Below are 121,896 nucleotides of genomic sequence, written 5' to 3'. Positions count from 1 at the left end.
AACGAGTATAACTTTTCACCTAGTTATTAATGTTTACAACTGTAATCAGAGGGATTGTTTGGAAATACAGCAAATTCTCCTTCCTTCTTGACATCTGGAAGGCTTGAAAACACCAAGTATGAAGTGTTCGCTATCCATAAAACATTAACAGAAGTGGTCAGGTTTATACCAGGGTGCTTAGATGCAAATAATGAAGGGGCCAAGCTGTGAGTACAAAGCAGTTGATTTTTGAGTTGGAACAGTATTTTTTTACAGTTGGAAAAGTATTTTTATGGTGTTAAGCTTTGATTCTGAAGGCCTGGGAGGATTGTGGATACTCACATTCAGTTGAAAGTCAGTGGGAGTGGTGGCATGATTAGCACACTCTAACTCAGCTGGTGATGCTCATCTCAATTTTGCAACAAAACCCCAAACAAGCATACAGAATTACCTATCACAACATTCTTATCAAGCCTCAGATGTAAATGACTCTGTGCTCCCATTCTTTTAATTTTGCTTCATCAATTAACTATGTCCTTATAATAAAAGTCAGTGATCATCATATTAGTGGGATGTGAGGGTGGTTTAGGATGGAATAGTATCACTTTGTTTGAGGGACCCGAGACACACAATAATGCAATTATTATGCATATGTGTGGATCATAGTCCCCACAGGTAAAATGACAGCAACCGGCCTAAAACCCACAATTTTTTGCTATATGAGTGTTTCAGAAGTAAAGGGACGTGCTCATGCACTGTGTGACATTTAGTAAACTTTACCAGTTATGCTCCTTTAATCTGAAGAAAAGCTTAAGGGATGAAATTGATTAAAAAACTCACAAAGATTGCAGTTACTGTGTACATCCTTAATGATTCCTGGCCAGTCTCCATTTTCTTCTAGCTACTGATCAGATAAATCTGTTTTATTGGAGACCTTGTCTTGAGTTTATTTCCCAGTGGCAAAAATTCTGACACACAAAAAAAAAAGAATTAAAAACCCCCTACCCAACCCCACCCATTTTCCTTAAAACAAAAGCATCATTTTGAGCTTCCTGTGGGATTGGCGCTCATGTGATGCTTTTATGTCTCTTTCTCATACTTCATACAAATTATAGTGACAAGGTTTATTCTTCTTTATTGTATCTGCATATATTTTTTTCACCATTAATTTAGAATATTCCTGTTCAGCTACTGCAAATGTTCCTTGCTTGGCAACCCCTTTCTTATTTCCGATTAATTGTTTGTATGAATTATAAAGGAGAGGTTGCCATCTTCCATTACAAAATATGCTCAACCAGCAGTATCAATAAAACCTGCTAAAAAAACAAGGGAATTTTTAAGGTTGCTTTCTGGACTTTAGCATCCATATTCTGATTTACTGAGAAGGTAAAAGATGTGTATGAAGCATATGGGTGATGTACTGTTCTGAAAGATGCTGTGACTAGAAGTGCTGAAATATGAGATGCTGACTCAAAGGTGAATTTATATATACCATTATATTTGTTTGGGTTTGTTCCAGCTAGTGGTGGCATGAATTTAAAAAGCCACACTTTCTATCTGGATGAAAGAACAAAAACATTCAAAGCCACCTTCAACTTGTTGCCTTTCTTTGGCATTGGCAAATACTCATTTTTTCCAGTTAGAAATATAAAACTTCACAGTGTTTAGTATGTGCAGTACAAAAATACTTTTGAAGCTCTTGCTATGCAGGAAAGTATTCAGCTTCCTCTCTGAACTTGCCCATGGACTTCATGAGAAGAGGAGCAGCTTGATGGTCCTGGTGATCCAGTCCTGCTAGACATCCCACCGGATAGCAATGGAAAGCTTCCAAAGGTAAACTTAATGCTCCCTAGTTGTTTCAGCTTCATGCAGCTCTAGTCTCCCTGAATAATTTAGACATGTTTTAAATTACTCTTATTGCCAATGGTCTTGAAAAGGAAAATGAGTAGTTGGTCTGGTGGGGCCCCAAAATATCCTAGTTGTGTCCCTGGACATGTCTCCATTCATTCCCTCTCTGCTAGCAGGGTGGCACAAGGCTTCCTTTGCATGTTTGTGCTCAGTTTTGTGTTCAATAGCAAGCAGAAGTTTATTTTAGTGTATCAGAGTAGATACGCTGATGTCCAGGAGAAGGATACACTCTTTTGAGTCTGTACTGCGTTGTACTTGAACCTGTTTCCCCTCTGGAAAATTTGCTTGAACAAAGATGGCAGGTTAGGTCCCCCATTAATAGCTGTACTTTGGGTCTGCATTGCTCTGCAATGCCTTTAGCTCTCCCATTTTCTATTTGTGCATTTAATTATTCATGTGCTATTCATCCATTTTTGCTAAGTTGAATTAAAGATGTTAAAGCCTAAACGTTACGGTTTTTGTGGTTCTGGAAAATGAAGTGTTTCATAATGATAAATAATACCAAAATTTATATGTTATAGTTACTTTTCCATGGTGTAATTATGATTTTATTACTAATATCTCCAGTGCAGTCTAAATAAGTTGTATAAGTTTAGTGTCTGCAAACACGAAACCATTTTCTTACATGAGTTTAGAGGATATTTTTTTTTTCAGACCTCTGCATGTGAGCTTGATACAAATGCTGTGCTGGTGCCAAACTGATGTTTGAACTTGTAGAGTGTGATTGAAGGAGAAAGACCAAGGGATTTGGAATTTGCTATCTAAAATGAAATTTGAATTCAGTCATATATTGTACTTATAACATTTCATGTCAGTAGCTTCAAAATTAAGTATATAGCAATAGAAGCTTTCCATTAATAAATCTCTATTAATCAAAAAAGCTGGCTTTATTTCTCATCATGATAATGAGTTTTAAAAATTATAATGACCTAATTTTAATGATTTTATTGACCTGTTGATTTTCAAAAAACCAGGATAGCAAACACATTTATTGCATGAATAAATTGCCTACACAATACCTGCAGCTTTTTGTGTTCTGCATGTTTGAAAAAAAAACCCCAAAACCAACTCAGGCTTTTCATGTCAGGGTAAATTGATTTCCAAAGCATGGATTTTGACCATTAGTATCTAAAGGTGACTGAAGAAAGCGTCCATGTACACAGAGATTAGTGTAATACAAGTCTCTAGAAACAGGTATATTTCACAGGATGCTTTGGGATATTGAAAACTGATAAAGGTTTTTAAGACATCAGTCCCCCCAAATCAATGCTGCCATATGATTTTAAGACTTATTTCTTGCTCTCCATAAAGATTTTACTAGAGATCTTTTCAGCCTGGGACAGTCCTATCATTAATGTTACCCTCGGTGATATGTTGTCACAGGGTAGTGGAGCTAGTAGAGTGAAAGAACAGTAAACAGCTGGTGGCATACGCTGGAAAGCAGCCATCCATTAATGAATCCACACATATAAACACCTTCAATAACACTGGGAGATGAAGATGTGTTCACTGCCCAGGAGAGGGGAGCTCAAGCAGAAATGCATATGTAACGCAGCTCATGTAGATGTAAAGAAATAGGAAACTAAAAATCTTTCTCACAAATTCTTTCATAGGGTAAACCATCAGCTTCATGGAGCCAGCATCTCCTCAGGATCTCACTTTCTCTACTCTTTAATGGATTACTTTTCTCTATGTTTTTAGTATGTATCTTGGATTAGAAACTATACGATAAGATAAAAAGGGAAAAAGTTGCAAGCAAGGAGAGGAATTCACTTCAGAGTGAAAGTAACTTGTGCATAAACAAATTGATGCAGATCTGGAGGAACACATTCTCTATTTTTCTGGTTTCTTGTTTTAGACTTCATGGACTGTACTGTGTTTGGAAACAATACATAATTGATGAGCTATAATACCGACTTGATACTTTTCTGGCACTCTTTGCATACAGTTGGTGAGTGAGATAAATTGTTTCACTAAGAGCTGGGAGGTGACAAAAGAATTGGTGGCTGCCCCATTCACCGTGAACCCCACAAAAGTTGGGAATTATATTTCCAAGTATTAGTTCTGCGTGTCTGGGGAAGATTCGGTCACTCTGATGTCGTGCACACAGACCGAATAGCTTTCAAAAGACCCAGGTATGAATACATAAAGCAATGTTATCTGATCAAGCAGAAGATCGATTTCTAATTCAATACAAAGCTCCTATCTCAAATAAATACTTTAACTGCAATCATCCCAGTACCTGGGAATGATAGGTAGCCTGTAGGGATCACATTGACAAATATGTTCCCTGTATTATGAAGTGGCTTAAATCTGGGACAGTGCTTGCAACAAGTAACGTAAAAGAAAGCTTTTTATAACAAAGTAAATTAAAGGAGGGTCAGATTCAGGTATGAATAACTATGTTATCCCAGGGGAACTGTAATGATTCTTTCGGTTATTTGGTATCATTTAATTACAAGAAAGGCTGTGTAGAATAACATCGCAGAGCATAACTTTTTTTAACAAAAAAAGTGGACTTAGGACATCTTCTGTGGGCACCATATGTGCAAGCTCTCTATAACAGGCTTGTGCTTAGGTTAGGAAGGCCGGCTGACTCCTGGAAGACAGAAGGTAATGCTGCTTTTTTGGAGATTGTCCTTTTATTTGCAGAAACAGTTGTCTTGGGATTTGGCAGTGGCATTCTTTTCTACCCGTCTAATTTGCATCTCTGGTCTGTGTTTTCCAGGGTGCAGCAGCTCCTTTCTCAATTACTTGTCATGCATAAAAAATGCTATGGAAAAGGTGAAGGGTGTAAAACAGAGGAATGAAGTGGCGGGGAGGGGGACTGGAAGTGGACACCCAGGGGTTATCAGTAGGAAAATGACTGCACATGAAGGACAAGCAGGTTGAGAGAAAGATGTGTTCCTGTCCCCAAAACAGTTTTTAGTAGCCTTGAGGATAAGGACAGAGTGCCACTTCTCTCTGGGCATTACAGAAAGAGATTCTTGAGAAGGAATTCTGCTATATGTGGTGAATTGAAGCTTAAAGGCATTGATTTAAGTATTGCATAGCTTACTTGTGATGCATGGATAAGTTTCTAACATCATGTTACAAACGCTGTTACCTTGTGTAGCAGAGTTAGCAATCAGAAACTCATTCTGGAAGCCATTTTACACATGCTGCATGTTTTCTTGTCGTTGTAGCCTTTGAGCGCATTAGTGTTTTACTGGAAGTTTTCCATTAGGAAAATATTTACAATCTTAATTCTAACATAATTAAGTGCTTTGCTTGGGAATTTTCATGGTCACTAATTAGGTTAATACTGATCATTAGAACATGAACATAATTAGTTTTCCATACTATTAAAATTAATCACATGTTTAAAGTTAAATTAAATCAGCCAACAGTGAGAATGAACAATGGCCGCATTTCTGATTTCACAGTCTCAAGGTTTCCCAAATAAAAACTCCACTTCCTTAATAGAGACGGACCATGTGTGTTTCAGTAACTATCCGTCAGTAACGAACTAATTAGAGGGTAAGGAAGAACCAGAGATGACATTCCAGAAGATGTGAGAGGATAATTTGCTCTTTTCTGGGATGCCAAGGGAAATTTGTTTTTACTTATAGGCTTTTGCTTCTTCCTCACTGAACAAAAATAAGCAAGGGAGCCTGAAGAGCCGATCTCCCTCACCCGTGCTCAGCAAGAGGTCCTCCGGCTCTGTTGGCTTCCTCACCCCATTTGGGAAGTAGCGCTTCTAGAGATGTTTTCTGCACCTGTGCGTGGCGTTGCCTGGGCAGCCCTCCGCTGAAGGGCTGTACCAGTTTCCACAAAAAAAGGCAGCGGTGTGCCCTCTCCTGCAGATTGCTAATTGGCCTGCGCCCAGCTTTTATGGTAGGGTTAGGGCTCTGGGGTATTTTTGTTGGTTGGATCAGGTGGATACATCTAGGGGGCTGTCAGGCCAAAAAGGATCAGCAAAGCTAAATGTTGTTGCTTTAGGACAGTTCCTATCCTTACGCTTTCTGATCCTTCAGCTTCCTAGACTGGGGAAAGAGTCAAGAACTCAAAATCCACCGCTTCCCAAGGTCTTTCCCTGCAGGAACTGGAATGAGAAAAGCTTTAGAGCTTCAGAGCTCTTTGCATGTGAGCCTCACCACGTAGTTCTTTCCATTGGAGGTGGGGAAATGACACCCTGGATTTAATAGAAAATGTAATTAGGGTTAACCTAGATTTAAATAACTGTTCAACTATTAAATAGCTATTACCATGCCCTATAATTTGCTATCAGAGAAATACAAATATGTGTCAGTGCATCAATTCATGAGAACACATATTGGAGGCTGATTGTTTACTGTAGTTCCCCCCCCCAGAGACCCAGGAGGTTTTTGTTCTTATATTCCAAACCACCGTGTTTGCGATAGCCTCTCTGTTAGCAGCAGTAAACTAAGGTGGATGCTGGCAGAAACATAAAGACATATTAATTTGGCATTTGCAAAACAGATTTACCTTCAATGATGCAAAATGGAATATACCCAGAATCAAATCTCTGTACATTTTTATGTATTTTTATTATAACGATCACATCCTACTTCTATTGAAGATTCCAGATTTCAATGAGCATTGGATGAGCAAGTTCTTTTGGCCTGAGCTCCAGAAGTGCACCACCATCAAAAAAATACATGTTATTAAGAATAAATGCAGTCAAATGTAGCCTTATGTAATTCTTTTGCAAACGGACTCCCTGTGTAAGTACTTGGAAGTTGTTAAGTTTATTAACTTTGTCTTCCTGAGCTGTAAAAGGGTCCCACAATAGCAATTTCTCTCAGCTTGCCAGGCGTTGAAATTAACTACAGAAAGCTATGTATCAGGTGATTCAAAAGAAAGCAGCATCTAAAGACATAGTGACTTTTTATGTGCATTAATTACCTCCAACAAGAACTGACTATCAGGTAAATATAATCCACAATATTTTTTCCCTTTTTAGATGAAAATACATCAGTTTTAGTAGTTCTATAAAATATTGATCCTGGGATAAAATTCAGGAGGTAGGTCTAATCTGTGACTGTTTTTACATCAAGTAGTCCTTGATTTCGAGAACACCGTCACCGTGTATTGAGAATATGGTTTGAGCTGTCTTTTTAACACGACGGTTCTTTGCATGCAGATTAAATTTCTTGTCTTGGCATTTATTCTTGTGCCACCAGCATCAAAACAGAAACTGCAAGCATTGTAACGAAAGAAAAATGATTTCTTTTCCCTGCAGGTTCTGTAATTGCCTTTGTGTCCTTTTTGAACTTCTGTTCTGCAACTCCTCAGAGCCGGTCCCTGCCATGAACAGCAGTTCACTACTCTGAACTTCTATGCCTCCTACAGCAACAGGACCTTAAAACGCAGTGGAAAAACTCTGATATGGAAAAATTCCAAATTGCGTGGTAGCAAATAAACTCATTATTTCTCTCCTTTCACATTAATAGATTCTGTACTCGGAGCTTAATTCTGTTCGCTGCCCCAAGCAAAACTGAGGGTGTTTAGCAGAGGTATACTGTGTTGGTGATAAAGCCGCCCCCGATCCTTTCCCAGGTTGGGCAAAATTAGCATAAGTACTCCATGCACACAGCTGCAGCCTTCAGCGTGCAGGAGCTTCTGCAACAGCTTCCCTTCCCCAAGAGGGGATTTTGCCAGTGGAATGACACTGGCATGGATTCATCAACCATACGCCTCCTCTTGCTTCCTACGCACTCTTTTGTGCTGTCACCATGGATCAGCGTAGGAGCGCAGCTTCACAGGTCAAAGCCTGGTTAGACTCTGCTGAACAAGCTTCCTAAGTGTTGTTCTCTCCCTGTCCCCAGACAGCAGAATGTATTTCTTTGGGCAAAATGTAAGCCAGATGGGATAATGTGTTTGGAAGCTTGAAAGTCAGATCCTTTGAATATTTTTGCTTTATGATCTTAATTTATGCACATATGAAAGTGAAACATGGCTTTTTTTTTCCTTTCTCTCCTTGTCTCTTTCCTATTCAAAGCATTTAAAAAAATCACTCTTCCAATAATGTTTTAAAAATTGTTTTTGAAATCAAGAAAATTTGGAAAGACAACCCATGAAAAACTGTTCTGACAAGCAATTTTAAAACAAACCATGAGCTTCATTTTTGCCCCCCGATCAGCTCTATAAGGAATATGTGTTTAAAAAACGTTGATATGTCTAGCATAGCATGAGCAGCGTGTGGTAGAGCTGGCAATAAAACACAGCTCTCCAATGCCTGCCCAGTTCTTTACTGAGAAAACAATTCTTTCTCTCCTTACAGCTCCTCATCTATTACAGTGTGCATCTTACATTTTTTAAAATAAAGGATATGAATTTTACAGAGGAGACTTTCCTTAAAAAAAAAAAAAAGCATGATTCTGATTTAAGAGCTCTGTTCAGCCTGTGCTCTGAATCAGAGAAGTCTCCAATGAAAACAAGCATGCATCAGGAAAGCAAAGATCCATTCCCCATGTGTTTTGGTGCCTTCGGTTACTTCAGAACAATGTGGGCACATTTAATGAAATGCACCGACATTTTAAGAGCAAACTCCCAGATTCTGCTGCTTCTGTGCAAATGGCAGTTTTCTGTGGCTTCCACAGGGGACCACAGAAGTATGTCGGATTTAGGCTTTGACTTGTTACAAACCCCTGTGCTCAACCAGGGAAGCAGTAGCGCCCATAGACAGGGGAAAAGTAAGCATTAATAGATTAATGTTATTGAAACAACCTTTTCCCCTAAGCAGGCTCTCACAAAGGACAAAAATGTTACTCTTAAAACTGAGAGTAAAGATGGAAAATGTTCGGCAAATGTTTCAAATCTGGCAACTCTATAGGCAATTGAAAACAAGATATTATACGTAAAGTTGGGCAATGAAAATAATGGAGTGTGAAAAGGCTCACCCCATTAGAGTTATTACTAAAAAGGCTGTATGATCATTCTCAGGCAGTGACGGCAAAAGTTTGGTTATTTCCTTTCCAGAAGCAGAAAGTTTTAGAGGGTTGGTATTTAACTTTGATGTTATGGCTCAGTGCATTTTTTTTACACAATGATACATCTATCATTGGAGTCACTCAGAACTGTTCTCTGCCTACTGAGTATCAGCACGTAATTGCATACTTTCTGTTCAATCAGGAATTGCTGGCTCATTTAGGACACTGACTAGTATATTATCTTTAAAAATAAATGATCATTAACTCAGAAGATAAATTATATTAATTTTGCTGATCTGACTTGTCTGATACAGTTGTAATATGCTGGCTTGAGATAAATGCAGACTTTTGGAAGGTCAATATATTTTGTGGCAAAACCTGTGAGTGGGACTTGTACAGCATGGATCTTTTTTTTCATAAAGCTGGATTATCTCTGCTCCTTAATCATATCATTTAGGCACATAATTCTGCTGAAAATCCCCAGTATAAATACCTGCAGACAAGGTACTTGCAGTTAAGGACTTTCAACTGTTGGGGCTGTAAACCTCTCCTTAAAATTATGGAAACTTCTTCTATGTAAACAGGATACTTTATTCATAGATCACAGGTGAAGCCTTGGTCTCTAAGCTGTGCCCAAAGGTACGTTATTACCAGCTCGAAGTAACTCAACTAGAGGCATCCAATGACTTGTTCATGCTCATACAGCAGGTTAACGGCAGCACTGGGGATACCAAGTCTTATGACTTCAACCTTGTGCTCGGTGCGTTAGATCACAAGTGTCTTGCTTATATCGCTGTATTTTCTGAAAGGTTTTTTTTTGTTGTTTGTTTGGGTTTTGGGGTTTTTTTTTGTTGGTTTTGGGGTTTTTTTTGTTTTTTGGGTTGTTTTTTTTTTTTTTTTAATCAGATGCTTATAAATGAAGTTGTTGGCTGTAATCAGAAATGTATTTATCACTGAGTCTGGCTCACAACCAAGCACACTTATTTTTGCAAGAGGACAGCATGTTCCCCTCATTCCAAGGAAAAGTGAGTGGCAGGAGGGTATGTTGTGATTTTTTCGTGACCCGTTGTCCTCTGTTGTGTCACTATTGCAAAAGGCAATTAGTTTCCTAATTCTCATTTGGTGCAACAGCATTGACTTCAGTGAGCTGTATTTTAAGTATGCTGATAAAATGAAGCAGGGTAGGTTTATAAACCCGGTGACTAATCGGAAGAAATAATCCTAATGGTCATGTTTTATAACTGAGGAAGGATGCAAAGACAAAAACCCACACGGCTTATGCTTCAGTAATTGTCAGGTACCCTAGCTACATTATTTTTTTTCATCAAGCAAGAGTATTTTGTGGTCTATAACCTATCACATTGTCAGGATGTAAGCTCTAACCTCTGTTTTCTGTGCTGTCATGGCTTCCACTTGGATACTGGCTGTCTGGACTCAGGCAGATTTGCCTTAACTAAGAGAACTGTACTCTGTGCCAAGGACAAGGTCTAGTAGTACTGGTCACTTGGATGGATTAAAGGATGTCACTGGTCTGCTAGATTGAATATACTGGATTTCTGTTTGTCTGTCTGATAGCAATATTAACATATAGTTGAGTGGCAGAGTGTTTCCATGCTACACCAGGCCCTGTATATTATCTCCTCTTAGAGTTTGTATATTAATTCATTTAATGTAAGTCTATGAATTTGTGTAAGTTCATTAATTCATTTTGTATATTAATTCACAGCTCATGAATTGTGAATCTTATCAACTTCAGTAGCTAAATAAGTACTTGTTTCTGTTTCAAACCATGTTTTAGACTAGAGACATGTAATAAAAATACCAGTGCACTTTTCAGAAAAAAATACTAACCCAAGGGATCTCAGCCACCAGAGAAACACTGCTGAAGATGAGATCTGTTTGAAAATAGATTCCCTAATGGCTTATGGAAAAAAACTTATCCAGAGAGAGAATGAACAAAGCAAAATTTTTTTACAATGGTGTCATCTTCCATGTTATGAATTGCCTGGTATCAGTGTCACTGTGTTATCAATACCTTGAAATACAACTTGTAATGTGTAAGTTTACATCCCAGAGTTGTGCCTTGCTTTAATTAGTGTGAAAAAAATCTACTCCACTGGATTTTCATGGCTGGGCAAAGTGACCATAGTACATCTAGACCACCCAGCAAGTGCCTTCTAAGGGATATAGAGCCCTGCTTCAGAGAACACTGCTCCTTAGCCTCATAAAAATCTTGTAAGCTATTTGTGACACCAAAATTCTTGCCACTAGGTGATACAGAAAAACCTGTACCAGGGCCCTGTACCCTGCATAGTTCTCCAACATGTTCCCAGCAGATTTTTCACCCTTAACTACCTTTTCATACCGTCATGACATGTCCAAAGGCATGCAGCACCCACACGCATATTGATAAATACCATGAATACACACTCTGATGGACCGCATGTAGCTCTTATGTTATTTGAGACATTCTGAGTAGAAAAAAAACCTTGTGTACAATAATAATGCCTTAGGAGCACACAGGCACTTCATGAGACCAAAAAAGAACCCAGGGCCATGCACAGTGTGGAGACATCCAGACTACGCCAACCAACACCAGAGCCACAGGATGGTCCCTGGGCCTGTTTTATTGAGCAATGTTGTTACAGCTTCTGTATCATTGTTATTTATCTGCAAAATAAAGGAAATTTCATATCCTTACCTTGCAATAGTATTGTGGAGATCAATACAATTAAGATGTAACCAAAGGAACTTGACTTCTCTTTGACTAAAATATTCTATTATGCAACAAATGATTAATCTCATTAAATACTTTAAAGGAGGGCCAGATCCTGTCCTAAACTACAGTGATGTAATTCCAGTGGAGTACTTTTCTCTTTTGGAGAGTCACAGGCTGAAGTTGGAAGAATATCAAAGGTGAGACTTGGAAGTGGGTTCAAATGAAATGCAGAGCCAAAGAATGACCTCCCAAGGGCACTAAGTGTGTGTAGAAGAGAGGGAATGAAGCACACAGATGATAACCAGCAACAGGGACCAATGCCTTGGGGAGAATTGGCAAAGAAAATGGTGGTGGAGAATACAGCTTTTACTTGGACAACCTCTTGGACTGAAAACAATTTTGGGAGCCAACAAGAACTGCCAAGGCAAAGTAATTGTGTAGATTGAGATTAGCAGTGGAGAGATTCCAGATGCAGCATAACATGTAGCAGGAAAGAATGAAAAATAAGTTTAATATTGGAAACGGATGAAGAAGGCAGAAAGTTAAAAAGCACCACTGTAGGCAGCTGTTGCTTCACAGTTTTAAGGATATTGTAATTAAACCCCCCAGCACAGCAACTTGTTTTTTAGGATATTTTGTTTAAGTTTTGTAGTGGATTTGTGAGTATTTTTTGCATTTCCTTTGAATTTTCCATTACATTTTTCCCAAAGGTACCTTGCGTACCTACCTCTCTTAGAAAAGTTGTGAGTATTAGATGGACATTTAATATATCTGAAATTAAATACTGTTCCATTTCAATATGACTATTTTAAGCTTTTTGGAAAGTGGAGAACTTAAGATACATGTTTTTGTGAAAAACACTTAGATGGCTAAAGTAAATTTATGCCTAAGTCAAATACATCAAGCAGAAATAAAGGTTTTAAAGCTATACAGCTAATGCATTACTGCCCCTGTCATATGTTTCCATTCATTACAAACACACCTCATCCATTCCCCTACCAAATGAATCTTGCTCTAGTGCCATCATGCCCTGGCAGATGTGCCCAGTGCCAGCATCCCTGGGAGAATCATGTTTACTTATCTGCTGTTCTAGGATTGGAGCTATTTCTCTGTAGGCAACTTCTCAGTTAAATGTAAGTTTGCAGTCTTCAAATTCTTTATCACCATGGGGTTTTAGTAGCATCAGAGGATAATTCAGGCTGGAAGGGAATAAAGGAGGTCAGATTAGACTATATATCACTTCGCTTCTTCTAATGGAAGAAGCTGGGTCTTGGGGAAGGAGAAAGCATGTTAGTTGATCGGCTTTTAAACAGCTTATTTTATGTATTTCAGTTGCAAATTAACCTCAGATTAGTTTGTTACTGCGTTTTCTTTTTTTTATCATTTCTGTCTCTGTTAAGTTCCCCATCGATGAGCGTTTGCATTTCAGATATCTTTGTGGAAGTTTCTGTTAAACAACAGCCAGACTGGAAGTTGGGCAATTTTTATAGTAAGACGTTTAAGGCAGCTAATATAAATTGGTTTTGATGAACTAATTCAGCAGCTTTTTATTAATTACCTTAAAAGATGTAGATAAAGGCTGCATCCTTCATACAAACAATACTTTAACTTCGTGATTCTACTACAGCTCTTCTGCAGGATTCTCAATCTTTCTGTAATGATATAAAGGAGTAGTTTTGAAAAGAACGGGGACTATACTTCCCGTTCCATATAATGTGGTTTTTTTCCACAGAAGGAACTCTTTTAATAAGGCAATAGAAATGTTAATCAAAAAATGTATTTAAATAGGATCCTGCATTTAACAGTAATTTTAACAATTCTGCAGGTTGCATACATTTTTAGTAAAAATGTTTCTTTAGATTCAGTAGTGTCATTAATGCATCAATAGAATATCTGTGGTGCCATCAGAATGAATGACATATTCTGGTAGTTATTTTAAAAGTAAGAACAGAACATATGTTCAGAAACAGCATTAAGAACAGCTTTGCTAAGTCCAAAAATGAGAGCAGATCATATGTTGCTGTATACCTTTGGAATATTTGAAATAATTAAAAGGTCTGCTAAAGCTTTTATCAGTAAAAAGACGCATGAAATTAGATGGATGCAGGCTTTCGAACCCGTATTACTTCAAAAATATTTTTTACAATACTGCTCCTAGGGGATAAGTCCAATGGGAAAATACTGAGTATTCCACAGGCTTGAGCTCTCAGCTGTGCAAGAGCATACACAAAATAAGTCACTGCAATTAGAAAGAAATTAAACGCAGTTTGTATACCCTGCACAAGCCTCCCCGTAGGAACAGTTAAGGGTACCAGTTCATTCCAGAGAGACCCTAAGAGGTCTGGCTGCAGCTACAGCCTTATCTGGTTGCTACGGGGACAGTGTTTGTCAAGCACTTTCTTTTGTTAATAGATACTGTCATCCTTCTCTACAGAGACCAGTTTCTCCTCCTCTACATGCAGAGCAGCTACACAAAAGTACCAATCCAAAAGTGGTGGCTTCAAGCTAACCAGGTTACAGGTGGGAGGGCAGAGAAACAAAGCAGAGGATCAAAGAGTGCACTAACGGCAATTAGAAGGAGATGAAGAGTGAGAACGAAGGAAGCTGTTTCATGGCAACGGGAATGACATTGTCAAGGTTAGCCAAGAACAGCAACCGTGGGTAGATTTGGCCAGGGCTAGTCAATAAAACAGGGCTGGCATACGTGCTGTAAGTAACTAACACCGTAAACCACTTTGAATTTGTTATCATTACCCCTTTCTTGGGAGGACAATTAACTCCCTGTGCCACCACCACCGCCTATGTATGCACCATTTTTACGAGCTACCTGGGCCATAGGGAGATGAATCTTTCCCACTCTCATATTCTCAAGTGCCAGTTGGTGAGCAAACAGCTGTAAGAACACCCTGATAGAAAAACCTTTGTACCGTTCAAGCAATTTGAGATTAAAATGTTTTAGTAACCAACACTGTGACAACTTTAACTCTGCCTCTGTGTAAGTTACAGTTTTACAGCTTCATGCAGCTCAGTCTCCATCCAAACCATTTTGCAGCCTTTCTATCAGATCAGGTCGTGAGAGCAAGGTCGTTCATTTTGTGCTGGCATGAACCAGACCAGTAGGCTCTGTTAGCATCCAGGATCTTGATCTTTCTAAAAATAGCCCTCTAGGAGAGGTGGATTGTATCTTCCCATCCCCTTTTAATATTTTAAGTATGAATAATGGAAATTGAATTTGGGTTTGCTCCATGGTATTACCTTTGATGGCTTTTTGATGAAGAAGTTTTATTCCGTAAAAAAAAAAAAAAAAAAAAGACTTTCTGAATGGTTGTTTGTTCATCCCACACATCCGCCTGTTTTCACATCATTATTGTATGCTATGGTTTCTCTAATTAGAGGTCCATATAACTGTTCTGTAAGAAAGTACAGTAATTCCCATACACTTGTATGTTAGGAGATTCATATGTGTTACCTCTCTTTGAAAAAACAAGGCTTTTTTGTTGTTGTTAATTTGTGTTAAATTGTATGTTTTGTTTTGTAAGTGTAGCTGAATGGCTCATTTTTCATTTTTTGCTGGAGTTGTGTAGGCCATTTGCTGGGTTTTGACATTTTTAGCCTGATTTCCCAAGCAAATGAGGCTTATGTGAACATGTTCTCTTTGTCAAATGCTTCTATCTGTCAAAGCTGAGGGAAGCTTCAGCTTCGAAATGGTTGGTCAAGTTCATCAAGATCCCAGTAATAATTAGGTTCCTTCTGGTTTCATGGAAACTAACTTCTGTGTAGAGGAAAGAGAATGAAATTAGTCCCGCCATTGAAGAAAAGGGCAGGAGAATGAATCAATGATGACAGTTCAGCACTTATACTTTTTGTTAGGCAGCTTCTTGACTGTTCAAACAGCATGTGCAAAGATCTGGAATAATCGCTACATGTCCTGTTATCACTGGGGATATAACAGAGGGTGCGATGGGGGTGAGCTAGGGATGTCCCACTGAGGAGGGATGGAGGTAAGTGGTGAAGAACTGCATCTGCCAGAAACTCACTTCACTAGTTCAGTTTCTCATGGAAGAACTGGCATGTCTGCATGGATTTGGGATTAATTTGGCACAGGATTTTTTGGCACAGTTTTGGTTTATGTTTTTTGTCATTTGTACGAGCACATTGCTCATTGATAGGCAGACTTCTTTGGAATTGCACTTAGCAGTGCTAGCTGTGTCTTCATGGTGCTTTTGTTTTGGAATGGTGCAAGGCAACACAGTGGAATAATGTTTACTTTAGTAACTGGAGCCAGTTAAGATTTTTACAAGTGTATCAATAAGAGTCATTATCTAATTTATCCAGCTTTGAAGTCTGCGCTAACTGAACATCAGCTAGAATAATTAGGCACCAAAAATCACATTTTTGTTTATGTTTTCATTTTTTGTTTCTGTAGCAGATGCATTGCCCCTAGATTAACAACGTGAAACTGAACAAAAATCTTTGCTCTTTGCCTTAGCTCATAGGATCTTTTCCAGCTGTATCCCAGTTGGAAATCTGACCTTGTGGAGACCCAAATTTGGCAGAAGGAAGGTGCTGCTGGAAATATTATTTTCCAGTTTCTCAATCATTTATTCGTGAATACAAAGTTACACAGTGAGTGGTATTTGGCCAAATCATTTGCTTCAAGATTCAGCTTTATGATCCTTTTCCAACAATTGCAGACTTGACGGTATCTGGTAGACCGCTCTTACCAGATGTAGCTATGCAATTTCTGTCAGAGGGCCCAGGCTGTCTTTCCTAGCTTTCAAAAACTATGAGAAGCTAAGTAAGAGTCACAGATTATTTACTTGGTGCCAACAACTTGGTAATGCAAACCTTAATATTTAAAGGTCAGGTATTTAATGTCCTAATAAAGAACACTTTGTGTGAGAAACTAATCTGGATGGACGTTAAGTTGCAAATCTGATTGGCAGCATTCACAAAATTGCTGCCAGAAATTCTTGTGGAAAGTTGTTAACTAAGATCCCAGTTCAGTTAGGGCATAGCACTGTATTCTAATTCTTAGTCACCTTTTCATCTGCTTGGAGATATCTTCGGGAGATATCTCTTGAAGTTGTTTCAGAGGTTACATTTTAACAGTATCGGTTAGAGCTTTTGAGTTTAGCTGTTTGTCTTTTCATTTCAACATTGCCACACCACATTTTTTTTGCATTCTTATAAATAATCTGCAAGGGTAGAATACCCTAGAACTGCACATCATCTGCTTCTTGCTGGGACTTCTGTAAGGCTCCTGGTTAAAAACACAGAATTTCAGTTTTGTGGGAGTTTTGATCTGTTCTTTCAAAATCTGTTTTCATTCCAGATTGAAATACACCAGAGAAAAAGCACACAAGGAGGTGCGGGTGCGCACGCACACATACACTCTTGGAACACACCATTAAGTGAAACTTCAGCAAAGGGTTGAGTTTTCGAACTGAAAGTTTTTGTACTGATAAAGTCAAGATGGTTCATTTGAATGTCAATATTATGTTAAAATATAATATGAAGTAAAAAGGCTTGAGATTAAATGGTTTTATTTTCTGAAAGACCTTGCATATGCTCTTAATTTTGCCCCCCTCTCCAACAGCATTTCAGTGAAATTCTTTTTCTGCAAAGTACCTACATCTGAATGAAATGGCAACATTCCACTGGGAAATGTATATCCAGCTGTTTGAAACTTCCTTCCACTGTTTGGTTATTTATGAACTCATATTGTTCACATCATGACAATTATAGCTTATCTGTCTGGCATCTTAATTAGCAGATTACTAATCTAGGACTTAAACCTTTCTGACCTTTCTGTTTGCTGTGTCTACTGTGTTTTCCAACCCTACATTCATAAATGCAATGGTTTTCATATATTTTAAGTCTCCATTAAGCATAGGGTCTTTTAATCCTATCTGTTTTAATACTAAAATTATGGGCAAGGTGGAAGAGAAAATCCAAATAGGTTTAGCATGGATCATGCCTTAAAAGTGCGAAGAATCAGTTTATAAGAAGGATCAGATAATTTAGAATTATGAGGTAATCTCATATAGAATATTTGCTGGTTTTGAGAAAAATCAGTGCAGAGTTCTACTCAGAAAAGCAAATATTTTTATATAAAGAACACACACAAAAAATGTATATAAACAATGGCCTTAAGATTCGTTAAACAAACTTGGTCTTAAAACGGAATTATTTCCTATGAGATATATAAATATACTGTACCTCATACATATACTTACATGATATTCTATTATTGTACTTGTTTTCCCAGTAACTGAGACCTTCATGATTTTTAATGTATTTATACTCCTATGGTCCTAATGCCAAAATTTCCAGCAGCTTTTGATTTTAATTGCCAAAGTGTCTTCGCATCAGTGCAGTGGGAGAAGTTTCTCCTGTGTAGGTAGTTTCTCCTGTGTAGGTAGTTTGTTGAAAACTTTGGGTCTTACAGGGTAACATTTATCCTGTACTTGTCAGTTAGTTGTCTTGCTGTTGGCAAATTTGTTGCCACAACAGGTGATAGTTCTTGCCTTTGACAGGAAACTCTTGATAACCTGTGAATCATTTGTACATTACTGATTTATCACCATTACTAAAGGTCTCGTGTTGAGCTGTAGTCACACTTGTGTTGTCACACTGTCTTTTTCTGCAAATGGCAGACTCGCAGGTTCACATGTAACTGCTTTCAGCAGAATGAATTGCCCATTGGATTTAGTGGAAAGCCTCTGACATGTTCAAGCTGATCAGCTGTGCTCCTTTTATGCAGGGAATTGATGAAGCTATAGCTTCTGCTGTCACAATTATACCATGGGAACAAAACAGAAATAGTTCAGTTTTGGAAGTTTGTTCAAGATTTGTCCCTCCTGGTGATGCTGAAAAATGACTCTTATGGTGGTGGGCAGGAGTATCTGATATTTGAATAAGACTTAGAAATTTTAAACATGTGCTTGTGAAACTAAAGCACAAATAGAACTGATTTGATTCAGCATAGCTCTGAAAAGTCGTGTTTTGGTTCCTCGCACATACTTTTCATACCATCTCTTTATTGATGTGGAACCATGTTTGTTCCTTGTGTCCTGAAACTGTTTTTCCAAACTGAGCAAATCACTACTTTGGTAGAAATTATGTGCTTCTTTTCTGTTTTCAAAACAAAAAGTCAGGACTAAGAGTTCCAATCATCACTAATTCACAAACATATATTCATTCCTCACCCTCCAAAAGAGTTTGTCCAATGATAAGAACTGCATCCCACTGTGTTAATTGCATACATGATTCACAGAAATGTGATGACATGTGAGGCTCTCCAAAAATTATAGATGGCTTCTTAAACATCTCACAAAACTGAATCCCAGCTTATGCATGGGTGGACGTCTGTGCCCTGGGAGTTTTTGCTGATATCAGTGACTGGTAGCTCCTTCATATGGAGATGCTGCCGAAAGCAGGGGGAGAAATATATATATAAAAAAAAAAAAGAGTAGGGAAGAATAATAACTCTGTGTGCTTGATCCCACAGGAGTCTTTATGCCTGTGCTCAATACAGTAATATTGTCAGAAAGATGGCTATCAAGACAAATCATACAGAAAACTTCAGGACTGGAACAATTTCTAGGAACAAACAGAAAATCATCGGGGTATCTGAGGTAAATGTCAGTGCTGGTACAGAGGAATACATTTGCCATTAAGCTCTGCTGACATTTTCTCTTTGAAGATCCTTTTTACAGGTGCTCCTTATCTGGACAAATGTCTGTCATTTGGGACTCATGTTTTCCAAGACAGCCATTTTGCTCAAGCTGACTTTGCTTTTAAACTCCTCACTTTTAAGTTTCTTTTCTAACTGAGATGAAGAATGAAATTGGGAAAACACATCGATTTTTCCATACAACAAAACATTTCTGAAGGCTGCTAGGCTGAGGGAGATTAATGCTTCCAGGATTTAAACAGTGACTTAACATTTGGCAGAAAGATCATATTAGTACCAAAGATATTCCTCCTGATGATCTTGTGAATTTTTTTCCTAGTTTGGCCAGTTCATATGTGTCCAAAAAACCTGTCTGCATGTACCAACGTGTTCTGTTTCCTTATAGCTCCAAATGCCAGCGAGACTTTCCTACACAGCAATGGACTTTTACGTGCATCCCATTGCCTTTCACAATATAAACCCCATAACACAACGGACCTGCTTGGCTGTTTTCACTGTGAGTTGCAGCAGCCATGCATGGCCCGGCTCGGATGTCCTTTTGCTCCTGGGATCCTTGTGGTAAATGTTGCAAGACCTTGCTCTCTTTGCTCACCATGCTGCTCCTTTTGCACGGAGCACCTGGGGGGCGAGGAGGAGAGTACAGAAGGATGTCCTTTGTGGAACAGCTGCAGACCCCCAGGGGAAGAGAGGTTGGTCCAAGTTCCAGAGAGCTGAGGAAAAGGCATAGAAGGGAGAACGGAGGACCTGTGGCAGGTGGGACAGAGGAAAGAGCAGCATCAGAGGCTGGATCTCAGGGCTGGGAGTGGAACAGGCTGTGTGGCCATAGGAAAGTGCCTGCCATGGCCAAGTGTCAATGAGGCACCCCCTGCCCCCCTCAAAAAGCCCTCACCCTGTGTAAAGGACTGCAGACACATTAACCCCTTCTCATTTCTTCGAATCCCTTTCAGCAGTAAATTCACTTCAGGCATTTGTTGAAGGCTGCTGTAGGTTGAAGGTGTCAAGCCCTTCTGAAGACGCACAGAACGTTAATCCGGTTTGACACCCCCGAGCCTAAGGGCGTTGGGTGCTGCTGTCGCAGCGCGTTACGGTCAGGACCACGGAGAGCGACGGGCCCTTCCCGCGGCGAGTGCGGGCGCTCCCCGCCCCGCGGCGCGGGAGATGCTCCGGGGCCGCCCCCCCGCCGCTGCGGCCGGGCCCGGCCCGCCGGGGCCTCCGCCAGCCCGCCGTGGGCAGGCGCGCGCCGGGCGCCGAGCCCCGCCGCTTCAACGGCCGCCGCACGCGGGCGGGCGCGCGCGCAGGGCGGTGGCGGCCGGGGGGGAGGAGTCACGCGCCCCGGCACGCTCCGCCGGCCCGCCCCCCCCCCCCCCCCCCCCCCCGCGATTTCCCGCCGCCCCCGCCCGGCCCCGCGCGGCGCTCCCGTCTCGCAGCCGCGGCGCCCGGCAGCGCCTCTCCTGCGTGCGCTGCACTTGGTACGGCCCACCCCGGGATCATGGCGATTGATGGTAAGTAGGCCAATAACGGGCTCCTCTCGCCCCGAATCGCTCCCCTCCCCCAGCCCCCTCCTCTCCCTCTCCTCCCCCGGGCACGGGGAGGGGGGCGGCTCCGGCGGGGAGGGCTCCCACCGCGGCGTGAGGCGGGGGCGCGCCGGAGCCGAGCGGCACCCCCGCCCGGCGGTGCCCGGAGCCGGGCTGAGGAGGGCGGCAGCGGGGCGCCTCTCCTCTCTCTCCCCCCGACCCGGCCCGGCCCGGCGGCGGGGGCTGTAGCGGAGGGGCCGTGTCGTGCGGAGGGGAGCGGGGAGCGGCGCCGCTCCCTCCTCGCGGCTCCGTGCCTGGGCGCCGGGCGCGGGTAAATAATCCCTGGCACGGTGGCCGGCATCCTTCCGTCCCTCCTCGTCCTCCCCCGCACCGGGGATGCCGGGCTGTGCGGAGGGGACCCGGGGGCACGGAGCCGCCCCCCCCGTGCCGTGAGCCGCCCCGGCGCTGGGGGGCGGCGGGGGCTGCGCCGCCTCTGCCCGCCGCCGGGTCCCGGAGCGCCGGAGCCAGGGGCTGCCGCGGAGCAGCCCGCAGCCTGGCTGGGAACGGCCCTTGCTGAACGTGCGCAGCCCTGCCCGGCCTTCCCGGAGAGACTTTGCCAACTGCTTTAAAACTCATCGTCCCTCCTGGCCCCGAGTCTCTGAAAACTGCTTCCCCAGGCGAGGGAGGTTCCGCGCTCTGTGCCGGCTGCCCGGCTGCTGAGAGCTAACAGGCTGTGCTGGCGCCTGTGTCCGCAGATCTTTCTAGTCATCACTTCACAACAACAACAACAAGGAAGGAGCGAGGTGTGCTAGACACTTGTTGGGTTGGTTTGGAGATGATTATCTGAAAAGGCAGGGTGTCAGAGCTTTGTTTTGAAACCTGCCCTCTCCATTCTGAGAGTAATTTTGCACCTGGTTAAAAATCCTTTAAAAAAAAAAAAAAATTCTCAGAACTTGGTTTCCAGCAAAAGAAGGTCCTAAAGTATGCTGCTTCCCCGACTGTGGCGTTTCTTTCTGAAAGCATCTGTTGTTATAACTTAAAGGATCTAGTAAAACAGTGAGGGGAGGGGGGGAAGGAAACAAACTGCTGCTGTTTGTTTTGCATGTGCGATGCTTCTGTGCTGTCATTTTCCTTGAATTAGTATTTCAGGCCTCTGTAAGAGGTTGTACTGCACAAGCAGAGCTGCGTGTTCACCCTGTCTTGGAAGGTGTGTGGACCAGGACTCTGAGTTGGCCAGCTTTAAGTTGGCTAGGTTGTTTTCTGCTGAAAAGCCCTCTTAATGTTATCAAGAAGATAGCAAAAATTTCTGCTGGGTCTGGACTTTTTACATAACTCAAATGCAGAAATTAAATCCTTCAAAGTCTGTCTTTTGTTTTCATTGTAGGCTGCATTATCGCAGAAATCTGTGAGGTTTTCTTAGATCTGAAAATATTCACAAAAATGTGAAATTCACGTTTAACATTTTCAGAGGGTTTAGGATATTACTTCTTAAAAGTTAAAGCAAATACTCATGAATGATTAAAGCAATCTAGCCTTTGAAAAGATTGCAACACTTCTCATTAGGAGCAGACTTCAGAAGTAGCCCAACTGCCTTGTAGACACTTAAATGAAATTGCCAAAGTGGGGCTTCAGCTCTTGAGAAAATTGGGTGCGTAGTTTGTAGTTACATGTGAGGTGGGATAAAAAGAAAATATCCAATCATGAAAATGATCTGCTAGGTTTTGATTTAGTACTCTTCCTGAAGACAGAAAATGCAGTGTACTTGCGCTGTAGTCTGTAGCAGGCATGTAGCATCCTCTTTTGTTTTCAGCTGAATAGCTGATTGCTGTAGGTTTGTTAGTAGGTGTTAAAATTTTTACTCTTTGTCTTGGTCTTCTCTCCCTACTGTCTGTGCAACAGTAGCTTGCCTTGACTTCCCTGATTAGCAGTGCTGTGTCCTGGCCAGCAGTGTTGAAATATGTGAGTTTGATTTGGGTGAAAACTAACTGTTGAATTCAGGATCAGACCACAGGGCAGGGTCAAGATACAGAATTTACTTTGTGTCCAAGTAAATCTGTAAATGTATTTAAGTAAACAGAGAAGATACTTTGCTCAGTTTTAAAGACACTGCAGTTGTCCAGGTTGTTTTGATTTTTTTTTTTTTTGTTTGTTTCCCCGGTGAAGTCATGGGAAATAAGTAAGATTGAAAACTTCTGATTGAAGAATAAATATAAAATAGTTCAAAACTCCTTCAAAGCAAGACATATACAGTTATATGAGGGCACAAAATTAAAAGAGCTCAAATTAAAATAGGATTTGTTAGCTGCAAGAAATTAAGTGCTTTTGGTTATTAAATACTTGTAAGTACTGTTTCCCATGCCACTTTGTCAGTATACCTCTTTATAGGTGTTCTTACATGAAACTCCAAAGGTTTTAGAAAAAGCCACATTTTTATATCAGGTGTTATAGAGAACCAGGGAGCTGTTGGCCATGGCCAATGACCATTGTCATTTTGGTCAGTGACAATGCTTTGTTACTTTTATGCATTATGATCACTGACGGACTTTTAAAAGACAAGTATTCTTCCTGTGACCAAGTTGAAAGCCTTAATTTAGTGATGGTGGGAACAATTACATCTTTTTCTTTAGAAAGTTAATATGTTGAAACGTGCTCTTTTCTATTTCTTTATAAGGACATCAGGTATATAGTCTGCATAAGTCAAGCAAGCTCAGATTTGTGAGGAAACAGCAGAGGGCAACTGGAAAAAATTTGGCTTAAGTGGGATTAAAGAATTGGATTTACAGTTCCTATTTCTGTATATTTCTCTTCCAAAATAAAAATGGTGTTAGTATTAAGTAGGAGCTCTGTTTTAAGATACAAAGTTTCATGCTTAATATTTCCACTTTTTCATGGGGAAAGGGTGAATTCATCTAATGTGGAGAGTATCAGAACGTGGAGGATGGCAAACGTGGTAGAGAGTAAGGCCGAACTGAAAGCAGTAGTAAGACCAGACTGGTAGGCAGTCTTGAGATTAAAAACCTCCCACCTGTGGCTGTCAGACCTGGGGTCTTGTGGCAGTTTGCTGTGACTGGGAAGAGGGAGAGTTGAGGAGTCACTTCTGAGAAGCCTTCAGCATTGCCCTGGTAATGTTCCTCATGGCAGCATTAATTTGATTTTTGTGCCGCTTTTCCTCTTCTGAGCAAAACTTTGGCACCTGCTTTAAGAGTTCAATTGAATTGCAGACTGGGTGAGGAGCTAGAAATGGAAATCACATCGCATTGCATGGAGGAAAGAAAAGAAATTTAAAGGTTGCAGTGGGGTGCTTTGTAACCTAAGGCAGAATTGCGTATCTTGCATATCCTCATGAATCTACTTTTACCAGGTTTTTGGGCTGCACTTGAACATATCGTAATGTGGTATAGACTACACAAAAGTGTATGTTTCTCAGGGAAGGGAATACATTTAGAAATGAACCTTTTCAGAGTGAGTTAATTCTTTTTGAATTTAAGTTCTTTCCTGTGGTTTCCATTGTGAGGAGTTAAGTGTTAAACACTAAGAAGTAGTATTAAAGAGAATAATGAGCTGTACAGGTAAAAGGGATCTAGTAGAGAAGAAAGAATTACAGGGTGGTGCTGTTATCTAGGGAGTTATTGCTAGAGTAGTGAGATTAATGAACATGGCTTCCCAAATTTTTTCCTTTGTGGTCCTACCAGTGTAACACTTGTCCTTCCTGATGTAGCATGCCAAGGTCCTCATCGCCTATCTAGGCTTTTTGAATACCTTTCATTTTGTTCCTGCATCGCCTGAGTGTCTCTGAAGTGTCATGAGCTCTCTGATGTTTCTGACAAAATTGTCCTCCCTTTCTTCCCTCATCTACCAGCTGTTTGGTTGGGAACAGGCAGCTGCAGCTGTGTGTGCAGTGCAGGGATTTATGAGCTGGTTGGCTGTCCGTGTGTTTGGTGGGTGTCTGTGTTTGTGTTGTATTTGACTGCTGAATTTTCACGAAACATAGAATCCTAAAAGTGTTAAGTTCCTAAAACTTTCTGTCGATATTGGCTTAAGTTAACCAGTGAATTTGTAAGCAATAGGAGGATGGGGCAGGAAATGAACTGTTTAATTACATAACTCTCATTTCCTTGGGAAGCAAAACCAAAAATTACTGAATGAACCTACTTCTTTTTTTTTTTATGGCAATAAGAAGAGAGAGGATTTGGAACACTGCTTCATATAGGTTGCGTGAAAACTATGTCTAATTGCAGATTTCCAGAATCCAGAAAAGGAAACAAAAGATCAACGAGCTGCATGCAGTGCTTAGGTAGGAGTAGCGTATGTATGGCTCATAGGTTGAATCTTGCCTAGAGAACAGTTTTATCTTGACTTCCAAGTTACCTGGGATGTTTGGGTGTCATTGCAGCATGTACTAGAAGGATATAAGATGCCACAGAGGCAGAGGTCCACAAGTTAGCGCTGACCTGAATTGGCCGAAGTGCTTCTCAATCCAAGTTGGTGCAGCCAGGGCAGGAGTTGAGCAGCAGTATTAAATAAAGCCTAAACATAAGAAGCCATGTTTTGTACTTAGGCACACTTATAAACACATTTGTCAAACGTAGGGTGGATCAAATGTCGGGGTATCAGATTTGATCAGCCACATGGAATCTATTTAATGCTGTCATATTCTCATTCACTGTCTGTAGTGGAAACTATACAGTGAGTGTTACCTGTTACTTATTTTTTTATTGTCATTTTAGGGATGATTCTGTGCATTATATGCTGATGACAGTAAAACTTTGTACACCATCATCACTGTAGTGTTATCTGTTGAAATAAAGCAAGCCGTTAGGTCTCCATCACCTTCTAGGTAATAGAATGGGTTACCTTAAAAAAAAAAATAAATCTAACCTCTAATGCTCTACAGACTTTTTTGACAAGCTCCCTGTGGGCTCAGTTGAAACCATCATACTTGATATAAGAACAGTTGATGTATTCAAAGTGAAATTCTTATTGAATTCTGTTTGTTTTTAATGCTTAGCACTTTTGCAAATGGGAATTTTTGGCATTCAAGGTGGGCATGCAGGAAAGCAAACATAGTTGCTGATGAAAAATGTTGGCTTATATTACTGCCCATCAAAATACAGGGGATCTACAAGGGAGGAAAGTCTTGCTGTCTTCCAGACAACTTTCAACTGCTTTTACCATTAGGTCATATTTTCTTTTCACCTTATTCCCAGCCTGATTCAATTACACTTCTTCCAGCTTTTGTAATGAATGGTGTGAGGGATCCACAGCTGATATTCTCAGGTTTTTTTCCTGAATATTGTCAGGTTTTGAACTGCGTAAAGCAAAGGTCTGATGTTCATATGTAAAACTAAATGTGCACCTGGGGATTGAAGTAGATTTCAAGTCAGCATTCAATCCTTGCACTTCTTAACTTTTGATTATTTAACTCTTGGATGTGGGAGATACTTTCTGATTTTTTTCGTGTAAATCTGTCTCCAGAGTAAGATGGAGAAGCTTTGGGCTGGTTTTGAAAGTTAATGAAGACAGAAAATGAGTGTTAAGTTTGTGAACCAATAGGTCACACTCTGCAGAGGAGCATCTTCTTTGATGTGGAGTGGTAGTTTCAGTATGATTGACACACATCTTGGAGGTATTTTTGTTTTGTGGTCTAAAATAAGCAGTTTTCCTATTAACTGGGTTCTTTTGAAATATAAATTCTTTGTAGTAATTTCCCTTTGTATCAGAAACTATGTGAAATATGAGAAATCCAGTTACTGATGCTATTTCTGTGAGTATATTTTTCTTAGAATTTAAATAACTAAAATTATTAAAATGTACACTTTTAAAGTAAATTATACACAGAAGTCCATAGATCATCAATCACTGAAAAAAAAGAAATATTTCTCAGATTACTTTCTGTTGTAAAACTTTGCTCTAGAGTGGTGGTTCAGTAGTGTTAAGTAATAACTGTAGGAATTAGCTAAAACTCATACTAACTTTTCATCCCTTTTTTGCTATCAACTTTTGTTAATGACATCTTTCTTTCTATATCCAGAGCATTAGATAGCACCATACCTTGCTTGGCAATGTATATTTAATCTTCTTGTCATTTACAGTGAAGGAACAATTCTTGTAGCTGCTGGTTCTCTTTCCATTCTTATTTTAAAATATATCCACAGGTTTTATATCAGTCAGATTCGATCCATCTATGCTGAATGTTTTTTGTTGCTAGTTACAGTTACTGTGTTTCTCCATTTCCACTAGTAAGACGCTTGTTGTTTAACCCCAGCGGGCAACCAAGTACCACGCAGCTGCTCACTCACTCCCCCTCACCCAGAGGGATGGGGAGGAGAATCAGAAAGGAATGTAAAACTCGAGGGTTGAGATAACAACAATTTAATAGGTACAGCAAAAGCCGCGCATGCGAGCAAAGCAAAACATGGAATTCATTCACTGCTTCCCATGGGCAGCAGGTGTTCGGCCATCCCCAGGGAAGCCGGGCTCCGTCATGTGTAACAGTTACTCGGGAAGACAAACGCCATAAAGCTGAATGTCCCCCCCTTCTTTCTCCTTCCCCCAGTTTATATACTCAGCATGACATCGTGTGATATGGAATACCTCTTTGGCCAGCTGGGGTCAGCTCTCCTGGCTGCGTCCCCTCCCAGTTCCCTGTGCCCCTCCAGCCCTCTTCCCTCGCCAGGCCCAAGAAACTGAAAAGTCCTTGATTTCGGATAAACATTACCTAGAAACAACCAAAACCATCAGCGTGCTGTCAGCATTGTTCTCACATCAGAGCTAACACACAGCACGGTACTACTGTTAAGAAGAGAACAACTCTATCCCAGCTGAAACCAGGGCAAAGAGTTATCTGAAGTGGTATTTGACTGAGAACAATGTAAAATAAAGAATTTGCTAATCTTTTTTTAAAAGTGCTAATTATATTTCAGTTGTCAGTTAGGGAAAGAGAAGTGTGTGGTTATTCTGAGTGGAAAGAACACTGAGATGATATTATTTTCATGATGGGGTGAGAAGATCCCTGAGAACCTCTTTGTGACATAGCTTAGAAAATCCGTGCTATCTCCATTTCATTTTGGCTTCTGTAAGCCCATGGAGATACTTCCATTTATTTCATTGTGTGTAGGATCAGATGCAAAGTTTGTTTAAAAACCAGAAATGGCTATGCTGTTCTTGATTAATTGTCATTGATTGTTAATTAATTGATCAGTGTCATTGGTTCAGTTGATTACAAATATAATTAAATATTTTCCATGTAGAAAGTTTTAATGCTTGTCATTACTTTTATGGTTGGATAACAACGAGCAAAATACTCTTAAGTCAGGGCAGGTAAATGACCTTATCCTTAGGCTAAGAAATTACTAGGTAGCAACAATTTTTAGTGGTGCTAGCAGAGAAGACAGCCTTTGCAGTAGGAGTTTGTATTATAAAACCAGAATGTTGATTTTGAACTTTTACTCTTGAAAACTTCTGGTCTTGAACACATCTGCTGCTAATTTAATCTGATACTTACTTTTCTTATTAGTGGGTTAGACAGTAAATAATTGTTCTTTATTCACATGCTTACATCCACCATCTGTTGTGGTTTTTTGCCAGGTCCAAGAGTCTTGGTACATTAAATCACTTCTCACATGTAACCGTTTTTATTGACTTCTTTTGCCTTTCTCTGTGACTTCTGTGGTTTTACTTTATTCTCTGAGGTAGGACAGAGAAGACATCAGAATTCAACAAAATATACAAGATGTGGGCGCATAATAAGTATATAAAATAACAAATTTTATTTTTTTAAACTTGCTGTGTCTTTCCTAATGAATTCAAATGTTGTTAGCTTTTTAGTTTGCTTTGCAACTATTTCCAAGCATTCAACGTTAAATATTTCATTTTTTATATATGCAATATTATTTGTAGGCTAAAATGGTGAAAAAGGATACTAAAGGAGTCCAGAGGCGATTTTATACCATGAGTGAGGATGGGCTAATGGGTGTATGTAACCTTTTTGGAAAAACACCATACTGATGCCAGCTGTAGAGCTGCTGTTCTGTGAAAGTCTTTTCAGCTTTATTTTCCTTTCCAGTTAGCTGTCTGTCCATCTAAAACCAGATTCTTCCTTAAATTCAGTTCATGGTAGGAGGCAGTTTTTAAAGGATTAGATTTGTTGGTATCTGTAAGCCAGAATGCTTTCATTATAGTTGTCTTTTAGAATGAATTTATTGTATGTTATATGAAACAGCTTAGCGTAAGAATGGGTTTCATAAGCATCTTGTGTTCATAGCAAAAGCATTAGTATTTCCACATGCTTTGGAGATGTCAACATTAACTGTGTTAGGCTTTATCACTTGTATCCTGTTTTGCATTTCTGCACCATAACACCTCTACTTCATGCATTTGCTGCACAGCACTGTTTTTTCCTTCTCATTTGACGGTCTTGCCTGCTTGAGGCAGGTGACCAGCCTCACCTGTGATCTGTAGATTGACTATGGCTGTGTCTGATGGGAGTCACAGAGCAGGAGTGAAGGAGCTCTGCTGAAATGGATGTGCTTTGCCACCGCTGTGCATGGGCAGCAGCCGCTGCCCCTCTGTAATTCGGCGAGGTGGGCTCTCAAGGGCTGTAATGAATGCTGCACTGCTGGTTGTGCTGCTCAGCCTGTGTGGTATTGTCATTCTGCACTGGAATTTCATGGGTTTTTCAAGTGAAAAAATAGTTGTCTAACGTTGAATGGAATGTTAGGTGAATGTTTATTGAATGTAGTCCAAACTTATGAAAGTGCTATTTAAAATACAATCCTCAGCAGGAAAGTAATTAAACATATAAAACTATGTTCCAAAATGCACCCCCGTTGAGGAAGACTTCTGTGATACCCTGTAGTGTTCTGCTGCTGCTACTAACATGGATTTGTTGCTGAACTGAAGAATAATGTATTTTATATGCAGTAGCCTAAATTGCACCACAGTACCAATACTGGAACTGAGACCGTGTGTGTGTTTGTTGAAGGGATGGAATGCACCGTCACTGAGTTTGTGGGATGATGCCAGGCAGGGGAGCAGTTAGTAAGCTGGAGGGCAGGGCTGCTGTCTGACAGGAACTCAGCAAGATGAAAGAATGGGCTGGAGGGAACCCCATGAGCTTCAACACAGGCAAATGGAAAGTCCAAGTTCACGCAGCGCTGCAAGCTGTGGCCAGACTGGCCAGGAGCAGTTGCACAAAAAAACCTGAGGGTTCTGGTGAACAGCAAGCTGAATGTGGACCAGCCGTGTGCATCCAGCCGTGTTAACCCAGTGTGAGAGAGACTGACAGACTGAAGACTCCAGCAGAGTGCTGCGAAGGTGTGCTCTCCTCACATGAGGAGAGGCCTAGGGAATATGTTTGTGTCGTCCAGGAAAACCTGAAGGGGACTCACTGCAGCCTTTTGCTCTGTAAGGGGATCTAAGAAGTGGACGGGGTTTCTCCAGGTGCACCATGACAGCACATGAAGCAATGGGATAATCTGACTGCCTGTAAGGAAGAAGTGCTCCCAGTGAGAAGGGTCACACCTTCCCTGCTTTCCCCTAGGAACCGGTGGTGCCTGGAGATCAAGGGATCGTGGTCCTTGCAAAACTTGGTTGGTTGAGGCCCAGAGGAACCTCCTGTAAAGGTGGTCCTGCTCTTAAGTCTCTGGGAGCGCCAAAGGTCATTCCCAACCTAAATCACTCTGTGATGATGCCTATGTTAAATTTCCTAGCCAATTATTTTCAGCATCTGGTAGCGGAGTTTCAACTAAAGTCCAACCATAGTAAACTTTTAATTTTGAATTGTACTGCTTTCATAAAGACATAAAATATTACAGTTTAATCAATACAAAATTCAGGTGGTGCTTTATCTTCTTTGATGTACAACTTTTCATCTTTTGGGTGTGATAGTCATCTTGGCAAGTAGAGATTTGATATGCAAAATATGTGTCTTAAATTGAGAAAATTAAACTTCACCAGGTGTTTCAGCTGTCTCTGTAAAGCATCTAGCCATTTTACTTGTGCTAAATGTTTGAATTATTTAGATTTTAGGGCCACTAGGTGGTCCTTCTTGCTCAAGAGAATTCAAATGTTTTGTTGAGTGTGCAGTTCTAAAATTACTTCATCTTTCATGATTTTGCATTTTACTTCCATTGCATGAAATTATGAAAAGCTGTATGTCCCCAGGGGTTTTTTTTTGTATTCTCAGATTACATTTTGGGTAAAGTATTATGTAGTTTGAGATGCAAACTCGCTTAAAACTTTGCACTGTTAAGTAGGAGATCATGTTCGTAGTCAAGATGAAATAGAATTAATAATACTTTGTATCTAAATCAAACTTAAATTTTAATTAACTATAAAAGTATGGTGAACTACTGCTATATTAAAATCAATTACTTTAAAGTAACATTTAAAGACTAAAATTTAAGAGATTTTAAGATCATACTGATGACCTTTGGGGTTTGTGGGCTTACTGACACAAAACCAGTCTTTTCAGACTGAAATACTAAATTAGCAGGTGATGTCTTCCTGTCATGCAAAATGTTTTTATATTTTCAGTTTAGTTTCTTTCAATGACTAGGTTATTCAAAGCTGAGAGATTCTTGGGAGTTGGAAAGACAGAAAAACTTGTGTGTGTTTGTTAATCTGTGAGTAAAAGCAAGGTGTCAATAACGTATTAATTCCACAGTTTTGACGAGGACTAGGGAAAAAAAAGAATCTGTGCACGTCATATGAGGGTAATATTTCATGTGTTTAATAAACAGGTTAATTTAAAAGATAAAATATACTTTCTTCAACTTTATTTTCAGAGCATGTAGATCACTTGATATATTTTTATTTAATAGTTGATTTCCATTCAAAAGCAGTTTGGAAAAAGTGATAGATTAATCACCTATTAAATGAGGAATATAATTCAGCATTTTCTAACAAAATAAAAAGGAAAAAAATTCTGAATAAATGCATGTTAAAATTTATAAATTTATTAGATAGCCTTGTGGTCAATAAAAAGTAACATGACAATTAATGTAAAGCCTTTATTTAGTAGAACACCATCACATTTTAGCATCTAAGCGACTGAAAAAAGATATCTATCTTTAGAAAACAATAGGTAGTGATGCAAAATCCAAACTTAAAATTAGTATTTTATGATATTTCAAGCTGGTAGATTTCACTGGGGGCAGTATATAACTAAAATCTAATGCTTGCTGTTCTTGACTCGGTAATTTCTAGGTGAATCTTTGTTTTTAAATAACTGTCTAGCATCTGTGTAATGAAGAAAAAAATTTTTCCCCGGTAATTTTTCTTCTTTCTTCGCTGCTGAATTTAAGTCTACTGGGGGAAGAAGATACAGGGAGGAGTTTCAGGCACTCAGTTTCTGTTTTGCAACTACTTCAAAGAATATTGTCATCTTCTTCCAACGTTTGTTTTTTTTAATGCCATGTTGTCCTAAAGCTGGATTATTTTGTTTATTTAGTTTTCATTATGTTTTCCTTCCAAAAAGGATATTGTCCAGCTGCTAGAATGCACTGAAAAGAGGCAGTTGTTACATTGCTTTTAGAACTGGGTTTTGTAATGGTGACAACTGTACAAAAGTCATGGGATCCTCAATCTCATTGGTACTTGATTTCCCTTTCAAAAGTACCTTTGAGGCTTATATTTCATGTTACTGGATATGAAAAAAAAGGTATGATGATATAAAATGAGGATTCTTTTTAAGTTCATACCTCATAGGCATTTAATTTTATTTATAGAAGAGTTATGTTTTACTCCATTTATTTGATCATTTTCCCCCTCTAATATATGCATTTCCTACAGTTACTTCTTTAAAATGTAAATTTAAGTCCAAATACAGGTGTCTTAAAACTTTTACACCACCATCTGTTAGTGTTATAAATTATGGGTTTTAAATACTAGTTGATGTTATATCATAATATCCTTTATTGTGTGGCATAATTCCTGTATTATGGAATGAAGGAGATAATGTATTTCCACATTTTTGAGATGGAAAAGTTTTGTTATCTAAAGCTTGTTTTAGTGTGTGATGCAGTGTTTGGAGCCCAGTACCGATTAATGCATATGGAATAGATGTTTTTTGAGTTCTGGGAACTGTCTGTTCTGTATTTTTATGGGGTTCTAGAGAACTGGGTATGAAAACCTGTGAAAAAGGCAGTTCCCTTCAGTTCTGTATTCATACACGTGCAGGCTGGTGGTGTCGGCGGAGAAGGGGTTAGTGGGCGTTGGGGTACGGCCTATCTTAGCCATAGCTTGGTGTAGCCTGCAGTTTAAGGTTTGACTGTGGAGTGTGTCTTTCCAAAACATATTTTTTTAAAAGAGGATTGTGAATACTGTAAATGTGTTCAATATAAAGTAATCATAATAAAAAGAACCCTGCTCTTCTAATACTTTCTAGATACCATTAAAAAAATGCCTTCAGTAGTTTGTAACTGCCATACCTCCTTCTGCAAGGCTTAGAAATAGGTTTTTCATGTCCCATCCCTGTGTCACACCTTCCTCCTTCAGCAGGGTTGACTGAATGTTTTGTCCTTCCTTTGTGGATTCCTTCGTTGTCCTCACTAGGTATATTATGTATCGGTGTTTTGTTTACTAGCTGTAATTATAATGTTAATATGTTTTTTATTAAAATGCAAACTAAAGCTTAATATTTCTAGCACCAGTTTTATTGTTCTTGTATAAATATACAAGCTGTTTAATTAAAAAGACACCCACTTCTAAAGGAGAAATTCCAGGTAAACTCAACCTTTAGTAACGGGCTTTCTTTTTTTTTTTTTTTTTTTTTTTTTTTACCATGGAATAATAACATTGTTTTGGCATTCTATTATGTAACAAATATTGTTGATATTTTGAGAATTCTGTAGATGGTGGTTCCCTCAGAACAGGAAATTATGTTTTATGCTTGGGAAATCTTAGCGTGGCTTCAGTTACTTTGCTTGCATTTGCAATTTCATCTGTATAAACCCTATGTAAAACTCTTCAGACTGCACCATCATTACATCTATTTTCTCCAAAGGTTACAATGTGTTAATTGAAAACTTGTTAAAGAAATCTTTTGCATTTTTATTAAATGACATGGGTTTACAGCTTTTTCTTTTACACTGTTTATAAGCCTTATTAAGGAGCTAAATATGTTTCACTTGTTATTGTTTTCTAATGATTTATTTCCACATAGGTGGAGAACGAACTTGTGGTGTGCATGAGCTAATCTGCATTAGAAAAGGTAAGCGATGGTTTCTTAGCTTGAGATTAGTACTGGTAGAGAAATCTACTACCTAATGTTACGATTTTATGTTTTCTGGATCTTAGTGTTGCAAAATATTTTGGTGCTGACACTGTCAATGAAAAAAAGAAAAAGTGTGAAATTCCAAAATGAAATTTTATTTTTTACAAGAAGGAAAAAATGTGCTCTTCCGATATTCACTGAGTTTCATGAAAGTTCTTAATGATCAGCTGTGATAGGAAACCACAAAAACTTTGATCTCTGCCTTGTCTAGATGTTTGTAGGATAATTTGATTTTTAGTAGTAATAGAAAGTTGTGAGGATAGTTTAAACAGCTGATGGACTGGCAATCTCTGCTTATGTTTTCAGTTGAGATCCTAATGACTCAGACTTTTTTGAAAACAACCGTGTCAGTAATGAAGCCAGTAATTGACAGCATGAAACAGAGCTGTGCTCCAAGGAGGACTTCTAGAGGTTTAAAGCTGAGCTACAATAACTGAAGTTGGAGTTTGACAGAACAGCTCAGCTGATATATTGACTAGATACAGTTCTGTTTTCTGTCCCTTTTGCCAGCCCTGCACTCCTTTTTGCAGCATTGCTGTTGAATCTCTGTGTTCTGATCTGAAAGCTAATAATAACCATGATAAAACAGTAGTTTCTTCAAGGATTAGTTCCTTCAATTGACTCAACATTAGGTCAGAAGACTCTCACTCAGCACTTTCAAAATGAAAGGAATAAGAAAGTGTGTTGGGAGAGGAGGAAGATTGCAAGACTTTTTTGACAACAGCCAAGTGTTAGACTGGCTCAATAGTATTGTCAAACCACATCATACTTGGTAGCAATACATTTTGTTTGGCCTCTGAGTAGAGCTTAGTTTCCATTGCATTCACTTAAAGGTTTTGGTAAAATCAGGGTTTTTTTAACATGTCCCCTTAATATCTCCTAACCTCAGAATTAATTCTACTGGTTAAGGTTAAAAATAACTTAATGATCACAAGCCATCTTTTTCAAATATCTTTTAAAAGAATAATTGAGTGTTGTGTGTGGTTTGACAGTATTGTAATTAAAAACAATTTTCAGCTTTTTTAAACTGTAAATTTCATTCTTGCTTTTTTTATTACTACTTTGTCATTTTGGAGGGGCGGTTACTTTTTCCTTTTTATGATTTGGTGGTATTTTTGTTCTCCATTGTTTTTTAAAAAAACTTCTTTATTGCTGCCTCTATTTTTCCATTGATGTACAAGCTGGTACACACAGTGCTCTGGTAATACACTCTGGTTTTCTTTCTGAATTATGAAACTCATTTGGTTCAGGAAGCCTGCTTGATAAAGTTTCAAAATCTATTAATCTTGCTTATCCCTATTTATTTTAGGGTACTGTAGTGTTTTTAAGAAACAATAGTTTTTCTGCATTCTTGGAGGCAGTGTTGTATGGTTTTTAATGTTATTGCTGGGAAGCTAAATTGAAAAGATGTACTTTTGGTTTTTTAATGTTATGTTATGCCTGAACATCAGATCCTAAGCTCTGTTTGTCATTGATACGATATGATAAACAGTTGCATGGAACCAACGTTTTAGTATTGGTGATTATAAATTAGCCTAGGGTTAAGTGTGATTAAAAGAGTGCCTCTCTTTGTGCCATTTATGCCTGCAATATGTTGGGTTCCTTTATTCTTCCTATGAGTTTTCATGTGTATTGTGTGCCCCTGCGCCTAGCCATGTTACCGATACATTTTCCCTTGCGGTGTGTGGAGCAGGTGCATTCTTCTCCATCCTCTCTCCCTGCTTGAGGTGTACATATAAAGCAGAAAGTGCTTGCCATCGTATCACTAATCTTCCAGTTGTGTAGTGTTTTGGTTACTTTATCTAAGACTTTACTCATCTGATATGCATTCAAGATGTTTTTATGGTCTGACCAGTGGCCAGGCTCCTAAGGGTTACTTTATTTACCTGTTGTCCAGGCCTGCTTGTTTGCCAGGATCAGAGTGCATGCTCAGGACCCCGTATTGTCCTCCTCTAAATAGGAATGCCTTTCCAAGTTGGGAATTCCTGGCTGCCAGCAGTCTGGAGCTGATCAAATCAGACCTTCCAGCTCTGTCCTTAATGCCACTGGGTACTTGTTTCAAGCTTATTTCACAGGATTGAGGTGAAACGTTTTGTGGGGTAGAGGTCTTCCTCTTCCCCATCTCTTGGCTGTGCTGTGCAAGCCAAGCCGTTTTTCCATCTGTGAGCTCACTGTAAAAGTTTGATGGACAAATTAAATACACTGACCCGTGGATATGTCCTTGTAGTCTTGTCTGGTGCTAGGTAAGTTTGCACTGTCCCCCTCTCCTTTTTTGCTGGTGTCTGTGTGACTGTGGCGCCGGGAGAGCACACCCTGGCACTCCTAGTGTTTCACTCATTTTCATCGCAGGCCGTCCATGGGGCTCTGAGGATGTGGTGTGGTGTTTAACAAAATGGTTCCGCATTTGCCATTTGTCTGAAAGCCTCTGATGCTTTCTGTAGAGTGCCCATGTGGAACTCTGGAAGAAAGATCAGTAATAAATAGCCAGCTTAAGTAACTAGAGATCTTAGAGACGTCCAGTGTACATTTGCGCGTTGCTTGTCCATCCATTTTTCTCATAGTCCTTCCAAGTATGTTGTTGAGAAGCAACTAATATGAAAGTGTTGTTCCTTCTCACTTGTCCTGTACTGAATCATGAAGAGGGAAAAACAAGCAAGCATGTGTCTTGTATCAATAATGCACAGGAAAACTTTCCGGTTTCAAGTGATGGAATGTAATTAGAATTTATATGGCGTTTATACAACTTGAAGAAAAGCTGTTGCTGGTAATTAACACACTCCTAAATTGTCTTTTTCTTGCCTGCCCATTCATTTTTGCCAGAAAAGTAGGTACCTTGGTGTATCAGATGATGAAATGTGGAAAGGGACCAGAAAGGTCTGCTGGGCTATGTGTGACCACACTGTTTGGCTCAAATTCTTTAATGAAAATATCTTGCCTATATATGAAGTCATAAATGTAAATACAAAACCCAAAGCTTAAAAAGGAAGCATCTGCTCTAAGAATATTCAGCTGTTAAAATGAAAATAATTGGAAACTTCACATTTTTTGTAAATTTTGCATTTCTCAGATTAGTCAGAAGTATGGCTAAAAAAAGGTTTTGGGTTTTTTTTATGTTTGTTATCTTCAGGTTTTTAGGTACTCTAGGCTGCAATATTGGGACTGCAAACAGTTGTGTTTACATTTAAAACAGTTGTGTTTTCATTCAAAAGCATCATTAAAGCATCTTTGATGTTAACAATGCTTCCACTGAAATAAATTAATTAGGTTGGTAGATTTATCTGAAGCTTTCTAAGACTCAAAGATTTGCAAGTACAGTTGTAATGCTTATTCAACATCTGAGATTATCTGAACTCTAGTGTAAATATGATACCACGACAGTATCAATACAGAACTCACAATTGCTTGGTTAGCAACTCTAGCACAGGGCCTGCTCCCCTGTCATATGGTGGTGTTACAGCTCCACAGTTGCCCAAGATACACTGTGGTGGGTCCACTTCTAGTATGCACAAGAAAGCTCACAGTATTTTTATAGTGTTTTGCATGTTCAGTTTCCTTTCAGCAGATTCATACATTTTTGAGAAGAATCTGCAGAGAGCTGATAGGGAGTAAGATGACTGATAGGTTTTTCTGGAAAGCCTTGGAAACTAATTTGTATGTGTTTTTAAATAGAGGCTGCTTCTAAATGCATAAATATGGGGTTTGAGTGTCCTGAAAATGTGCTGTTTTGTGGCACACAAAATTAGATGTTATGTAACATCTAATAGCTGCAAAATACAGAATAAGTCACCTTGCAGCTGCACAAGAACTGTAAAGAAGTATCATCAGTTACAGACTTTAGGTAATAACAGCACTGGAATTTGTGACTCCTGTGTTTAACATAGGTAAATGTTAGTTGAACTGTTTGTGTGATTTTGTATTTACACATTGTTGAATTGAAAAAGGAAAAAGATACTTTTGCTTTTATTATAAATGAACTTCTTGTTTACTTCTATTATTTAATGCAAGTTTGTTTTATGTACACAGACATACTCAAAATCTTACTTCTTGTCTGACAATACAAATTGAATATTTGGCTAAGGAAAGAAGAGTCCTGTTTAGTTTATTTAGTAGTGACTGAGTCACTTAATTCAGTGACTTAGGGTTCTTGACAGTAGAAGGTGACAGACAGGGGTTTCCTGAAATTACCCAGTTAAAGGATTGCCTTTTTGCTGGCTGTTTTCCTAACACAGAGATGTTTTTGAGAGAATCATGGGAGTTGTGTTAAGTTGTTCCTTTGGTTATTTGCTATGTGTATAACAGAATTTAGGGAAATTGAGATCAGAGTTCAGAAAACTATATCTTACTTCGGCTATGTAGTGCACTGTAGCTAGGCTGCTAGTCTAACGTGGCTTTTGTTAGATGTACTAATATTTTAATTAAGGGTGTCTTCAGGTTCTGTTTGTATAGATGAGACAGACTTGTGATGAGTGTGTACTATACTGAGTTGTAACTGAACAAACCCCCTCTAATATATTCTGATATGTGTAATACTGTATGACATGAAAGTGACATTAAAGAACAAAATGTATGGTCATATTATTTTTAGGTCTCTTTCACCTTTTGTTGTTTATGTATTTTTGAGGTGAAGCAAAATGGTACTTCTAACTCAGCATTGTATTTTTTAATTAATTCATGGATATGTGGATTGAGTATCTGAGTAAGGTTCAAGTTGCACAGATTTTTAAAAATTATCTTTTAGCCCTTTTTTCTTTTGCAAGCTGTTCTTTCTATTGTTGTGGCAGTCTCGCAAACAAAGGAAATTATTCAGCAAACTGCCTTTGTGACTAATAATGGAACAGAAGTGCTCTTTAATATGCAAAAGAAGGAAGTTGCAAAGAGACAATGTCTTTAGCTGACAATGAAAAATGTCACTTGTAATAAAATTTTGAAAAGATAAGAAGGTATGAATTCTTGTTTTGTCAGAATATGTTTTAAGTAGAGCCATGTCCTCTTTAATGTGCTGGTCAACTATCCTTATCCATTTGCATGTATCTGAATGTTAAGTTGCCGACTGCATTTAATTCAAACGGAAAAAATTCATACTTATTCATGAGTTTCATTTTACAAGTAGAAACATTATTTTATTCAAAGTCAACTGAGTCTGATACTCAAATTATATTACAGTTTTTATGATAGTGAACACTAAGTAAGGGCCTCTGAAAAAGAAACAAAATAATTTTCCCCTTTTTCCTCTGCTCTGGTTTTTCATCAAGCGAAAGGTGATACCACAGGTGGTGGCAAATTTCTTTAAATTAGGTAACCTCACACTAATGTAAAATATCATACGTTGTTTCTACTCATTTAAGGGTTAAGATGTGGACAGTGCAAAGTAAAGTGCATTTTCTCTTTTTACAGAGATACAAATAAAAACTTCATTAAAAAGTATACACAATTAAAGCTACTTTTATAATGTAATCGATGTGTTCATATTTGTGCTGTAGTTAATTTTAAATAGACAAACAGATATTTTTTTTCCAGGCTAGAAGAAATTTTGTGTCCTTAACCCCATGAGTGCTAAACTTAATAAATCTGGGAGATACTATCCAAGTATGGCTACGTATTTAAAAAATGAAAGTAATAATGTTAGAATTAACAACACCAGAATATATACTAAGTTTTGCACTTTGTTGGAAAGCTAATCTGTATACATTTTGGACTAGAGAAAATAAGGAGTAAATATTTTTTCTTTGAGATTATTGATGCCCATGCAGGAAGCAATGTTTACTTTCTGTGTGTTCTCCTGTGTTTAGAGTCTGCTGGAAAACAGCAGCTACTGGGGGTCACGTAATTCCAACTCTCACAGTAACTCTTCTTCCATAACGAGTTTTGTGTTTAAGAACTTTGCTATATCCAAACTGGCATTTCTTCACTTAAAATGTTTGTATAATCGCTTTTACTCTGGAGTACGATACACTTTGCTATGTAGCTCAGTTAATGACTGCGCTGTTCAGAAATCTGAATCCTGGATAGTCTCACACTTTGTTGTTAATTGTAGTGGCTGATAGGAAAAATGTGGTTTTAAAAGATTTTTTATTACATTTTTTTTCCCCCAGTAGTGGAGAGTTACATCATAGTAGCTATGAAGTTTTGCAAGTCTCTAGACCCCTACAGGTCTTTAAAACTTTTGCACTGGCGGGATTATTCGAGTGCCATTAAAAAATCTATAATCACTGCTGTTCCCTTACCCACTGTGTGGAGAATACAGTCGTGTAATATGCTATGTAATTGCAACAGATTATTGGGATTTGGGGGTGATCAAGATGATTCCATGATCTATGTCTATTCCAACTAGCAATGCAATGCTTCCTTTGCTGTTTCTTTTCAGAGATTTCCGTTGTGAGATGGGACTTAATAGGAGATGAATTCCATGTTAGAGAGAAAAGGCACTGAGGGACTGGTAAAGCAGCAGGGGTGGCAGGCAGACAACTTCCGCAGCCCATGAGGATTTAGGAATGAAAAGATTTCTGTCAAAAGTTTAAATCTCCATCTCAGACTATGGCTTCTGTTATTCCTAAATTCTTTCTTAGAACAGTGATGTTTTGAGCCCAGGGTCCTTTCTTTCCTGTAATTAAATTTATCTCCAGAAGACAGGTTTTTTTCAGCGTAGTATTTTAAAAGGAAAGGAATTCTGTAAAAGACAATCTGCAGAGGCAATACGAGAGTTGCTGCTAAGTGTTTTTGTACAGTTCTGTATGTGACTAGTTAACTTGCTGAACCAAGTTTTTATTAATAGACACTATAATTTATGAAGTATATTGAACTTGATTTGATGTAAATATTTAGTCAATTAATTTCATTGCTCAAAATAAAATTAAATAAATTGATTTTTAAAATTAGAATACATTCTAAACTTTCTTCCTATGTGAAGGAAGCCCTGGAATCTAGATATTAAACCATATTTTTTTCATATTAGTCCTAATTAGGTGTTAGGAAAATGAGGGGAAAAAGAAGTTCTGATTTCGCTCTGTAGCTGTGCAGATTATCCTTCAGCCAGTGTGAAGTGACATAAACCAAATGGTAAAAATTTGCTATTATTCCTGATAACGTTCCACTGGAATAAAAGTGACAGTGGAGTTAGACCAGTGTAGCTGACATCATACAGTAATTCCAGTAAATTTTTTCATGTAAACAAGCACATTTATTTTTTACTTAATGTTAGGTATCTGACATTTTTTTATAAATTAACCTTTAAATGGCATCATGTATCGCTTCAGATAATGTAAGCTTTCTGTTTTCCCTAGTGTTACTTTGAAAGGTTTAGAACTTTTAAAGGATGTTGTTATTCCAAATAGAAAGTTAAACAAACACTTTCATCCTGATTTCATCCTGTCGGTCATTCAAAGCTTCTGAAAGGGTCATGTTAGTTAGTAATTTTATTATTTGGGAAATTCAATTGTCATTTCAGGTTTATGTTCATTTTTAGATGACTTCCATGTTAAAATTGCATGTCACGGTACTATACTCGATATAGATACTTCAGATGTTTGAAACACAGGTAGCTCATGTTGCATGTGCTTGTAATTTGTACCAGAGAACATGTAAACGTGCTGTATAACAATGTGCAAGATGCAGGAGAAACAAACACATAGTAAAGAACATCGTAAGACTAGCAGTGTATATTAAAATAATAAGCTGACAAATGTAGCCATCAGCAGTGGGCTAAGTGAAGAAGTCTGTGCTGCAGATGAAAGGCAAAATACAGATTTGAGTTGAAGGGGGTAGCATCTTTATACAGAAAGGCTTCAGTTTTAATGTTACCTAAATTTAGCTAAAAAATTAAAAACATTAACAGAGGAGATTTAATTCTGTTTTAAGTTGAACTAAAACATTTTTCCTAATGCTTGTTTTGGCAAAACATAGAAGAAATAGGTACATTTGTAGAAAGGAATTACATAGCCCCAATGTTTTAGATGAGAGAAAGGAGAAAGATGAATACAAAATAAAAGAGGAAGCATAGGAAATAGTTTTGGAATTTTGTCTTTTGACACTTTTAGTAAAACTTTGAGAGGGAATTCGGAATTCATTGTCATTGACTTTTAGCAGAAACATCAGCTAGTCGGTTTTTGTGGTGAAGTTGCTTCTGTTTGTTATATGGGAAACTATTCTATAGTAATGTCAGCTGCCACATAGAGTTTGTCTTGCTTGTAAAACAGTGCAGGTAGTCAAGAATTTAATTTTTTTAGTCTTTTAACACAATGCTGGATAAAATATTGCCCCCTGTAGGTGTAGCATTTTGTCTAGGTAAACTAGGTTCTATTCAGTTGTGATTGCTTCTTCAACTACTCCATCAAACAGGAAGATAGTAATTCAGCTAAATTAATGTGGAACTTTGTGTATTGAGTCTACCTTGTCAAAGAAAAGCTGTTTAGAAAGAGCAAAAAATCTTACTTAACCTTCAAGTACAATTACTTACTTTTAGAGTAACTATAATAACCTATGGAATCAGTCATAAAAGAAACACATGTAAACTGACACATACGAAAATACAGTTCTTATTCCTGTAAGCAGTCAGACCAAAGTATTTTAATTCTGAGCTGACTCTGAGGTATAGATTTGTTTGGTTGCTTTTTTTCTGTTATGACATAAGTTGTCTGTAAGAGATAAATATATGCTGTTTGGAGGTAAGTAATTCAAGCATGAAGAAAAGGCAATCAAGGCATGAATCTTATTTTTTGGTTCACTAACCTGTTCAGCTTTCTGAAAACATGTTAGTTTCTTATGCAAGTCAGAAAGTTGGTATGAAGCGATGAGTAGCAAAGAATAGCATTTGGGTGAAAATATTTTTGAGTTGGACAACACAGGTTATTTTCATGTAAAGTCAGGACGTAATGGTGTAAAAAATAATAACAGTAAATAATTATTCTTCAGGACTAAATACAAAACAACAGGCCTGTTTATTTAAAAGAATTTTAAAGGCTAAAATAGATCAAGTTGTAAAAAAATTTAAACAAAACAAGTTATAAATAAAAACAAGCATACCTTCTTCATTTCATATGTTTTTGTGCTAGGATCTTAAAGGTAATTGAGGTTCTTTTGGCTCATACCCCCTAGTTACTTAATTTGTGCACAGAAGAGATAGTATTGCTTTTGTAAATGAATAATTCAAACATCACTAAGATAATGCTGTGGCTTTGTATATTGCTAGCTAAGTGAGCATTATGATGTGGAGCGTGCGAGCTCTGAAAATAATTGACTGGATATTAAATGTAATTGGGGGTAGGTACATATTAAAAACATTAAAAGCCTTTTAGTATGAGGATTTTTGTTGTTTTGGTGATATTTATTTGGAGATGTCATTATTTTCTGAAGAGTTTGAAATGCCTTTTGGAAAAGAAAATATGTCGAATAATAGGGAAATTTTTCTTTGAGAAAGATGCTAATTTGGTATCTAAGATGAAAAGATGGTAAGTTTCTGTGTTATAATAATTCTAATTCTAGTGATGATGATAATAAAAGTGAATTAAAATGATGATGATGTAATACTTCTGTAATGAGTATAACTTTCTCTGCCATTTCTGTAGCTAGCAATTCAGTTAGTCTTAATAACATTGTAGTAAGACATTTGTTCTTTTAATATTTCTTAAACTGTTGTATTATGAATTTAAAAAAATCATTTTTTAAAGAACTGAGGATAATTATGATATTTATGGAAGTAGGAAGTTTGATTTGGAAATATGACTATGGGAAAATATTGCCTTTCTACTAGTTTGTGATGGTAGAGGAAACCATTGGGAATCTCTGGGGAGTTTTAAAAATGCTTTTCATGGTACAATTAATGCCCAAACCAATTGGAATTTATGACAATGTGGTTTGAATCAAAATAATTCTGGTGCTGAATGTGGCAGAGATGTATTTCATATGCAAAAAACCCCCATTTTTTTTCTGTGTACAAAGTATAACTGCTTGACGCTTCAGCTATGAGAAACTAATTGAAGGATTAATGTGATGTATAAAACCTTTTTTTGGTAGATGGGAATCTGTACATGTTTACATGTGGACTATTGAAATACAGTTTCGGGGTTTTCTTTGTGGCTTTATAATAATACATTAGAGGATTTAAACTTGGTAATATGCTTTATCTGTGAACAAGCATTGTAAGATTCTTTACATAGATGCAAACTGATAAGGAAATAGAATTTTCAAGTCCTATGTTCACACTGAATTACATAAATAATTAATTAGTCTCGCTGCAGCTAAAGTTTCATTCTTTTTGTAAGGTATCAGCCAGTGGTTTTTTTTTACTCCAGAAGGATGTCATCAGATACTGTGTTTCCATAGAGAACGATACAGTTTGCATACAGTGCCTTTTTTAGCTAATTAGTATCTAGGAAGTACTGGAGAAAAAATTCAAAAGCATTGTGCTTTCCAGTTACTTTTAGATTGCGGTTAACTTCCTTAAGCATCTATTTCGATGGCCCAAAGCAGCTTTGATTCCTGAACAATATAAGCATAAGTAAAAAAATAAAAATAAAAGTTTAAACCTAGTTTTAAAAGATCAAGTGTGCAATACTTGAAAGCATACTTTTCTCTGAAGATGCTGTACAGTTAATCTATCTTATTAAAAGAAAACACTGTCCTTTATTGTGAATCACAGAATGATTGGAATTCAGTTCAGTCTCCTGCTCAAAGCAGTGTTGACACTGAATTCAGGCAAAGTTCCGCAGGACAGCCTGCTCCAGTAATAAAGCAGTTATCCTCATAAGTAAACTTCTGTGGTCTCTTTATCTCTCTAGTCTTCCTAGACTCTCATCTTTTTCTGCCTTTGCCTTCCAACTTGTTCTGTGTACTCTATCCCCATGTTGCACCTTCGTAACTCATACTTCCCATTTCCTCACCGGACATCATTAACTTGTGCCTAATTGCCACCTTCCACTTCACTCTCGCTTTATTGGTTCCTGCGTCCTGGTGAATTGCAGTTTCTTCTTCCTGCCTTTCCTGCCGCTGCTGTTGTGTTTGATAGGTGTTAGAACTGGAAGCTATAGAAGAATGAAAATGTTCTGCTCTTGGCCCAGTTTCTAGTCTCATTTGGGGGTCAGGATCAATAGTTCAAAGAAAACTGGATGTTGTGCCAATAGCCCCAGACATTTTCAGTTATCCATATGCAGTCTTGGGAGGGGACATACCTTCTGCCAGCAGAGCCTTGGGAGATTTCATCTGTTAAACTTTGAGGTTAAAAATGAAAATACACAAACTGAGGCTTTTGTCAAATCTCTCGGAACTTTCCCATATTTAGGAAGGTTCCATGAAAATGGTAAATGGAAGCCTGAAAAATTATAAATGAACACTTGACATGCCCAGTTTTCCTTGCTCTTAATCAGGGAACACTAGGGTGGTTTTTTTTTTTAATAAATTGGTCACCACTATAGTGGTATTTTTTTTTTTCTTCATTTCATTCTTGGTCATGGCTGAACTATTATTTTTTAACTTAAAACCAAACAAAATCCTTCAGCGTGAGGCAGAATTGCCATAAACTTCAGCTGTAACAAGTGATTTCAATGAAATGATGAGTAATTCCAGGCAGACTTCTTAAGGGAGTATCAGGTAATCTTAGTAGGGTGTGCAACCAAGGTCTTTCATGAGCAAAAGAATGTGTTGGTTTTTTTTTTTTTTCTTCTATTTGTTCATGATAATGAAAATACTTCAAAAAGAGTTTTAGCTTCCTTTCCTCTCTGGTCCAGAATAGAATTCCACTTTTCTCACCTTGTTGCTCTGCTTGATGCAGCAGGATGGCTCATCTTAAAGGTTTGATGAGGAACTCTGTTACTCCATGGGTCTTTGTATTTCTGTTATACTGTCTGAAATTGAAAATACCAATTGCCTGCTCCTCCCTGTTGCACCCTTTTCTTCTGGCCCTGTTGAGAAGTTATACTGTGTTCTCATAGGTTTTGTTCTTTCCTGGTCTTCAGCGGGTTGGGAGGTGAAGGGTCAGACTGTGAAGGTTTCCAGTTATTTCTGGCTTTGCCTTCAGTTCTTCAGAAGACAGTGTTCCCAACTTAACTCACTTGAGATTTGCTCATGTTTTTCCTAACATTTCTAATAGAACAAGAAAAAATTAAATTCAATTTTGATATTGACTAAATAGAGGTTTAGTCTAATTGGGGTGTCTGCTTTATCCTTTTGAGACCTCTTTAGTTGCTGTTTTAGTATTTCTTTAGTAATTTTGTAATTTTGTCAGGATGGGTGGTTTGAAGTTATTGGCAGGTTCCTTTTTGTGTGCCAATTTTCAGGCACAATGTTAAGTGATCTCTTCTGGTCAGAGGTAAAAAGTGTAGCAAAAATATTTTTCACAGGTTCACATAGGTCTGGATGCCCAGCTCAAAACAGAAGTGGAAATCTGACCAATTCCTTCTAGGTGGTGGAAGGTGCATTTCTTTTGATCTTCTTTTTCCAGTTTTTAAAACACACCTGTATAATTATTTAAGAACAGCACTACAAACACAAATGTTCCCTGTCATCCCACAAAAACCAGCTGAGGAGGTTGTGTAACTGCATGTGATTCTCAGTCAGCACTTTTACATAGAAGTGTGAGCCCAGATTAACAAAGGGCATATGGAGACTCAGAGAATAATTTAATTTGGAAGGCTCCTGGGGAAGTAATTTGCAGTTCATCCCCGTGCTGAAAGCAGGGCTAACATTAAAGTTGGGTTCTGTAAGTGATCTAGGCAATCTGTTCCAGTGATAAAGCCCTTTTATTCAGGAGGTTTTTCTCCCCTCCACTCCAGCTGGAATTTTCCTTGTTGCTGCTTCGGACTGTTGCCTCTTTTCCTTCTGTATTGCATCTCTGAGAATGTGGACTCTGTTGCTAACTTTTCATTAATCCCACTCCTTTTTACATAGTGAAAGATGCCACACAGCATTATATTCCTAAAGTGAAGTGCCAAGATCTTGGCAAACGGAATTCATAAATCTGATAAATATTCATCAGTCTTTTATAAATAGGAAAAAAGTCAACCCCTAAGAATGGGATTTATGGCAGTGAGTAGAGAGATACTTAGAGTCTAGCAAAACCAGCAGGAAGACGGGGATATGTGAAACCTATCTTTCTTCCAGATGAATGCAGCCGTGTTCAGTCCCGAAAGATGCATGTGTGTGTGTGTTGAGGCCACAAAAAACACTCTTTAAGGTGTCTGTTACATCAGGGTTTTACTCTCCATCTTTAGAATGCAGGTCTGAAACATACCTGATATAAGAGGCTATAATATTTATGAAGTGATCAGCACACTACTAATAAACCAGTTAACAGATTAATTAACTAGTAAACGTACCACTGAATCGCAGTTCTATAATGCTTTACACTATTGTTGTTTGCATGCAATTATTAAATTCTATCAGTTTTTTCATATAAATTGCACCCAAATATTACTGAGTTATAGTTCTATAACCTTTCACTTTAACCTCCCACATATTTAATAACAAATTTGCTATTCTGTCACCCTTTAGCTTCTCCCCTCAAGTCTTTCAGATGTAGACCCAGTGGAGAGTCCAGTGGGCTGCCCAAGGGATTTCCCTCTGACTTGCTGGCAGCTTTAATTAATGAAGCAGGTCAGCTTCATTATAGTCTGTGGGTATCTGCACTCCGGTCAAAAGATCTGCCATCTCCTGCTTCTATAACTTGTTTATAACATTTCTTAAGTTTCTGAACTCTCTTTTTTGCTGCCCTTTTATATTCCGTCTCTCCCCACTCTCCTTTCAAATAAACAAGCAGCCCCTTAATTACTCTTTCCCCGTTTGGTCCGGTTTGCTACATTCATTTCCAGATTTCGTATTTCTAAAACCATTTCCTAGGTAATCTTGGCCTTAAATGGTATCACTGATATTACTTGGGTACTGATGGACTTGCAAGATTCCACCCCAGCAAAAGATGCCTGATACTCCCTTTCATTACCTCCTTGTATATGCAATTACATACTCTTTATTTTATACACGAAGACATGTCAGTCTACTTCAGCCTTTTTTTCTCTGCCTGGTTTTGATTAAGTATGCTTTATCTCTATTCCGCATAGCCCCTTCTTGGTTTATATGCAAGTGCCACACATACCAGCGCAAGGAACATCCTGGTTTATGTGCTTTTTCTTACTCTGTTTTTTGCTCACACAGTATCCCACTTGTCAGGGAGCAGCAAGGGCCAGCTGGTCCCTAAGGGAAGAGGGACCAGGAGGTGAGCATAACAAGGCTGGCAGAGGCAATATCCTGGTGAGCAAGGGCTCAGTCTCCCCCCAGCAGCACTGTCTCAGAGGTGGCCCTGAGTCCAGGTAGCCAAACCTCCAGCCCTTTCTAGGAAGGGGGAAAGCTCTTAGCTCCCTTCCAGTGCTTGCTCTCGCAGATGTTGCATCAAAAATTATCAGCCTTGGCATCTGCTGATAACCTCCCTGTTTTCTGCACAGACCCTGTCTTGTTGTGGGGTCCAAGAACCTCTTGCACACAATGTCAGTCCTCCCTTAGATTAGGACCAGATACTTTTCTGTCCTTTGAAAAGATGATAAAACATTAACTCAAATTTAAATGGTGTTTTTTTAGTTATATATTGCATTTATATTTGGAACTTCAATAGTATTTATTAACAATCAGTCCTGATATTATAACTTCTACAAGACTTTTTAAAATGTGTTTCTTTCTCTTTTAGTATCTCCTGAAGCAATTGGATTCCTGTCTGCAGTTGGAGTGTTCATTATTCTCATGTTGCTACTTTTCCTATATATTAATAAGAAGATCTGTTTTGAAAATGTTAGTGGTTTCCCAGATCTTGATTCAGGATACACTACAAGAAAGAATTCACAAGATAAACTTTGTAAGTATCTGAAATAGAGTGTACTAAACGTAATTATAAGATCACACGTTTTTACAGGGATATGTAGAAATACACAAGTAATCACTTGACTGAAGTGATGAAAACACAGAGTGTTGACTTTTCCCATGACTGTGCAGTATGTGGGAAGGAAGAAACATTTGTATTCACAAGGCACAGAAATTCTACAGCTATATAACTGAGGAGTTGACATTTACTTATGGGAAGATATTTCTCTTGCACTATGAGAATACTCTTGAATGTATTTCAAACGTTCCACAATTGTGTATAATTAAATCTTCTCAAGTAAATTTGTGAATGAGATTATTGGGTTTTGATTCGGCCTATTAAAATCCTCGCTGACCTTTTGGAGAAGGTCTTGCATTTACTCACCTGGAAAATAGTTTTAAAGAAGTAAAACATTAAAAACTAAAGACATCTTACCCCTGACTAACAAATTATTTCTATACTTTTTTTAATAGAACAAGGTCTTTAAGGTTAATGTAAAATGAAAAAAATTAGACCTTGAAAAAGATGCTGAGGGCTGGTAAAATAATGCCTTTCTACTCTGGGGCTGTGGAAATTGTTAGTTGACTTGAGAGGAAGAGGCAGACACCAGAGAACAGAATGGGAAATTTGAGAGGTTTTCTTCCATTCTACCTCTTTAAAAGGTGCAGCTAAATTTTTGTTTTCAATTTTGCTGGAGACAGAAAATTCCTCCCCCCCACCCCCCTTCCCCCCCGGCTCCCGAAAATAAGTTGTCACCTTAATTTTCTCTTTGCTTCAGAACAAGTCTTTGTGTTCTGAAATATCTTACATTATGTAAAAGACACAAAATATTTTGGGGTGAAGAAGTCTCCATGATGGTTTTGTGCAGCTATTACATTAAAAGCTTGTTTTAGTGTGACATTGATGAAAGGACATAATTTAAATGTCTCACAACTTCTTCTTTGCAGGTTAGAGTAAAAAAACCCGTATTTCCACTTCACACAATTGTCTTATTTTTGAGAATAATGAATTTTATTATGGCTAGTTGATGCTGCAGTTGCTGAAAGACTATGGTTTTGCTGGTTGATTGTGGCTTCATTTCAAGATATTTCCTTAGCTGCTTTCTTATTTTCAATGCATTTTGAATGGAAAGAGCATAGCTGCAGCTTCCCCCGGTAAATGTGTTGAGTTTGAGATAGCAAAAGCAAATAGCTCTGAAATTGAACTTGTAAGAAATGGATTTGATCTGTTTGTGAAACAGAAGACCTTTTGGTATTAAAAATTGTTGCTGAATAGGTTGGACAAATGGCGTTTTTCAGAAACCTCCACCAAAATCTGAGCCTTCCCTCTGTGTCTTCTCTGGTGGACACACTTAGCAGTGCTGTAGATGATCTGACCAGTGTTGTTGGAGAAGTTGGCTACTGTGTAGCCGATTCGGTAACAGAACAAGTAACAAGCATGATAAATGGCCTTCGTGCAGAAGATGAAAGCTCCAAAACACAGAATGATAAACCCGCGCAAAGGAGAGAGGAACAGGCACCATCATTAACTCATTCTCAGGAAATCAATATGAAAGCAAAGAGAGGTATTGCAGAACATAAAGAGGCTCGTTCTAATTTGTTAGATTTTGAACAAGAAGATAAAAGTCAAGATGGAGTATCTGACCATATCGTGGACAGAAAACAGTGCCAGTTGAAAGGCACAGGTGTTAATAATCATTTACATGATACAGAAGTACCTCAGGATCTGAAGACTGTAGGAGGACCTTCTAAAAGGGAAGCAGTAGGTGGAAATGAGTGTTTTGTAAATGATAAATTCCAGAAGGATAGTAACCCGAAAAATAATAAATTTACAGTGGAGCAATCTTTTGAGGAACAAGACAATTGCCTACATGCAGTATCAGATAATTCGAAGAGTCACTTGCATAGAAAAATCAGACCACAGTCACCTGGAGTTGATTGTAAGGATTCTGATGAAGTGCACAGTACAAATGATGTTCAAGATTTAGAAATAAAACTTGTTGAAGTACAGAAGCAAAAATTATCAGACTCCATCCTGAAGAAGATGCACAATGACCGTTCCATTTGCATTAATGAGATCAAAGAAAAGAAATCTGAAACGTTTTTTGACAGAAAAGGAAAATCTGTATCAAAGGATGAAGACAATGTGTCAACTACAATTGCAAAATCAGGTAAAAAGAAAAGCTCAAAGAAATCAGAGAGAGAGCTATGTAATAAGAAGACAGCAGGAAAAGGTGAGGAGTCTGTCAGCAAACTGCATTCTTCAACCTTTCCTGAAACTTATGATACTTCCTACTTTTTTCACCAAATTTACACATTTAATAATAGTGTTTCCTGTGGATGGAAGTAGGTGTGTTATGTCAGTGCTTCATTCTCTAATCATGTTGAAATTTCTTGGAAGTAAATTACTTTCTAAACTATTACTTAAAGTAAGTGATTAATAAATGCCTTTCCTATGTTCTAAGTCTTCTTTTTCTACATGCAGTTTTTCTTACCTTCTCTGCAGTGCCTTGTGTGGTTTCTGTTGCAAACTATGAATTAATTAATAGTGGAAATTAACACTTGTTCTGTGAAAGTGGTTTTTATTTTGCATATTTTAAAAGGATTTCATAAATGTGGTAAGATGATAAAGAGAACAAATAACTTCTGTTAAATTTACATTATAGTAGAGCTTCAGAATGTATTCCTGGGATGCGTAAGACAGTAATTTCAAGACACAAAACTCAATGAGAAGTGGCAATTAAGTGATTTGAAGTATATAAATGAATGAAGCTTGTCTTAAAGTTGTAGTCTTACAAAGAAAACCTATGAATTGTTCATGTGGATTCTGTGTGCTGTCTTCAACATCCAGTCTTAAACAATATGACAGTGGAATTGCAAGAATTGCAAGAATAGTTTGTGAGTAAGAAGTAAACCCTTGCGTTTTTATGCAATTGTTTTGCAGGCTGTTTAATGACTTTTTAGAAAACAACACAGGCTTTTCTGGAGATGCTGTTTCTGTAGAGAAATGAATGATTTTGTGATAGATTTTTAATTTTATTTTTTTTTTACAGCGCGTGTGTTTTCCCTTATCTGAAAATTTCAGTTACTTGTTTTGTTGTTGGGTTTTTTTGTTTGTTTGTTTGGTTTTGTTTTTTTAAATTTGATTTGGGAGGTGGTTTCCATGTTTGTATGATAAACTGTGATCTTATCTATTATTTCTTCATGTAATACAATATTGGTAAAGTATATTCTCTATCACAAATGGCATTTTAGGTCCGATAGTAAGCAAGTGAATAGCTTTCAATAGGTTAATAATTACATATGACCTGTGTTAGCCAAATAAAGTTTTTAATGAGAACATGAATTCTCTTAGGCAAGTCTCCAACTAAGACATAAAAGTCAAAAGATAGGTGGCAAGGACAAGCATAAAACCCTGAGGATTTTTTTTAATGTACAGGAAGCTATTTTCTTCCCCAAGATACTGAAACAGTTTTGCATTGTTCATATAAAAAAATGTTAGCATGGATAGCTTGTGTTTTAATGTTAATGAGGTGTTTAAGTCCTCTGAAGAGGTCTTGTTGCATGACTTGTAACAATAGTATACATACTCATTCTTTTTCTTTTATGGTAGGAACTGAAATAAAAATATCTGGTATCACTGGGAATTCTGGATGCGTGCAAACAGCAGTGTATTATTAGAAGCATAACTTTCAGCACTTCTTTCAAACATGTTGCTATGATGTTTTATACTATTCTGTTCTTTATGCAGACTGATTAATTAACCTAATTTCACATTTGTGAATACATTTGTTGTAATGATAAATGATGCATCTAATATTGATGTCTGGGACTGTATTTTAGGTTTGGTATGCTCTGCTTTAATTATAGTTGTCGAAATCTGTGGAAGTTTCCTAGGTGGCAGGTTTCAACCTGTTGAGGGCCATATGAGATATAAAATTTTACTCTTGTGTACCAGCAAAGGAAGTTCCTTTTTCTGAGCAGCCTCTTGCAGTGAATCTGCTAGCCAGAATATATCCTGTTTGGTGTGATATTTTCGATAAGTGATCAGTGAAATTGAGCTTGCTTTATAACCATCCATACAACGGGAAGAACCATATCTGTTAGACTAGAATTAAAATTGATAGCCTAGATTTGAAAGATCTGGTTCCTCATTAGCAGTCTTTTAAGGCACCAGTTTTCCTATAAACACTAAATTAAGAATATATACACATTGCATGTAGAGCTGGTAGCACCATCTGCAGTAAGGTTTCCTGACATTTTCCATTTCAAGACCTTATTTTCAGTTTTCTAAAAACTGTGTGCCAAATTTGAAATACTTGGGATGAAATTTGGCATGCTTTCTGTCTGAGATCCCTTTTTAATCTTTTTTCTTCTTCTTTTTTTTTTTTTTTTATGTTTAAAATCTTTAGCTGTTTCCAGGAATAGAATATGGGAAAGAACATGCTGGTTATCTGTGCAAAAAATCAGTAAATTTCACATTTCCTTCACTAAGATGCTTTGGCATCTTTGTATATTGGAGTATGTACTTGAAATGTGGGAGAGCACTTTTCCCATGTCAGAGATGCCCACGTTCTTATATGAAAAAACACAAAGGCTTGACCAAGTTGTAAATCTTTGGGAACTTTGCCTTTTGAAAAGGCATAGTAACCACTTTTTAGAATATAAATTCACTGACCAACCCATTTGCATTCATATGTTTCATTGTAGGGGTTGAAGAACAGAGCAGGTCTTACCCTGCTTTTGATACTTGTAGTTACTGAAGGACTCTGGAAGTTTGAACAGAATAATTGAGAGTAAATATGACTTATATGAAGACAGAAACATCCTGAACAAATGTGACATGATGCAAGTGGTAGACTGGGATTTGAGGTAGGATGGGTGATAGCTATGGAGAGAACTGATAGCATTACGTGAAGGTGGAGGGACTAAGGTTACATGAGTAATTGATTAGGTGCAAGTAAAGAGAATTTGGGACTGAACAGACAAAGAGAATAAAGAGGAAATCCCCGTAAGAGACCAGAAGTGGGTGCTTGGAGCAGGAACCTGGAGTATGTGCCCAGGAGACAGGAACTTAGGATGTGATTCTACTCATATAAATGTAACTTTGCAAAAGATGTCTTACCTAAACTTGCAGCATAGGCTTTTCTGTGCGAGTACCAGGGAGAAGAGGACCTCTATGAGAAGTGATTTTACTCATGTACTCTAGAGGCTTACCTAAAAGTGGGAAGAAAGGACCTCTGTAGTAGGAAGAGGCAAACACTTGACTGTAAAAGAGGCCTAGATGGCTGGCATACGCTACTTTAATTTTAAATGGCTGAATTTTGGGAAAGCTGAATCTCCCATTTAGTTGGAATACCCAGGCAGAGGAGTATGGGCATGAAGACAGAAACTAATGGGAGTGGAAATGCAGAACTAGAGCTAAGGACAGGGACTGGGAGGAGAGCAAAAAAGCAGGGAGGGAGGAGCAGTTGAGTGAGTAGCGTGTTGATCCTTGCAGGATCAGGAGCTGAAAAACAGCATTATGGGCATCTCGGAGCTCTGCCAGTAATGGAAATCCATTGGCAAATTGTATGCCATGCGCTTGCCCACGGATCAGTGGTAATGCTGACCTTTATTGAGCTTACATGAACTCTTGTTATGCGTGTTAGTGTGTGAGAGCTACAGAACCTCTGCATGTTGAATCTGGACAGAATCCTTTTGAGGTTTGGAAGAGGGAGGAGGAACCTTTCCTTTTACAGAAATAAAAATGCAGCTGAATCTTTGCCTTGTGGGGGCAAGTCATACTTGAGATGTAATTGGAAAAAGTTGGCCACAGCAGTGGGCATTATAGAAGAACTGGTATAAAAAAAAATCTAGATGGATTCTTCTCTGCAATTTTTGCTATTACCAGATGTCTACAGTGAGAATCTGCACTAATTTCAGTTATTACTGAACAAGGGGCTGTTTATTCTAAGCTAAATAAAATTGTGCATGCAAACATCTTTCACTAGCATTTTCCTATTTGTTATTGTGAGGTTTAAGCACTACCGACATAAATACCCTAAGAGGATTTTGTTGTAGGCTTCTCTTTGTAAATCAGTTTCATTTCTGTTATACTGCATGCTTACAGCAAAAATCAGCTGGGAATGGAGGATCAGCAGATGCATTTCTGATATGTTAGGTATCCAAATGTAATATTGCAGCAGTGTTGGATGTATTTTACATAAATTATTTTAAGCATTTTCTTAATGAAGGGTTTCAAGAACTTCAGTGTGTGCTGCCTTACATAAATTGATCCATTTTCTATTGAATAAGTTTTAGAATGTTTTTTAGGGCTTATAATGATCTTATAGTTTTTCTAGAAAAAAAAATAGCTCTCACCAGTTACAAAGTCACATAATACAATTACAACAAGATGATATTTTTAAAATATTACAGACATTTTAATTGAAATAGCTTAAATATCTTCAGTGATAACCTCTTACGGTTATTTTCTTGTATTCTGTTTTGAGCTGTAGTCGATTTGCTTTATTTTATTCAAACAGACAACTCTTATATGAGTAAAGACCAGCATGGTTCATCATCTGAGAGTGAAGATGAAGCACTGGGTAAATATCATGAGGCCTTGTCTAGAACCCAGAGTTCCAGGCTGCCAGTGGTGGATGGCAGACAGCAAAAAAACTATATATGGGAAACCAGACAAAAATATAGTCCCCTGTCTGCAGAATATGATGGATACAGTAGTGAAGCCTCAATAGATGAAGGTAAGAGTAATTTAAAAGCATTTCTTTGATTCCAAATTTCAGAATTATATTCTGGATAAGTAAGTCCTAGACGAGGACAGCTTGACTTGCAAATAGTCACTGTCTGCAAGAAATATCCAGATATCTTTATATTTGTGCATGCTGAAAAAAAAAAGGCACAGACTTGTGTGGATTCTTCTGGAAATACTGCAAATGATATCTTGTTATGCTAAGTTTCATACAATTTCATCATTAGTCATTTTGGTTTGGGGGGAATTTAAATGTTTTGATTTAGGAAGGAAACGTGGCAACTCTTGATGAATTCTGTGGCATTAAAAATACAAAGAAGACCTGTTATTCCTCTGTTGATAAGTTGTCCTAACAGCAAAGTAAATGGAATGGTTATTGGTTACAGTGCATGTGGTCATGGCCGTGTGCATTACTGGAATGTTCTGTATCTTTTCTTCTGTTGAAATGACAGAAATAAATTATTACAAAAATTAGATTAATGCATTTATTCCATGGCATTAAAAGTTGGATGTAAACAATGGATGTCTTCTATGGTATATATTTATTGACTTTACGTTACGTGAGTGCCTGATACAGAGGGTCAGAATTCTGCTGTCAGTATTTTGTCAGTATGGTTTTTGTGCTTGAAAATAGCTGTGTGTGAGAACCATGTCTCTATACCCAGTATCTATCATGAATAATGAGCTTGTGAAGTTACGTAGAAGTCATTCTAATATAGATGCTGTGTTGTAGTAAGATATTTGTTGGTGTCCCTTTGATATGTTAAAAAGCAAAGGTTTTTTAGTGATTTATTTTCCCTAATTAAAAATGGATACATATATTTAAAAGATACCTGTCCTTAAATGTTCTATACAGTCCTGAACTGCTGGAAAAAAAATCTAAATTTTCTACAAAGTTATGTAATTATATAAAAGTCTGTTTGCCGCTGAAATTTGAAATTAGTGCATACCCATTCATGATTCCAAGTTAAGACACAAAGGACATGAAAGCTATAATTGAAATAAATTCCAGAGTAAGAGGATTCCTTCCTGATCAACAGAAATTTTTATTTCCTTTGGTGTTAAGTTGCAGGAAGGCTGACAGTCTTTGAGTTTTCCAGCAAAGAGGGAAGGAGATGTAGAGGTAAGGTCAGGTGGTAAGAACTGATCTTTAGATACTGTGATGGAGAAGGACAACAAGGAAGAGGGATAGTGGAAGTATCATGGGGGTCTTTTTTGTTGTTATATCTACTGAGATATATCAACAGCGTTGGTGGGGAGAATATAACGGATAAAATACTAATTTTTTGTATGGCTTATATCACTGTTGGGAAAGAATGGTGATGTGTATTAACAGGAGGTGGAAAACTCAATTATATTTATTAGAAAATAATACCAGATATAGTAATTACACAAGGAGACTACTTTCAGATACCCAGAATAATGTATTTGTCTCCTCAAACTATTGAGGCCAGTTGTTGAAATAGTAATAGAATAATTCATGTTGGAAAGACCATGTGACATTCCTCTTTCTATTTTATAATTGCTCAGATACTTTAACCCACCTAGTTGATCTTCTTAGTGAAATGTTCTCAGTTCATATGAGCTTTTTACTTTGGCCCTATAAGATTTAAGCTCCAAAGGCATTGTGCTAGCCTGCGTCCAGTTTTTTGGGGTTTGGTGTGTGGTGGTTGGTTTTTTTTTAATAATTGCCTTCATCATCATCCTCTTAGATCATCAAAATTCATAGTCACTGACTTTTATCCTTTTCTGGGGAATAAGAACTCCAGCCTGAAAATCCATGTCATGGTTAGGATCTAAGACAAAAGAACCCTGTTGGCAAGTCCAAGTATTGTATTAGGAAAGTTAGAATAGTTTCCCCTCTCCTTTCTCATTTTTAATTCTATTGCTAAAGATACCTGTCACCAGCTGCTATCCCATCTGAATGCTCTTTGCATTCAGGAATCTGGCTGGATGTAAACCCCATTTATATATACATATTCACATATGCACTCTAAAATTAGTATGCAAATTGAATTTATTGTAATGAAAGAACATTCAGGGTTTGGAAAAAAACTTTTGAAGCACAAACTGTCAAACCATTGTAACTTTAGAAAACTGTAAATTTGTAACCACATACGTCTACTTTCAAGAAAACTTTTAATACTGTCAATATTTTGCTTTTGCTGCTGCTTGTGAGAGCATTCTCTGCACATTTTACAGGGTGTGGAGAATCAGCAATGTTTTTTGTTTGATAGTCTGCAGTCATTCTACGTTTTTCTACAAAATGCTTGCAAATTAGTGTGATGATTTTGTCTCATTTTTGTAATCTGTTAATCTCAACAAAATTATGTTCAATACTATTAAAAAGAGTTTTATGATATTGGACGTGGCAGCAGATTAACAACCTAGTATTTATCACTTTTCAGTGACCTGAAGGTGGCACACTAGAATAATTAGTTAGTACTTTTTATGTTCCTAAAATATTTCAAACATAAAGAATCTTTGCACAATAATAAAGATGTGTTAGAACAGAGGAAAAGACAGAGTATGCCTTGTTATGTTATGATCATTACAAAAGGAAAGCTGCCCAACCTAGAACTTTGATGAAATGGGAAGGTAGAAACCACATGAAGAAAGTCTGCAGTCAGAAATAAATGAGAGACTGTCTGTCGCTACCAATCGGTTCTTATATGTTCAGAGAAGCAGTTCACTGAACAGATGAGATTAAAAGTGTCTGATTCCAACTGGAGACCATCAACATTCTAGATGTTTCAGTGTAATTTTTAAAAATTCAAAACTTCACTGTTCCTTAAACTCGCAAAATAAATCAGTGAAAGATTTGATGCCTGATTTTTTTCATTGAAAACTTGGTTTTTATGACAAATTATTTTTGTAAGAAGTGTAAAGACAAATGATAGAACCATTTTTTGTAGTGGCGGGGGAGCAAGCAGTGTATTCCTATGTACTTTATTTAAAATGATAAATGATTGTCAATATATTTGCGTGCTTCTGTTTTCTCATACGTGCTTTATCATCTCTACTTCTAAGACTTAAAACGTTTCAGTGCTACTTCCAGCTTAAGGCACCAATCAGTCCATCTGTTGAGCAGGGCTTGATAGTGTTACGGTGAAGTGATGACAGGACAGAATTAATTTTTGTCTCATCTCCTTTTGCTCCCCCCCTGCTCATTGCTAGTAAATCAGCCTCTGATGATATCATTAAAAATTCCATCAGAGGTAAAGTAATATGAGCAGTGAAAATGGTACTCGGTTTTCAGAAAATTCTGTGGGTTTTTCCCTTGAGCAGTTAATCTCTATCACATGTTGTATCTTGCAACAGTCTGCTGTGCGTTTTTAAAGGAGTCGATAAACAGTTTTACTGGTAACTGTTTACTCTGCACTTCAGTCCTCACTTTTTAAATTTGTTTGTTTAGATGTGTCTGCACTTAACAGTGCACGCACCAAATTTAACAATGAGGCAAAAATATAATTTTTCCTTTATTAAGACACCCTGTAAGCTTTGCTTGGGTTGCTAAAAGCATGTATAATATTAATATGTTTCCATTACTAAGACCATCAAAATGTCTGGTCATATTATTTTAATGTTCACTTATTATCAATTATATAATTAGATTATTACATCTATTTTATGGCTGCATGCTTCTAAAAATGCCTTTTATTCTGAAGCCTGAAAAAAGCATGTGGTATGTTTTCATATCATTCTTTTCTCCTCTAGATGGCCATATTAATCTTTCTTTTCAGCATATTTATATAGAACTGACAGGGCATTTTGTATAATGTTTTTAATAGTTAAATGAAGAAAGCAATGTATTTTGTGGGTTTTGTTGGTGTTATTTCGATGATGGAATGTTCTAGTGGCACTTCAGTTCATTCTATGAAATTCAGGTTTTAAAATTGTGGTTCACAAATACCTGCTTATAACCAGCATCTGATTCCTTTTCTATATTTGTGTAGCACATCTGATGCACTTAGATTTTGATGAATTATAGTACATCTTTTAAATGAAAAAAAAATGTATATTGTGCTTAGATGCAAGTATTTCTACAGACTCCAAGCTAGTGTAAATACACAGCTTCTGCAGTGAGCTCCTCATGGATGACAGGCTTAATTCCAGAGTATCTCTAAAGGAAGATGTAGTTCATTAGAAAACCAAGATGATGTCGAATGTCATTAAAAGTAAAATGGTACAGAATGGCAAAGTAAAATGGTAGAGAAGATAGGTTTACACCTGCGATTTCCAACTCTTGCACAAATGACCCAAAACTGTTAATCACAGAAAAAAGAAACCTGTATAACTATAGTACTTCTTGATACGTATGTGTCGACTTAACCCAGTCTCTGTGCTTACTCCCAGAGTTCTAAGGTCAGCTCAAAGTTCGAAATCTTATTTTTGCCAGTGATATTCTTTCTGTTCTTTCTCATGTTATCCAGTAAAGTATGGATACTTTCTGAAGTGACGTTTTTTTCTTTTTCCTGACACATATCCTGATACAACTTACTGCTCTTTTTTTATAATGTGCATCCTACTTGTATTATTCCCTGCCATTTCAAATGCTGCTGTTACCCAGTTGAATACGTAGTATTGCTTTTATGTGCTCCAATTATTTGTAATATTTTGGAAGAGGGGATTAATATAGGCTATGATATTGCACATCTGTGTCAGAAAATAAAGAAAAAAAAAGGAAAAATAACTTTTTCAGCTAACAAGTAGATTATGAATTGAAATAGTGATCTAAATAAGGAAGTGTACAAACTTTAAATTTTAAATTGGCATTATTCTTTGTACTTTGGTAATTGGAAATATTTTTTTGTATCTATGTTTTGTGATCTCAAATGGACCATAGTTTCTTAATAACTTCAGTTTCAGAAAAACATATTATATGATATTAAACTAACCTGTCTCCAGTAGTGGCTACTTCCTGAACTTTAAAAACTCAAACATTATACAAGCAAGTTGTGTCTTTGTTCTCTCTATAAGCTTCACAGGCAAGTGCAATATATTTTCTTTAAGGAAGCTGTCCCTGAAATCCCTAAAAACAGAAGTTTTAAAACTTTGAAATGTTAGGATAAACATATTGAAATTACAGTTTTGCAGGCAGATTTCAAAAGCTGCAGGTTCTTCTTTGCTTTTGAAATCAGGACTGTCTGAATCCCTTGAGAGGAGAAAGGTAGAAGAGGGGAAGAATACAGTCTGGTTTTTTATTTTGTGACGTTCTTAAAGCATGTCTTGCCCAAATCACCTCTTTAACAGCTGTGTAAAATTCCAGATTAGGAAGCAAGCAAGGGGGACTGATCCCAATTCTGAAGCAAAGTGACACCATAATGGAAAAAAGTAGTAAGCTTGCTTGCTTACTTAGCATACTTAGATGTACTATATTTAGCTATAGTTTAGCAGCTCAGTACAACCACAGGTTCTGTCTCCAGCCTATTTAAAAGTCTTTTTCTAACTTCTCAATTGATAAAGCCCCACGGCTGAAGACATGTTTGTTCAGAGGCTCTATTTCTGAGATTGGCCCAAGTGCCTTACATTTCACAAGGTTTTTTGGAAACATATGGAAGCACTAAAAGACTGCAGTGAGAAAACATAAGTTCTCTTAAATGAGAATCTGCTGCTCTAGCAGGCATATGCTACTGGATTTTATCCATCTTTTCCATATTGTGAAGGTAGAATATGATGTTATTTTTGTAGTTTATCTTCTCCACTTTTATTCTTCTGTAGGCTTTCGGCACTTTATGTTGGTGTGTCTGTTGGACATATGTTTGCCTTGCTCCTCGGTGTCAATCTTTGCACGTGAAGGCGACTGTTCTTCTGGAATTTCTTGGATCTGATTCTGTATGCAGCTTTTTGCCTTTTCTTTCTTTCTTGTGAGTTTTCATGTCTTGGGAAAACTCTCTTCACTGAACTACTTGAAGTATATATATAGATTTTTCTTTCAGTATCTACCCAACATCAAGACCAAAACCTCTTTCACAGGCATCTCAAAACTGGTATACAGGTGAATCTCCCCAGTTTGTTAAAGGAACCTGGGGTGGGTTTTCTCTGTAAATGTCTTCTGTAAAGCAGGATCCGACTTCTTCAGACTTGTCAAGCTAAGGTGAAAGCCACTGGACAGGCTGAGAGAGGAAGAATCAGTGAATCCCATGATAACCATATGTTTTCCAGTTTAGTTTCTGTCATTAGTCCTTGCATATAAGCAGATCTATTTTCAAGGCAAGTGTGAATGAATTTTTTTTGTCTCAGAACTGTAGAGTGTGGGCTTCAGTATGGTTGTGCTGTTGTTCAGTAAACCAAAGCCACAAAGTTCTTTCAAAATCAGTCTATGTATCCGTACATTTCAGATGCTAAGAATTTCAAGCAAAGAAGATGATGGCACACAGGGAATATGAGCTGGTATTCAGACTGGAAGACTGAAAGCTCAGTTGAATACTAGATCATAACTTAAATAGTTATTTATCTTCTTTTTCCTCTAATGTGCTTTAAAGAAATTAATTAGAAATACAATGGAAAGAATATTTAGGAAGAAGGTGGCCACTCATTTTTCTTTGATGTGCCTTTATCAGTTTACCTGTGAGATTTCTCTGGTGTAATACCTGCTGGAACAAAATACTCTTTTTGGCCTGCAGCTTTGGGTAGACCTAGGGCTCCAAATAGATACTTTGAAAGGGTATTCAGTAAAGACACTTAACACAAGTCTTAAGTAATTTTCAGAGCAGTGTTTCCCAAATGTTTCAGAGTGTATTTTGAAGGCTGACTCATGTTACAGCTCTGAGATAGTTCAGACACTCATATTTGTATATATCAGCTGATAGTGCTTGTGTACTATCAACTGATACCATTCTTGATGCACTTTTTGCAGACTTTGGGAGAGAAATAGGGGATTTTTTAATTACAATATTTGTTTAGTCGATCCAGCTTGCTTATGCTTGTTTTCTATTATGTGGGCATCTACCCTTGACATGTCTTATTTTAAGAGTAATTAAAAATTTTCATGTAGTACAAGAGAAAGTGCAAAGATGCAATACTAATGTTACAAAGTCTGACCCCTGATTATGTGTGTCTACCTCTCGTTTGTTGGTAAACTGGAGTGAGTCTTCATTGCTTCCAAGCCCTTAAAAATTGGAGAAAGAATTTCTTGTGGTTTTGAAGCCTCTAGAGAGCATAGCAGTTCAATCCACAGCCATATCAAGGGAATGTTTCAGGGTATTGTGTAAAAGAAAAGATACTTTTGTAATTTAAGGATCTGCAGAACAATGTCCAGAGTTAACTTGATTTCCATTTTTTTCTACTTATTTTCTCTGATGGTGTGGTTTGGTTGGTTGGGGTTTTTTAAGAGTTTCAGAGTATCATCTTAGTGCATTATGGCAGTCCTCTATTGTTCTATAATAGTGGAAGTCAGTTCTGTTAAGTTTTTGAAATTATGATGCATATTTCCCAAAAATATATAGTCAACTAAGCATTGCAGGGACTAAGGTGATTTAAAGATTAACTTTTGCTCTGTCTTTTATTCAGTTTTACAGAATTCAGTTCTTTTTTTACTTCCCAAGAAAGCGTTACCCTTTGTCTTTTTAAAAGTTCCCGATAGCAGAGAACTTCACATATTAGGGTATCTTCATGCTGTGGTTGTGGTTCCTTACCTGCACGAATGGCAGAATGCATAGTGTTTACAAAGTCTGGAGACCTGGAATGGAGAAAATTCACAGATAGGGTAGAAAGTACATGTGAAATTCAGTATTATTCTTGTAATTTTCTTGAGGAATACTATGGAGAGGCAAGATGTGAACATGGGATTTAAAAGGACATCTATGTCTGAGTTTAAACAAAGTTTGGAAGAGAATAGATTTACATGGATAACTTTTAACTTAAAAGCCAGATAGATGATATCAAAGTTGTGCACAGCCTTGTCAACCAAAGGAAACACATGAAATGTCTTCATAGAATGAATTTGAATAATCCTGAAATAATGGATTTACCCTCTGATTAGCAGCAGAGATGCTGGGAAAAGATGATGTTAAAGCATGCATGTCATCTACTGCTGAGAGAGGAAAACTAGTAACAAAACTCAAAGTCAGTGGTGGTGATAAGCTTTTTAACAGGAAAACTCCTTTTCCAGCTAGATCAACTCCAAACAGGAGGAAAAACTGCCCTCCAATGGGAGAGGGCTTTTTTTCCTGATGTGCACAAGTGAGCAAAGTAGTCTCACAAATCAGGTTCCTCCTGCCAGCATTTTGAAGTCTTTGAAGAAATACCCTTTGCATTGATGTGAAGGCTTTGAAGAAAGTCACCCTTAGCAATATGATGTCTCTGAAGCGATGTAAATCATACGTTAATAATTAACAGGAAAGTTTCCATTTTATTGTAAACTTTATTTTAAGAAGTCTCTCATCTCTTTGAATCTGGAATTTATGAAAGAATCAAGATCTGCTGTTAACTAGGAAAAGTTCACATATATTTGTGGCTGAAGTAGTTCCTTGTGGTGTTGTATTTGATATAAATGTTCTACATTAATAAAATGTAGAACTGATTTGTGATGTAAACGCAAGAGGTAGTACTGTATCAGCAGAAAAGATCACTTTCTTGATGAACCTGGTGCTTTTGCTGATTCTGAGAATTCACATTGCAAACTGGGTATTTCTTGTACCGATCTAAAAGCTATCGAGTATGGGCATTCTTTTTTCTTGGTATTATGGTAATTTCTAGTGATATAGGGGAGGAATTTCATTGATCTTTATGCATGTATATCATGAGACAGGTCTTGTTCTGAAAGACTTCCACAAAATAGACAAAAGAAGGTACAATTTTCATTAACCTTAACCCTAATTACAGAGATCCCATGGCTCTTACCATGGAATGAGAGACTAAGAAACAGGATTGAACAGTAGACTGGAAATCTCTTTTTAGATGGTGCATTAGAACAAGGAGTGTCATCCTGCATGCACCCAGTACTCAGCTGCTGAGAACAGTCAGCAGAATGGAGCAGTACTTGTTAAATAGATATGGGAACTAAAAAAGTTATTACAACTTTACATAAGAATATTACAAAACAACACTTTATCAGTTCTTCCTCCATAATGCCTATGGATAAATGGATCATTCTTTTTAACTTTACAGGTTAAAACCAGAAAAATTTTAACTCTAGTCTCAAACTAATGTTTGCCTCCCAGTTGTGCTTTTTTCCCCTAGGTTAAAGGCCAGTTATCATTAGGACTGTTTTTTTATAATCTAATCACATTACATTTTAACCATCTTTTTGCTCAAAGAACAAGGAGCTGTTTTTGTAACTTGAACTCTTTTTGGTTTGTTACCTAGTCAGTGCATATTATTTTTCTTATGTGCATGTATCAATTGCACAGATATCTATAACTGTAGCATAAGTATTCTCTTGGAATTATTTAATTAATATTTTGTCCTTGTACAACATAACATTACCAATTTTATCTAATAATGTATTTTATTGTTAGGATGACTATTTTCATGGATACTTTAATTGTTTATATTTATTGGGAGACTGTATTGTATCTGAGTAAACAACATGAAATTGTGTCTGTAGTTTCTGTGCAGGCAAGGGTTTGTCTTCATGGGTTTTTTTCTTGTTAAAATAAGCTCTTAGGTGCTACTTGCAACACTGTGTTATAAAGTTATCCTAACTTTTAAGAATAATTGGAATATTTTCCTTGGGGGAAAGGGAAAACATGATGTGATCTATTATACAACTTGAGTCCTTTTTTTTTTTTTATTGTTTTGTGTTCTTTTTGTTTGGAGGGGGAGTTTTGTAGATGGGGGGTGTGAGTTTTTTTGTTTGCAGTTACCTTTCCTCCACTGTATTCACAAGTAAGCTGGAAATAGATCCTTAGCTAGTGTAATTGCCATGCTTCTGGTCATTTCAGTGTGGCTGAAGGTTATCTGCTGTGATGGAATCATGAAAGCACATAGGAAAACTCAAAAGGATATATAAAATAGTATTTTATTATGGAAATTCTGATTCTGGTCCTTAGAGAGAAGCTAGCAGACATGCTTAACTAGGTATAAGATTTTCTTGTGTGGAGTCACCTACACCCAATTCAATTAAAGCTCAATCTTTACATTTGTAAATAGGAAATCCTGCTACATTCACTTTCCACACTATGTAATATTCTGCCAGGATGTGTTTTTATGTATATATTTGTAAATTTTGCTTATAAAAAAAAATTTTAAAAATACCCAGCTCTCTATTTGAAACCTTTGTGCTCAGTCTTGTTGACTAAATTGACTAAATAAGGACTAAATTCTAAATTTTGTCCTTAAAAGTGTTCTTTAAAAGATTTTCAGTTATCGTGATTTTCTATTTTTTTTAATTTTTAAAGATTTATGACATTCCTTTGCAAATACATCAATTTGTCAGATAAAGGTTAAAAACTAGATACATTTTATTCATGTTAAAGTCACACCCAGCTTATTTAAAGGCAGCTTTGACTTAAGAGTTGCAAGCCTGAGGATATTGATTTGAATTATGCATGACTGTCTGGTATGCAGTTCCATTAGCCTGCTGGATGGATAATGTAAACATGTTCAGAATTTTAAGTATCCTATATAAGCGGCAGGTTAAAAATAGAGCTGATAAGAGCATGTGTATCCGAAAAATCCAAATCTGGGAGAATGAAACTACAAAAGGTTCATCTCTTCAAGAGGCTGACTTCAGGTGTGATTTTTCTTTTCTTTGAAAATGCTCAGCCTGAACAAATACAGCTTATGTATATGACTTGAACAGGTGACACAATTGCTGTTGTTTACTGCACGGAGTTGACATCTGTAGCAGACAACGCACTTATAAGTGAAAGGTCAGGGCCAACTCTGCATCTTTTGGCAAAAAAGAGGGGCAGCATCTGTTCTGGTTTAAATTGGTCAAGGTAACACTAGTGATTAGACTAATTTCTTCATATCTTCAAGGAATCTTGTTTAGAATATTACTTGATTTTGCTAAAACTTTCTGCGGCTTCCAGTATCTCATAGTTTCTGTTTTTGTTGTATCTGATTTGTTGTGCGTATTTTAGCAGCCTGTAGTTCGGTAGTACGTGTAATGACTTCTGAAACTTTGTTTTTAAATCCTCAGCACTAAAAACACGTGTTAGTAAGGTTTAAAACAGATAACATCTTTTTAGAATTTTTTCCAATCCTGTGAATTTTAATAGGAAAAAAAGGCAACTCTGAAATGAGAAGTACAATAGCATCTATGGTAGATGTTATTAAGATTTATTATACTTCGAAGTGTTTCTGTGGCATATGTAGAATTTGTGGCAATTTTATGACTAGAGTGAAAATCAAAAAAATCTCTTGCACTTATTTTCAAGATCCGATGGATACAAAACAGAACACTAGTCTAATTTTGCATTAATTTGTACCTACCCTTTCAAAACTATTTTGTTTGGAGTGCTTCATATTTGGCTCTGCTAAATTCTGTATGTAATGCCAGGATGGAACTATTTTTAGATTGTGAGAAAAATGAGAGAGAATAATGATGTCGTTTTCCTGGATTTTACAATGTTTCTTTGCTTAAATTATAGTGTAGGAATAATCACATGAAAATTTCCAAGAAGCTCTTCTGGAAGATTAAGTTGATTGTACTGCTCTGATACCTTTTTTTCTTTTCCTGTCAAATCTTGGATCGTGAATTGTGTGTACACAGAAAATTTGTCAAATAGGTAACTCTTGAGTAGGTCTGGTAAAGTTTGAAAAAGTGTTTTGAGCTGAATGGTCATTTTCCCTTGTAACTGAGGGAAAATTAAGCTGTTAAGAGACTAGCATCTAATGCTCTCCTTCAGAGAAACTCATCATCCTGTTTGATAATGGCTGTTACCTTTGACTGTTCAGAGCAAAATTCCTTTTGCTGGCAATGAGAACCACTGCCCTGAACCATCTGCTGCTCCTGGTGCCACTTCCTTCCTGTTAACAAGAAGGGGCTATATGAGAAGAAAATCTTTGCAAATAAAAACAGTTGTTGTCGTTAGTGTTAAAGGCAATGGGTTGGCCTCAGAGGTGTAGGGAGCAATGGTGGCAGTTTCCAGACAAATTCTGAGAATCTGCAAAAGAAGAACCTAAGAAGCCTTTTTATGAAGGATGCTAACAATGGTAGTTAATATCTTAAAAAATACTAGTTCACACTTGCATTCTACTCAGAGAGGAATGGGAGGTCTCTTGTGTGATTTTGTGCAGATAATCCAGGAGAATACTATACAGAGAACTGATAGCATGTGTAACGGTGAATGTAATGGCAGGAGCCATCGTGTAAATATCTCCGCTGTTCCAGCTGCTCATTTTTGTGTGTGAGTGATTCTAACATTAAACTACACAACTAGTAATAATTTGATAATACAGATGATTTACCATAAATATCACAATGTAGTAGTCAAATTTGAGTTCCTTTTCATTGTTCTCTAGCTTTCAGTTACTTCTAAAAGAAATTTTGGGGGGTGGGGAGGAAGAAGCGAGATTTAATTCTAGTTGAATGTTCACAGTAAAAACATTATGTAGATGGTTTTCACCCCCAAAAGAAAATATCATTACCTGAGGCAGTTCAAAGTTAAATGTAAAAGTGAAATGTATCTTATGAAATCCGTGCAAATATAAGTCTAATTTACAGTGACACTGTTAGAAAAATGAAAATATTTAATATGTCTCTGGTTCATATGTGCTTGTGGAAGACTTTACCAGAATGATACAGTTATTTTATAATCAATATAATCAATACAAACAAGCATAAGAGTCTGCTTTTTACGCTTCAGTGTCTCTGGCTCAGGTATTATGCTTCAAAATCTGTATTTCAGAGCAAGGCTGAGCTTGTGGGTATGAACAAGTCAGGTAAGTTGTTTTTTTGAGTGTTTTGATGTAATGTTTAGAGAAGTTTAGATAACCGAGGAAAAGGGGCAAGAGCAGCATTTGCTTACCCACTTTTCTCTGGCTCTCTAGCACTTAGTTGCCTTCATTGCAGATTTATGCAGCTGATGTCTTTCCAGTGATTTAATGCATTGAAAGTTGAGAGATAGTTCTGAATGCATCTGTATCAAGTTCATATTACAATAATTTATTTTTCCTTCTGGATATTCCCTTTTACTACTTATACATTAATTCAGATTATGTTAGTATCAGCACTTGGTTTTTGAATCCTGCGTAAATTTTGCTGCCTGAGTGGGAGTCTTTTGTTTTTAAGAAGAGGTCAGAATACAGAAACATAATGAAAAAATCAGTTTACTAACTGCCCTCTTCACTGATCAGTACAAATTATTCCCAGCTTGTTGGAATGCAATTTGCATTTGAAAATGCCCATAATGAATTGGTATACAGAGGCCTAACAATTTCTTTTTAAGGGTGTTTTATTTACTCTAGTTTATGCATAATCTTGAGGTTGCATGCAATCCTTTCTGCAACTCCTTTCTGAAACACTTTCTGAAATTTGCTGCATTTTACATCCCCAGTGGATATATTGATCTAGAAACACTTAAACTCTGTCAACGCAAAATAAACAGGAAACTTCAGAATAATTCTGTGTACTCCCATTTTCATTATAACACTGTTTCAGAGTTGATCAGATTAAATTGCTTTATGTCTGCACCTTTTTTCATTTTGTTTTCCTTGAGCAAAGCTACTAGATTTCAGATAGAAAAGAACCTGCTTGTTTGTTTTATTACAATAAGGCATACCTCAGTTTTTTGAGGGGAGCCAAAAAAAAAAAAACCAGGAACACTTCCGAGGGGTTAGATGTTCCTCCTGTATAGATGGCTCAGATTCCTACTGTGTCAGTTTTCTGGTGTTTGATAAGGCACACAAAGCAGTTGTGGGAGAAAGCATATCACTTGTATCCATGGTAACTCGAAAGATACTTTGGAACTCAAAAGGATAGAATAAGCTAGAGTAATAGGTCTCATTATAAGGGCAAAATACATAAAGGGTTCAGGCATATGCTTTTAATTAGTTGCCAAAAATAGCTAGAACCAGAGACTATGCAACGAAACAATAATTCTTAGTGTTAGAAATGAGCAACATTTGATATCTAAAGATGTGCTCAGCTAAAAGGCTTTTATCTTACCATCTTATGGGTATTCGGTCCATGAATACTAATAGATTTGCTATGGTTTCTTAATCATGCTTAGGACATGAGAGTGCACACTGATAAAAGCTAGTGCAAGTCTCATATGACTACAAGTTTCGGAAGTTCCATAGTGATGTTAATTCTCACGGCTGTGATGCAGCTTCTTATGAATAGCATGTTTAAAGCATTCTCTTATGTTTTACAAGTGCACTGCTGGAAAAATAAATGTAATGAGTGCTTCTGTGTAGGGGTAATAAAAAAAATTATTGAAAATGCAGATTAGTTTGAGATCAAAGATACTGTATTCTTCAGAATAAGTGACTTTAATTAATTTTAAAATAGGAAGGTAAGCAATGGGGGAAAGTGTGAAAATGTGATATGAAACTTGAATAGATAGATTCCTGGAGAACGAAAATAGAACAATGTATGAAGTACAAGCTATAGGATATTTGAATAACCATTTTAATAGAAATATTTTAATGCAGTGAATAATTTTAAAGTTTTCTATTTGAACAGCAGTGTTTGTAAGGAATCCATCTTGTATTGCAGTGCAATTCTCCATATTATTTCCTCTGTTGCTATAGAAACTAATTCTAGTGCAGCTGTGATCGCTTATCAAAATTCTAATGTTTCAATACCCATTTCTTATTTTGAGTTATTTAAATAGCCTTGTCTTACTTTGAATCAAACTGCACATTTCATCACTGCTGAATTGTTGACTGGTCAAAATGTTAATGCAAAGTGATAGCAAATGTTTTGGTTTTGGTTTTCTTTTCGTTCTACCATCTAAGCTATCATATTTATTGTTAAAAGTTTGAAAACCAAGCAAATTAAGGCTTTTTCACATGGCAAATCATAAAGGTCAATATTTGCAGTCTAACATCAGCATTTCATAATGGGTATTACTTCCTCAGTGTAATCTTCATTGTATTTAATATTTCATAAACCTTAAACTGTTACTGATACGTGGCTGTGGGGGGTGTGTGTGTATAGATGTGTTCTGATATATATGTGTGTGTAAACTATTATTAGGATGTTTTTAACTTAAAAGTCTGTACCTTGGCATGTTCATTTTATCCAAGTAAAAATTTCAGTGATACTACATTGTCTAAATGTAGTCAGCTGCAAGTAGAACACCACCAGTTAACAAAGTATTCTGAACCTCTTTTGCTCCTTGTATTATTTGTTTCTTTGGGGTTGGGTTGGGGGTTTTTTGGTGGTGGTGGCTTTGGGTTTTTTTTTTTTTATTGGCTTTTTGTTTTTTAGGAATGAAAGTACTATGCTGGTAGGTATATGTATTTAATACAGGATGCAGCAAGGTATCTAGCATACACAGCGAAGCCATACTTGCCTATGAATTGTTAAACTGCTGTATTATAGAAGGAGCTTTATAGATATTTCCGATGCCTGTATTTGAGATGCTCCCCATCCTTGAATGTTAGAGTACTGAATTGAGATTTTTAGTATATGTTGTAGAATCAGTGAATAACTGGTTGAAAAGGACCTGTGGAGGTCATCTAGTCTGATCGCCTGGTTGAAAGAGAGCTAACTTCAAAGTCAGACTTAGTTGCTCAGGGCCCTAGCCAGGAGAGCTTTTAAAACCTTCAATGCTGTTGATTGCACAGCCTCTCTGGGTAACCTATTCTAGTCTATAGCCACTCTATTTTCAAAGTTTTTTCCTTATATTTAATCAGAATTTTGTTTGTTGCAATGTGTGCATGTATCAGTTACATACTGGTTTTATATATAGCTTATTAAAGTGGTTTGTTAATAAAGTAGTTTAAACTCTTAATGCTGAGATTTGAAAAAAATGTCATTCTGGTTATGAACCATGTTAAACGTCATTGTGCTGAGTATGTTTTCAGTTGTAATAATAGAATCTTAAAACTTTGCTGACACCAAATTATGAGAAAGGGTGGGATGGTTATAGGTCTGGACAAATATGTTTTATACCTTCTGATGTTGCAGCAAAGCTACTGAAATGTTTCAGTAGTACTTTTCAAGATAATCACTGACTTTCTAATGAGTGTACACTAATTTCATGTAGAGTGAAATAAATCATTTTCAATTTTGAAATTATCATACAAACATTTTGCAGCTGTAGCTGTCAGACTTTGATTACTAATTAACTGCTGTGCACCACCTTTAAGCCTCTTATTCAACAAGCAGCATCAAACAGTAATTTCAAATTAGGTATATAAATTTTTGTTCGTATAAGAAAGAACTTTGAGAAACAAATTTTAATGGATATGCATGTTTTTACTCTGTCACAGCAGCTAGTAAGTTTAATATGGTAGGTATAACACTATATTCATAACACAATTTTCCAGTTATAGCATTTTGGGAAGTTAAATGGGTTGAGAATGATATGCAACACTCTGATCCTTGATTGCTCAGCGCTGTTGTTTCTTTGGGTGATGACACGGAAGACCAGTACTGTTTGTTGAAGGCTGAAGCATCATTCTATAGACTTTAAGCCCTCTGTATGCAACCTGCAGCATGGCCCCTGTTCTCTCATCCTCATATGGGCTTACATAGTGCTTATGACTGGTGTATGGCTGAAGGAAAATGTCTTTACCAGCCGGACTCATATTCATCTAGTCCTGTCAAAATGCAGAGAATTACCTGTTTTGTAATTACATGGCAACAGCTACATCATATATTACATATAAGCCTAATAAAGCAGCTCATCTGTGACAGTGGGAGGTCTCAAAAGTGCTGCAATGAACTGCAAGAAATTTAGTTTCGAGTAATTGTGTTTCTTTATGCCTGGAGAAACTTGTTTGAGGCCTTGCTGGAGTGAGTTGAACAGGCTGACACGCTCCCTGCTGCTTAATCTGTGCCTTTTCCGTGCAGTCGTAGCCCTCTTACTGGGTGTGTGAAGTACAAGTACCTTGGTTTTGAAGTGTATCAGTTTCCTGTGATTTCACAGTGTCGTCTTTGCCTTTCTTTTTCTGGACAGTTGGCCTCAAAAGTGGTACTAGTGCCATTATTCCTAAGCATGCTTTCTACAGGTGCTAATATCTAAAAGGTTTTAGAGGCGTTCTTGAGCATATATAGACAGTTGTCTTCTATGGTTGACCTGTTAGGTACTCTGAGATCATCCTTGTTTTTTTCTGGTGTTCTAGCTGCTTTTTATTTGGTAAAGTTATGAAAGCTGTTTCAAAAGCAAAAAAATCTGAATTTTCTAGAATACTTTTTACAGGAATACTCTATTACACTGTATCTAATACAGTCCATTTGACTAAAGCATGTCAATGAGCCAGCGTGTCAAGGGAAGAAGGGGGAAAAGTGCCTGAATAGATAAGAGAAATCAAGGTCTTTTGGAATCTCCTGATCTGAATAAGTGATTACCATTGTCTCCCCACTCAAAAGCAATAATAATAATAAATGTAAAACATAAATATAAAAATAAGTCTTTATTCTGGGAAATGTCTTGCCTCTACTGGAATGTAACTAGCTGTATTCTCTAGGTTGTGCAGATTTTCACCTACAAATATGGATATTCCTACCCATCAGACATCACTGATCTCTCTTTTATCTCTTTGCTCTGTTGACATTGCTTTTTTCTCAGATCTGAACCACTTTTTTGCATGTCATGTGTTGTTTTATTTTTCCCATTCCTTCACCTTTCTTCCTCTGTCATTTTTGCTTTATTTTACCTGTTTGTAATTTTTCATTCCTGTTTGCATCTTGTCTGTTCTTTATTTCTCTTTGCTCTTTTTCTCATTTTTATATACAATTCTACTAAACTTCTCTCCCTTTCTTGCATTTGTTTATTTACCAACATAAATCATTGCACCTACTTTCCCCTTTTGCCTTTTTTTTTTTTTTTCTTCCCTTTAGTTTTTTCCCCACCCTAATATTGTATTTTTTGTTTTCTCTTCCACTACAGAGCTGATGATAATGGAAAATTCTGTGGGGGTATATGTCTTAAGAAGCTAGTGGCTTGGAGGTTTCCATGTTGGTGGTGGTACACAATTCAGGTGAATTTTAGATTAATAATAATTTACAAGGCTTGAAATAAAAACAAAACCAAAACAAACAAAGAAAACATGAAAAAATGGCTAGGTTACTAGTCTTAAAAGACTTGGTTTCAGTTCCACACTTCATTGGAAGCTTTCTGTGATTATGAGCACTTCTGAGCTAGATTAACAGCAATCTTTATTACCTCTTATTTCAACCTGTACTTTAGTTCTCCATCTGTAAAATGCCAAACACATTAACTTCTACTTTTATAATAGTACTATTATTCACCATAATATATATTTCACTTTTTAACAGTTATGAGATATCCGGATTTGTATCATACAGATATCTTAAGTAGATGGGCAGAAAATTTAATGCATGCCCTGCTGAAATGATTCATGCAGAATCATTGTAGTGCTGCTCTGTGTTAGTGACTTACTCCAACAGAGTATCCACTGCACCCAAATCTGCTGTGAAAACAAGGCAAAGGAATCAAAGCAAGCTTTGTGTTCCTATTCTGGAAGCAGTGCTTGATGAAGATATCTTTCCTGGTTCATTTTCACCAGTTAGGGTAGTACTAAATAGAAAGCTAAAATACTAGGGAACTTTACACATATTTTTTTTTTAATTACAAAATATAGCTACCAAGGTGAAGCTGTTTTTAAGAAACCATGAAGTTATTGCTTTTTAAGTTGCAAAGAGAGTTCTTACTAAAGGAAGTAGTTGTATCTTATTCAAAATAAAAGTTTGGAAAAAAGAATAGAATTCTGATAGCTAAGGAACACATTTAAGTGCAGTATGTACTGCTGAATGGATCTTGTTTATATCATCAAATGAATAATTATTGAGATCTTGAAGGGGGTTTCTGTATTGCTTGGAAAACTTTGTATTTTTTTTTTCATGTCAAATAAAAAATGAATATGCCTGAAATGAGCTGCAAAAATATTAAAATGTTCCAGAAAATGATACACATAACGCATTAATCTTGCTTTCTAATCATGCTTTCTTTCCTCATTTGAGACCAAATAGAATGAGAGCAGGAACATTACAGGAATATTAGCTGTGTGTTACAATACTGGGAATTGATTTTAGACCTCTGTGGGATTTTTTTCACGTTTTCAGCACTTTATCCTGCTGCTCTGCTCCTGTGCTTAATATTGCAGCTGTAGTAGTATTAAACTGGACTGGAATTTGAACCGTCATTTAAAGTGAAAATTGTACTCTAATGAAGGATAGCAGTGACAAGAAAATAATTTCTAAGCCCACATCCAGCTGCTGCTGCCCAGAGGTACGAGGGGATGCTGGTGTGCAGCAGTGGTGAGAAGTGGGGATTCTCAGGGGCCTGAGATGGTTTACAGTGGGTGGAGTTTTCAAAGCTTTTGGCTGTTAAGCTCTGAATTTCTGTCAAGCTCTGTAAATGCTGGTGAAATAGCCAAATTTGGGTGAATTTTCACAGAGATGATAAAAGGCATTTCCTTGTCACCAAGGCACTCTTTAAGATTTTAAAGGTGGTTGTCAGTCACCTTCAGCAAGCGGGACTTCTAGTGTATTTGAAAATGGGGGGAAGGAAGATTCTGACTTCATTTAACTTGTTTTGTTGGAAGTGGTATTTTTCTAAAAATTTTGATAAATTGGAAAAAATGAACAGGAACAGATGCACAGAGGAAGGGCTGTTCATTTATGAAGTTAGCCAACATGGTGATCTGAAAATTTGTGTAAAAGAAAGTTCACTGCTTATAAAACCAGTAAAAGTGAAACCAGCATCTAAATGGGACAGAAAATAAGTTTTTGTACCTAGAAAGTTGAATGAACATGCTTAGTACAAATGCTTTACCTGAGGAAATATAATTATGGAAGGGAAGGCAAATAGTTTAACAATTTCACTTCTTAAAGATTACTGCTTCCCAAAAGCTTTAGAGCTGGATGTAGTCTCAGAAAAGAACAGTTTTTTGAAGTCTCCTTTTAAAAGTTAAAGAAAAATAAAATTAAGTTCCTGAAAGCTTGATTTCTTGATATTTGCATAAATAAGAGGTTAAATCTTGAACCAATAAATTTAAGAAGTATTTAGATGCATTTTGAACAGCTGGAAAGTATAAATACAGAACCAGGTAGCAGAACTCCTTCCTATTCAGATTAATATAAATATAAGGAATCAGAGAATGATACTTAAATTGAAAGAAAATGAATTCAAGAAATGCTAATGTATAATTTTCATTGAAAGACGACCAAAATATTTGGGAAGGGAACAAAAGAATGTCTTTGACAGTTAGTTCACTATAATGCTTTAATAATGTATTTGTAGTTTAAATGTTCTAGTTTGGGCTAATTTTGGAAAGAGAAAGCTTGGAATTTTTCACCAGTGCAGTGCTTTTCTGTATTGCTCTGTAAAACAGACCATAAATTCTTACAAATCAGAAGTGCTCTAATAAGTGCAGAAAAGAGCACATTTATTTTGTCAGCAAACAAAACCAAGCTGTAGTTCTGTGAGCTCAGGGTGTAAACAGACTCATAAATAATTAAATGTGCACGTATCTGTAACTTCAGTTGGTCTTAGACCATTCCTGAGGAAGAAAATTGAAGCTTTAAGAACTGGACATAAAGAGAATTCAGTAATTTTTTAATTAGTTTTATTAAGAAAAACCATAAGAGAGCCTTTTTATTACGTGAATGACCAGAAGGATTAGCCTTAGAGAGAGGAAAATGCAGTGCTGAGAACTGCATGTGACATCAGATGTAAACGGCAGCAGTGCTCTTTTAATTTCCACAGGCCTGGGATTAAGCTTATAGTGTATGGGATTTTCTATATATTAGGAAACAGAGGGGAACTATTTTTTACTAAAAAAACCCCTCCAACAGATTACTTTTCTGGTTCACTGGTGAATTGCTTAATGTAGAGGATAGTTCAACTGTGAGTAAAAGTCTAAAATGTGGCAAATGCAAAAAGAAAGTTAGTAATTTTTTTTAATATTGTCTATAATGACCCGACACCACTCCTATATTCCTCTTTTTTCATTAAGCAAGACTTCTGCCATAACTCTTTTGAAAAAGTAATGAAATTATGCCAAGATAATTTGTTTTATTGTCAAATAATGTTATTTTTCCACACAAAGATGTATGTAAGCTTTTTAATTTTAAAGGAAGGAGAGCTCCAAGGTTTCATTCAATACTTAATGTTTATATTTTATACTTGTAATGTGGGGTAATTCAGTCAACATAATATTTTTGGATGGTAGAAAAGTTCCAACATGAAAATTCCATTTGGACTGTCTGCTGCATATCAGAAATCTCTGAGGTTATTTAATCATTCAGAATAAGAAAGGTTTCTTTAATTTTTAAACATGTATTTCATTTTATGTTTTATTTAAATTGTCTTAACATTTACATAGAACCCCTTGAAGGCTTGAAAACTTGAAATTTGTGTTAGATTAAAAAAATAATTATGAAGCATAGTGTATGTGGAGATATATTAGAGGAAGAAAATACTGTTTGAGTATGAAGATATTCTGATAATTACAAAATATGACTTGCAAACATTATGAATTTATGTAGTGATTATTTGTTTTAAAGGAACTGGAAATCAGATTCCTAAAGACGTTTTGCAGTAATGCTGCCTCTCACAATAGTATGATTATTTAAAGAAGTAATATATATGTGAGAAACTCCAAGCTGCAAAAGTGGTTAATTACTGCTTATGAGACAGGGGACTTAAAATCACAAGGATAGTTTCTTTTCCCATATGTTAAGAGATGGTTGTTCCTGGAATTACACAGGAAATACGGGTTAAAGAAAGCTAGGTTTGTGCTGCGGCTGACAACCTTTGGGAAAATTAATTAAGACAGCAACATCTAAACATTGTGAACGTGGAAAGGAACATCACCAGCTTCATGGTGAAATGTGCAGCCTAGGATGGTCCACAGGGGACTAGGACAGAGAGGAGAAATGAGGAGCATTGGAAGCAGAACGCTCATATAGTAACTGAAACCCTAAAGAAAAAGCATTTATTTTAGTAAGCTCATGTATCTTTAAACTGTGCTTCCACTCAGGGAAAAAAAAAAAAAAAAAAGACTGAAAAAATTGATGTATTTCTCATAGTTATCAATCGCATGTTCCAGGGATGCTCATTTTGGCCTGGGTTGATGTGTCAGATTTTGCTGAGAGTCCCTGGAGGGGCAATGGCAAAATGTGTATCATCTGCCCTTGCCTTTCAGTCAGACCCCTGCATAGGGATTTCGAAAATTTACAAAATTAACCTTCATTGTTTAAAAAACAGTACTAAAAAGAGGGTATTTACTTACTTCTGACTTAAACGTGCTAATGACAGTTCACATGTTATAATTTCTGAGTGTACCAGGGGAAGAAAAAAAAAAAAAGGGCTAATATGCTTGTGTTTGTCAGGGATTTCACTTGTAGTTCCGGTTTCTTTGTTGAGCAAGGATTTTACTGTTACCACTACGTGAGGTTTTTTCCCAGCCCTCTAAAGAAGAATGAAAATTTTAATTAAAGCAGTTAAGCCTTAAAAGATTGATAATTCAGATCTGCCTATAGACAGCAATACGCTGTATTCTCAATTTAGAGTCTACTAAATATTTGTTGCTAAACAACTTGGTTTCACTCATGTTACGAGAATGCAAAGTTATTTCACATACTTTGGGTGGAAAACTGGATGTGGGATTTTTCTATTCGTCTTTCCTCTGTTCTGGCATTTTCTGGCTGGTAAAAACCTCAGGCTAAACCTGATTTGGTTTCCCTGTAATTATTTCTTTTTTCCAGGTTTAGGATGTTTTTCACCCTGTCTAGTCCAAACTGGTATGGTAATTTAATTTGATCAGGGGAATTGGCAAAATTTATTTCCTGTCTGGCTTGAGAGTGGAAATTTTTCTGGGAAACTTGTATAGAAATGGTGCAACAATTCAGATTTTCCCTGTAACCACTAGGTTGTTAAGAGTAATTCTTTAGCAGACGTTATTAGCCACATTCAGTGGTCTTTGGAAGGTGTTCTTTGGTTTTGTCATTGTATATAAGTATGCACAAGCATAACTGTGTCTAAGTTTAGACCTTACATGGTATAGGGTATGGTATAGACAAGTGGTTTTACATGTAAATATGCAAACACTTCAGAACATGCTTTCCTTTCAGCTCCAAATGTTTTTCTCCAAAGCAATCGGTGATAGGCCAGCATGCATTAGCAGTGGGTTTCATTTTAAACTTTGATACATTTTGATGACAGATTGATCGTTGAAGTTAGTTGTTACTTCTGTGTAACTTTTATGTAGAGAAAACTTTTGTTCAAAAACAATTCACACCTGTTTAGACAGAGATGTCCTCAACTTTTTAAACCCAGATATTTGTTTTAAGAATTTACATGTTATTTTTGTTTGGTAAACTAAACTTTCAAAAATAAATAGTTAAAACCTGCCCCAGTGTTTCAGCTTTTTCTAAGATATTTTGAGTCACAAAATTGTTAATAAGAATTTTTTTTTTCTTCACTTCTTCCCCGCCTACATTTAAAAGTACCTGTTCTGTCACACAGCCTGTGCAGTTTTCCCGTAGGGACATATAATGGAGTTCATCAAAGTGAAAAAAGTGAGTCACAGTCATTTATTTACTCATGTAAGACAATAATGGTGTTGATAGTTACCCAGACATGCTTTCATTTCATTAGATTGTGGAAAAGCTGGGAGTTAAAAAGTCTTTGCAGACTTGACTACAAGTGAAAAGAAAGACATTAAGTCAGAGCTACATGGTGGTTATTGTCTCATTTAAGGCTGTTTGTCGCCTTTTAGCAACAATGAGCAGAAATGTTGTTGCTCTAAATCTGGTAGATTATTTAATTACATAGATTATGAAAAGGAAGTCCTGTTTTCATGGTATAGAGAGTCAAAGGGTGGTTATTATTATTACAATTAAAATATCAGTGTAGATTCTAAAATTATGTCTGTCTAGTTTCATGGACACAAGTTATCCAATTTAAAATAAAAAATAAAAGTGCTTTCCCATATCTCTATGTTTTGCAAATGAACTTTTCTCACTGTTCCTGCATGGTGATTTGAAGATTGTGAGTGTCTGGCTTAACTCTGTTTCGTTTCTAAGTTTTTATGTGTATCTGCTAGACTGATGGCTACACCTCTAGTACAGGATTCCCTGCCTCCTCTGTTTTCCTTTCCAGCCCTGTGGGGCTGGAGTTTCAAGAGTTGGTGGCACTGGCCTAACTAACAGCAAAGGACCTTTTGCAGGAGCACTGTAACAATAATTTGGAGTCTTTCTGAATGCTAGGCTGGCTCTGATGGCTTGATCAGGGAAGAGAGAGTTCCTGCCAATGGCATCATCTGGTAGGAGTGTGTTAATTACGCATTTGCCTTAGCTAAAGCTAAGAGGTGTCCCATTAGTGGCCCAGTGAAATAAAGAAGAGTCCTACATTCCCCACACATCTTGGAGGCCTGTATTTATTTGTGCAGTAGATATGCCCCACAATGGGCTGTCAGGTCTCAGTCCTTCAGTTGCCCAGCTTTGGGGACCTGCCGTGCACAGTTGGCTCCCTTCTAGCCAATGTGTCTGGGTTTGCATCCCATGGACAGTGTGCACTGAAGCCACAGTGGTTTGGGCTTACATCATGTCCCAGATGCTATGAAATGTTCCAGCATGCCACAGTCAGTTACAGCCCAGACTTCTAGAGGAAAGGAGAACAAAAGGGACCTTTTGCGAAGACTGTTTGTTTCCCAAGAGAGTGACATCATTGTGTTTTCAGCCTTGTTCCGTAAAGGGTAACTTTGCATACTCGGTGTATGTGATATGTTGAACAACTGGCAGTTACCTCTGAAGCACTTAAAAGGTTGCTGTACTTGGTGAGAATTTAGGACATAGGTAGGGCAATCCTGTATACGAAAATTTGTTTATGAGCTATAATGTATCACCATTGTCATGTGGGAAAGATGATCAGTTTCTTTCTTACATGAATCCAAAATCAAAGCTTATATTGTTCTATATGTTAATACTTTCATTAACTTCCTTGTTTGGTGGATTTTTCTGTGAGTGGAAGTGGGATGTCTGACACCAGAAAACATTGTTGCTTTGAAATTTTTGTCTATAAGTTAATTCTGTGTGTGAGTGGCATTGAAATCTTTCATTAAAACTTCTACAGAAGACGTGAACAAAATGTGATACAGATTTTTACCTGTCCTTGGTATTCCTTTCATTTCAGCTACTGCACACCTTGCCGTCTTTTTCCAGTTCGTCATCTGTGTAATACTGTGTAGTAAAATAGGAGATCAAAAACTGAAATGTAATTATTTTGATTTAACTTTCTACATCAATGCATCAGGTTTATTTTCAGAAGAGATATGTAACCACATTTCTATCTATCTATCTAGTGTGAGAAGCAAAGATGGTCAGCATCAAGTATTCATCCCAAGCACAAGATTGCTCATGATACTTTTCCCACTGTCTTTAGTGACTGGATCTAGTGTCTAACTTCTAGACACCAGATAATGTACCCTTTAGCTATCCTTAAAAACTAATAAAGAGTCTGAGACACTGCTTCACTTGTTAAATTTACCAGTGAGCAGAGTTCACTTGTGTGAAAAGGCACTTGTGTCTGCCTGTATTTGTCTTCAGAGTTTAATAATTTAATATCAGTGAGCAACTGCATGGGAGGTAATCAGAAGTTTGGTATCGTGGCTTTAGGGAGTGCATTTTGTTTCCTTATTTGGTCTACATTCCACCTGCACAGCATCTGGCTTAAGATATCCAATGGTTTTTGCAAGGTAAGCATCCCTGAAATTCCAGCCTAGAATTTTTGTCACATCATATTTGTGCTCTATTTGTTTATATATGGTTTACACAATCCATTGAGACTATATACTTTGCTTTTATCCAAATCTCTTTCATCTGAGAGATCATTCATTTCCATTTTTTAACAAATATTTTTCAGTAGTATTTGTTAAATCTAATTTGAAGTGTAAAGTGAAAAAAGACTTTCATAGCTTTTTAAATACTCAGTCAAGATAATTAGACTTACCATTTTCCACAGAATGATTTCAAAAGTAAATAATCAGAAAGTAAATAAAGAATTTTCACTTATTCTCAGCAAACTGCATTCAGAGGATGAGAAGAACACCTCCGCTAGATGAACTGCAGCCACCTCCATACCAGGATGACAGTGGTTCTCCTCACCTTTCATGTACACCTTCTGAAGTTGGAGACAGTAAATGTGAATTTTCCCAGTGTAGCAACAGTCCGAGATGTTCATATAAGTGCCCAAGTGAGGGAAGCACGGGACACGAAATAGAAAGCTTTCATAACAAAGGATATGAAGAGGATGTACCAAGTGATAGCACAGCGGTCCTTAGTCCAGAGGTAAATGAAAACAGTTAAGTGTTCTGAAGCATCATGCGGTGCAATCTTTTGAGAGCTTTTTTATCTAAAGATCTATACACAGTTACATGAACACTAATATTGCAGCCCATTCATTTAAAAAAAAAAAAAAAAGTTTGTCAGAAAATATTACAATAGGATTTCAGATTGTTCTTTATAGTTATCTGTATGGCATCTTAACTTTCAAACATGCTCCCAGTAAGAGTGAGTTATTTTTAAAACCAGTTAGAAAACTTTATCACACTATAAGGGCTGTATTCAAAATTCTTTTTCTTCCACATAATTTTTCAAGCAACCCAAATAAATAAAAATAATCTGTTAACACTTTTCAAACTGAACAGCCCATGATATAAAACCATCTTTTATGAAAAAAATTATGAAAATTTTTTATGAATTGTTGATGGTAGTATAGAGATTTGGTCCACTTCATTTTCCTTATTTCTGGTATAGCACTGTTTTAGCACAATGATAATTTCCTTAGAGCTTCTATAAGTACATTTACTTTCCACCTGCAAAAGATGCCCATATTTTTCCTTTTAATTACTTCAAAATTTCCAGTCTGTAAATGGGATATAGTGGTGAGTATGTGTATACATGCCAATACATATAAATATAATTAATGGTATAATCTTTACTGTGCTACCCGCAGCATTTCAATTAAAAAAGAAAAAGAAAAAACTAAAACCAAACTGCAAATTATTTTTGTTTGCTGAAAAAGCCCTACCTCCCTGATGAACAAAAAACTGTAATGATATCTATTCATTTTTACTATGAAGAAATCATCTTTTCTGACACATATTTCTTGAAATGTCTTTAACAGCCAGTTACTGCACTGACATCTATGGGTAAGCCTACATTAGTGATGTCACGTGCAGAAGAGGCTCTTCTGGTTGGTACAAATTTGCCTCTTGTCTCTACCTGCAGTTTTGAAGTGCATATTAGGGCTCAGTCCTGATGTGCCAACAGTTGTTTCTGTCTTAGTAGACCTCTTGGTAAGTTGATGTTGCATACCTGGGGTGTTGGTGCAACATCTGGAAGGCACAGCTGCAAGGTTCTTCAGTAGTTAGCTATCTGCATGTACCTGATGATCAACCAGGACCACAATCCGTATGAACTTCACTGTGGTAAAGGCATAGTGTGTACATACGGTGCTCAAACCCTAACAGATTGCAGCAAAACTAATCCGAGTTCTTCCCGTTCTGTGTCACACCAGTCATTAATGTAAGCCTACTCAATAAGAACTGAGAATACTGCCAACTTTTTTTATAGCCACTCAACAACTTGAAGAATGAAGTTTTTGGAGGAATGAATTCCCATAGCTATGTAGCCAGTTTAAAATAAGAACATAATGTTTTTTAATCCAAAAGGCTTTGTTGTGGCATTCATTTACATGAGCAGGCGTATCTTTGATAATATGAAAATACACAGGAAATACATTTGGTTTACATATGGAGTAACTTCTATGAAGAGTAGGTTGACCTGTGCTTGTAAATATTTTGCGTTTCAGTATTACTGTCAAACTAGCTGTTATAACATTATAAGGGATCAATATTTTGTTTAAAATTTGAAGTGACAATAAGTAATCTTAAAATTTTTTCAAGCACAGTTTTAGGACTGATGCTTTTTACAGAAGGTTCAGAAGGTGTGTTCAAAACAGATGCATCTTGCACGGTTCCAGTAATACGTTAATAAAGCCATGACAATTTTTGGCACATTCACAGAACCCTCGTGGGCTGCAACAAGAGCTGCATGTGCAAGTAGGTGTAATAATTCCTGTATTTGCTGGTGTCTCACCGTGCCCTCAGTCACTAGCCAGCTCTTGAAGTACTGTGATACGTTACCTTTAAAATGTGTGTATACTTGCACTGAAATAAGCTAGTTCTATCTCATAACAAAAGTATATACATTTCAATAAGTGGGCACAGAAGAAATCATAAATGCAGCCTAACTTAATCTGAGCTCTGTCTGATTGGCACCTGGCTTTTGGGTGGTATTGGCCAGGTGAAGTCTTTCAATTTCTTCTTGGCTGCTAGTCAGCCATCTCCTCAGGCTTTTGGTGTTTAATTACCTTGTTTATGAAATGAACAAAAAGATCATAGTCTCTTCATATTGCATAGAGAAAGCCATATTATTTCCATGCTAGATTTAATAATAGAATACAATAAATAAATAAAAAATCTTTTTTCTTCTTCTTCAGGATATGTCAGCTCGAGGATCATCTTCACAGCTTCCTAAACCTTTTGATCCTGAGCCAGTAGCTAAATATGGCACGCTGGATGTGACTTTTGACTATGACTCACAGGAACAGAAGCTTTTGGTGACAGTGACAGCTGTCACAGACATTCCCACATACAGCAGGACAGGTGGGAGCTCGTGGCAAGTACACCTAGTTCTTCTCCCTATAAAGAAGCAGAGAGCAAAAACCAGCATCCAGCGGGGACCGTGCCCTGTCTTCACAGAGACATTCAAATTTAATCACGTTGAGTCTGAGATGATTGGGAATTATGCAGTTCGCTTTAGACTGTACAGCGTACGTCGCATGAAAAAAGAGAGGGTTGTGGGAGAAAAGATTTTTTACTTAACAAAATTGAATCTTCAAGGGAAGATGTCAGTGCCAGTGATACTGGAACCTTCTTACAGCCTGTCTGTGAGTATTAAATGAGGCAGAATAAGAATGCAGTGATATATACTGTCCTGAATTTTGTAAGAATACTTTGTCTATTTATAGAGTTATCACATCGACTCGATTTTTTTCAACAGTCATAGCACTGTTTTAGCACAACGATAATTTCCTTAGAGCTTCTGTAAGTACATTTACTTTCCACCTGCAAAAGATGCCCATATTTTTCCTTTTAATTACTTCAAAATTTCCTGTCTGTAAATAGGATATAGTGGTGAGTATGTGTATACATGCCAATACATATAAATACAATTAATGGTATAATCTTTACTGTGCTACCCACAGCATTTCAATTAAAAAAGAAAAAAAAAAAAACAACAAACTGCAAAGGACTTTTGTTTGCTGAAAAAACCTACCTCCCTGATGAACAAAAGTTTTTGTTCCCCCAAATAATTTAACTTCAATGTTTTTAATAAAGCAATGCAACAGTAATTAAGGGTAGACTGAGACATCACTATCAAAAAAACACAGGAGATCACTATACGGGCAGTGATCAGCATCTCCTTTTTCTTTTTTGTAAATACTTAAGTATGCTTTTGTCCACGAGCAAATGTTTGTGATGTGGTCAGGGCTTCCTAGACTAGGAGTGCTTGAATGTTCTTTAGAGCTCCATATGTGCTCAATAATGGATTTTTTGGGGAAAGAGAAGGTGATTTAGCAGGAGCATCTTTATTTGACATTGTATGTATTTAAGTATGTATGTAAACACATTTTTTTGTGGGGTTTTTTTTTTTTTCACTGTTGATAAAAGAGAAGGGAAAGAAAATGCAGTTAATTTGTTTTACATTTTCAAAAAAGTTTGGATCAGTTAAAATGGTATTTCTGTTGAACATGAATATTACAAAAAATAATCAAAATAAAATGCCATTGTATTTAACGACTAAAAATATATTAACTAGAATTAGTAAAAGCTGAGACTAAAACTTTGATCTAATGGAGGTTCAACTGACAGCAGAAGAGCTTTTTTATGATTCCTTGAGAAGTACCAATCAGTCTGTTCCAAGGGTGAAGTGTTCCTCCTGCCTAGTGTGAATTTTCCTAATGCAGTTTGCTAGTTTCACAGCTAGGAAAAAAGCACCCCTTGAAACAAAACATTGAGTATTCTAAATGTACTTGCTAAATTTGTGTGTGTGTGTGTGTTCAATAGCTTCTTGTATAAAACTTACCAAAGTCAGTCAAAGAGGCCAGTGAGTGGGCCAGGCTTTTGGCTGATTGGTATATCCCATATGTGCATTGGTTATTCTTCTGTGTTACTTTCTTGAGCTTTTGTGGCAGAGAGAGTAAAAACACATTCCAGAAGACATCAAAGAATATCAGACTGTTGTTTATTATTTTATATATCATATTTATATGTATGATTTTATATTTTTATATGTTATTTTATATTTATTTATGCCATTTCTGCATTTTTCTCCCTGCATTTTTTGGGGGAAGGGACAAGAATAAGGAATATTGGTTAGAGGTGAAAGGCTCTTCCAGAGTTTGTTGCTGTGATGGAGTTTAGGCAGATTATCTTAGCCCTACCTGTTGCTGGAAAGGAACCTTCATAATCTTGATAGATTGAATGAGGATCTATGCTTTTTGGAACTATGCAAATCAATTTTTAAACCTTTGGAAATTATTCATATCTGAGTTTATAGGGTTTTTTTTATTATTATTTATAGCCTATAGCATATTTTTTTCAGTAAGCAGATTTATTACAGGATTTAACATGCAGTTATTTTGCAAGAGCGTTAACGTTTATTTTTTTTTTATGATGTATGACTGGAAGGGGGGGGGGGGTGCATCCTAGGCCACTTGAGGTCAAGCCCTTGTTAAGTCAAACATCCTGATCAAAAATTTGTGAATTTTCATCTCATAACTTCAGGTTGTTTAGTTTCCAACCTGAATTTCTTCATGGTCAATTTATTACCATTTGTTCTTATGCCAGCATGGTCCTTGAGCTTAATTAGTTCTTACCCTTCTCAGGTGTTTGCCTCTGAGTCTATTTATACACATTGCTTGTACTCCTGAACTGTCCTTTTGCTAGAACAAACCAACAGCAATCTTTACATCCAACTAATCATAAGTGCCAGGCAGGAGTTATTTAACAGGAGAAGGTAAGTGTTGTTTCAATTTGGAGAGATCCAGTCGTTCAGAGATATTTACCATTATAAAATCCATGATGAGGTACACGTAAATTCTGAGTTAAATCTGCCTTTTTTGGTTGCAGAGTGTTTTGTTGATGAGAAGTGTTTATATTTGACAGCTGTTTTACAAAGATATTTCTTGGACACAAGACAGTTGTCCTATTTTTTCCAGTGCTTCTTGTTATATGGATTTTATATATGAAATATACCTTCTGTCACTAAAACTTCCTAATCCATTGAAACATCTATGCTAATCTCTTCTGCAGAAACACATTTTGCTTCTGTCTGTGCCTGATATTATATTAAGGTATTTTATTAGCTAATCATCTGCCTTCTGATTGTGTAAGAACAGTTTGTATCCTGTGAAGTTTAGTATTTTTTCAGTTAACACCTTAAAGCTATGCACAAGGGGATCTGGTAGATGAGCAAGTTCAGTGCCTTTCAGACGTCGTGGCAGGCTCACAAGTGGGGTCTGCAGCTCTCTGGTTATTGTCAAAATGTGGACAAGTGCATGTTGTAGTGAGGACGTGATACTAATATATTCTTTAAATAGGTTTCAAAGCTACATATGGCTTCAAGTTTACAAACATATCAGAAACTGTCCTTCTCACCCAAGATTTCACCCTGTTCCTCACCTTCCTACATTGCACATAGTTTCTTGCATTAGCGGTTATTATCCCCAGTGCTATTGCTGTGTAACAGTGCTGTACTGCTGCAATTCTCCCATGTAACTGGGAGTTCCTGCTCAGCCCCCTTATTTATCACACACTTGCTTCCAAGTTCAGCGTGTGTTTGAGTGAGGAGGAAGCAACAGAACTAATATGGGCTAGCCAGAATGCAGTCGCCGCTGTCATCTGCGACTGTGTCCCTTTCAGATTTGAGAGAAATCGGCCATTGTATCAAAAGTTAATAGCAGGGGTTGTATGTTGTGGTTTTGTCTGAGTATAGTTTCCTTACGAAGATCTTTGTTGATGCTTTTAGAGAAATTTTTCTTCTAGTGCACTGGTAGATGAATTTTTTTCACCCATCTTGGAGTTTAGAATCTCTTGGGATGTTGTTTATTTTTCTTCAGGAAATCCCTGTGGACCTGTTTTTAGTTGCTTTTCATTCTTCTCACCCGAAGAAATTTTCCTGACGGTGAACAACAGCCTCCAGTATGATGTGATTATAAAAACATATAAGCAGTTTATTGAGTGAAATCTGTTTGGAAAAGATCAAAGAAACAAGTGTAACCCTCTTCACCATCCCATAGGTTGCTTTTGGTATAGAGTAACAACAAAGATGATGTTTTTTCTCTTTTGATTAGTTTTGGAAGTACAGTTTGGATGACCAAAACACACCTCTTCTTGCTAAGCAAATCTAGTAATCATTCATTATGTATTGTCAATAACATGAAGTTTAGTGTGGAGACTTAAATTTATATTTATTTCTTTCTATAACATTCTCCACTTCTAACATATTGAACTCCCACATATGATCCCTGTAACAAAGAATGGATGGTGTAGGCAATCATACGTACCTAAAGGATTATTTTACTTTACTATAAATATCCAGAGTGTCAGAGAATTATTTTAATTAGAATTTTTTGGAGTGAAGGCATTTATGCATGCAACGTGTAAAAATGCTCACTTTTGCACGCACAGGTGTGTACTCTCTCCAATTTGAGGACAATGGTTCATCATCTAGTGTACGTTGGTTTATGCATTGTGCTTAAGGCATTTGTTCTATGTTGCCCTTTATGTGTGGCATATCTTCAGTATTCTTTGTAATGGATGTTTATCAGTTTATAAACTTCTCAGAGACAAAGCTTTCGGAGTGGCATTTCTTTCTTGGGAATTCTTGTTCGTTATAGAGTCAAGCTGTGGATTTTGTGCAAATTCTTATACTTTAGACCTATTGATGATTTCACTACTGTGTTCTTACGGCATGGTCTATTCAGGATTGTATTTTGAAGGCTAAATACTAAAATTCAGATGTATAAACAAATCTTTACTAAATACCAGTATGATACTTTAAAACTGCTAACAAAAAAATGACTAAGACTTGTCTAGGAAAAAAAAAAAAGACTGAAAAGATTTTGTTCGTAGTATTTTAACTAGAATTCTACCTAAAAGGATCAGTTCCTATGTGATGGTGCATAAATGCTTTCAGTTAGCTTGTAAAAATTATGTCCATCAAAGTGAGGGGCAATTATGTTTAAACAGTGAGCGTGTTCTTATCTTGGGAATAGCTTGCTGCATTCATTTGAGTTAGTGGTGTAAAATATGAAAGATCACAATTAATCCTTTGACACAGTAGGAAAGACGACTCCTGCAATTTCTTTGAAGAAAATTATTAGGTGATTGGAAAATGGTGATCATGTTACTGAGGCTGCATGAGAACTTGACAGGACTTGGCAAGTGAAGCAGTCTCCCCGTGTTTGGCTGGTTGTGCAGCATTTCATGGTAGTGTTGGCCAGTGGCAGCCGACGGCTTCTCAGTGCCACGGCTGCCTCAGCTGGTGTGCCCTTGTGTGGTGTCCATGAGCGCCGTGCCTGGCAGCTGAGAAGTACTAAGCCGTGGTGTGCTCTGTTCGGGGCTGGGTCAGCATCGCGGGGGAAGCAGAGGCAGCTGTGGGTACTGTGCCCTGAAGCCAGTGGTGTCTGCTCTGTTCTGACAGATGCAAGTCTCAAGAACTCAAACAGAATCAGACTAGATGATAAGGAGCTCCTACTAGATAAGTTCAGTCATCACAGTTAAAAATTAATTGGCTTTCCAAATCTGTGAGTGCTATTTCCCCCTGATTTTTTTGTTGTATAAGTATGTCTAGTCATTCATGGCAAATTTTGGCATATAATTTATCTGTTCATCCAAGAAACACTGGACTAGGCATTGGGACTGTTTCAGTCCCATATAGAATAACCTCGATACTTTGTAGAACACTTCTAGTATGTTTTCAAGGTTTTTATTTATTATTTTTTTCCAGGATTACAGCTTGCCTCAGGTGACCACAGCCATTCTCTCATCTCAGGAGCCAAATGGTTGACCAGTTTCAACATGTGCCACTTGTTTTTGGTAATCAATTTCTGTCATGCAGGGTGATAGGGTTTTTTCTGTCACAGATCGAACAAGCCCCTTGAGTGAGCTATCCAGAAATGCTGAAATGTTTCCTGAACCTGTACAGACATTCACATCCAGTTGTTTGAATGAATCCCGAGTAAGAGGCAATAGTCCTTGCAAGTTGCTTTAAACTCTGTAACTAAATTCAGTACTTCATCCCTTTCATGACTCACTTGCTATCTCCACTGTGATCAAGAGAAGGATCTTTGTCATGAGGATGTTCTGCCTTACACCATCATAGGTGTGTGCCGTATTGCTGTTGTTTATCCATTGACAAGCAGGTCCCAGGGCAGGTCAGGAAGCTTTCCACAAAGCAACAGTTCTGGGTCTGTCATTCTGCCATGTCTAGGCTAGCCAGGGTTGTGGTTCCTGTTCTGTCAGTAATTAAGAGTATAAAGCTTTCTGATGAAAAAAACTAATTCTCTGAAAACTAGCTTCTGACTTATTATGAGGTTCTGAGAGCCCTTAGTTGAATGTTGTACATCCACCACTTCTCAATTAATTTGCATTTCTAGCTTACTGGACATTTTAGTAAGATACAAGAATAATTTGATTCCAGTTGCTGCTGACAGTCATGGATAACAGAGCTAAAAAAAAAATGCTATCAGTGGTACTCACATACCATTTCTGGGATATGCTGACCCATATGGACAGTCAGAGCATTTTGAGTGTACGTGTCGCTGCCATGGCAGAGTTAACAAAGTCCACCTGGCCTTCAAGTTTTTAGGCGTTTAAAAAAAAATGCCAGCATAACACCAGGGCTTTCTTCATCACATTAGCAAAACCAGAACTTGAATTTAACATTAACTTTCAACTACCTTGCTGATGTCCAGATGAGAGGCAAGTTCTTAGTTTTGTAACTAGATCTATCACCATGACCCTGACTGTAAGATACTGGGAGAATTCTTTGAAGTCAGCAATGTAAAGAATTTAATCTATTTGATAAAATCATCAGTTGGTCATGTAGCCAGCATAAAGATTGTTTTTTGTCTCTCCATATATCTGTGCGCTGAGTAAAATAACAATGAAAGCCTGATATCTTTTGCCTTTACTCAGTGAGTTGCTTGAAAGAAGTTATTTACTCAGTTTGATCCCCTCAGTCTTTGATATTTGGGTCAGCAAATAATGGAAACTATGTTTCAGACGTGATATTACTATTTTGAGTGTATGATGATGTTTTCCAGTTTCTAAAATGCCCCTAGTCAAATGACAGGCTGTGAATGACTGTTCTAGATTAAATCAAAGTAATCCTTCTGAGCAATACTCTTATTTTCTCAGAAGGCTAGTCCATCAGTGACAAATGTGTTGTCTAGAATTGTATGTCTAGTTGTGATAATCTTTAAAAAAATAAACTGGAAAAAGCTCATCGATACAAAAAGCTACAGAGTGAGAATTCCATCAGGATGAATGAATGAATCGGGAATTTTATCTGAGAATCTGTGAGGTTCTCAGACTGTCATTCTCTGTGGCATAAATATGATCTCCCAACCTGGACTGCAATTTCGAAGATCAGTAAAGAAAATAATTACACTGTGAAAACATACTGTAAATTTCCCAGAAGTGGCTTTATAGGGGTTATAAGTAAAGATTATCAAGGTTGTCACTAGCATGAAATTTCCACTACCAGCTGCTGCTGTTTCAGTGGTGATAATATTCTTTAACTTAGAAACTTAAATGTTTTTCCTTTAGATGTACTGATTTTCCCAACTATTTTAATTTATTATAATTTGAATTCTTTCTTGTTTGCATACACACAAATATCTTCTCACTTTTTCTACTGCCTTTCATGGAAACAAGAAAAAGGAAAAACATAGAAACAGTTCTGTTTGCAGGTTTGAGCACCCTTCAGCAAAAGCATGTGCACTGTTCTCCTCCAATTTATTTCCTGTGGGGGAAATCCTAATCAGAGACATTACACAAACAGATGAAGTTACCAAGTCTGCAAATTTATAACTTGCATGTTTGTGGAACTTCTGAGTTTAGTTTTTGGTTTGCTTACTTAGGTGATTCTTCTTCTCCTGGGCTTTGCGGTGTAACATAAAATGTTCCTCTTTAGCATTCTTCATTTCAGACTTGAGGATCTCCAGGTAATCACTAATTTTGCATATTCAAGCAGCCTGTATTTGTTATCAGATAAGCATTTCTGTTCATAGGGTGTGTTTAGCAAGGGATCCTTTCAGTCTTGGTGAGTTACCCTCTTGTCAGGCTTTATCCTCATATTGTCTGACCTTGAGCTGCACCTTTCACAGCTCCTGTCTTTCTCTTGGGCTTAATCAGCTGTCAGCTGCCCCAGGAGAATCCATCTTATCTCTACCTCTTGCCCTTTTTTGGGGTGTGTATGATAGCTCTAAGAACTGAACCAGATCCTTTCCAACTGCAAACACCTGGTGATCCTCTGATTGTGAGATAAAACATGAGCTGAACAAATCAAAAGGGGTACCACTAACAGATTAAATTAGAGCTGGGTGAACTGTTAATGGCAGATAGCTCAACTGACAAGTGCGTTATAAACCTACCTTTAATATTAAGGATTTGTTCATTGTAAAAAATAATTGCATAAATGTTTATGCAATCAAATACTAGTCTGTAGATTGACTACTCATAAACTATGCTTACTGTTTGATCACTGAACCTTTTTCTCTTTTCCCAGTTTGAAAGACTGTAATCAAGAGAGAAAAGAGAAAAAAAATTATTTGCTATGCATCTCCCCAGCGAGCACAGAGTAACTCCATCTGGACAGAGCATTGTCATTTAAAGAAGTCTGTGGTCTTGGAAGCTGTCCCACAGTAACATCTCCATGGTCTTACAAGTTTGACAGGGAGTAGAGAGAGGGGGAGGTGTGAGTGAGTCTGGGTAGGAGCTGTTAGCAATAGCTTCATCAGGAGTGCAGGTAAAATGTCTGCATTTTGTGTCAGCTGTTCTTAACTAAATTGCTAGCACAAACATCTAGCAGCTTTTAGTACCCGAGTGTTTCTTTATGCTACATGTCTTACCTCAGAAAACAGGATTCAATAATAGGCTCTTGCTCGCCTCCTTGCCCATGACTCTATAAAAAGCTGGTAGACTTTTGCAATGTAAAAACAGCGCTTTTGTAGATGCTGTAAATTCCATTGTACAGTCATTTCCAATTGCCTCCGCTGCTGCTCGGGTGTGCTGTGCAAATTTCAAGCCCATTAAGTCTATGGATCAACTAGGTGACCTTTCATAATCTGGCAAGGAAGCCAAAGGTGTAATTTAAATGCAGCAAACAGAAGTTAAAGAAAACTTAAAATGTTTCCCTTCCAGTAGAGAATTAATGTTTTGTTCTGCAGAGCTGATAATTTAAAAACCCTTTAAACAAAAAGTATTAATAGAAAATTCTCATGAAATAGGAAAAGCAACACAGAAATCTCACTGGGAACTTCTTCAAAGTCTTTCAAAAGAGTGGAATGTAGTTTTGTCATCGTTAAGAATATATACATTTTATTTTGTTATTTTCATGTTATGACTAAATTACGGTATCATAAAGTTTGAAAACAGACCTTATTTTAATAATGCTGTATTTTTCTTATTAGAAAACCCACAAAGGTTTTAATTTTTATTAAGATTAATTTTAAATTACTTTAAAATTGGTATTTGTGTAGTATTGTCACATCTAAGGAGGTTTTGTAGCACTGTATGTTATAGTATCTATGGTAAATTAAAGCTGTGCGTAGAATTTTTAAGGATTTAGTCCTTTGACTGTAGTGAATGAAAAAAATATTATTTTTCATACTATTTCCATTTTCCAGTGTTTCATCCATGAGAAAATGATGTGCTTTGTAAAATTCGGCATCCAGAAGGTTTTTTTTTTTCTCTTGAGGGTAAAAAACAAGGTAGTACAAAAGCTTTTGATTAGAAATGTGAATTTTATCACTTCAGATAATCTGATTTTCAACTACATTAATAGTAGTTTAATAATCAAAACAATTCCGTATTTGATGTGAATTCTACCACTGTTGACTGTATTTATTTGCTAATGATTTCTAAATTGGAATTTGTGAATAGGAAGTACTGGTAATTTTTGAAGCATGTCATTCTACCCAAAGTAAATACTTTTTGTTTCCTAAAATCAAGTTGCATCATGGAAATATTATTGAAATATTTACTTCCATGTGTGTGATTTAAGTTGACTTAGATATTAATACTGTAAAGTGTGAAGTACATGAATAAAAATGCACATTATACTTAATTGGAATGTTCTTCAAGGAAGCTATTAAGCAAAACCCCCAAATAATTACCTGTCATAAATAATGATGCGTTCCTAAACTTGAATCCTTGTGAGATGCCTAAAACTGTATGTTTCAATGTTTGCAAATTCAGTTTATAAGTTTAAAGAAAAATACTGAAAACCGTATGTTCTCTTCATTTTACTATACAGGACAGCCAGCTACAAATAGGAGTTGGAATTTCCTCTCTAACATGTAAAGATAGGTAGCTTTGTGTGATTTCAAAAGTAATGGTTTTCTTAAAAAAAAAAATCAAACAACTCCTCTCCCAAAACAACCAAAAAACCAAACACCAAACAAACCCCCCCTAGAACATCCAGACTGACAATACTTAAAATCAAGGTGTTTTTTTTAAATTGACAGAGCTTTAAAATGACAGTAGTATGCAGTACTAGAAAGAAACCTTTTTAAAAAGCAAATAAAAAGACCTTTTTTGGCACTTGCTTCTTCATTTAATTCTTATTTTGCAACCTCTTTGCTAAATTTTTTTATTATTATTTCTAATCTTAGTAATAAGAATCTTATTATTCCAAACAATGCTGTTTTGAGCATCATTTAACACTTCAGTTCTACCTTCAGAAACAAAAAGTTGATGCTTCTTGCAGGTATTAGTATACAGAAAGTGTATCAGTGGTTTAGTTTAAGGAACTGTTTTGTTACGAATATCATATTTTTGAGGGCTTCTTTTTCTTAAGCATATTGATCCTCAGTTCTTCCGTGAATTAGGGGAAACAGAAGCAGGAGTGATAAGGAACTGAGGCAAACACCTCTGCAAAAGCCTCTATAGCATGTAAGTGGGATTTAGATGCCAGAATTCAAAATTATAAAGCTCCATTCTTTGACATTCATAATTATTTTACATTTCTCTGTTTTCAGGGCTGAGTTCTTCAGGTGGTTTAAGTTCTCTTTCCCAGGAATGGTCTTAATGTTTTTTTTCAAAAATATTTTAGTCTTGAAACATGGTTTTATAAAGTATCTAGTGCTTAAGCCACAAATTAAGGATGTGGAGCCTCTGGGTTGGGTTGTTTCTGCCTCTCTGGCTTCTCTGAGCAGAAGCAGGGCTCTGGAGATGGGCTCCAGGCTAAGAGCTGGGCTGGAGCCTGTTTGGTGCCTGGGTGCCCTCTTCACCTCAACAAGCTTTTGCATCAAAGTGGAACAGTGGCTTCAGGGCTCAGCGTTGGGCTGGTGGTTAAGACAGATGAGTACTTTTATTTAAAATGTTGGAGACCTGGATTCAGTTCCCTCTTTTGCCTACTAGGATTCAAATTTCCTTTCCTAACCTCTCAGTTGTATTGATGCAGAAGAAATGTGCAAAAAAGTTCTTTAAGAGATTAGTGGTATAACATTAACATTTAAAATTTCAGAGAGACATTTTGACAAGTAACATGCTGTGAATCAGATTTTTGTTGCTGAAGGATTGTCAGCAAGGTTTCATCTTTCCTGTGTATATTTTGAAAAGCCAAGAGAATCAGATGTTCTTGTTCCGTAAGCTTGTGGAGGCATGATTTTAACCTGTGCATTGAGGAAAATGAGCTTTAACTGCCCTCAGCATGGCCGTGTTGTTCCCTGTGATTAACTCCTTTTGGCTTAAGAGTAGAATTTATAAGCAGAACTTCACAGTGTATGAAAATAACAGTAGGAGATGAATATGTAAGTAAAAAATATCCTGTTTCCATGGAATTATGGTGCAAGAAGACAAATAAATACATTTAACATTGTTGCAAACTGAGGATTCTCTAAGAGGGCAGAGAAAAAGATTTTTAAAGTACTTAGGGGTTCAGGTCTGACGTCATGCACTGTGTGTGTTCACTTCCATTGGCACTAGGGAAAAAAGTGTGTTCGTTTTTTTTTTTGATTGCATATGAAATACAAATGCTGCTTAACAGGAATGTTTCTGTTATATATTTATTAAAAAGTGAGGTTTCTTCCCTAGATAATATATGCAAAGTAGGCATCAAGGACAATAGTTTGGAGAATTAGTAATTAAGTTTTTTGTAGACTATAGCACATGACTCTTATAATCCAGTGAAAAGCAGCAAGTGGTAACCAAATAAAGTCCACCTAACTTTGTAATAAAGTACCGTCCTGTGTTGTATATGGGAAAGATTTTGGTCCTTTGCACAAAGCTCTGTGTTAGAAAATTGAAAAGCTGGTGCAGCGACAGATCTTTGAACAAAATATTTGGAATAGACTTTACCTACTGGGTTTTTTTGCTTGTGTTTACTGTTAATGATATATTTTTTGTTATGGCTAAATTGACAAAAATAGGTTAGAGATTTAGTGTTAATATCCTGGAGTCAACCTCAAGAGACAGCTCCTTGCACTGTGGTCGCATCATCAATACCTTGACAGTTCATCTGAGTTCTTAAAAATCTGCATTTAAGATTTTACAGCAGTTCTTACTAGGCTATTCTGGTGCTTCACTGACCTTTAAAGGCTTTTGCTATTATGGAATCTTAGTACTTTTCCCCCTGCTTATTAAAATACACAGTGTTTATAGAGGAAGAGAGGGAAGAGTTACAAAAATAAACTTACGTAGACAGATTGTTTCAAACAAATAGTAACTTTTGGTCTAAATACTACATTTCCCACAGTGAAGCTACAGAATCAAAGTGGCCTACAGATAGATTTACAGATAGATTGAATGCAGAACGGTTTGGGGATGAAAAGCATCTGGTAGCACTGTAATGTCATGAGATGAAAGCTTTGTTGTAGCTAAGTTTATATTCATGTTGTACCAATTAGCAATTTCAATGGTAATATTTTACAATTTGGCATGTGATCGTGAATCTTCTATTTTGAGCAGTTAAGAATGTAACTTCTTGTCCTGCCTTTTTCCTGATGAGTTTGTTAGCACTCTTCTTGAATTTTTGACTGCGTAAACAGAAAAACCCTTCTAAAAAGAGAGTTGAAAAACCTGTTATTTTCAGTTCTAGTGCAGCTTACAGACTTAACACAAAGTCAAGTTACCCACAGACATGATTATCACAGAATATCTTACTTAATGAATGGATTTCCACAATGTGAACAATAAACTCTGTGCTGGAGAAAATACATTTGAGGAGACATCTAATAATATTCCGTATCCCTGATTTTAACTTTGTCTTGCAATGAAAAGTCTTTCTTCAATTGTTGATCTGAGCCATGTTTATCTCGGCTGTCTCTTTACCTTCTGTAATTCCTGTTTCTTCTCTTCCTAATAGGATCTTTCTGTTTTCTTTCAAAAGAAAACTGACAAAATACAACTTCACCTTCTCCTTTTTCTCATGTCTTTTACCTACTTGCCCCCAAATACTCTGTTTTCTTCTCTATTATAGACACAGAAATTATACTTTGGTTTATGTCATTTAACCCTGTTTTTACCCAGTAACATCAGTCTGTCTTCTAATCTGCTTCACACATTGCTGCATTTTTCTTCTTAATGTTTCACTTTCTTTTATATTCAGATTTTCCAGTTCCTAACTGAAAAGCAGAGTATTTTTTAAAATACATTTAGTTCAGCATGAAACAAAATGGATTGGAGTCTTTTTTTTTTTTTTTTTTAATGTGAAATGAAAAATAAAGTATTGTTTAGATTGCTCGTCAGTTAATTTGGTTGGTTTATTTTAATGTCTTTAAACCATGGCATTTTGTAGGAGGGAGATTCATAAGTTTATTGTACACTGAGGATTAAACAACATGTGTGTGTTTGTTTCAGACCTGCCACCTGTCTCAAAAAAAAAAAGGCAAAATATTTTGTTTTAGAAAATACTGTAGCAAAACATGTAAGTTAGACCCTGTCTCCACATTTTCATCAAGGGTATCTCTACTGATTGCAACAGTTTTAAGGTAGTCACTTAGTTGCATTTCCATCCACTTACTAATCTGAAGCATCACCTAGGTCTTCTCATCCCACTGTTAGGCTGGTGAGATCCTTTTCTCTGGCCTTGACAAACGCGGTATTGTCCTTCTCACATCCACTCAGAACTCTGCTGTAAAGGAATGATTTTTCTAGCCCATCCTTGTGTAACCTTGTCATATCACGCTTGTTTCATTTTCAGTTGTTTCAATTGTTTTCTTCCTTCTCTATTGTATCACACAGAAGCTACTTGTCTTCCCTTTCAAGTTACTTTAGGACTCATTCCACTCAATTATCACTCATTTACTATTTACTATTCCTAGCATTCCAAACATTTTTCTGATACCCATTGTAATGAGTTTAACTCAGTCCTAAACTGATTTAGACAAAGTCCCTATTAGAACATCAGTAAACTACAAATAAATTGCAGTTAGGAAAAAGTGCTATCATCACCTCTCGGTACAGATGTCAGAGTCCTTTGAGGGTTTGGGGAGGAGTGTTACCCAGCTGCTCGCTTTGTGTTATGTCTTTTTTGTGGACTTGTGGCATGATCACAATCAAATATGAGACCTAAGCTTTGAACAGTGTCAGGCTGATTGTGGTTAAATTCCTGGCACAACAAAATAGATGAATAAGCATCATAGGGATAATGTGTTACAATTTTAAAAGACCAGAAAACTTAAGCAATGGCTGTAGTTGTGACAGGCTGAGGCTTTCAAGGGTGCAGTGAATACTGTGACTGCTGAACCAAGTCACCTGTCTTTTAAATTTTCCATTTTTTATTCTTCTCTGAAGTTGGGAATCAAATGTTTCCTGTCTTGTGAATGCCAAGAATCAGAGAATGGATGTATACTTGTAATTAATTTTCAGCAATTTACAATTTGCAACCCATTTTAAATATATTCTTGGACTTGAATAAAGAAATAAACGAAGGTTTAAAATCCAGAATTTGCAGCTTGGGGGGATAGAAGTCTGAGAATTTTGTCGAGGCCCTTCTTTAGTAGTAAGAATACATTTGCTAACAACAGTGAATGTTTATTAATGAGGAACTGGATTCCTACTTGAAACTTCTGCCAGACTTCTTGGAAATACTCTGTTGAGGAGAACTAGTTAAAATGTTAATATGAGGGATATTACTGTATGCTCATAATTTCTTCTTGTAGGTATCACATCTTTTATAATTTGAGATTCTGTAATGCATTTGGGCTTTATATGTCAGATGAAGTTACTTGCTGTAAAGTTAACTTTTTTTCTTGATGAGGATTTGTGCTATTTAGGTTTTAGGACTGATCTTGCGCCCATGTCAGCTGTTGCTGGAAATGATAGAGACATTTGGAATCTGGAAGAATCAGCTTCACAAAATCATCATGACTCCTTGGAAGAGTGCTGCCAGATTCCCAAATGAGTCAAGCCATATTTGAAAAATCTGTGGATCCAATTTGCATTTTTATGAGAGAATCATAAAGGAATGTACTGATAATTCAAAAGTCTCTTCTCAGCTGCCAAACAAATTGCTGATCCATTGGCCAGATTCTGTCCGTTTTATTGTTTTCAGTGGTACAGCTATATGTGCCAGTGCATGAAAGCAAGAAATAAAACTAGGATCAACTATGGTATGATTAGCATGGCAGCTTAAAGAAAGGTGGTTTTTTTTTGGTTTTTTTTTTAAGGCCAATACTGAGGGGTTAAAATGACAAAAATGAATATTAGAAGCTCCTGTCAAAGATATGATATGGTGAGAATGCATGAGATCTGAATTTTTTGGAAGCTTGCAGGGTAGAAATTAAAGCATCACTTGCTGTGTTTCAGGATGGCATTCTTCTTTCCCACTGAAGACAAAGCGTCTATTGCAATTCTGTATCCCTAGATCAATTAAATTCCTTGCAAGCTAATTTATTCTAGACAGAGTGCATTTTTCTATTTGCATGTGTTCTGTTATTTTGCTACTCATAAATTCTCAGTCTAGAGAATAACCTTTACAAAGGATGAATAAGAATTTCCTGCATTTTATTATCTTCAAAGTTCCACTGGTGTTTTCCATTTTTTGAAAAGTAAAAGATCCAAGGTTTAATGTTCTCCAGGATGCTGATAAAATATGTTTCAGGTCTTACCTTAGCAATTGAAGTAAACAGGGACTATAAATGCTGCTGCTCTTCTGTTATTTCTCCTGAATTACTAAGTAACGGAAACACAAAATTAAGAATTACTTTAATTCCAGACTGCTTTAGTCTGTGTTAATTCTTAACATGTGCAAATGGAGTATATATTAAGGATGTACATTTCTTACTGGGTGATTGAATGGAAATGCTGTTACTGTCAGTAAGTTGCTTTCCTAATTTTCTATGCATTATTCTAAAAATTAACTTCCCAGTAACATCGTTCCATAAAATACATAGAACTTTTTGTCTGTTCTATAGGGTTGTGACTCTCAAGTGAGCATGTCAGAAGTGTCCTGCAGTGAAAGTACCTCCTCTTGTCAGTCTCTGGTACATGGCTCAGCTCCAGAAATCCTCATTGGCCTCCTTTATAACGCTACAACTGGAAGATTATCAGCAGAAGTGATAAAAGGCAGCCACTTCAAAAACTTGGCAGCGAACAGACCACCCAGTGAGTGAAAATCTTTTTTCATCCCAATGCTTCTGTACTGGTGGGGCTCTCGGCAGCAAGGACTTGAATCCCATCATTTAGCCTTACCCAATCACAACGAAATAGAGCAATCATCAACTAATCTGTTTCATGTTTTATGTTTCTAGTCACTTGGGAAATAGCAAAACTCTAAAATTCAAAATATTAATTGTAAGTTGACATGACTGTTTTAATTTTTCATGATGACTGACTAATAAATTACCTTTATCATAATGATTAATTGCTAAATTACTAATGCCTCACATCACAGGCCAAGAATAAAAAGTTAGTATTTAAAGAGAAAGTACATGCCAGCTAATATTAATATGAACGGTTATTGCTGTTCCTAGAGGGGTTGATACTGTAGTCTTTAATTGCTTATGTGCCTGTGTATATGTGGTAGTAATATATGTAACTTGAGAGTGTCAGTGACGACAATGGAGAAAGAAATAAGAGACCTTTGGCGTATTTACTGTGCAGAAGGAATGTTCGCCATCGGAAAGGACTTGAACTGTGTGTTCAATCATTTGTTCAAAAATACATTTGTCTGAAATATCTGTGAACTTTATATACTTCCAAATTGGAGCCAGATGGAATGTCACATACACAGAATGTTTTTACTGTCTCTAATTCTTTGATATAGTTTGAGAAAGTTCAGTAATGAACTTTTTAAAAAATTATTTGTTATTGTTTTTTAGATGATGAGACTGATTTACATGAATTGTAGCCAGACATACCTGCCTGTTCTTGATTTTGTCTGGAGGCTCAGGTTTTAGCCCCTTTTTCTTTTTCTTAATCCCCAGGTTTGTATAGCACGAGCAGATTATCTGGCACTAGTAGATTATGTAGCAGTCTGCCAACATTTTATAAGTGGTTTGCACATCTCACTTTGTCTTCAGAGTTTAGGAAATAAGCCAAACAACTTGAGACTGATGCTCTCCTCTTTCTTTCTTGACCCATGTATTATTCGATCTGTTAATTACATTTGGCTTAGTTTTACTGTGCTTTGCTTTCTCTATACTTTTCACACTGATGAAGCCAGACTTTGTTAATATGGCCAGAGAAGGAAGGCAAAAGTAAAATCTCCAATACTTTTACATAATTAGGGAGCTGCCTGAGTCACCTATTTGGACACAAAGCATAGAAATAGATGGGGAAAGCCAAGAAGCCTCAAGGACACTGGGGTGGGGGAAGGAATGAACAGGAGAGAAGACTTGGAGAGAAGGGACCATGTGTGCCCTTAAAGCAAAAACAGTAGGTGGCTTATGCTTATCTTTCTGGAATCGCTAGAGGAAGCCAAGTTTGTCTTATGTTTAGAATGTGCAAGTTAGATAGGGGTTCAGTACTTGTGTTGAAGACAGACATGTTCATTCCCTGATGTGTTAATTCCCAAAATGTGCTCTGTGAGCCCATGCTGTCTAGCTAACAGTTGTGTATGTCTCTGGGGTCAAAATCTGTTTCAGATGGCAAGTAAGTAGCGTAGAACTGGCCCATAGCCCTGTAATACTGTGTTCGGTCTAACCTTTTTGGAGGGAAGATCTTGTGTGTTACCTTTTTTCATTCCCTCTGAAGGACACGGGGAAGTTTTGGTATTTGTAATACTAGTAGTCCAGTTCTGTTTAGGCAAGTAAAGGTTTGGAGTTCTGCTGTTTCTAGAAAGCTGAAAACTAGTGCACTTTCTGGGTCTCCTAAGACCATGCACAGAACATTGTGGAATCCAAATTTCTCCTCTTTAGTGCCATCCCTCGCTGCCCTGCCCCCAGCAGTGGTAACACCTTCATGTAAACTCCTGGACCCAGGTGTATACCACTGCCAGTTCCTAACTCACTGTCAAGCATATCATGGACACATACCAGCCTCTCTCTAAACCATCAGTGATCCAAAAATCCTGAGAAGTGCTGAAAGCACGTGTGCCAGGTCAGTTTTCATTCAGGTCTTGAGAAACTGTGATAGAAATGAAAGCTATTTTTCTTTCCCACATGGGATCCTTTCAGTAGTGTAGATGATGTAAACCTGTGCAATTTTTGTGAAACTCTTCTGCAGCAAATACGGATTGAGTCCTACATTTCTGCTTCTTGGTAGTAAATAATTCTCTGCTGCATATTATATGTTATATGGTAACTCATTTAGCAACCGAATACAGGCAAATAGGCCAAATCCTGCAGGCAGTAACAGTTGATGTTAGAACATGTCTTTGTTTCTCTGTGTGACAGGTAATATTTCATCTGAGAAAAAGATGCTGCTTAGTACTCGTTAAAATTTTGTTAAAAGGTGTAAGAGCTTTTGCACATTAAATGCATGTGTGTGTATGTATGCATGCACGCACACGTTAGATTCATAAACACGTGGATTTTAACAAGTGAGATTTTTACATTTTGGGTAGAGACCCATAGTTAAATTTCAGATGTAAGCATCCTTCAGCTATTTTTAGAGCTTAGATCAGAGTCATTCTCATGCCCAAGTCCATCACTACTCAAGAACTGAAGTACTACCATCAAGTATCTGTAACTATAACAGCTAAGGGCAAAACCAGCTTAGTTTTCAGTTCAGTGAGTTTTCATTTTATTGCTTTTAATATATGAAGCATAATTACTGTGTGCAGTTTTTCGTAATATGCTGGAGTTTGCATGAAAAAGCGTAAGATTTGATAAAAAGAATACAGTGATTTTTACCCGGTCTTCTATAACCTGATCATGTGCATGATTCTTTCTATGTTCAGTGTGCTTTAGAACCCAGTAGCTATTAGTGCTAAGATAACCCATTATGTAAGCGGTGTAATTTTTGTTAAAGATTACACAAAAACTGCACAAAATTTTCATTTCATTAAATTTTACCCAACAATCCTTTTGTTCAATCCTTTTTCTGATCTATGCTGCTAATGTTTTGTGTTCTTCCATGCCAGTGAATAGTGTTTCCTCTTAATCTTTAACCTTTGATCCTCTCTCACCCAAATATTGACATCTGGTCATTATTTCTTTTACTGCTTTCCACCCCCTGTTGTCAGACGGACTGTTCTGTTGTCTAAAACACTTGATAGGTGGACAGGTTTATATAATCCGAGGTGAGTTCCTGTAGAAACTAATTGGATGTTGTCTTTTTCATGCAAAAGAAAACTTGCCAGCAGTAAAGCTATCTATGGCTGCCTACCATACTAGTTTATAAAAGTCTGTGTTTATTATTTGTGGTGCACTCTAATGCAAAAGTTGCATTTATCTCTGATTATGGATGTTGGGATTTCAGTATACCTGCAAAGTGAATATATTCAATATGTTTCTTTTTACATAATCTCCAAACTTTTAATAACATTATTCATTAATTTGAATATGATAGGAATAAAGAATGAAACACCAGATTGTTTTGTATTTCTTAAAACCAGTTAACTTCATGAAATGTGCATCCTTCTGCAGGAGCATAGCTTGGTGCTTCTAGTCAAATGAAAATAGAGCTTTAAAAATAAGGGTTTCTACCCAAGTGCTAACACCCAGTGTGTGCTAACCACATTTACTTGCATGAGCTTCTTAAAGGTACTTCCTAAGAGCACTGTACAAGCTATGTTTTAAACAACCGTCTTGAGTTATGCAAAAATTTACTTCTTTTTAAAGACGTATTGAATTTATTTCTTCATTAGGAATTAGCAGAATTAGTAGGTTTTTTTGTATTGTGTAAACTTCCACCTTTGAATACACTTTGCTATATTTGGGTCTTAAAATAACTAAAATTGAAAAGCCCGAAGTGAGAACCACATCCATGCAGAGATTATTCGTAAGCATTTCCTTCTGGCTGTTTTGATATCATCACTGTATATTGACACCTTTTTTTTTCTCTTCATTAGTTGCCTTCATTCCACTTAGTTTATTCTCTGAAAATTCAGTGGTACGCTTTACAGTGTTGTGGCTAGCTGGAGCTTGCTAAGTGTTAATGCAATTTAAGTTTGTTTAGAAAAAACAACGGGGGTCAATGGGAAGAGGATTATGAGGTATACCTTTAACTTAATCCATTTGCATAGTACTGAAGCTAGTTAATTTGTTAGCGTGTTTGTAATACTTTGCTTACTTGTCATCTTTCCATGTGTCTAAACTAAGCCGTGTTCAGTCAGCCTGGTATACACCATATCCTTTTATCTTGTATATCTCATTCTCCAAAACTTTTGTTTTAAGATATCTGACATTCCAAAATATGATTTATTTTGTAGATACGTATGTTAAGTTAACACTGCTGAACTCGATGGGGCAAGAGATGTCCAAATGCAAAACTTCAATCCGCCGAGGACAGCCAAATCCAGTATACAAAGAAACCTTCGTTTTCCAAGTGGCACTCTTTCAGCTGTCAGATGTGACGCTTATACTGTCTGTATATAATAAGCGCAGCATGAAACGAAAAGAGATGATAGGGTGGATTTCCTTAGGTCTCAACAGCTCAGGAGAAGATGAGCTCAATCACTGGACTGAAATGAAGGAGTCTAAAGGACAGCAAGTATGTAGATGGCATACTTTACTGGAATCGTAATGGATGGTACAGAGTACAGTCATGGTTTTAAGGGAGTTTGGTCTCTCAAGAAGATGATCGATCATCCCTGGTCACGATCAACAAATTTGTTGTGGAAGTAAAAAATGAAAATTGAGGTCAGCATTCCATCGTAAAGAATGCACAATGTGCAAAATGGCGGGATTTAGTATATAATCTTCACTTAGTGTCAGACACTTCCTCGGTGTCAGAGAAGCCTTGCTGTACCCAGATACGTTAGCAGTCCCTCCCCCATCCACCTGATGCTGTATTTGTTTGGGTTTGTTTTGTGGTTTTCAATTCAGAAACATTTTATGTAAGGTTCTCCAAATTATTGTGAGCTCCTCCTTGTGTACTGTTTGTATTGCTCTAATACTGTAGCTTCTGACCTGCCTGCGTTCAGATTAAAGGTCAATAACTTGCACTGAGAAAAAGTTAATGATCTGTAGAGCAGAAGAAAAAAAAGACCCTGCTGGTGGAGAACACTTAGTAATATAGCAAATATGAATATACTGTTGTTACACACTGAGTTTCTTTCCAGGAGCTTAGTACAAGTAAGTTTTCATTTTTTGATATGCAGTTGGTTTGAAAAATACTAGCATTTGGGCATCAGGTGAACTTTGACATCAAACTAATGTTTCTTCAATCTGTGACAGGAACGAGCTCTATATATGGCATAAATTGGGTTTTTCCCTCTTGCCTGTACTTCTGCCTAATCCAAAGAGACCAGATCATTAGTTTGGTCCCTTCCAAGTCTCCTTAGACAGGTTGTACTGTAAAACTATGTAACTTTCTGTTGAAAGCACTTCCTGTATTCATGTATTCCAATGTAGGAAGCTCATAGAGCATGACTTTACTGAAATATATTTTCATTAAACAAATTGATACAGATTTCTTTAAAATGTCAGCAGTAGGAAGTTAGGTTGAAATACTGTGAAGGAGGTGGCAGGAGTTGAACTACTCTGAATGGATGTGAAATACTATGGCTTCGGTTGAAATAGATATCAGTTCGAGTCTGTTCTGAGCTGGTTTAGGTATTACCATATGCTGTTTGCTGGAAGTAGAGAGCAGGGCAGGAGTTTTTACCTTTCTTCTTGGAGAAGAGAACACCAGTGAGTTATTTTTCTAGTGATTTGCCAGCAACTGAATGAATGTTCACACCCAGAATAGAAGTTTGCTTACGTTCAAGTTGGGAAGCACAGCTTTCTAATGACACAACTGAGAAGCCTCAGTATCACAAGAAAGTTTGCCATCAGATAAACCCTCATGGCTTCCACCAAAATCAGGGAAATGTCAGTGCTTCTGAGAATCCTATCTGTCCCAAATACTTTAGCTGGAATCACACTGATTTACTGACTGCTGAATCTGACTCATTACTGAAATTGTGGAGTATTGAGTAAACGTTTTTTAAAAGCTTCCCAATTTAAATATTCTTTTTGCCTGTAATTATAAGTTTAATTTACTTTTAATTGTTATTGTATAGAAAACAAGCGATCTTTTATAAACAATGGTGATGACTTACTAATGTGGGAGCTCACTGTGGTAGCATTTGGTGGGTAGAAGAGTGAAGTTTTGGGTTTTATTGAGAGAATTAGTGGTAGCCTAGAGCGTTATTATTAGGACAAATGTTTTTCTCTTGAATTTCTTTAAAATACCTTTGAACAGTCCTGGCTTTAGGGTATACAGAGAGTCAAGTACAGTGAGATTGGGGACAGTGAGCGTGCTATAATAAAGATATTTCCCATGGTTCTCAAATTCTCACGCTACTTAACAATTTCATTATGTCCTTTTTAAAGGACATTGTAATTCCACTTCTTGGTTTATTTGGTGCCTTTTGAGGGGTTTATTTGCAGAGCCAGGCTTTCAGGTTTTATTGATCTAAAAATTTAGAACATTACAGGCCTTTTCTTTTTTCTGGTATTGTGCTGCTGCTTCATTTACAGAAGCTTTATTTACTAAACACAAATAATGCAAAAACTTTCTTTAAACAGGAATGGTCTTGGAGTAATACAACACAAGTTGTTTCTTTCAGTTGTTTTTGTTGCTCAGTTTGTGAAATGTAACGTTGAGTGTAGAATTTAATAAAACATCAACATTAATTTTATATGCATAAGGAAAATGCTCAGATTTTCCCAAGCTTTCCACATAATAGAAAAACTGACTTGAAAGCTGTTCAAAAGCAATTTTTTTCAGTGGATGTGGAAATGTTTTTACTCATTCTGTTTGTGGATATTCAGATGCTCTTTCCTAAAGCTGGAAGTTGTCTCTTGATGGTTGTCCCTTTGTACAGGCTGTGCTTTATAAACTACCGTACAATTCAACAGCAAGAACTGAGAAAATCAGTTCCAGTGGAGAATATACTTAACATCACCACTGAACAAATGAAGAAGTCAGTTTGGAAGGTGCAGCAAATAACCTCTCACAGAACCAAACTACATTAAACTGTGTCATGACTTGGATTTGTGTTTGTAGGTTGCATTGCTTCAGTTTTACGTCTAAACCATTCAGATTTCTAAGACACTGAAATCTTCCTTTAGACACAGCAGACTTATAGTAGTCTGTGTTGGGCACAATTGCAAAGAAGATTCTCTTTCTAGATCATGTGATTTCTCCCAAGGTATCCGCATCCAGTCTGTGCTTCACAGAAGGAGGTTCGGCATACTTGGATTTATACTGTACAAAGACTGGGAACTATGTATATTGAGTGGAAATGTTAATTTTGAGGCAGTAGAATATGTATTTACCATGCAAAACCAGTCACACCATTAATTAGATTCGCCCTGGGATTTTTATGAATTAGTTATAGTGTCAATAGTTGTCACGTTGTTTTTTTCTTCCTAGATCCCACTCTTATGATTTGATTTGTTTGTAATTTTGTTTTCTTATTGCTTTATGCAAACCTATTCTTTTGTATTTGAAATCTGCCTTTAGATATTGGGGTTTTTTTTTAAATGCTGCATAAGGGCTTAGACATACAGTGTGGCTTTCTGCATTCAGTTAGGTCTATAAGCATGGAACAGAATTTCTGAAGGACAGAGTATCAGAAACTAGAGGCATTTGTGTTTTCCTCAGAGTTGTGCTTTTTGTTGTTTACCTTTGTTCAAAAGTATAGGAAGTACTTGGAAGAGTTTATCAAATTACTTACTTTTCTGTGTGCCAATATACCATGTAAAGATTACAATTCCTGAATTGAATCTGTTTCTGTCAGTGTAGCCTTAAATAATTATAGAACAATGACATTCTTACAGATTCTATTCTTGAAAATACTGTATCCTTTCTGCATATGATTTATTTGGTATCGTGTTTAGAACATTTCACTTAGGTCTTCTTAAAGCATTATAAATATGAAAAAGTTTGTTAGCTCCTTTCTGTGGGAAGGGCAGTACAGGCAAGCATGAAACCACTGCGCAGAAGGATGAGAGATCGTACAGCGTCTGCAGGACATTGCCGTCTCCCACATACGTGGAGGCAAGGAGGCAGCAGGGCCATGCCTCTGTTCCCCGTCCAGCTGAGTGGCACAGGGAAGGAGGACAGTTCTGGTAAGATTCCAAGCTTAGTCCCCATGGTGCTGCCTCGTGCTCAGGACTTAAGACGTCCACGTTGTAACCACGCTGCAAGGTCTGACTTCAAAGGCAGAAGTTAGGCAAGGTGTAAGCTCAGTTACTGGGAAATACAACATAATTTCTAAATCCAATTAAAATCCTCTAACCTCAATAATTAGGTTTTGAAATATGGTGAGCCCTTGGAATGAATGTATGTGCTGTCACTGGAGCTGAACATTATTCGTCAACGAAGAGAATACTTGAGCTGAAAACCGTTTTTGTGGCATTTATCGTAGGAGATACTTTCACCTGTAAATTTTTGCAACCATTCCTGATGGCAGGTGCAGTGCCAGCATCAGTACCTTCCCATTTTTTGCACCTTTGAAGCTGGTTTTTTCGTTGTCTAAAATGTGTGTTTGTGTTACTGATTTATTCTCTTTCCTCCCTAATGACTTGCTTCTGCAAACTCCCCACCGCCCTGAGAAGCTGTCTGTGGCAGTCACTGGACTTTAGAAGTCAAGGGCACTCTGCACCTCTTACAGTAAGGTACCGGTGCAATATTTCTGTGACTTGTCCAACTCCCTAAGATTTCTGAAATGCAAACTATCAGTTGTAATGCAGTGAAGCAGAAGGAGGAAACTTTTTTCTTTGACGGAGACATTTTGATGTAGGAATTGAATACAGACTGCTCTTAACGTGTACAAGTTCTAACAAAAAGTCTGTGATAAAATCAGAGAATTAGATTTGAGGGGAAGCCTTTTGGCCTGAGCTCTTCCAATTTAAAACTACCAGCAGAATGCCCTTTCATTTAGCCAAGAGTTGTATTGAGCCTTGACTTATTCATCACGCTTTTCTGGAGGGGGAAAAAAAAAAAAGCTGTCCTGCTTTAAAGCAGTCTTTAAAATTATGGCTCATCACTTGTAAGGTAGACTGGCTTCCTCCTGAAACTGAATTCTCAGTAACAGCTGAACATCCATTTAATTCTCCCACTGATGTGCATGCCTGCCTTCCATTATTGTTAATGAGAAGAGCCCGTAGGCATCGACAGGAGAGTAGACCTGACCCTTAAAGTGTGAAGTGCAATAGGATCAGTGGGTTAGAGCGGTGGGTAAAGCATGGCACCTGCAACACAACCAATTGTGATTGCAATTATGAATGGAGATAAAAGCCCAAATGTCTGGATGCTGTCACAAACTTGTTATTTAATCTTTATCTCTTATTTTCGTTTCTTCTTTTCCTCAGCTTCTGAATTATTTTTGAAACTTAATATTAAATGTGCTAAAGCAGTCCCCAAACATCTTGATCATTTTAACTGGAACATTCAGCAAAGTTTATTTTTAGAATGAGCCATCAAGAATGTTCTGTATTTTTGGTCTGTTTAACTCAACTGCCAGATTTTATAGTACATCACAGCTGGATTTCAGACTGCTTTGTTCTGATGGTAGTTTTTGAGGGGAAAGTCACAGGAGCGTTTGCTTGTCAGTGAATCAACGCCTGATGAAGAGATGCCATCTGAGTGTGAGAGCATTAAAATAAGAGATGGCTTCATACAGTGGCAGCAAGAGGGACTCAGATTCCACACTTGGAGCCTTGTGGCCCTCAGAGGGCCCTACTTGGAGAAACTGTGACATGTGAATTGTGGGAGTTTATGCGTTCAAAGCAGCACCAGTCTGTGTGGGCATTCCATGGCTCCTGTCTAACAGAGTGTACTTTATAGATGTCAGCAGGGTAGATGGTGTTTATTTGCCTAGGGTGAGCACCAGCTGGCCTACGGTGACGTGGGTAGTTCAGCCTTAAGAACTTATCACTGCCCCTCCTTAAGTTCAAGCAGGGTTTCTCCCTTTCTGCAGACTATGCAGAAATCTTGTGTACCCAACGTGTCTGCTCATATTATGCCTACCTGAATACGGTACAGCTTCATTAATGAAAAGCTTAGTTCATATCTGACATAGTGTGACTGAGTTAATTGGTCTGATAGGTGCTGGACCAGGTTTAGCTGTGCAGGCTTGTGCTAGTATAATATAGAAATAAGATCCTTATGCAGAGAAATGTGCCAGAAGTCAGGCAAGCGGGTAGTATTGCTCCTGTGGGAATGAAGAGGAGGAAACGGCTCTGCCCAGAAAATGGGCAAGGCCAGCCTCATAGCAAGAAGAATTCATTCACTTCCTTGGAAGCATCTACTGGTCAAGATGGCATTTGGCCTCCCAAAGCTGCCTGTCTCTGAGGACCCTACTCAGGAAAGCAGAAGCAGTAATACCATACCGCTGAAGGAATACCTCATGGACGTTCAGGGATGTTGCTAATGTCATCCTCTTTTTCTCTTACATCTGAGGGCAGGAATCCTGCCACTTGTACCGAGTTAATTTTTTGCTGTGTTTCCCAAATCCTGTGGATGTTCACTGCATGCCAAGGGTCTAAAGTGGATTGCTTTATAATTTTTTGTTCATTTCCAAAGCATGAGTCTGAATCAATTTACAGAATTAACCAGAAGCATTATCGCAGCTTTGAGATGTAATCTCTAGGCCACCATGCAAGCTAGGAGCAGGGCTTTGAACAAGTTTTGATAGTAGATTTTGCAAATGGCTTATTATGATATTTTAAGAAAATTTCTAAAGAGTTGAATGTATTAGGGAATATTTACAAAAAAGGAGATAGAGCAATCATCTTTTTTTACTGTACAGCTAGTTTGCTGTCCTTTCCAGTAAACCACAAGGTTCATTAGTGCTCAGTACTGTTTGATTTACGATAACTATTTTTAATGTGATTTTCGTGACAAAGTGTAATTAGTGAAACCTTTTATTCAATTTTTCCCTTTCTTTTTGCTTTTTTTAAGGAGAGATTTCTCCTTATATAGTATATACTTTCTTACAGAGCTTTCTTACCTATTTTTATATAAAATGATTTATCAATGTAAAATTAAATGCTCTATGAGCAAGCTATATCACTGTTAAACTATCTAAAGTGCTAATATAGAGACTAAGGGCCTGAACCTACTGCCTTTTACTCAGGTCCTGGTTTAACCACACGTCTTTCATGTTGTGTAGTACCTTTCCTTATAAGCAGTTCCATCTATCTCTCCAGGATGACTCAGAGAAAGGCACTATTAACATGAATAAATGATAAAACTGAGCCTCCTCTCCATTCTTAGCGGGACATCTGTCTTGAGTAAAGGCTGCTGGCTCTGTCCCAAAAGTATAGTTATAGATTATAGTTCCCTTGATCTTCAGTAATTTTGAACTTGTTTTGTGGTGACTATAAGCTAATAACAGATCTTAGTGAATACAAATACTGAATCGTGCTGTTACCAGCAAGATTATTAAAATGTGTTTCACATTTTAATTCGTTCTTTCATTGGGATGTAAGGAGTTGGATCTGTGAAGCATTATATTGCATAGAGATAGCACACATTCACTGCATTTTTGAAAAGTGTGAAACAAATGGTATGTAGCATTTTCTTGTGTACTTTTATACTGCCTGTATGCCACCGATGCACTCGGTGCCTTCTTTCTTTTGTATAAAACTAAAAAGCAGAGAAACTAAAGTTACGGTGTATAAGCAATGCCACTGCAACTGAAGAGATGTCTTAACCTGATTATTCCTAGTAGGGGAGGTTTCAAATGGCCGTTCAGTTTAACACAATGCATTTCTTTGAATTTGAAGTTTTCCCCTTTACTTCCTTGCCCCCCCCCTTCCCAAGAAACCTCCTCATACGACTGTTTATTCTTAATTGATTCCTGTGTCTGATGTAAGTCACATGGTGTTAACCAAAGAACCAAATCTGTTTCTAATTCTTTGGACAAGTAATGTTTGGACTTGCTATTACTTAAAGACAGAAATGATATAATGGATCTCTTTGAACAAACATAAAACGGGCTTCTGTAAATGTGACTCATAGCTGAGAATTCAAGATACCTCTTTTCGGACTGGTTGTCTGTTACTGTATCGGTAGCAAAGTGTTTGAGTTGTATTTCTTTGTGCGTTTTAATCAAAATCCCATCGTAAGCAAAAACATGAGTTAGTGGTGTCAAATGAGCTTGTTTTACCCATTTTATACCTATATCTGAAGTGTGCAAATTTGAGAACAGATTCGTTTTTTCTGTGTCTGAAGTCTTATATTATTATAATAACTGTCTAGTGTATGCTGGTCTTACACAAACAGGCTCATGCCGCATTGTATGTACATTTCCTACTGGTGTCCCTTCGTTGTATAAGTTATGTAATATAACACAGTTTTCAACTACTGTTTCAACCTGAAATTCCTTAAATGTCAGTGCATGTATAGCCTTAAATATTGAAGACACCAAGCACAGTTTTAATGGGAATAGGTTATAGTTGCAAGTCCCGTTCGGCACAGAAGTCAGAGAATTATTTTTATGTATCAGTCAAAGATTGTAGAAAATGGGTATATTGCAGTCATGTTATCAACCATGCTCCTCATTATATGCATTTAAAAAAAACCAAACATTTTTGCCAAAGTTTTTAGAGGTGCAATACCAGTGCACGTTTCCTTTCTTGAGTTTGCTTATTTTGTTTTCATACTTTCATTTCTGTACAGAACCTTGGAGCCCCTAACTAATGTCTGTGAATGAATTCACCCCTATTTTCTGAATTCCTTGAGCTGCTTTTATTTTCTGCTACTTTTTTAAGTTGAATAGGCAGTAATTAAAAAAAAATATTTTATTTTTTTTTTACATTTTGAAAGTAACATAATTAGAGCAAATTAACAGTTTGTGCAGCTTATTAAATTCTTAGGACTTTGAAACTGTCGTTGTAACTCAGATGAAGATACACGTTTCATGGCAGTTTGATCCACAACAGGTAAAAACAGGAGTTCTGGTGATGAATGTGCAGATCTGCGTATTAGGTGTCAGATTGTAAATCCCCAGAGGGATTTATAATTAAGTGTCACATTGTATCTACAGTATCTCCAGCTGTGTGTTGTCAGATACTTGTTGGTTTGTTTTCTTTATTATTACCTAGCAAAAACCTACTTTTATCATTTTTGTGCTACTGCATATTAATCTTGAGGGTTTCCAGTGTGCAAGTTTAGTTTAATGTTGTCAGTTCTCTCTTTGTAAAAAAAAAAAAAAAAAAAAAAAAAAAAAAGCTGGCCTTCCAGCATACACATCGCATTACTATTCTGATTTTGGTGAGAGATGGAATGCCACCAGCTGGTTTTAACTACATTTACCTGTACAGCACAGGCGACTTTAATCCCATGTTAGTTTGATTAAAACATGCTGTAGTATATTTTCAAGCCATGGATCTGTCACAACATTAAAATAGTCATTTGCGTATCTGAAGCTTTGCAGCTGTGGATTTGTACTTTGTTTGCTCTCTCTATTTGTACCAATTACTCTGTGAAATGTGTTTTTGTCAGTTTGAGGACTGGAATGGGTATCCTTTGGTTATTTCAAAGTATTTTCTGTATGTGGAATCAGCTTTTTGCATGTGTACTTAATTGCTGGAAAGTATTTGAAAAAAAGGAAAAATCACTTTTAAAACTGGTTGTTGTCACATTCCTTTGGAATTCATTAGATCGTAAACAAATGTAATAGACTTCACTGTTTAGAAGACAGTAACACTTCATCAACCATTTGAACTGCTGTCTGCATGAAAGAGAAGAAAAACTTTTTCAATTTTGGCAAGCTAACTAATCCTAGCCCTTAGACATTTTTGGCTCCATTTCCAAATTTCCTAAGTTTCCCCAATTCCCTTTCTGTTCCTCATAGTCTTCTGTTGGTGTCATGAATCTTCTACTTAGAGTATTTTAAATTAACCAGTGTGGTAACATTCTGACAAATACGATGTGTATACTGGCAAATAAAGACACACTCAGGTGATCGTTCTGTTTGACTTTACACAGTTTTTTTCTGGGCTCATCTGCAATTCTTTCTGCTGCTTTGTCCCACGTATATTTCTCAAAAAGATCTCATCTAACGTATTCATGCTTAACTTCCACTTTCAGAGGACTAAGTAGGCTGAAATAATTGAGGTTTGATTTAAACATGAAAGAAAACTTTCTGTAAGTAACAAGTGTTAATTTTACTGTGACCTAGCTTATATCTTCTATACTATCCTCTAAAGATTTTTGTGGTACATATTAGAAAAAAGCTTTCTGGGCTGTCGTGGCAGCTTTGCTTTAGGATGTTCCTGAGTGTATGTACGTTTTAATACATATAAGCATATATCAAAAAAAGAATTATTGCTACAATTAAAGCATCTTTTCCTATCCTAAAGGTAAGAAGTATAACAGTATAAAAAGCTTCTGTCGTTTCTTCCCATTTCTGCAGATGAAAGGAACATAGCCTAGTGACTTTTACCCCGTGACAGTAGAGAAGGGTGCATTTCTTTGCTATGTGATCCTGATCATCTAGACCCATCCTCGTCATCTGTGCAAATCCTAGGACTTCTACAAATAAGATAACAACGTGGTGCCTGCTGCTGTTAAGGCTGGCATTTTCAAAAGGCTATACACTTAAAAATAACTTGTCTTTCCATATGGAGACTGGTACGTATTTGGTACTTCAGAAACATCAAGAGGAGCACTTACATTGTGTCCATATTCTTTAGAAGATGTCAGAAGACATTTGGTACATCAGAAAAAAAACCCACCAAAACACCAACAAACCAAAACAAAATGTTATCTCCGGATTATATGAGCTTTATTAAGAGGTGATAATATGAACTAGGAGAGAGTTGTTTAAAAAGTGAGGGTTTATGAAGATGGGAAAACATGGCAGAATAAGTATGTTATCTGTGTGGTGGTAGTTGTTCACTATATATGAACAGCCATTTTCTACTCAAAGATCACAGAAAAAAAGAAGACTTAACAAACCTGTGGATCATGATTAGCTTTCAGCTGCATGTGTGGCACCTTTCAGTCACCCATGTTTCGTGCGTGTAGCTGAGCAGGATTACGTGCAATGCTCATAGCTGTTACATGGTTTGTTGTGCAACCGCAGTTGCTCTGGACAGCTAGAGCCACGTTACAGCACTTGTATGCAGATACAACTTTACTGGTCAAAGGTTTTCTCTGAATAGTTGTCTTCATGTGGCAAATTCTGCATTAGAAAGTATTTAAAATGGCTTTGAAGTCACTAGTTACTTATTTCCAAAAACTCCTATGGGTAAGGGATATTTAGCATTTTTCCCACTGAAAATTGTAGCGGCCATTTTCGTTCTCTAGTATTTTTGTTTTTACTGTCTAGCAGTGCAGTTCTAATTGAGTGTTTGATTCATATTAGATGTTTCATTTTACTTGTAAATTACTTCCCCCAAATTAATGAGACTATTACTAAGACATTTTGTTACCTGCTAATCATTCTGAGTAGCAACATTTCAGCATAGGGATTTGAAAAAACAAATTTTCTGTTGTATCAGCATTAAGAATAGCAAGGATAGAAGGAAAAAAATGCAGAAATGAAATAAACTCTCATCAAGTAAGATCATGCAACAAATCAGCTGGGCTTTAGATAAATGATTTATTATTAAATTCAAAACCTAATAGGTTTGTGTGTTCTGAGTGTAGTTTACACTGGTTTGTTTTCCACTTAATTAGAAGCCTTACATTTCATCTTATTAATAATGAAAATCCTCTTGTCAAATTGTGTAAGATCATGTTGAACTAATATGTATATTTTGGAGGGAGAATGAAATCTCCCCTTGTAGCCTTTCATATTATTTCATTGCATTACGCAAAAATGACATTCTGCTTTCATTTTTGCTAGTGTGAAGTAAGAAGCTTTCAAATCATCTTTCATTCCCAGTTGAGAGAGTCCTGGTTTCAATCACTGCCATGAAGATAGCTCGATCACTGTAGCCCACTGTTTACAATTAAAGGTTAACTGTAAACAGAAATTCAGAATACCAGGCCAGCTCAGCTTCATAAATAACAAATAAGAATATAAAAGATAATAAGCAGTCAATAATCAAAGCCTAAGCTATATCCTGTCCTATCAGTTCTTGTTGCAGTGGTCCGACAGTTCAGAAAGGGAGCAGACCTAAACACCAAAGGAGACCAGATTTGTACCCCGTTTGCCTATTAAATACACATTTTCCATGTTGTCATAGCATTTTCATCTGCCTATGCAGAGACCTAAAGTACCGACTAAAATGACAGTCACACAAGCCTTTGCTAATTAATGCCTTCACCAGAGAACGTCTGGCATTCTTAGGAAATCATAGAGAGATAAAACGTAGAGATCATTCATATCTATTTTTTAAAAAAAAGCTATTTAATCAGCTTTTTTTTAAAAGCTCCAAATCAGTCAGCTAGGCTAAAGGTCATGAATATGTAGCTAGATCCAAGTAAGCCTCAGTGGCAAATCATCACACAAGCTTGTTGCAGTTTTCTGAGACAGTATAAAACATTTCGGAGCGCACAAGCCAGGCCAATAGGCTAAGTAATAGCATTAACCGCTCAGCCTTCACCATCTGTTACGCATACAGCCAAGCTGACAGTTGGGATGAAGCCGTTCTGTATGTTTCCTTATTTCCAAGCACACGGGTTTTTAACTGAACTTCTTTACATAAGGCTTGCCAGCAAATACAAACTACTGTCATCGACAGCACCAGTATATAGTGTAAAGTAGCTGCATTGATGGGGAAAGGGCAAGTCTGGCTGTTTCCAGGCTCCAGAGCATACCTGTTAATAAAGCAAGGGAAGGCTGTGGTGGTATGCGTTGGTCTAAGCATGGGACTGGGAATTGAGAATACCCTTTAATTCTGTTTTTGATGCAGACTGCCTTTGTTGCCTTAGCTGATTTCCTTAGCCCTTATTCTCATTGCTAAGTTCCCATTTTCTTCCACGTTATTGATATATCCAGGCACTAAATGACATGTCATACTGTTAAATTAATCAGTAAAACTGATGCACGTGTTTTCTTCTGTTGAAAGATAGTATGAAATACTCTCTCTAAAACATAACTATATAGAAATTGCTGCGTGTCGTATGATATTCAGAAGAATGTTTTTCTGCTTATGCTTAAATGTGCCAAATATGTGTGGTGAATACCTTTGTTATGCAGTCTTTTTGTGATTCTTGCTATCAACAAGAGTGACTGAAGGATCATGATAAAGCCCAAGAAGATTTTTTAAAAGTTTTCAGTGGAATCAGTTCCCTGGTGTGTCTGAATTAGAGCCTAAATTAATGCCAGTGCCAGTGCAAGGAGGGGAACAGAAGCATGCAGCTGGAGCTGAGCTGTCCTTTCCCTGGCAATCCGCTTAGCTCAGCTAAATACGATGCTGAAACCACTACCTGAGAAAATTTGTGAATATGGAGGCATTTTACATTGCTGACCATTGCCTGTGAGGAATCTATCCAACTGCTTTTCGTAGTATTTTGAAAAAATCTTGTAAAAACTATTAGAAGTGAAATCCATTGGGGCAAGCAGAAACAAATCTAAATACTTTTGAAACACCATAGAGAGTCATTTTGGTGGGACAGAAATTGCTATTTGTTTCTGGTGTAATGCATCCTTTCAAAAAATCAATTAGAAAATGTACAGCAATGTCATCATTTAAAATTCTGTACTTTTAATACAGTTGATGTTATTTTCAGGGCATTTCCCAAACCTCCAACAACAATCCTTTTTTCTCCTTCTTCCACCCCCAGAACACTTGTCCCACAGCAAGGGACCCACTTCAAGGGCATAGGTTGCCCTTATTACCTTGCAGAAGAGTCGCTGTGGAAGGGTTGCCACTGTTGGTGCTTGGACCCCAGGAAGCCTTTGCAAGGATGGTGGTGTGTGACTGATGTGGGAGGACCAGCATCACTAGGAAGCTGAGAGAAAGCAACTGCTGAAGGTAATTCAAAAGCAGGTGTTTCCAGACAGTCTGCAAAGATCCAGGGATGCTGGTACCCTAGGAACCATGAGTCTTGCATGCAGATTTGCTTCTCCTCTTCCTTCTTGGCTTTTCCATGGAACGGGGTGATCCGCCCTTAGGCAAGCATTTCACTGCCAGAAATATTTCAAGGAATTGTTCTTCTCTGAGTGCGTACCCCACCCTCTCTAATTATGAACAGTATTTTACTGAAAGCTTTCTCAAAAGGTAGACATGCAGCAAAAGAACTATTACATCAACAGCCTAAAATACAGAATACACTGAAACTGTTGACATCATTCTGGGCAATCCAAATTAAGCATCCCCGGTAAATGCTGCAATCAAAAGAACAAAAGCTGTAAAATGAATCAATGAATTTATAGTCCATGTAACCACTGGATAACAAACATTTCTGCCTTGTATGAGAAATGGAAATGTTGTGTTTATGTGAGAGGGATCTGAAAAAAACATTAACACATCATGGTGGTCTGCAGTTAGATCTTAGCCTTCATCTGTAATCCACTAACCATTTGTCAGTGGATTTCTCAGCAAGTTATTGCACATGATCTTACCCAGCTTCTTTTCTGGATACAATGTGGAGCTGTGCTTTTCACTTTAATATTTGCTTTTGTAAGTGCATATTTGAAACATTTAACAAATACTAATTGCAGCATATAGTCCTGTGTCAAGTGAGTGTATTGATATTCTTAACCTAACCCTGAAATGAGCCTGTTTGAAGATGAAGCCTAGAAAGCTCTTAGCAGTTCAAGCCACTTCTGTTCACCAGTTTAAGGGAGGAGACAAATATATCGATCCTAATTTAATGGGAGAATTTTCAGGTAGACAGTAATTGAGTTGGAATTTGGCCAAAGCCTTGAGGTTAAAGAACCTACTCTTAGGAAATTTCTTACAAGATCTTTAATGAATGCAAACAACGGAGATCCCAGTTTCATCTCTTCTGCAAGGGACAGCAGAAAATTCTCGTTTCCCTCCAGAAATACTGCGCTGCCTGTAATCGGGCTGGGGCATTGATAAAAAATATGCCACCTTCTGAAACACCAGGACTGTTTTCTCATCAACAGAGATCTCAATGTGCTGACCTGTAGGAGGAGTAGCTGGCTCGTGTACTGTAGTAATAACCCTGCATCAATACTGGGAAATAACCACTAAACCAGTAAAAAAATCCTTAACTAAATTGAATAGACTTACACTGAATTCAACTCAGTTGGGTTTGTTCCCTTTTTTGTCTCAAAAATGCTGCTGATTTGCAGAGTAATTTCAAACAAGTTTATTAAGCTCTTCAGATAGACTGGACAAGAAGGAGGTCTCCAGACTTGTTGCTTTTCTCTACTTCCATATCCATCAGTTCTTTTGTATTTCTTACATATATTTATTTCTAAATCTAGCTAATGGTTGGAAAAAGAAGCATTATTGGAAGAGTCCTTGGCAGCATAAAAATGAAGGAAAATTGATACTTTACAGATACTAGTATTGTTTGCCCTTGAAGCTCTCTGGGTGAAAAGAATTGTGTTAGCCTGCTGAAGCCCGAAAGGTAAGTTACTGTATGCACAGGGGGGATTACGTTTTGTTATTTTAAACCAACTTTAGTGCATGATACTTTATCAGCTGAAATAGAAGTCCCTTTAAAAGCAACAGCCTCTAAAATGCATGTGGAGGTATTTACTTCAGAGATAAAAGAAAAAAAAAAAAGTCAAACAAAATCCTTCAATATGGAATTTGAAATGCTGATGCATTGTGCTGCCTTGTACCAGGATGGCCCCACAGCAGCAATGGCAGGTAACTGGCTTGGTTGCTTTCGTTGATGATTATGAGTAAAGAGCAAATCCATTCATTTAGGTTTTGTGATGCTATCTGTTAAAGCTAAATTATTGCTAAACTAGCAGAGATAATTGTTTACTCCTTCTTTAGCTATGCATTTACTTCTGGTTTTAACTTCACAGCGGGTGTGTAGTTCCTAGCACACAGACATAGAAAGACCTGAAACACCAAATGTCATTACATACTCTGGAATTATTAAAAGCCTTCATGTTTACACCTATGTATGAAATTGCTAAAGTGGTACCAGGTGGTTCAGACTTAGGCTAACCAGTACCCTGCTGCAGAGTATAGCAGCCCTGAGAATGAACCCCAGTTCTAAAATCTGCGTTCAAATTTATATATTTAACTTTGTGCTTCTATTGAAGTGATTACTTCCTTTGTACAAGTATACTTTGAAACACAGTAAGTGTTCTGTATTATCCAGATCAGATTTTGGGAGGCAAAATCAGCTATATTTGAAAACATACACAGTATGTAAACTGAGTAAGAAAATTTTAGTGCCCTCCCTGAAATTCCCCGCATTCCCCTAATGCTTTTCTCTTCAGCCTCCATACTTAGAAACAAATAGAGAGCAAAACCTGGGTGAGGTTTTTTTTTCCTTCAAGATGACATGGGCTTGGAATCCAACTAAATAATATTCTTGCTTTTATATTTGATTTTTGGTTTGGATTACTCGGGGATATTTATCCTTCTCTCTTGGAACAATTTTGCTTTTGGAATAATTTCAGACAACAAACACAGTCAACGGTTTAACTTACTGTGACCCACTCTGGCTCCCAGAATAATTTCTCCTACCAATTTATTTCTCAATCCTTTGCTATGCTCTGCTGGTTTTTAACTCCTTTTGTGCCCCTCTGATTAGGAATTGATGCCAAGATATATTTTTCTTGAGGACCTTTTATTTCTGATTTACTGTGCTTCTCTAAGTAAAGAAATTGCTGTTATTACTGTAAAGTAGTAGGAAGCTGCTAATGCTTTCTGAGAGCAGAACAACACACAGGAGGCTCATATAATTTACTTTGTAATTGAATGGTACATTTCTCAGCATCCAGATTTTTAGCTGTTGGGATTTCTTTTTTAAGATGATATATCCTTCAGAGGTTGCGAGTTACTTCTATTAAAGACAACTGGGGTGTATTTCCCTAGCTCATAACAGTAAGTTGCTCGAGCAGACTATCAGAAGCGAATCACCCCTCCAGTTCTGCGTAATCCTCCAGTAACCTTACGCAAACTTCTTCCAGACTGTAACACAAACTTGGCACCTTGCTTCTGTCTGTCCTCAAGCTGGGCTGGTGCCTCTCGGAGCTGTACCCTGCGATGTTGCTGCAGGCTTGTTTTGCTCTTTGGACTGATGGGATTGTTCTTCTTGGGGCCAGGTTCTGCCAGCTTTATTCAGGCATTCAGTGGAACTGTTCATGGAGTAAGGTAAGCTTTGAGGAACTGTTCAATGGGAGCTGGGCTGGCACAGTCTGGTCCTTGGAAGTGGGGAGAGGAAAGTATTTTCTCCTTTTGTGAAAAGCAGAAAGCTTGTGTAACTGAGAGAGAGGATGAAC

General features: G+C 37.1%; 1 protein-coding gene and 1 long non-coding RNA gene across 6 annotated transcripts; both read left to right on the top strand.

The window, feature by feature from the left end:
• The first annotated feature begins 778 nt into the window (after positions 1 to 778).
• Positions 779 to 17,099, top strand: LOC130157746 (uncharacterized). The gene is made up of 2 exons (XR_008825009.1): positions 779 to 1,812; positions 16,877 to 17,099. It is a non-coding gene; the product is annotated as an uncharacterized LOC130157746 (long non-coding RNA).
• Positions 17,100 to 20,620: 3,521 nt separating this feature from the next.
• On the top strand, positions 20,621 to 114,728 carry SYT14 (synaptotagmin 14). Of its 5 annotated transcripts, XM_056357696.1 has the most exons (9): positions 20,621 to 20,742; positions 33,920 to 33,967; positions 48,693 to 48,857; positions 55,390 to 55,608; positions 81,731 to 81,999; positions 84,215 to 84,664; positions 100,427 to 100,616; positions 103,639 to 103,695; positions 104,827 to 114,728. In XM_056357696.1, exons 1-9 carry the CDS (start codon positions 20,730 to 20,732, stop codon positions 105,138 to 105,140), a joined length of 1,725 nt encoding a protein of 574 aa, XP_056213671.1. In that variant the 5' UTR covers positions 20,621 to 20,729; the 3' UTR covers positions 105,141 to 114,728. The 5 variants fall into 5 exon arrangements, with proteins under 5 accessions (XP_056213671.1, XP_056213673.1, XP_056213672.1 ...); XM_056357698.1 differs by lacking the exon at positions 55,390 to 55,608; XM_056357697.1 differs by lacking the exon at positions 103,639 to 103,695.
• The last annotated feature ends 7,168 nt before the right edge of the window (positions 114,729 to 121,896 follow it).

This window comes from Falco biarmicus, chromosome 12 (genome assembly GCF_023638135.1).
Source record: "Falco biarmicus isolate bFalBia1 chromosome 12, bFalBia1.pri, whole genome shotgun sequence".
NCBI lineage: Eukaryota > Metazoa > Chordata > Aves > Falconiformes > Falconidae > Falco > Falco biarmicus.
This window is presented reverse-complemented; position numbering and strand designations above follow the sequence as displayed.

What these genes read in the sequence shown, in the direction of transcription:
- SYT14 (XM_056357694.1), top strand. Translation starts at nt 50,148, where the DNA reads ATGGCGTTTTTCAGAAACCTCCACCAAAATCTGAGCCTTCCCTCTGTG. An exon ending in TAAGAAGACAGCAGGAAAAG is followed by an intron (nt 51,097 to 55,389) that starts GTGAGGAGTCTG and finishes TTATTCAAACAG; the next exon opens with ACAACTCTTATATGAGTAAA. An exon ending in CAGCGGTCCTTAGTCCAGAG is followed by an intron (nt 82,000 to 84,214) that starts GTAAATGAAAAC and finishes CTTCTTCTTCAG; the next exon opens with GATATGTCAGCTCGAGGATC.